This window comes from Patiria miniata, unplaced genomic scaffold (genome assembly GCF_015706575.1).
Source record: "Patiria miniata isolate m_02_andy unplaced genomic scaffold, ASM1570657v1 HiC_scaffold_18, whole genome shotgun sequence".
In the NCBI taxonomy this organism is placed as follows: Eukaryota; Metazoa; Echinodermata; class Asteroidea; order Valvatida; family Asterinidae; genus Patiria; species Patiria miniata.
Window position 1 is genome coordinate 8,468,246 of NW_024037056.1, and position 127,870 is coordinate 8,596,115.

The 127,870-nt window shown below is 39.8% G+C and overlaps 10 protein-coding genes and 1 long non-coding RNA gene across 18 annotated transcripts in view; 7 read left to right on the top strand and 4 right to left on the bottom strand.

Moving 5' to 3' along the window:
* LOC119724492 (germinal-center associated nuclear protein-like) overlaps window positions 1-13,853 on the bottom strand; it is a 15,830-nt gene extending 1,977 nt beyond the window's left edge. Inside the window, exons 1-10 of the mRNA XM_038195571.1 lie at window positions 13,692-13,853; window positions 12,606-12,708; window positions 10,615-11,853; window positions 9,440-9,648; window positions 8,427-8,547; window positions 7,686-7,856; window positions 5,585-5,683; window positions 2,195-2,337; window positions 1,346-1,396; window positions 335-546 (exon numbers count right to left, since the gene is read on the bottom strand). Coding sequence (XP_038051499.1) covers window positions 335-546; window positions 1,346-1,396; window positions 2,195-2,337; window positions 5,585-5,683; window positions 7,686-7,856; window positions 8,427-8,547; window positions 9,440-9,648; window positions 10,615-11,853; window positions 12,606-12,708; window positions 13,692-13,724 — 2,381 coding nt within the window. The 5' untranslated portion in view covers window positions 13,725-13,853. The remainder of the gene's footprint in view (window positions 1-334; window positions 547-1,345; window positions 1,397-2,194; window positions 2,338-5,584; window positions 5,684-7,685; window positions 7,857-8,426; window positions 8,548-9,439; window positions 9,649-10,614; window positions 11,854-12,605; window positions 12,709-13,691) is intronic.
* A 1,130-nt stretch (window positions 13,854-14,983) lies between these two features.
* On the top strand, window positions 14,984-22,183 carry LOC119724493 (nucleoporin NUP42-like). 2 transcript variants are annotated; one of them, XM_038195572.1, is made up of 6 exons: window positions 14,984-15,290; window positions 16,990-17,323; window positions 18,774-18,948; window positions 19,901-19,987; window positions 20,623-20,699; window positions 21,017-22,183. In XM_038195572.1, the coding sequence occupies exons 1-6, from the start codon at window positions 15,209-15,211 to the stop codon at window positions 21,654-21,656; spliced, it is 1,395 nt and encodes a 464-aa protein (XP_038051500.1). In that variant the 5' UTR covers window positions 14,984-15,208; the 3' UTR covers window positions 21,657-22,183. The 2 variants fall into 2 exon arrangements, with proteins under 2 accessions (XP_038051500.1, XP_038051501.1); XM_038195573.1 differs by having other exon boundaries at window positions 16,993-17,323.
* Window positions 22,184-26,887: 4,704 nt separating this feature from the next.
* Window positions 26,888-43,091, bottom strand: LOC119724499 (epidermal retinol dehydrogenase 2-like). Its single transcript, XM_038195585.1, has 6 exons — window positions 42,736-43,091; window positions 40,285-40,462; window positions 31,403-31,547; window positions 30,553-30,794; window positions 29,997-30,113; window positions 26,888-29,116 (listed from the first exon to the last, which is right to left on the bottom strand). Exons 1-6 carry the CDS (start codon window positions 42,938-42,940, stop codon window positions 29,017-29,019), a joined length of 987 nt encoding a protein of 328 aa, XP_038051513.1. The 5' UTR covers window positions 42,941-43,091; the 3' UTR covers window positions 26,888-29,016.
* On the bottom strand, window positions 34,529-39,186 carry LOC119724498. Its single transcript, XM_038195584.1, has 2 exons — window positions 39,062-39,186; window positions 34,529-35,879 (listed from the first exon to the last, which is right to left on the bottom strand). Exon 2 carries the CDS (start codon window positions 35,877-35,879, stop codon window positions 34,869-34,871), a length of 1,011 nt encoding a protein of 336 aa, XP_038051512.1. The 5' UTR covers window positions 39,062-39,186; the 3' UTR covers window positions 34,529-34,868.
* On the top strand, window positions 36,173-38,678 carry LOC119724501. The gene is made up of 2 exons (XR_005270648.1): window positions 36,173-36,796; window positions 37,932-38,678. It is a non-coding gene; the product is annotated as an uncharacterized LOC119724501 (long non-coding RNA).
* A 307-nt stretch (window positions 43,092-43,398) lies between the features above and the next one.
* LOC119724496 (V-type proton ATPase subunit H-like) lies at window positions 43,399-74,015 on the top strand. 2 transcript variants are annotated; one of them, XM_038195580.1, is made up of 11 exons: window positions 43,400-43,661; window positions 61,797-61,986; window positions 62,973-63,086; window positions 63,916-64,118; window positions 65,112-65,219; window positions 65,829-65,913; window positions 69,439-69,617; window positions 70,036-70,161; window positions 71,051-71,152; window positions 71,769-71,882; window positions 73,233-74,015. In XM_038195580.1, exons 1-11 carry the CDS (start codon window positions 43,519-43,521, stop codon window positions 73,267-73,269), a joined length of 1,401 nt encoding a protein of 466 aa, XP_038051508.1. In that variant the 5' UTR covers window positions 43,400-43,518; the 3' UTR covers window positions 73,270-74,015. The 2 variants fall into 2 exon arrangements, with proteins under 2 accessions (XP_038051507.1, XP_038051508.1); XM_038195579.1 differs by lacking the exon at window positions 73,233-74,015 and having other exon boundaries at window positions 43,399-43,661; window positions 71,769-71,937.
* On the top strand, window positions 52,430-53,565 carry LOC119724500. Its single transcript, XM_038195587.1, has 2 exons — window positions 52,430-52,820; window positions 53,306-53,565. Exons 1-2 carry the CDS (start codon window positions 52,433-52,435, stop codon window positions 53,404-53,406), a joined length of 489 nt encoding a protein of 162 aa, XP_038051515.1. The 5' UTR covers window positions 52,430-52,432; the 3' UTR covers window positions 53,407-53,565.
* A 1,120-nt stretch (window positions 74,016-75,135) lies between the features above and the next one.
* Window positions 75,136-85,697, bottom strand: LOC119724497 (U11/U12 small nuclear ribonucleoprotein 48 kDa protein-like). Of its 3 annotated transcripts, none has more exons than XM_038195581.1 (8): window positions 85,544-85,697; window positions 83,832-83,972; window positions 83,166-83,291; window positions 82,511-82,577; window positions 82,117-82,155; window positions 80,253-80,429; window positions 79,034-79,152; window positions 75,136-78,436 (listed from the first exon to the last, which is right to left on the bottom strand). In XM_038195581.1, the coding sequence occupies exons 2-8, from the start codon at window positions 83,952-83,954 to the stop codon at window positions 77,801-77,803; spliced, it is 1,287 nt and encodes a 428-aa protein (XP_038051509.1). In that variant the 5' UTR covers window positions 83,955-83,972; window positions 85,544-85,697; the 3' UTR covers window positions 75,136-77,800. The 3 variants fall into 3 exon arrangements, with proteins under 3 accessions (XP_038051509.1, XP_038051510.1, XP_038051511.1); XM_038195582.1 differs by lacking the exon at window positions 85,544-85,697 and adding an exon at window positions 85,403-85,537; XM_038195583.1 differs by lacking the exon at window positions 85,544-85,697 and adding an exon at window positions 85,375-85,537.
* Window positions 85,698-85,935: 238 nt separating this feature from the next.
* On the top strand, window positions 85,936-114,800 carry LOC119724495 (phosphatidate phosphatase LPIN2-like). 4 transcript variants are annotated; one of them, XM_038195577.1, is made up of 19 exons: window positions 85,936-86,293; window positions 92,509-92,740; window positions 93,046-93,138; window positions 93,443-93,779; window positions 93,870-94,257; window positions 94,709-94,856; window positions 95,834-95,884; window positions 97,935-98,176; window positions 98,807-98,938; window positions 99,943-100,013; window positions 100,628-100,791; window positions 101,910-102,014; window positions 103,203-103,261; window positions 104,361-104,496; window positions 104,849-104,997; window positions 106,107-106,346; window positions 107,949-108,078; window positions 109,071-109,174; window positions 110,244-114,800. In XM_038195577.1, exons 2-19 carry the CDS (start codon window positions 92,561-92,563, stop codon window positions 110,419-110,421), a joined length of 2,907 nt encoding a protein of 968 aa, XP_038051505.1. In that variant the 5' UTR covers window positions 85,936-86,293; window positions 92,509-92,560; the 3' UTR covers window positions 110,422-114,800. The 4 variants fall into 4 exon arrangements, with proteins under 4 accessions (XP_038051505.1, XP_038051504.1, XP_038051502.1 ...); XM_038195574.1 differs by having other exon boundaries at window positions 85,937-86,293; window positions 93,443-94,257; XM_038195575.1 differs by lacking the exon at window positions 85,936-86,293 and adding an exon at window positions 91,395-91,498 and having other exon boundaries at window positions 93,443-94,257.
* A 798-nt stretch (window positions 114,801-115,598) lies between these two features.
* Window positions 115,599-116,849, top strand: LOC119724502 (protein PLANT CADMIUM RESISTANCE 3-like). Its single transcript, XM_038195588.1, has one exon. It carries the CDS (start codon window positions 115,730-115,732, stop codon window positions 116,063-116,065), a length of 336 nt encoding a protein of 111 aa, XP_038051516.1. The 5' UTR covers window positions 115,599-115,729; the 3' UTR covers window positions 116,066-116,849.
* Window positions 116,850-121,635: 4,786 nt separating this feature from the next.
* On the top strand, window positions 121,636-122,812 carry LOC119724503 (protein PLANT CADMIUM RESISTANCE 3-like). Its single transcript, XM_038195589.1, has one exon. The coding sequence runs from the start codon at window positions 121,767-121,769 to the stop codon at window positions 122,100-122,102; it is 336 nt and encodes a 111-aa protein (XP_038051517.1). The 5' UTR covers window positions 121,636-121,766; the 3' UTR covers window positions 122,103-122,812.
* The last annotated feature ends 5,058 nt before the right edge of the window (window positions 122,813-127,870 follow it).

Sequence of the window (127,870 nt, forward strand, 5' to 3'; positions counted from 1 at the left end):
GGTTTTAAACTGCAAATGAACTTCAAACTAACTATAGTTATTTCAAAGGAAAATGATGGCAGCAGAGTGTTTACAATAAGCCAGTTTGGTATCTCGATGCAGTAGTTCAGGTCAAAGGTCATTTGGGTCAAAATCACTGACGTAATGTCACGCATTGTTACATGAACGCCTATTCTGCTCATAGTGAGCATCAGGCAGCCGTCTCCCTGCACGTTCATGTGCCTTCGTTGCGTGTTTGATTATCCCAAATGACCAGTGACCCATATCATTGTGCGCGTGCGCAGTTGAAGTACCAAACCAGGCGTATTACTTGTTTTGAGGAAGGATTGCATACCTTGCACATTTCTCCATCAGATCAATGGCCGTCAGATCATATAGATCCTGCTGCGTAATGTCCTTACGAATCCCACGGGTACGACTCCAAAGAAAGTCAAACCATCCCTCCCAATGGCCATCACGCCCCATGTTCATAACGTGACGCATTAGATAGTTCATTGTCAAAGTCAGGACAGGGGCTGGCCTCATCTCATGGGGTAATGGCTCCTCCTGAGAACAGGGAAAGTTCCAAGGCTCCGTGTTAAAAAGCACAAAAATCAAGGTGGCATAGCTCACCCCCCTCCCCAACCCCAACCATAAATCTTGACCAACAACTAGCGATTAAAGCAGTAGGTTAAAGACAGCGCTGCAATTTCAATTAGTTAGTAATTTATACAGGATTGGGATATTTAATGAATCTCAAATTATTATATTTTGTGGGAAGAGGTCCTAATTGCAATAAATATAATTTCCAGGGAACTGATAGAACAGCTGAGCTCTCTTCCTGATTTTTACTATCCATGGCATATGAACAGGTAAGTATAGGCAAAGTATGTGACATGTTTAATCAATGTTAGTTTCTGAGTACATTATTTGTGATGCGCTTGTTAGAAAACCCTACATGAGCTAACTCAGGTGAAAATTAAGCCTACAACTTCTTGAAACAAACTTTTAAACCATTTTGTTGCTTGTGTCAGTGTTAATATAATAATTCTATTCAAATCTTATATAGCAATGGATATCATAATCCATGACATTTAATGGCCGTTTTTGTATTGCAGTGATTTATATGTTAATATTAAGATGTACCTTTAATGTGAGTAAAGAGACATTTTTTTATTGCAATATTTTCAATGTTCTAATTTTAAAGACGAAACAGTTACAGAACATGATGTTTTGTTTTGTAGAAGAAAAAATTATCATTGAATAAATACTTTGTGAAACTAGGAACTGAATTTGGCACAAAATAAAATAAATAAAATTGAATAAAATTAGCAAAATCAAAAGAGAAACTGAAAATGAAATTCACCTGATCGGCAGATGACCTGCTGTACTCTTTAACGGCAGTTTCATGATTAACCTGAAAGGGAAAACGAAATCTTTTAGAAGGATGGTGAATCAAATCAATAATGGTAACTTGTGAAATGGTTTACAAACAATGAAAGTGAAGTGCACTGTTATGATAGCAAGAAGAAGCGATGACTGAGGAAGAGTAACACACGCACGTCAGAATTGTTCTTAAAGTGAAAGCGTGCATGTTTTTGCCAATCCTATTGATCAAAGGACAATGAGGGCGTGCACACGACCTGTGTGGTACCATGTCAAACCTTCATACTGTTTGATCAGTCACAGACAGTCAAACATTTCTTCCACTTTGCCTGCCATGATTTTGTATGCAGACAGAAAACAGATCACAATCATGTAAACACTGTGACTATCATCAAATTCCATCAAATACAAAGCTAACTGGTAGGCACAGCTGGCATATCAATCACCTCCAATCAAAGTATGGGTATATTGAATTAACATGGGAATTCTTTAAGGAATAGATATGTGCTTGGGCGGTTTTAGACAAGTACGTTTAAGACCTGCTTGGGGCCTGGACGCTGATGTTCGGCTCAGGCCATTATCGGCAACCAGGCCACAAGCAAGTCTTAAACGTACGTGTACTTGATTGATACCGGCCAAGCACTTACTTATTCCCATTCATAAATACATTTTCGTTCAAAAAGTCAAAATATGTCGAAAAGGTCAAGTGAAATAGTGCTTAAGCACAGCAGGATTTTCTGCTTTAAGTAAGCACAACTTTTCTGCTAACTGTTAAGCAGCGCTATGAAATTAGGCCCTGAAATCAACAATCTGCAACCCTTGAGCCTACCTTGTCTGATGTTCCTTGCAAGACTTCATAAGGATGTAGTCTGCGTTGGACAACCCTCATATAGCGTTCCTTCTCTGGACACATATCTGGACACGTTCCCTTAATGGCTGCTAGGAATGCCAAGTTGGACTTCTTCTTCAGACCTGAATCAGTCAAGACAAGTAGGTGAGAATTGCTCCTACTTGACATGATGTCAGTACTGAATACACAATGTCAAAAAGTTGATGAGAAAAACCAATCATCTAAGAAGGTTACAAGAAATGCTGCATACAGGGTGAGGCAAAGGAAAGTGACCTGGATTAATGATTTTTTTCTTAAAAAGTAATGAAATTTGATACACCAATGAAGTATGTCTTAAAAGAGTATGAAGCCCGAGGAAGGGACAGGGTGAATTTTTTGTTGTAATTTGCTAATTCGTTTCCACGAATTACTAATTCGTTCGCACGAATTGCTATTTCGTTCCCACGAATTGCTAATTCGTTCCCATGAATTGCTAATTCGTTCCCACGAATTACCAACTCATTCCCACGAATTGCTAATTCGTTCCCATGAATTGCTAATTCGTTCCCACAAATTACCAACTCATTCCCACGAATTACTAACGCGTTCCTAGATGCACGAGTTAGCAATTCGCTCCCACGAATTAGGAAATCGTGCAAACGAAATAGCAATTCGTGGGAACGAATTAACAATTCGTGCGAATGAATTAGCAATTCGTGCGAACGAAATAGCAATTCGTGCGAACGAATTAGCAATTCGTGCGAACGAAATAGCAATTCTTGCGAACGAAGTAGCAATTCTTGCGAACGAAATAGCAATTTGTGCGAACGAGTTAGCAATTCGTGCGAACGAATTAGTAATTCGTGGGAACGAGTTAGCAATTCGTGGGAACGAATTAGCAAATTACCAAAACAAAATTCCACCCTGTCCCTTCCCGGGCTTCATAAAACAGGGGTGTGAGTGGAGTCCAAAAAAAATAGCTGAACCTGTAAATAGCCGAACCTGCGAGCGCGAAGCCCTTACTGCGTGGGGTCCGGGGGCCCAAGGGCCCCGGAAACATTTTGAAATGTAGGCCCTAGATGCTCTGTGGTGCATTTTAAAGCCTCCTGGCATGCCTGGGCTAACTATTGGTCGAAAATGTTTTGCAATTTATGCATGTTTTTAAGTTAACTTTTCCTTCATATTGGCTTGAAACTGCCTAAATGGCCTCCTTGTATATGAAAACTGGGAAATTCGACCACGTTTTCCATATTTTAACTCCTTACTGCAGATGATACACATCGTCATCGCGTGTCCCGGCTTCTGATCGAGTCGCCTAATTTCTGCCCATTAACCATGTGTTCCATCCAAATCCATTTCCACGGATTCGTAACCTGAGGATCGGTCTTGTCAATGTCCGTATCAAACTCCGAACCTCTTTGGATAATAACACAATTGTGTTACACTGACATCTTGCGGAATTAATAATGTCAAAATACGTTTGAAACGACACACGTATCAGCATGCAGCGGAATACATTCAGCATAGCAGGATGCGTGCATGCAATGAAATGCACACATGAACTTTGCCCCGCATGATGCCCTCTCTGGCGCGGCACGGCGACAATTTACTAGTCTTATTTCAAGGCTTTATATTTGCAACAAGACGATGTTTACAGCGAGTTATTGTGGAGATCATGTCACTACATGCATAGACACAGGAACGGCCACAAAGAGTCCCGACGTGCTTCATGGCGCATGTGTGAATATTCATATTTATCTGCAGCCAATCACAGCGCAATGACTGTTGGTTCCCCGGATGCTGTTTACATGTTGTGTACAATACATTGAACACATGCGGCCTCGAGCTAAAAAATGGCATCGTATAGTACACACGTACGTATGTACAATATGTACATGTACATTGAATACTCGCTTGCACGCACCCCTGAGCTACGTGTACATGTATGTTGTAGAGAGCGGATCGCGTGCGTTCAGCGGAAAATAAAATAAACGGAAATAAAATCAAAGCTTACGCGCGGGGGAAAAAGCGGGGGGAAATCTGGACCATCGGAAGAAAAAAAGCGGAAAACAAAATGTGGCACGCTGAACAAAAAAGCGGAAATCGGCTAAATAGCGGAGATTTCACACCCCTGATTAAAGAGTATGTTCTTCCACTCACCTGAAAAAAAGAAAAGAATTACTGAAATTGATCCATGCTAACAGAAGATGTGCACGTTTTACTAAAAGAATTTTTTTTATAACTGTCCATGGAAAGCCATTGGAAGTGTGGCAGGGCCAAATTTAAATTAAATTTTTTCAATGTATTTTTGTAGTGCTTTAGTACAGGAGTAGCCCCCCTGAGGAAATCCAGTGTTTTTATTAGATGTCCCCAACCCTTTCATAGTAGTGTTTCCCCCTGATTAGCTTACCCCAGTAACAAGTCCACATTGTATGTAAATTGCTCCCATGCCATTGGTTCCCCCTGTCCCAAGACCATGTGCCCTGCCACAGAAGCTATGGAGCTGAGTGAAAATTACAGATTACACGCAACCATTCAAATACAAAGGAGACTTTAATCATTTGAGTCAAGACTGAAACATTATTTTTACTGTTGGATTTTGTGTGTTGAATATGTCTTGAAACAAGAATTTGTCTTTCCCAACATATTCCAAAACAGGACAAATCTTGAGCAAAGGGCCAATCACTTTTATCTTCAAGTAAACTTGAATCCTCGATCCTGATTGGTGGATCCATGGCAACAAGCCGTGCTACATATAACCATGTAGCTTTTCTAAGATGCGATGTGTGCGTGTTCCATCTTAACTCTGCGTCAAGTTTGCTTGAAGATAAATTCGTTATCACACTCTAGCTCGTGGAACACGGAAAATGTAGTGTGTGTGTGTCCCACATACCACGAGGCCGAAGGCCTTCGGCCTCATGGTATTTGGGACACAGACGCACTACATTATTCCGTGTTCCACTCGCGCTCGCGGGATAACTTATAGTATACCAGCAGGATATGTGACAGAGGGGCACCACACCGATCTTCTTACCCTATACACACCCTAGACTATTGTTACCTAACACATCCCCCTAGATATCTTAAAAGAATTCCTGAGATTCTGGTATTAAACACAATGACCAACACAAAAGAGGGGAGGGGGTTCCCCCTGTCACATATCGTGCCACAGATGATCACTTGACTTAGGATCAATGCCACTCAGAAAAGAATTCCAACAAGTGTTGAAGGTGCATGACTAGTCCTTGTCAAAATTCCTCTCAAGTCAATAACAAGCACACATTTGGTAATATTCATCCCCTATTACTATGACAGGACTTGTGAAGTGATTTGTGATGTAATGACGATGTGATATGTGATGGACTCGACAATACACTAGTTGCTACTTGCCTTGTCTGATGATCTTATCTCTGTCTTCTAGAATATCATATCTCTCCTGTGCAGTCAATCCAACCTGCTTGCTCAGTAAATGGCCAGGAACTGACAGATCTTATGTAAATAAAGACAAAAATGAACTGTTGGTAACAAATTAATAAGCAAACCGTTAGGCCAAAAAAAAAAGTCTCCGGTTTCTGGTATGGAGCTTGTCCCAAAAGTGGCGCGGCGACGCGGCTTTTTTTTTTTTTTTTGGCTTCAAATGTCGGCTGATGACTGCAAATGGTGCCCGACTAAACTTAGTGCAAATATATGGGAGTCCAGAGAGGCCACATAAAGCTTATTCTCGATCATAACCCCATCTAAAAACACGTTAAAATTGTGCAGCAGCAGGATTCCAGTCAAACCAGTGAGTTTGGCGGTTTTGAGACATCATCTTGTATTGAAAAAAAAAAACTTTTTCATTTGCCGACGCGCATGGCTACGGCGACGCGCGCGCATACCAGAAACCGGAGATTTTTTTTTGGCCTTATATAGTGTTTTTCGTGCCACAAGTCAGGTAAAAGATTTTGCACTGTGCAATCCAATAGCTGGTGGTGCAAGGTACTACACATTGTGCAAATAGGTGCATAATGATTTACATCATGAGGTTATGCCAAGTGCCATGCCTTGTACAGGGGGGTACTAGGTGGTCAACCTCATGAAAGCAGCTTATCAGGTAATGTAATCATTGACAGTGAAGGACACCTGGTAGACCGAGGACTGATTGTCACGGAGAAGCTTAGCACACAGAAACTTTCTTAGTACAGAACATGCTCGCTTAGCAAACAAAACCACATTACCAGCTAGAGTGCTATGCAATGCATAGTTGTATACTACATAAGACGGGCCCAATTTAAGCGCATGTTTTTCTGCTAACAGAGCCTCTGTTGTTTCATGGAGACAGTAAGCAGTAAGCAATTAAAAGGCATACTTATCTCACAGAAAAAATTTGCTGAAATCATTGACGTAGCAACAGAAGTCTCCATGCACACCCAACTGTTAGCACATCCACGCCATGTAGTGCTTAAGGTTAGCACAATTGTTGGCTACAGTTTGGCACAACTTTTCTGCAAATTGTTCAGCAGTGACTATGAAATTGGGCCCTGGTTCTCAGCTTCTTTCTGCTCAGTAGCTGCATGATGGATCTGCTTAACAGTTAGCAGAACAGTTGTGCTTACTACAGCAGAAAATCAGAGTTGTAACGAGTCACTGATTTTTGTGACTCGAGTCGAGTCGAGTCATTTTAAAGACGTGACTCAAGTCGAGTCAAGTCATTTTAAAGAAGTGACTCAAGTTGAGTCGAGTCATTAGGTCAAGAAGGTCGAGTCGAGTCGAGTCAAATATTTAGCTCGAGTCAATTCGAGCCACGAATATTTCAACACTATTTACCAAAATGTATAAAAGGGGGGCATAAATTTAGTCGACGTTCGAATCCAAGAGGCTTTATAAGAAATCGCCCAAAGCCAATGATGAAACAACGAATTGGAAAATAAATCCGGTTCCTGAATAGTATTTTGTGCATTCCAGAACCACAAGGTGGGAGTCTGTGACATGTTGTATGTTTGTAAATGAACATAACATTCGCACCGTAAGTCATTGCAAATACTCTTCATAAAATTTTGCTTTTATTTTTGGGACTCGAGTCTTATTAGCCTTCGCTCGAGTCGAGTCGAGTCTTTTGATGAGGGACTCGAGTCGAGTCATTTGCTTGCAGTGACTCGAGTCGAGTCATTTACCCATAGGGACTCGACTCGAGTCGAGTCACCAAAAATTTTGACTTGAGTCGGACTCGAGTCGAGTCACTGACTCGAGTCATTACAACTCTGCAGAAAATTCTGCTAACCTTAAGCACTATTATATGCATGGATGTGCTGATGGTTAAGCGTTCTTGGAGATTTCTATTGTTACATCATTCATTTAAGTAACTCAATCCTCTGAGGTAAATGTGCCTTTTGCTGTATTTACTGCTTATGGTCTCCACAACAAAAGACAGAGGCTCTGTTTGCAGGAAATTGTGTGCTTAGTAGTGCCATGACTTTGGACCCATTTCTATTGAGGCATGTTAGTCACTCACTTGTCATTTTTGGACGGCCAGCTGACGAGATAGTACTACTACCTTGTGTGACAATGCTACTACCGTCTTCAGGGTTGACTTTGGTCTCTATCTTACGGTTGAATGGAGCTAGGGACTGCCTCACATTGGTCTGCTTGATCACATCACGTCTTGTTGAGGGTACCTTTTGGTCTAAGGGTACAAATACAGAGAGGAAACATGTTAGAAAGAGAGTTGTCAAAAATTGTTGGAAAATCTACCATCATGATGTAAATGTCTCGAGAGTGGGACGATACGTCAGTCAAAATTAACAAAACTCACATTTTATCACAGAATAAACCCTTTTGGGCTGATTCATACTACGTGGGAAAGTGAACGTAAATTTGAGACTCTGCGGCAACAGGGACCAACGTTCACCGTTCACCCAATCTTCCCTCGAGTTAAACCTACATAGCACAAATAATTAACAATGTTTTCAAACCTATTTAATTTACAAAGCCTTTGAAGCACTTCAATACTTGATTACATTCAGGGCTTACGTAGGTAATTTGGTACTTTTTCAATGACTGCCATTGTTGGTTTATCATGTCAATCACACCGGTCTGCAGACACAATGAGCTTGCTTCAGCCTTTGTGAATGGCTAAACGTTTAAACGTTTAAACGGTTCTTAAAATATTTGTTAAAAGTTTACAAATTTAAACGTAAAGTCACATCCTTAGTACCCTCACAAAATTGCATTTAGTCATTTCACTTTTACCTACCATCCTGAGACTGCCTGTTCTCAGACTTAGACCCTTGATCGCCTTGCCTCCAGAAGATAGTGACCGGCTTAGTGCCTCGTTTTAAGACTCTCACCTTCTTCTTAGCATAGGCTGCTGAATCCTGGCAAAAAACGAAGTCAAAAGAATGATACTTCATTTCAAACTATGTGTAAAATGGAATCCTACCTGAACAGCAGTGCACAAATGAAATGACATTATTGTACGGCTCGGAGCAACAAGGTCTCACAGATTTGTTTGTTGAACTTTCCTGCTTCTGGCAAGGCTGGGTAATTAACAGCCTATTGATCAATAATGTCCCAGTAATTCTAACCACCACTTTATCAAAAGAATTATCGCTAACAATTCAAAACCTGACAAGATGCAACAATGCAACACCAAATCAATGTTGTCATCTTCACAAGTCAAGAAATTGGTCAGAGCATTGCATATTATTTCTTTCTATGGACCATGCGCATGAATGAGGATAGACCTTTATCATGCCTCCACCATACCAGTCATGTTCCCTGTATCCAGTAACAGTATATGATAATGTTTTTTTGTGCAAAAAGTAACCAGACTATTTTTCCTTTCAGCCTCGCTTTGATTACGTTAATTTGAATGGGACAAATCATGATGGCCGCAACATGATAATGGTCTATTGCACTAAAGCTCCACATGAGGGACACACTACATGTACATGTGCATTCTTGTTCATGCGCACGACTCAAAAGTAAGCAAGACCAATTTTCCCCAAAATGTGAACAAATCACAGCGTCTTTATATGGGTGCCAGGCTTACAGAGGCAATGCAGTCCATTTAGATCTCTCCATCACTATTGAGGGTGGTCTTGTATACAAAGTCCATCAGTATTTAGATCATAATCTGAACATTGTGTGATTACTAATGAACGCTTCAACTTACCTGTTCAAAGCCCTAAAGTTCACTAAAAGTTTCTTACATTTTGAGAGATTTACTCAACCGAAAGATACATGTACCGATACACGTGAACTCACATGATTCGCAAAATAAACAGTGGCTGAGTGCTTAGCAGGATTGGTGTAGACACGGGTAACGGGGCCATATTCAGAGAAGAACTCCTTGATATAGACTCGGTTATTGACCATTGGTGGAACCCCCTTGATGATGATAGCCTGTAGGTGCTTGATCTCATCTGGGCTAGCCAAGCGTCGGGAAGCTGAACTAGAAGATGATGACCGTCGGGCTTTGTAGAGAGTAGTGAGGAAAAGTAAGTGCACTTCCATGCTCAATGGCATCAATACCAAGAAGGAAATTTTATGACAATGCCATTAACTTTATTTCACGACATAAGTTGTGTTCAATAAAATATTCTGATAAAACTGAATGAGAATTGAAAAAATTAAAAATATCATAATTATTTTGGCTGACGAGCTGTTTTTACAATGGCAAAATTTGTCACTGTTCAGATAATAAAACAGATTTCACATTTTCTGCATTTTATTGAGCAACAGATAATGCTCACAAAAGTTGCAGTTCTACATTGTAAAGCTATAAAGCCCTTCAGACAACTTCTGAAATATGAATTTTGGGGTTAGGTTTCTTTTACGGGTACCCAGACACCTGTTTTTTTTAAACTTCAATACGGTACCTGGATCCCCCACTTCCCGTAAATGTATACCACTAGTAATGATACCAACAATGTGACTGGATCTCAATATGGCTGCTTAACGACTATTAACCCTAACCGCCCTGAATCCTTCAAATCCTCATTGCAAAAGTGGAGGAATTTGGAAGATTAAGGTTACATGGCAAAAGTGCGTTACTGATTTCGTAGGATGCATTTTGTCAAGGTCTTGGGCCGGACCTTGTGTTGTTTTTGCTCAACCATGAATAAATATAGGCCTGGATTATGCTTGAAATCCTCCGTATTGCTCAAGAATGTCACTGGCCAAGCCTCAACATATTGACAGTCACTGCTGCTGGATTTTGCAGGATTCAGGCAGTGGTCACCCCTCCAGGTACCATATTCAAGAAATAATGGAGAATAATGGAGGAATTTGCAGGATTGAGGCAGGATTTTGTAGGATTGAGGTTACATCCTAGCAAAAATGCCTAGGGAGTTAGGGTTACACTTTTTATGCACAGTGTACGGATTCTTTTTTATGCTTTTGTTTAATACATATAATGGAAGAGCCATGCAATAACTGACCTGGCTTGCTTTCATCTCTTGATCTCTTCCTTTCATCTTCCTGAGGCCTGTCTGGACTTCTTCGTTTTCTCTCTGGGCTGTGGCTATGACTTTGATGAGACTCCCTGCTCGATGCATGGCTACCCCTTTGATCAGCCTCTCGGAGTGAGTCAAGACTTTTCCCACTGGCTTCTGCTATGGCTTTCCCAAACAGACCTGATCTCTTTATGACTGGTTTCTTTTGTTTGGAATCTCTCTTGATTGTGTCGGCTCCAAATGTCTCCAGATCTGTTATATCGCTTGAGGCAGATGAAAAAGGGTCGTCAAAGGATGTAAGAGTTCGTTTAGAGGCAGCCTCTGATCGACCTGGGGAAAGCTGCCTCTTTGATGAAACATCACTACGCTCATGATGACTTGATGGCTCTTTGACTTTGCCAAACAGCACCTTGCTGTGAGGTTTGGTTTCTCCTTCTATGGGCACTTCTCTTCGAAAATGAACTTTGGTTGGGGATGTGGACATCTGTTCAGATTTTATTGATGATTTGCCAAAGAGGGGAGGATATGGATCTGTGGTCTTAGCAGATGCTTTGCCAAAGAGGTTTCTGGTCACTGAATCCAATCCTGGTGCAGCTTCTTGGCTTTTAACAAGGGATCCAGGAACCTCAGCTGGTGAGGAATTCGGAGAAGATACCTCACTGGGGCCTTCTGCCACAGAGTCTTTTGTAAAGGCCTGTCCAAACCTACTCCCAGCTGAGTCAGTTCCTTTGTTTGAGGTTTGGAGGACACGGGTGGAAGCACTCCCAAACGCGGGTCTGAAGGGAAATAGGTTGCTGGACTCGGTCTGAAATAGACTCTTTCTGGCAGGTGAGCTTTGGAACTGATTTCTAGCCTCAGATACATGTACCCCTGATTCATTGGAAGATTTTTGTGGGGACCCAAACATCCCACCGCTGACACCAGCTCCAGCCAATGTCCCATCAGATGCTGAACTTGAGGACAATTCAGAAGTCTTACTAAATAGTAATGGACCTTTTACATTAGGCTGTAAGGTTGTCTGGGATGTGACTACCCTCCTGGGTGTATCTGGGTCTGTATCAGGGGTATCGGTACCCGATGACTGAGCTCCTAAATTTGCTTGGATGACTAGGTGGGTGCCTGATGAAGGGGAATCAGTGGCAATGACTCTACGTCCGCTGAAGAGCCCACGTCCTGAATGATGTTCCTCAGCCTCCATCAAGTCTCTCTGACGTCTTACTGATCCTGTAGTACAAATAGAGCCACGTTATGAAATGCAAACCAGCATGGATATATGATTCCAGCAAACCGTATCTATTGCTGGTGATATCACAATATGTGCAGTCCACTTAAGTAAACTACTGGTAGGGCCGTCTTTTCAGATTTTTAAACTTTTGTCTGAGACTAATTAGATATCAACTAACAATGTTACAAGGCTCTATGTTTTGTATGGGGTTATTACTCAAATTTTCTTTGCAGATTCCAACACCATTCTCAGTTACAAATAAGACAATTTAAATAAATTACTTGTTCATCCAAGTAATACTTTGTTTTGAGGCAGATCAGATTGAAGTTGATGGATAAGACAGGCCTACTTACAGACATGACTTTGAGTTCTTTAGACAAATTCGGACACTGAACATGGACTTTGACAATGCATCAACTTTTTCAAGTGGCAAGAGTTTTGTTACAGATGTCTTTACGTGACTTGTTATGGAATTAATTTGCTGACAACTTCTGATGGAGCGCTTACATGTTTACGTTCAATACGCTTCTACAGTATGCAGGGGTCCAAAGTGTGCAAGTGATACAGCAGGCCTGCACTGCAAGTGAAGTATGTTTATTTTTTGTGTGTAATATTTACAGTTCTACAGGTACCTACATGGGGTACCCAGTACCCCCCAAAATAATCATAAAAGCACACCTTTATGTGCCATACATATTTGTATCTTTATGCAGTCCGTGACTTTGTTTATCCTTATTACACTTGTACTTACTTGAACTTCTTCCCTGCGTTTGTAACTCATCAGGGGTTGCTCTGGGTGTTCTTATTCCTCGAGGACCACCCTGGGATGAGAGCCGTCGAAGGGCTTCCTTCTTCTGAAAAGTAATACGATGAAAGCAATCTGCTTTACAAATCTGCTCAAAGTTCTAAATAACTGAAGGTCCCATTCATTGGCGGACCCTGAAGAGGCAATGGGGGCCATGCCCCCCCCCCCCCCAAACATTTTTATAATTTTTTTTAATTTTTAGGAAATAACTTAAAACATCATGTATCTCCCTTGCAAGCCTTCAGCTACACATACCTTTTAGTTTTAATATTACAATGTTGAAATAGTGCACGATACTATTTACTTAATCCCCTTCCCCGATTTGAAATAAAAAAATACTCTAGCCCTCTTGGCCCCCTGAAAATTTGGTTCTGGACTCGCCCTTGGTTCCATTTGCATTAAAAGCCAACGTCCATGTTGTCAATGTGTCTTAAAAGTGTGCAGTTGCAAGACAAGACAAGTAGTGCTTCTTGGGGGCGCGGCCCCTTCCATCACCTTATATATGTATACCATGCTTACCTATGTATTGACATTGACATGGAAAATAAAGTGAAGTGAAGTGATGCGCAGATGCGGAGTGGGCATGAAGTAAATTTTAATCAATAGAGGGCGCTTTAGAAACGCGCAGATGGCATGAAGTTAATCATGTTAATTTTATTCAACAGAGGGCGCTTTATTGGATGCCTGGATGTGCGGATGCGGAGTGGGCATGAAGTAAATTTTAATCAATAGAGGGCGCTATAGAAAACCGACTGCGCATCCATGCAGCCATGCCCATGAATGCGCGGATATTATGGAGTGGCCCTGTATTCTATAGTTACTAGTTGTGCCAAATCTCTGGCTACGCAGTTGAATCAAATTTTAATCACAATATTCTATTCAGAAAACAATGGAAAAAGGAGTCACCAAATCATAATGAACAGCGCCCTCTACTCACACATTTTCTAATGTGAAAATTAAAATTGTCAAATGCAAGAAAAGCATAACCAAAACCAGATTAGCCTAGGCTATGTGTAGGCCCTATATGTTTACCTTTTTTTGATTGTAAGAACTTCGGCTGCTCATGCTGATTTTTGGGCAATTCCTCACTGCTGGGTAAGCTGGTTCGAGCTATGACGCACCACAAACAACTTAAACTACGCCAACGTTTGCGCTAAACAAATTCATTTACATTTCACACTGTGCGCATGTGGATATCGCATGGATGAATGTCGGACACTTCGCCCCATTTCCACGTCGCCCCATGTCACTTCGCCCCTAACCACTTCGCCCCATCCCCACTTCGCCCCATTCCCACATCGCCCCCATCTCCGCTTCGCCCCATTCCCACTTCGCCCCATTCCCACTTCGCCCCATCCCCACTTCGCCCCATCCCCACTTCGCCCCAGCCGTTACATGTAAAAAAAAATCTCATCTATTTTATTGGCTTAAAAAAACAATTTCAACAGATTCACTAATTGCTAACCAACGGAAAGAATTAGCCCATCACTAAAATGAACAATTCATAACCAACCTCTCAAGCTAGGCTCTCCACTACCGAGAAAAAAGCTTGAAGTAAAAGATCCAACTTTGTTCCCAACCCGGCTATACCAACCCGTCTCCCACTTATCTGAGAACGACAATACCTTTGACATCCTAATTTCACTCTTGGAGGAACCAATCTCATCTAAATGAATTAAGTTGTAAGCCACGTCACATATCAGACAAATTTTGACGGAACATTTTCCTCAAGGCAGTGAGTTCCTTTTAACTCACTGACCCATCTACGGATTCTTTTGAATCCAGCGGCTATGATGATTTTATTCACAAGCCAATAGGAGAGGCGTCTCTGAATGGGATAGAGCCATCATTTCTCTCATCTGTGTCTCGAGCACCTCATCAGAGAGTTTGTATTTTTCCTAAGTTTTTAGAATTGGGAGCATTTATTATCTAGGGTCTTTGGCAGTTTATTTGGTCTGCACCCCTAGCCTTCACCTTTTTCATACTACATGGGGCGAAGTGGGGATGGGGCGAAGTGGGGATGGGGCGAAGCGGGGATGGGGCGAAGTGGGGATGGGGCGAAGCGTAGATGGGGCGATGTGGGGATGGGGCGAAGTGGAGATGGGGGCGAAGTGGTTAGGGGCGAAGTGACATGGGGCGACGTGGAAATGGGGCGAAGCGTCCGACACCCGCATGGATCGCATGAATCGCATGATCCTAGACGTCTTTCATGTTATGAAACGACCGTGACCGGTTGGCACCCGACTGCTTTAGCAGTCTAGTAACTAACTCGCTGTACACAAAATCGTGCAACGGGTGACCAGCGGACCAGAAACCAGTCTAAGGCCGTGTCCGAAACGGGCTTCCAGAGCTACGGCTACGTCTATTGTCAGCGCGTCTCCGCGTATTTTCAAAGGGCACAGACCTTAGACCTAGCTCTAGGCAGTTGATTCGGATGCAGCCTTAGTCTCACTTTTTCCCTTTACCACGAGAGGTCGGTAGACGTGTGTAATGAAAGTGGCACACTTGACATGCTTGACTTGTTGAACTTGAATTGAAACGCGCTGAAAATGGTTGTTTGCAAATATTATATGAAAGGAGATTGTAAGTTTGGTAATCAATGCCGCTTTGAACACCCGAGGGGAGGTTCAGGTAAGCCTCAACCCCATTTAATATTATGCAGTGCCACCATTTCAGTCACGTTCCCCGCATCCAATGATCTAGCCCCATAAATGTGGCCTATTTACTGGAATGCCTCCGTAAACATAGGCCACACATCCACATGTACAAAAACGTGTCGACTTTGCCAAATTTTGATTTTCACATTTAGGCTTACTTTGGAGTTTTTTTTTTGCTTTAGAAGCATTCTCACCCTCTAATATAGGCTAATCAGAAAGTGCTGCCTTTTTCAGATGTCTAATTTTTTTGAAATTTCATGTTGAAATTTTGATACGCAAACGTGTGCAAATGTATCTGGAAATTTCACGAAAAGTGGACATCTGGAAAAGGCAGCACTTTCTGATTAGCCTATATAGAGGGTGAGAATGCTTCTAAAGCAAAAAAAACCTCCAAAGTAAGCCTAAATGTGAAAATCAAAATTTGGCAAAGTCGACACGTTTTTGTACATGTGGATGTGTGGCCTATGTTTACGGAGGCAGTCCAGTAAATAGGCCACATTTATGGGGCTACCAATGATCATGATGATTGATACAGTACTTTTGTAGTCAGTGTAGGCCTAGGCCTAATGATAAGTTTTTTGTGCAAAAAGGAACCAGGCTATTTTTTCCTTAGTTCCAGCCTCGCTTTGGTTATGTTGATTTGAATGGGAAAAAATCAAGATGGCCGCAACATGATCTATGGTCTATTGACGGCAGTCAATGAATCATCTGTTTCCCTGATCTTTAGCATGCAGTTCATGATATTAATCATGTTCATCATGATGCTGTTGGAAACGACCACTCAGCATGCTCAGCCAAACGGTTCGAGACTTGACATGCTTGAGGCCATAACTTAGTTGTTGGATTATGAACCCACCAACTCTGAACTTGCTAACTTTAGAAACAACATTTTAAAAATGAGAATTATTTATTCCTCTAATACTAATGGTAATAGTACTGCACCGTATTTTATTAGATAGTGGATATTTTGCCGGAGGTAATGCCGGCAAACTAATGTTTACTAGTAAAGGTTTGCCGGCAACAATCCATATCAACAGAGGGCATCCCCAAATAAATAAGAATATTCTTCTTTTATTATTTTAACATGTCTCAAACATTTTATTGTTGAGTATTACATTTTCTTTTTCAGATTTGTGGCTCTGGAGGATTTTATTTTAAAGGGAAATAGGGTTAAAGTCCGAAATTATAAAATGGTCTGATTCCCATCTTGTGAATACGAAGTTGCAACGATAATATTGGCATGGAGCCAGACTGAAATTTGTCACCGGAAAATGTTTAAGTAAAAAAAAAACAGTAACTGCGCATGTTCAGTGCATATCTGGCAAACTAACGTTTACTAAAGGTTTGCCGTCTCCGGCAAAATATCCACTGCCATTAATTAATACACACTTATGCATGGCATGGCCAATGTAGTCCCATCCCACGTAAATGGTCTATTTGTGTACATATGTGTGCACGTATACTTGTGCAATTGGCCCTTGGCCAGCTATGACATGCCGCTACAGCACATACACAGTCAATCTAATAACAAGTACAGTAACAACCTATAATAACATGTTGAAAATTCTCATCCCATCGAAGTTAGCAATTTGTTTTCATTTTTGGTCTCCCAATATTAAGAATTTTGTCATTCGATGCAAGTTTTCAAGACTTATATATTTTTTTGGTATCAGGAGGAGGAGGTTACTCTGGTTACGGAGGCGGAGGTTACCAGAGTTATGGAGGTGGTGGGAGCTATGGTTCCAGGGGCAGTGGTAACTATGGTAACAATGGCCAGCAACAATCCAACTATAAGAACCCCTATGTGTATCATAAAGACACAAGTGGAGGGCGCAACTATGATGGGCGTGGCCAAGGTGGTGGTGGAGGCGGAGGAGGAGGAGGAACAAAGAAAGTGGTGTTCAGAGATTCATTTGGCAGTTTTGGAGGAAATCAGAATCAATTTGGTGCCTTGAGCAACCTCAGTGACCAGACGCCTAATGATGACATCAAAGAGCAGGATATATTGTGAGGAAATGCTACATGATTCGTTTCACATTTCAACAGTGTTTATTTGCCTTACTACCTTAACCCTAACCCTGCTAGACGCAACACAGTGCAATCAGGTGGAAATGTGTGCACTTTGATAAATTAAGCTACCAACGACGGTGCATAATTATCTGCTTCTGAGACAATGAGAGCTACATTGTACATGTAGTCCCATTGAACAATGCCACAGTTGTATCCTGCTGCATTCAGTGACCACAGAATGTGAGGCAGTTTGGCCTTGAGATAGACTTTTTGCCTGATGGATCTTGCTACACTGGGCAGGCTTGTCATTTAGAGAAGTGTTGCATGTTGCTGGGTCTGGTAGGGTTTGTAGCCAAAATACTCTGGGGAGTTTGGGCTTAACCCCTAAGGGTTAACCTCTTGTTAGGATGCAACCTCAATCATGCAAAATCCTCCAACTGCATCCATGTAAAAATTGCATACAGCCTTAATCCTCCAAAATCCTCCGTTATTTCTTAAATGTGGTCCTTGGAGGGGTGATCACTGATCAGCCACATATTTTTGCCAGATAGCCTCAATCCTGCAAAGTCCTCCATTTTGCAAAGAGGATTTTGGAGGACTTTGGAAGGTTAGGCCCAAGTCCAGATTGACTATCTTGACACACCTTTAAGAGACATATGATAGGTTACTTGAGGAACAGGCTTTAGTTTCAGGGGTGAAATTGTTCAGGAGTTGTCCTGATTTTAGGATTTGTTAAGAATCCATTTTGAAATCTTGAATTCCTGAGTTTTTACCGTAAAAGTGTTGTTACCTAGATACACAGTTGATTAATGAGTATTCTTAAGAGTGCCTTTAATCATGTGCAAACATTACAGACCCTACGTTGCTACAAGGCCCCTGGTGACCCTCAAACCCTCCGTTGATTATATCGTGGATTGTTCATTTCCCCCAATCTCACCCTTGGCCCCCATGGCTTACAGTTACATGTCCAAGGTTTTAACGTACATGTACATGTACTTGGTATCTGTTGCATAAGATGTTTACATTTTTTCTGATTTGAATGTTTTCCTTGCGTGGAATATGTTATCTTGGTTTCAGTGACCTCAATCATCAAAATAGGGTAAATGAAAGAATTATGGCATTTCTCAGGTCTTAAGTACCGGTATTCATTACTTAGTTAAATGAGAATTAACCCTAACCGAACTCAACCCATCAAAGTTCAACAGCAGGTTTGTGTTTAAATCTGTTGGGATAGGTACAGTACCCCTAAACTGATGGTCTTTTACACTGGGGTTGGCATACCTCCAGAAACTAAGTCCAACAGTGTGTGTGTACAATTTCCCATGTGGCTGTTGGAATTTGCCAGAATGGGTATGGTTCCTAGTGAATTAGGCTGGGGAGTTGGGGTTAATGAAATAATGTGGAAAAATTGACCTAGATGATATCTTTGTGATTTGACACTGTACAGGGACGCCATTAAGCATGATATTGATGAATGGGAAGGCAGTAAGATCTGGCCATTATCCAGCTACAGACCCAACAAGTCACGGTGTGGATGTGTGCCAGGGTTTGAAGACATCTCACCCGATGAAGTCAGGTTCCTGGCCTACACTGCTGAGAAGGAGAATAAGTTTGATCAACACGTAAGACTTTATTTAGTCATTGGTGATTGTACAGAGTTGTAGTCTAGTCATCACAGGTCAGTGTCACGGTCAACTCAATTAAAAGTCTAGCACAAGTCCAGCACAAGCCCTCTTGTCTTAAGTCAAGTCACAAGCTAATCAAATCAACTGTGATGAGGACAGTCTCGTGTTACTGTTATCCCTTGTTGCATTGTGACCAGACTTGTGGAAAGACTTGTTGTTTCCTTTGATGACAATAATGATGGATTCAACTGGAACACTTTAAGTCAGTCACAAGTCATCTGTGTGAAGTCGCAAGCTATTCAAAGGAGCTGTGAGAAAGGCCTTCATTTGTGATTGCTAATTCCTACCTCCTCATAACCTTACTTATGGTTTGACCTGTGATTGAATTGTGATTGACTTTAAAGTGCATGTCTGGAAATGTAGTGTCATATCTCCTGCCATAAATAACTGGCTGTATATGTTATCTAGGTTGTTTTATGAGAATCGCCCATCACAAGGCCCCATTCCAGGGCCACAGGGCGAGGGCTACACAAAGAGGGGTATTCAAGTAGAAATATAAGTGCATTTTTTGATGTGTACTTATGTCCATCAAGATATTTGTGATGGTTCTAGCTAGACTGCAATCATTTTTATTGGGAACCACTGCCAAGCTGCGGCCCAGTTTGTAGGCTGTTTAATAACGTAACACTGCATCAGTCCACAGCAGGGATGTAGTCCAGTCCATCACAAGTCCTCCAGTCCCAATTCAACTCACAAGCTGTTCACATGAGCTTTGACAAAGGCATTCCTTTGTTATTGTTCATCCACTGTGTTTTGTGACTAGACTTGTGATGGACATTTGATGGACTTGACTACATCCCTGGTCCACAGCTTGGGACATTGCCTAAAACAAGTTGCTTTCAATTTCAGAGCTTAAAGAGAATATTCTCTCTGGTATTTTTGTATTCAGAAAGCATCCTTTGCATCAGTCCTAGGCATTTACAAGAGACAACGAGACATGTTGAGGAAGCCATCTACAGATATGAAAGCACAACTGGTAAGTTAACATACCTAGTTTGTCTATTGGTAACAAAGATTGATTGGGTTTTCCTGATCCCTGGTTCCCTTTTCCAATCAACTCAAGACATGACAAGAAATTGACGCACTTGTTGCGATGTGGGTAACATTTGTTCCTTTTCCACAGTGTATTGGTAAGCTTAATAATGACTTACTTATTGCTTAAATTTAATTAATTTATTTTAACGTTGATCAAAGAAATTGACTTGAGTGAGGTTTGAACCTGCGACCTCCAAATTGCTGTTCCAGTGCTCTACCAACTGAGCTATCCAGCCCTATGTTGGCAGTTCCCCAATTTGTCAATGTTCAAGGGGCGCTAGTCAGAAGCCATAAACCCATATATGCCATGTAGCCAGGGATCACGCCCAAAGTCATGATGCTTGCAACATTAGCAATGCTGCAAACCTGGGAGATAGCAAACGGGGATCACTCTGAGAGGATACAGCTTTTTATTACAAAGTTTCAAAGAAACCACATAGGGAAAGTGGCTAGGTTTATTATAATTATTTTAAGGTTGAACATAAAAATAAATTGACTGTTCCAGTGCTCTACCAACTGAGCTATCTGCACATGTATAAATTATGCATGTATTTATATTTTTCAATTTCCTCATAGATAAATGTTTTCAGAGGTGGTCAGACGTCGGGGTCTATCTTTGGCAACACTGAGTCTACTGTACAGATTCTGTATAGGTAAGTCATGGGACACATCACCCAACACCCAAGAACAGCTTGTGCAATCCAACAAAATTGTGTGATAACTTGGTAGAACTTTGCAGATATAGTGGAGTCCACTTACATGGTGCACTTTGACTATTTTCCTGACTTTTCTTATGTAAGAATTTCTTTGAGAAGTTCACAAAATATATAAGACCATCATTTACAGTGGCTATCTACAGTACAAACTTTAATTTGTCTCTTCATAGTCTGCATACTTGCTCATAGAAATGAAGTTAACTCAGGTGTTTGAACCCGTTATACATCATCAATCTTTGCTTTTCCCTAATTAGTACCTTACCAGGTGGAAGTAGTCAAGCGTTAGGAGCAAGTACCTTTGGAAGCACTTCAACTGGCTTTGGATCCAAGTCATCATCCAACTCTTCAGGATTTGGAGGCGGTACCTTCGGGAACACCCAACCTGGGAATTTAGGGGGTACTTTTGGGACTCAAGGACAGAGTGGAGGTGGTGCAAGTGCCGGACTGTTTGGCAAACCAGCTTCAACTGGGGCTACTGGAACCGGACTCTTTGGTAAACCAGCCTCAACTGGAACAACAGGAACCGGACTCTTTGGTAAACCAGCCTCTGATGGCACAACGGGAACCGGACTCTTTGGCAAGCCGGTTGCAGTTGGTATAAATGACAGTGGTGGCAGCAGTGGGATGTTTGGAAGTGGTGGAAGCACCGGTCAAACAGGCCTGTTTGGAAAGCCAGCAGCATTTGGGAGCTCTCAATCAAGTTCCTTTGGAATGACCCAGGGTGATTTTGGAAGCAGTTCGAGTGGGGGTGCAGGAGCCTCTTCTAGATCCCAAGGAAGCACCTATACTCCTCTCAGTGAACTCACACCTGAAGAGAAGGAGCAATTTGAAGCTACATCCTTCACCTTAGGGAAGGTGCCATCAAGGCCACCACCTATGGAGCTGTGTAGGTGACAAACGATAGTCTTAGTCGTGTAGGACAGACTGTATATATTCATTGTCACACGATGTAAGAAACTGTAGGACTCTATGAATTTCTCAAAGAATTTTCAAAATTTTATCATGGCACTTGAATGGAATTTTTTTTTACTTTTTACAAATTTTAAGAAATATAATACATGTAATTCCATGACAAAAGATCATAAAATGATGTGGATATCAATATATTGACTCAGTACTTATAGCATGTGTATCAAAATTTGGATCCCAAATATTAAAACTCTTAAGTTTCTGATCATTGAATGACTGGTAATGAGATATAATTCTGCTCGATACTTTTTGGCCATGTTGGTCTGTTTGTCCAACAATTGAAAAAATTGTGTCCTTTGAAAAGTTGGAAATGAAATGCCTTTGTTACTTTATTCTGCTCTCGGTTCCTTTAATTTTCTGTTCAAAATGTACTGTTTTTCAAAAAGATGTGTACACATGTGAATTGTGATACTCAATAATACCAACTCTAAGGAATACTCTTATTCACTTTATTGTGGGAGTGATACAAAAATTGGTGAATGTGACTTTATTGTGTTGAACCATGCAGATGGGTAGTCCGAGTATCACCTGTTGTCCACGGAGCTCTCTCTATTCCGGTCCAACGTCTGATATATCTAAGCATGCAAATTTATGCAACCCCGCGGGCCAGCCAATCGGAGTCGACTTTACAAAAATCCGGACAAAGTCATTGATTGATCAATTTGGATGCCGTGTTTTTGTAAAACAACAGACAGAGATCTATAAAAGCTAGACACGACATTGGCTCTCAAAATTGTTAGCAAAATGCTGCGCATGACGCGCAAGAGGGCATTCGCATTACGCGCATTATTTAAATTATGATGTGTTGATCATTCTATGCCTAAGCTTGGCGCATCACATAACATTATTGCTACAGGCCACGTGATGCAGCTTTTTATTGCTCAATTCACAACGTAACAGCATAATAGATGTCGTGTCTAGGTTTTAATTATAGATGTCTATGATGCAACAACGGGTGTATAACTGAAGACCCGATATAGTAAGCGCCTGCTGAAAGGTCAGAATCTCGAGGTCAAGACGCAGTCATAGTGCAAGGGTCTATTACATTACATGAACATACATGTAGACTAGCAGATGAGCTGATACTATCCTGATTGTTATTATGGACAGTATCAGTGCTAAAAAGTCTCAGATGGATTTCTTTTGAGATACTTTGTCCTTGTCTGCAATATCGAGTTGAAGTCCTGTGTGAACATTGGAAGCTTCAGAGATTGCAAAGTCTGTTTCTCCAGACATGCCAGATCTTAGAAACCTCACAATGTAGAATGCCCTTTGGTCTGTTTCTCAGTCTTGTCTAAAGCTACTTTTTAGACTTCTTTAACTTGGGAAAGTGGCCCTGTTCATATATATATATTAAAGTATGTCTGGAAGTTGATGATCAATTGATTGCTTGAAGCAGTTTGGACAGATTAATCAAAATCCTAAGCGAATGATATCCATCTTAAAATGTGCATATTTAACAAACACTTTCAGGTCTTTTACAAAAATGTAGGTTGATTATGGGCCCGAAAGACCAATCTTTTGGAGTCTGATAAAAGTGTTGAAATAATTCACCATCTATGCAGCATGTTTTGACAATAGATGCCTTTTTGAGCTAACTTCTTTGAGACAATATCAGCCTTGGTTTATGAAAATTAATCCCACTTTCTTCAGGCATGCAACTGGGAAATCACAAAAAAGAGGAAATTCAAATCTTTCCAAGACTTTGTACAGTGTTTTTCAATTTTCAATGGCACACATTGGAAGTGAAAAAAGAGGAAATCAGCTGATCCGAAGAAAAGTTGCATGCTGTTTCTTAAATGCCATGTCCACTGATCAGGTCTTGGACTTCAGCAATTCGCACATCTCAGGATTTACCCGGATACATTCCAGCAGTGGATGTAGAAAGGGTACTCCTTGTTCAGGATGCTGCTAATTTTGTTTTTGTCGGTTGTCTTTAATATGTTGCATATTTCACAACACCAGCCAGTTTCTCACCATGACTGTTGAAGCCAATAGCTGACTGCCTTATCAATCTCGACAGATGCCTCTCCCACAGAGCCGATTTAGTCTGCTTCTTATTTCTTGGCTGGTGGACCCGCAGCTGGGAGTGCTAGTTTTGTGAAGTTTACACTTGTTCCCATATAGGGAGTGGCCATTTCATCTGCCATGCTTTCTTAGACAATCTTCTTTTATCAAATCAACAAGGTAGTACATGTACATGTATACAGTTACATGGTGCTGGTTTCTGTGCACAGCACAATGTTACTTGTTAGATGCTGTCCATATTATAGACTTGGTGCCAAGTCGGCTATTGTTCACGTACGTACAGTACCGGTTCAACGCACGCAAAATATCACTGCAACGCGCAAAGCCTGGTTCCCAGACCAAATGATGCTGACTATTGATGTTAGATATGTCGCAACCCGGCCAATTAGTACTAGTCTTATACCAGCCGCGCCGATGGAGTTCGACTGAAGTTCACAGACAAAATACGACTATCTAACAACTTGTCATCAAGTCTATCCCCATAATTGTGTTGTCCATCCATTTTCATTTGGGCATGTGTATAAACTGGTTCTTGGTCTGGCCATTAATGATTATATGCAAAACTCTGAAATGAGAAATGAATCAGTGCCCGATACCTTTAAGAATCACAAATGTCATGATGAATCAACAGTGTTGTAGTCGAGTACTTTTGTCCAAGAGCCGAGTACTTAGGTTACCAAGTACAAGTACTTGTATTCCGAATACATGTACGAGTACTTCTATTTCCGAATACAGCCATACCGCAAATGGTTCATTGTGCGCAATTGGCCCAGCTGGCCCAGTCAGACAGATATACCGACCCACTCACGGCTAGCTGTTTGTCTTTGTCCAGATGTACACAAAGAGAAAAATCACGAATCTTTGATTTCTCTGCAAGCCAATCAACCATTTCCAACTGAAAGTATCGATAATAGAATAAGGCCGTGGCAAGTCAAGCTATACCATTTTTTTTCAAGTACTGCTATTCGGGTACGAGTACTTTGATGATCGAGTACAATTTCGACATGTCGAGTACGAGTACTTTGCTGCCCGAGTGTGAGTACTGTCATTTCAAGTACGAGTACTTTGACAATCGAGTACGAGTTCGAGAACTACAACACTGTGAATCGACTGCAAAGTTTTTATATTTTCACAAATAACAAAGTACTGTAATTTAAACCTGTAATATCATTTTTATGCATGTACTACATGTACATGTATCTCAGCTAATGTAGCTGCCTCGTGTCAGTACTACGAGGTTCTTATTTACAAATTTGTTTTTAATGAAATCATGCAGGAACTATTAGCAAAATAAGAAATTAGGGATTTTTTTCCTTTTCAAAATGGATATTCAGCAGGTTTTTTTTGTTAAATAAGTTTTCATGCTTTTGATATGAGCTGAGAATTCTTTCAGCAAGTATTGGTTGCTTTAAGGACTTGAGCACTTAACTATTTTGCTTGTTCATAAATTGTTATTTTGTCCCCAAACACATAATGTTTGACATGTAAAACTATAACTGCAATAAAATAATTTCGGATTGAGTATTTCCAAAGGCTTGTATGTTTACTAAATCAGTTACATAATGTACATCCAACTTCAGTACATAAACAAAATGTGACAGCTTTAAAAATGAAGCGTGATAATATAAGCGTGATAATATAAGAGAGAGACTTGGGACTTCAGAATTTTTTTTAAAAACTTTATTTTGTGTAAATAGTTTTTTTAGGACAACTTTACATCATACAAACTTGCTCTTAATTATAAAACATGGTTCTCATGTATGTATGTCTATATTTTAAATACTGAAGAATTTATACGACTTTGCATACTTATCCCAAAACTTCTTGCAATGTCGTATCTTTAAATATTTATGTGCTACTGAAGTTAAAGATTTTTTATCTAAAAAGATATAATATACAAATATGGCACTCTTACTCACACACTCTCTGCATAAGACAATGGTTTTATTAGTAGAGAGAACAGTAAATCAACATGTATGGGGACAGTTCTCAGGGTACGAAAATGGCAGTGATTGTGCACTGAAGACAATACAACATTGTATCACCTTTAATAACCACTTGCTTGCTGGGATGATTTTTGGCCGAAAAACACTATTAACAAAAACAAAAACAAGATAGATCGGTAAAATTTTAAATTAAGTCAAACACCACAAGTACTGACTCTTGAGAATCATTTGTATGGTACTTCTCACCATAACTTCACATTTTACAATACTCTGAACCCCCTAGCCATATTTGCTACAACAGGCCGTGTACAATGGCCAAGGTCAAGTTCAAAACACAGTGTGTATAAAACCAATGGGAACCACTGATGTGTATGCATGTCCACCACACGTAACCTGTCATCTGCCCTAGCCTTGGTCAAGGCGCTAGTTGTTATTCATCCGGCCGTAACGCGGTAAACGATATCTTCGCTAGTGCTATGCATGCAGTCATATGTCTATGCATGCAGTGCATTAAAAATACAGCGCGCACAGCGACTTCACGCGGCCACTATTTTTATGCAAATCAGTTGGACCCAATCTAGCGCCTTGGTTCAATCGTCCATGTGAGGTTTTGGGGGTGGTGCTCATTATGTTAATAGCCTTAGCTGACCTTAAATGTCGTTTTCTTATTGGTCGATCGTTGCATGGAAACCATGCACGTACACGTTGTGTGTCTCTGCACACGGCACCAATGCACAAAAACTGTGGTTCCTGTCACGTCCGCAAAAGGCGAATAGCTGCAAATAATTTGATGACGTCCGGATTTACCAAGGTGTGATTGGACACTCCACATATTAACCCCGCCTACACTTATCTGTATTCGCATACGAAGTCGTGCGCTAGAAATCCAGCGCAAAATAAAGAAAAACATAAGCTTTTGCCGACGATTGAACCAAGGCGCTAGATTGGGTCCAACCGATTTGCATATAAATGTTGGCCGCGTGAGGTCGCTGTTCGCGCTGTATTTTTAATGCACCACATGCATAGCACTAGCGAGGATATCGTTTACCCCGCTACGGCCGGGATGAATAACAACTAGCACCTTGACCAAGGCTACATCTGCCCCTGCAAATGTACATTGCCAGATCGTGTTTACACAGCCTCCGATATTAACTGGTTATTGAGCAATGTTTTTTTTTTAACTTTTACATTGATTCACATGTCACTTGACCACTAAATAAATACTGCATATTACTGTTCAACATTTAGTCAGCAGTTTCAGGCAGTGCAGCGAGTGTGTTTGTTTAGGGCAGGCAAGTGACTGAAAAGTACCTGCTAATAACTGATAATTTTAAAGGTCTCTTTGGTAATACTCTATATATGTAGTATTTATAAACCCACATGACCAATATGTATGGTAAATAAACAAGAAATCAACAGAAATGCTGTTGTAATCAATGTTTCTTCAAATCTGAGAAGAGAAATTTGTAGAGAGGGATTGAAGGGAAAGGGGCTAGTTTAATCTCTTAATCTTTTCAGTCCAAAAATCAAAACAAGTCAAAAACTAGACGTTGCCAACCATTTTGTTCAACAATTTTACTTTGTTTTATGAAACACCCCTCTGACTTTAATATGGAATGTCCCTCTATAACTCTTACCTTATAAGGAGATTGGCGTGCACGTCGCACGTACTGCGCAATGTAGCGCAATACATAGCTGGGCTAGTGTAGTGTGTGAATTTCGCACAATTAAATACTGATTCACTGGTACATTTGCACATGCATACGTGAGGAATGTGAATGTTCAACCAATGAAACGTTAAAAGGCACCGGATTTCATGGGAGTCCAAATTTCATGTAACACTGGAAAAGTGTTTGAGACCAGCTAGCCATGTCTTTATCATCCTTTAAGACCGGTCGTTTAAGACTGTCTTAGGTATTTACGAACATAAATTAATGCCTAAGACTAGGTTTACACTATGTTCCCGGCGGTCACGGCAGCCCCGTTTGCCCGAAACGTAGTGCGCCGTGGGATTTTGGCAATTATTTTTTCTCCGTAGTCAAGTTTTTTTTAGGTCCTGCTAAGTTTTCTCATGGTCTATCACGTTATCTGTGATGGGCCGTGGGGGGAAAGGGGCTGCTGAGTCCCGGAGGCTCAAAGGCGCACTACGGTTCGGCCCGCGGTCTACCCTCCCGGCCTATCACGTTCTGATGGGTCCCTCTGGGGTCCCTCACGTTCTAATCAAAGTCTGACACGTTTTTCGCGTTCTGTCAAGGCTTTCTACAGATGAAATGTGTATGCCGGGCAGCTTCGAAGCAAGTTTATGCCCACGGTATGAAAAGAAAGCCTACCGAGCAATAGCAATCATTGTATGCTTTTATACTCCCTCCCAGACCGCGCTCGCCGTATCAGACCGTAGTAAAACGCAACTCGCCGCATCGCACCGCATCACACCGGGCCTGTAAACCGTCACACATCTGGACGCGCCGTGATTGAACGCGACGAAACGGCTACCGTACACCCTAGCTTGCCGTGAGAAACGAAGCAAAACGCGACAAAACGCGCAGCAGCCGTGACAAAACGCCTGCTAAACGCGGCAGAACGTGACATAACTTGAAAGGACCGGTAAGATGCCGGGGAATGAACATGCTTCCCGTCCCACTACGGACCGTCTCCAAGTTTTATTACGGCCTATCACGTACTGTCACGTTTTGTTACGTTCACCCCATTTTACTACGGCCTACTAGGTTTCTCATCCGCAGTGTGACTGCCGTGGCAAATTTTTTGACAGTTTAAAAATCTGGCCCGGCATCTACGGCAATCACGGACTGTCACGTTTGCCCATTCCGTCCCCCGGCGTTGTCTCACGTCCATACCGTTTTGTCCACGGTGGCCAGAAACGTGATTGCCGTGGCCGCCTGGAACATAGTGTAAACCTAGCCTTAAAGCATGATAATTGATACAAACCACACCTTTCGTGGGGTGCACCACGAAGTGATGTATCATCTACGCACTTTGTGCACACAATGCGTCACTTCATGGTGCGACCGACGCTTTGTAAATGTATAATGTACTGATATTCATGATAGCATTGATTTTTGCATTGATCATTTAAGAACTTTTTGGATGACCACACACCCTGATGTTCAGCTGCACTTGTTGGGCAGGTGTGTTCCCAACGGTCCATAACCAAATGAATGATCACGCCCCAAAGGAAGGTCCACGCCCTGATGATTGACCCTGAGGGGGCAGAGGGGCATCCACACACCAATGAAGGACCACACCCAGATGAATGACCACGCCTTGATGAAAGGCCACAACCTGATGAAATGCTACAATAGGCTGGTTTTCCGTGAGCCTTTAATGTTCTTCATGATGTCCATGCCTGTAGAGAAATCTAGTAATGCACTGAATGCTCCAACTGGTAGAATCCTGAAAAAAATAAAAACAATATTCATGTCATATGTTGAGATAAGAAATCAGTGAAAATCCAAACAGATAAAATTAATTTAAGATAAATGAGAGACAGCCTTTGAGCAAACCAGGCTAGACTGTATGAATCATAGGCAACTAATGAGACGAGTGATACAAGGTGAGTAAAAAAACGAAACCCAAATGTCGGGACTATTGTTCGAGTGAAGTTCTGCATGTAGCACTTTCAAAATCTAGAATTTGAAAGCCCAATTCATAAGCTTTCTTTTAGTACAAGAATCATTCAAATCAATCATGTACTTTTCAAGTTACAGAATTTTAAACACAACCACCGTTTTAAAGTTCTGTCCACGGATCACAAAAAAGATGTGCGTTCTTTCAGCAAAACGAAAACAATTCACACACATCCCTATGTGATTTGTTTTCGTTTTGCTGAAACAACACTTACCTTTTTGTGATCCGTGGACAGAACTTTAAAACTGTGGTTGTGTTTAAAATTCCGTAACTTGAAAATTACATGACTGATTTGAATGATTCTTGTACTAAAAGAAAGCTCATGAATTGAGCTTTCATATCCTAGATTTTAAAGGGCTACATACAGAACTTCACTAAAACAATGGTCCCGACATTTGGTTTTCAGGTTTTTTTTTTACCCTAACCCTGTGTGTCATTTGAGTAGGAGACACTGCTGAGCAGGTTGACAACCTCAGATGTACAAACCAGGCAGCTAATTAAAAGTCATGAAGTAATTTATTTCTTTTGTTTTACCGTGCAAAAAGTTTTGATAAAACACAGCCATTTGGATGAGGGATTCCACAATCTACAAACCACTATTAAACTGAACAAGTAGTGAATTGGTGGAATTCAACATGTTACTTACGCTTTGAAGATTGGTGTAAACCGCATGTACCACGGAATGAATATAACTTCCTGATCTGCCAAGACACCTCGCATGATCTGACTGACTGCATACTGGGGCTTCAGGGGCGATGGAAATCTGAATTAGAAAACAAAATATGAGGGTGGAAAACAGGAAAGAAGCCTGAGGCAAATGAGAGGGAACAAGTAAAAGGATGTCCGAAATCTTACTTGTGGCAACATCTGAGCCCATACTGTTCCTTTCTGTTTTTGTTGTATTTGTTTATTGTTTCTCTGCGCCTTGAGCATCTCATTAAGGTGGATCTAGCACATTACACAGTTTTCTGCCTCGCGAGGCCGTGAGGCAAATCTGGCCTGTGTGTGGGCAACCTGAGCTACGTGCTGAGCCAAAAAATGTTACTAGCAAATGAAATCACACACTTTGTTCACGTGATTTCAAGATGGCGGCCCCCAACAAAAGTGTCAGCGAATGTATTTTAGAGGACAAAGCTAAAAGAGTGAGCTGAACTGACACAGCTATAAAACTACAAGAATACTTCACCAGACGGCCTACCAACCTTGATCTGGCTCCTTCAAACATCCCTCTATCCAGCAGTGAAGGGCAAACCACAGACACTTTGACGTCTTTATTCATCTGTTTCAGCTCTAGGTCCAAAGCCTCAGAGAATCCCACACTGGCAAACTTGCTGGTACTCAGATCCACTAGACCGCCAATACCAATGAACCCAGATAGGGAGGCAATGTTAACGATGTGACCGTAGTTCCTCTCTATCATGCCTGGCAAGACAGCTTTTGTCATCTGTTCAACAAGAAAAACAAATGATGCAGTGTCTTCTAAATACATGTACTTATTCAATGATTAACAAGTTTAAAGGCAATGTTCACCACCTTACCACAGTCATTTTGTCCAGTACATTTTGGCCATTTATATTCTTGTTCTTAAAATACCTTAAACTTGTACAAGGGTTAAACCAAGTTACCATCCTGTGTTGAAGTCAAATTTTTAAAACTGTAGTGAACATTTTGTTGAGCAAATGTTTTGAGAATAATCAAGTTCTTTAAATGTGGAGAGACATGGAGAATGCTATCACAGTAGTAAAACTAGACTGTCTCAGCAAACAAGCGCTAGCATAATAATAAAATAATGGAGACTTGTAATGCGCCATGTCTGTCACAGTGACACTCCTGGTGCAGCATGTTCTGCAATGATCAAGTTTCTAAAGTACCTGTAATTACATGTACATTTTGACTCTGACTTTAATTAGTTTTTTCATAGCTTGCAAGTAACCATATTTTTAACAGCTGTTATAAAACCACGCAAATGTTGGAATTTTTGGTTCGGAGGGTTTCGCAAATTTTACCATCTGAACAAACATGTTTATAATATGAGGTATAAATATTTCTTACCCAAAATGAAGCCATGATGTTGAGATCCATAACTCTCTGTATGATTGCGTCAGGACAGTCTAGTAATCTCCGTGCACTGACGATACCAGCGTTATTCACCAAGATGTCCACCTTACCGGTATCTCGGAAGATATCACTCATAACTCTGCATGATCCAACCACACATTGACAATCAGTGGCATAATGGTGGCCGAATTTGCAGGGCATGGACACTCAAGGGGCCTCATTTTCTGGAGGGGGCACTCAATGGTTTTTGTAACAATATAAAAAGCTCATATTTTTGTATTGTTTGGGGAGTCAGGTTGGCGTAGCGGTCCTTTCCTCGCCTTCCACCACTGTGACCTGGGTTCGAATCCTGGCTGGGCCAATATGGATTGGGTTTTCAGTCCCTGCCTGATTCCATGGGTTTTTCCCAGAATATTCTTCTAGGCTTTTCCTCCCACCTCTAAAACTGTCATTTCTTCTCATTCACTTCTCTCTACAGATTTCTTCAGGCTTTCGAGCTTAGGGCTAGGGCGCTATTTAGGGAATCCTTGGTTTCAGTACCAGGAGTAATAAATAAATATTTGTCTTCCCTATATCCTGAGTGGGAAAGAAAAAAAAAAGGGGAGGGCACAGGCCTTGACCCCACTGTGCCCCCCCCCCCCAGTTAAGCCATTGTTAACAATAAATGACTCCTGTCACATTAACTCACATTCCATTTTCTACACAGGGTATCCTTGGTAAGTTTTCACACCACACTAACCAAGGCAGCGTGCATACATGCATGGAGGTAGGAATAGACTGGATATAGTGACAATGAATGCACACAATGTGCACTCATGAATATCACAGCAAAACAAAGGCATTGCCCTCCAAGATGGCTGCTAAAATTGCTTGCTCTGGTCTACTGCATGTACTCATATTGTTTAATTTCCATACATCACAATAAATAATGTATGACAGTTATTTATAAATGCACAGGGGGTGATGAATGGTGGATACCAGGCAAAAAGCAAACGCATAAAGTACGTTTGTACAGTGTATGTGGCTGTAGTGGCATAACCCCCACAGCCTGTATGTACGCATGTAATACATGATGTACCAAGGTACTGCACAATGTAAAACAAAAAATATATGTCATATCCATAGTCATCTCCAGCCTGGGTTAGTCACATCACATCCACAGCATGGGGGGGGGGATATCAATGTGGTTTTAGCCTTTCATGAATCTAACCCTTGCTCTATGATCTGTTACAGTTATGATTTCTGAAATGCATGCATCTTAACCTCCCCCCCCCCCCAAAAAAAATATTCAAAGCAAAAAACTAGAGATTAGTGGTTGCCCCAATTACAAATGTAAGAAAACATAAAGTAGATCTTACTTTCAGTAGTCAATTGGTTTTCACTGCTTTTCTTTTATTCTCATATGAAATGAAAGTTTAAGTTACATATGAACATGCATGGAGGCAATGCTACATTTCCACATCTTTATGCCTAATACCTGTATAACAGTGCTACCGGTAGCATGCACACTACACAGAGGAATGAAACAATCACCATTCAAATCAAACTTGTAAAAATGACAAGCAAAGGTTAATTGTGCTTATCGGTAGAATTGCATCAACACAGCTTGTGAAATATGTCCAATTGGATATACAAATGGACATGAACACGCCAAATCTGAGACAAACAAAACTTAATGTACACAATTACATAGGGTTGTCGAAGGGGCGTGGCTAACTCGTAAACGGCGATCGATCAATTGTCTCAGGGGCATTAACTCCCAAGCTGCATCCTAAGGCTATCTACCTGAGTAATATTTATGGCAGTCCCAATAGAATATGTGATATACGGGTAAACAAATGTTTGTAAGAAGTTGATTTTTAATTTTTGAAAAGGTTATGGTCATTGAATTAAGTTTTCCTCCTCGATCCCTTTCATTTAATCGAAGACCAGGCATGCAGATCTCAGTTGTGATCCTTTTTTGAAAAGATTATGCTAAAGACCATAATTTAACAACTAGTATAATTTCAGAGACAAAATATTACATGTATAAAATGTTTTTCACAGACTTAATTAAAAACAATAAAAATATTGTTTAGCTTGAAAAAAACCTCACAACACAATATTTCCCGTCCAGTAGTGTTTGATTCTTGTACGTGTATTTGGTGGTAAGTAAATCAAGCCATTCACATCTGAGATGTTATTTTAAATTACGGCATAAATAGGACTATGTGTTTGGCCGGTTTTAAACAAGTATGTTTAAAACCAGCTAGTGGCCTGGACACGGATAATGGCCCGAGCCGAAGGCGAGGGTCATTGTCCCTGACCAGGCCCCTAGCTGGATTTAAACATGTACTTGTTTAATATTTAAAGGCCAAGCACGTATTATTCCCATTCATTAATGCCTTTCAGCATGTTCAGTCAAAAATTCAAAACAAGTCAGAAATTCACAGATTTCCAACAATATTTTTTTCAACAATTTTACTTCAGGTTTTGGGAAACACCCCTGGTCATATCTATGGTGTGTACCTTGAGTGCGCAGTGCTAAAAAATCTCCTATTTTGAAATTGGCGTGCGCCAGGTGCGTACTGCGTGATGTGGCGCAAACACAGCAATGTTTTACCGGCTACTTAAACCCACCCAGGTTACAGGCTTTGGACCAATAGAAATGGGTAAACTGTCTCAGGTATTGATGAATAAGAATTACGGAATGTACCTTACATACAACATGTACATATATACATGTAGGTAAATGTATGCAACATTCAGCAAGGTTAAGCTGTACGATAATGCGTGCACTTCTAGCCAATCAATTATACAAATGTAACAACTGTTCTGAAGTTTAGATCTTCACATGAAATTGGCATAGCCATATTGCTCATTTTTCCTACCGTAGGAAAAGATGAGCAGCAAAACATTTTTTTAAAGATTATTTACGGTTTTAACAGGGCAGCAAGAAACACTAACCAGTCCTTCTGATTTGAGGGGTGCGATCACACCCCCACGCCATTGCACGCCTAAAAGCTTCCCGAGAAGTGTGAATAATTGCACGCCTGAATTTCCCTGAACCACATAAACACACACCTAGAAAATAACGCACCTAGAAAAAACACACACCTAGAAAAATCCAGCTGTGCCTTTTCCACACGCCTGTGATTTTCAAATCAGAAGGACTGACTAGCATACCGTAAAAACCCCAAATTAAATACATAGGCCTACACATGCACTAAAATTGCACCTGCAATCCTTCTTTAGGTTACATGTATCTTTTTCTTAAAGACCTGTGCAGTAAAAACCACTAAGCTACAAAATAACCAGTTCTGTCAGAGCCTATTCAATGAATACAGCATCCTTGAGCATGCATGACAATGTTCAAGGCCCTATTGCTGCTGCTCAGGAGAGGTTTTCTGTCCTACACCCTATAGATACATTAATGTACCGGGTACGGTGTACATGTACATGCGTGTACAGTATGGCTGTTTCAACTGGTGGTTGTTGGTTGATCATCTTCATCCATCTGTACATCATCACTTGGTGGTTGTTGCTTGCTTGTGCCTTGCCTTCGTGCCTTGGACTTCCTTTGATTTTTCTTTTTGAGAAGAAAAGTTGTTTTCCTGTTTATCTCGAATTGCTCTTCACCTAGCTGGCGCAACCTGGATCTTAGTTCCTCTGCTTGTTGTTCAAATGCAGCTGCCTCCTCATACATTTGGGAAGCAGATGCTATCTCCTTTCCCTTTTGAAAGTATTCCAATTGAGTCTCCAGGCTTCTGGTTTGGTCAGCAATCTCTTCCAACCTCTCGTTCCTTGCCTTGGCTCTTGAATAAGTCTTGGTATATGTTCCGCTGACTTGTTTCCCCAGTACCTTGCTCCTAGTTTTGTTTCCGTGTGCGTAGTCATACCCACAGTCATGCAAGGCTTTCCTTGCCGCTGTCAGAAGATGACCTCTGTTTTCAAGGAGAGCAGGGTTAGCTTTCACCAGTAAGAAAGCTTCCTTGTTGATGTGTTGCTGGTATCTGTTCAGCTTCCCACCACTTTTCCCAAATATCTGGGACTTGTGTTTTAACTCCTCCTCATCAACTGATGTGTCATCCACAAAGCTCTGTATGGGTGGTTTACTTCGTACCTTACGTTTGCGCTTAGTGACTTTTGGAGTCACTTGCTTAAGCGTCTTATTATTAGGTTTGTCTTTTTGGGTACCAGCTGTGCTGGAACTGGACTGAGCTTGAGATGAGGGGTTGCACGTTGAGAAATGAAGGAGAAACTTCTCATGACTTGATGTAACATGGTCTTCAACATCAATGTATTCATCAAACGTCTTGTCAAACAGCAGAATGCGTTGTAATTTTGAAGTGCCAAGACTTGGGCAGACACTTCTGGCCGCCCTTTGAAGTTCCTCCATTGTGTTTGCACGGACTGGTTTCTTCAGGATTTCGTTGCCATTCAGTAAGATGGTGGCCAAGACGAGAGGTTTGGAAACAGACATCTTGGACATCTGGGGGAAAAATAATACAATTTCACTTAGCCAAGATATCATTTCTTTTAAGTTGAAATCTGTCAGAATGCAAGACATCATCCTCCATGATGTTCAGTAATTGCAAAACATTTCAAAAAGAATTGGGAACTGAAAAACACAGTCAAAATTTTCAACTAAAATACTCCGCTTATTTTTTTGAAGGCTCACTTGCATGAATACTTTCACACTACATGTACATGTAGACTTCACCCACCCCACAATCTCTAGATAGTCTTTCCAATATTTTATGTAACAAATATGTACATGTGTAACCCTGACCCAAAAAGAGGTCTTGGGTTATAGTATTATTTTATATGACTGTGTTTACTATTTGCATGATTTCCCTTTTCTAATCTTTTATGATGTTTCATCTTTTCTACTGGTGACTTGTGTTCCAGTAGACCTTTGATCTTTTTCCTACTTTTGTTAAAGCCTGTCTTTGATCTTGCCCACTTCCTGGAAGAATAGAGGATGTCTTTTGTGTCCTCTGCCTTTTATTACTGACTGGTGCCCCAGTTGTGTACTCCTCCAGGAGCTAAGCAGGATGTAGGGACACTTAATCCCTGGTTGTTGATCACACCTTGCAGAAGCTGTGAAAACCACAAACTCTGCTGAGTGTTCATCTGCCTGGTTACTAACTGACCAATCAGTATTAGAGTCTTGTGTGACAATTTGAAGTTTGACCAATGAGAGCCTGGCTAGTCATGTGATCAGGGCATGGTCTTGGTGCTAGCTGCCCCAAAATTTTAGCAGAGCTTGGCATTCCTGATTCTGCCACCGTGCTGACTGCATGCCTGCCATTTTCACCAGCCATTTTGCATCATTTTGTTGTTCGATTGGAGGATCCTGATCCCAAGTTCCCTCCTTTTTGCACGAATGTTGGCTCTCTGTTTTAGGTAAGTTGAGTAAATTTTTATCATGTTTAGATTATCGTAGTCATTACCTTTTCACTGTGACTTTTGTAAGTTGTGAAGAGAATCGCTTAAATTGATTTTCTATGAAGTCTGGACTTCACGAATTTTAGTAAGGCTAGACAAATTCATGAGAGAGAGACTTACCATTTTGTATATTATTACCAAGGTTAATGATGTTCTGAGAGATTCTAAAAGGATATTCAATTGGAGAGTTTTGCATCTTTTATTGCTACCTTTAGACAAGTGTTTTAGCAAATTGCGTAGTAAATTGGATCTGTGTATTTTTTAGTTTATCTTTGAAGTACATGTAGTGGTTTGAGGTCAAACCAAGAATGAGTATTGCTCCAGATTTTATTCAGCATTGTGTACAGATTTTTGTATTTTTATAAAGTCAGGATTTACCACCCATCATATCCATGATGTTTCTGTGGTAAACTGACTATAGTCCTACAGTCTGGACTGATTAGCTGTTTTTGTTGAAGTTCTATTCCACGGTTGCAACTTACGGTACTTGTTTAAGTACTTTACGAATATTTGACTATTTTCTTGTGATTTGATCTACCCAAACTCAAAGACACAAACTGATGTCTTGTGATAGAGTTTTGGGTTACACAAGAAAAGCTGCACACTTGTGTAATATAAATTGTAGGTTCTTAGAATTGGTGTTTGCATATTATTTTTTATGGACCGAAACTTAGAGATCTACATTTGAGGTTATCTCATGATCAAGTTTTGGAAGTTAGTTTTCCCGTACATAACAGTTCGATTAGGAGTTGGAGTTCCTTTATTTTATTTGTGTCTCATGTACGAGACTGAGAAAATTTGGTCCTTTGATCGTTCCTGGCTTTTGAAGTCGTTCAAAGTCAATAGGTTAGATTATTGTCTAAGAAGTACTAGGCGACAAGTTGATTTCTTTGATATTTTTCTATAATGAAGAGTTTTTCTGTGCATGTTAATTAACATGTAAGTTAACATTCAATTTAAAGTTTCGCACATGATGTGTGATTATGGAAGTGTGTTGTTTACATGTAGAAAAGTCAGCCATTTTGGTCCGACTTCGTAGTGATAGATAATATTAGTAATGTGGCATGGACCACCATGTAACTCTCTGTTTTAGGCTAAAAAGACTGGACCGTGTCACTTCAAGGGAGAGCTAGGCGGAGCCCTCTGCGCGTTCCCCGATCTGCCCTCAAGACACCATATTGCCTGCTCCAGCACTTCCGAGATCCATCGGTATCCCCGACGTCCGAGACCAACAGCTGTCCAGCACGTCGGAGAACCATCATTACCTTCGGCATCCAAGACATTGGAGTGACCCTAGACGCAGCCATCAGCCCTACGCTAGACACAGCCACCAGCATTGCCCTAGACAAAGCCACGTCATCTTTCAAGACCTCGCAAGTATCCCTTTGTTTTTACTGGTACCGACAAATGACGAGAGTCGTCATTTCTACTTCATCTTCAACTGAGCCTTTCATCAACTAGTCTACTTTGTCACATCGTACTTCCATCGTCTTCAAGCTCTTCTACGCCATGTATGGACTCCCGAACTACCGCGGATAGACGAAGTCGCGAGTTTAATCATTTTATAGTTTTTGGCGCCCTTTTTCTGAGCTCTAGCTTTGTATTTTAAATTTTACAGGATCCTGTGTTTTCTGTGAATTATATTTAACCTCACTGCATTCTTAATTTGTATTGCCATTGCTTGAGACTACTTTTATTTCTGGCAATAAAACATATTTCATTGTGTACGTAAATCCTGAATTGTGTGAAGTCAAGAGTTCTTTTTCAAAAGGGAGTTGAATTAATACAAAATTTGGTTCCTGTTATTTTGAAATGTGAACCACGGGTTACACATGTACATGTAATTCTGAACATGAATGGATGGTTGTGTGTTTAACATAAATATACCATTATTTTTTTCTTGGCCTATTAAATCTTCTCCTGCTTTGCCCTTTATTTATCACCCACAACCATTTAATCAGGCAAAACAAACGCACCATCTCACTCATCAAAGAAAATGTCAAATTGTTAAACAATCCACATTTCAGAACAGTTTTCTGAAAGTCAGCATCATGTAAATATATTTCATTTGTAAACAGATGTGAAAGGCCGAAAAACTGACCCAAATTACCATATTAACCCCAATACTGCTATGAAACTACCTGATTTGCCATCATAAACAACATACATACTGTATATCTATATTAGTGTGCAAAGATTAACGTGGTACAAAAATCAACTTACGATTCGGATGAAGAGTAATTTTCCCGTTTAACACCATGTAGCTGCAGTCCAGTTGCACTTCTTCATTCTGCAGTGTTCTGTTACTACGTACATGTACATGTACTGTTAGTGTTAGACTACATACTGTACACTGTATACTGGTATACAGCACACATGATCGAGTCTATCAAGGCACCTGGCTCATGCATTTTTTTTTAGAAGCCAACGGCTGTTTCCTGAATGACACAATGAATGCACTTAATTAAGCGCATGCCCTTGAAGGGGGGGGGGGGGGGGGGGGCGGGGCTTTAATTGACAGATCACTGAATCAATAACAGGTGCACAAAGAATGGTTATGATCCACAAGGTTTCTCTGCCATGCATTTGTGTACAGACTATTTAAACAAAAAACAGTCAAATCTCATTCATGTAAACACTGTGACTTGTCAAATTCCATCAACAAATAAAAGAGGTACAGTAACTAGTATACAGCTGACATAAGTCAATCACCTCCAGTCGAAGTGTGGGTACAGTGTATATCAAATGAACAACTTCAAGGGTATTCATAACTTTCAAAAACAGTCACTTGATTGATTTTGACTGCTGTGATGGCAAAGCTGAATTTGGGGGCCAGAGAGGGAGGAGGAGGAACTTAATGACAAATAGTTTACTTATTTTTGTTTTATATATTACTTGAGGAAAAACAGTAAATTCTTCTCTTGAATGTTGAAAATCTCAATTCATTGCTTAAAAAGCTTTTTCCCTCCATTGAAAAGTCCTGGATGATTGTAACAAGGCACTGAGTTTAGTGTCTACATTTGAGTTTCCTCCCTTGTTTAGTTGTTTTCTACAAGTTGTGGTATGAATACATACATGTACTACAGATATGTAATGAAATCTAGAAGATACAAAATATTGGAGCGGCCATTTGTCATGTTTGTTACACTTTGGACAAAGTTTTGAAAGAAGTCCTGGGTTTTTGATTATCTTATTTCATTGAGCCAAGTGCTCCCCTCCCTTAAAAGGATGAAGCTGAAAACAAATGTGGTAGGTCTTTCCTTACTATTGAATCATCAACAAAAAAAACAAAAAAAACTATAAATCAACAAAGTTCGGACACTGCATGCAGTTTGTGCATCCTATCAAGATTGGAATACACATAAAAAATCATAAAATGGTTATTTTCTTGTGACAAACTACTGCCAAATGTAAGCAACAGTTTAAGAGACTTTTCTACTTCTTACCTATTTATCTCTTCTCTTTTTGTCAAATCACACTTGTAGACCTTGACAGCCTGGCCAATATCTTGGATGTCATTGGCAAGGTTGATGCAGCCTTCAGCATCTAAATCCACTAGTATCAAGTTGGCACCTCGTACAGCAAATTCCCAGGCTAACATACAGCCAATGTTGTTGGCAGCACCTGTAGATGGTGAAGTGCAATAAAACTATATGGTCATATTTTGTTTTGCATGTGAAATGAAGGAATTGGGTTAACAATAGAAATTATGTACTTTACTATCATCCTCTTCCTTGCTGTCAGATAGCTTTGGATAACCCTCTTAAAAAGTTTTGGCACAGTGACAAAAAGTAAATAGTTTACTACAACTAGTTATGCTGGCATCAACCCAATAATACAAACTATGTCATGCATGTCATGTATGTGTATTACCGTACTTTGTGCTGTTGACCTTTCTTAAAGGGAATATACAACATTTGCAAACATCGAAAAACAAAACTACCAAATTTTTACAAAATACCTTTCTAGGATGTTGGTAAATGACAGTCTGAAGCATCCTGTAAAATTATGGCACCTTGTGTGAAGTCATTTTCAAGAAAAGTGGTATTTTTGTATAAATTTCCAACGGTAGTCGGCAGACCACCGTTGGAAAAACCTAACAATTTTTCAACTTCTGCTCCAATTTTTTCAGTCCAAATTTAGTTTGCTATTGGATACATGTTCATAAACAGGGGCAGGCCAGCTAGACTGGTTCCCTTATCTTACAACTTTCCAGCATCTATAAATTGATCCATTTCATCTTTAGCGGAGTCAGGGAACTGGACTACTTGAACATTTTTGGTTTTGGGGGTTTGTCCAGCATTTTCCACCACAAAACTTCAAACATGTCAGTGTAACAATATTTGATCTACCATACTAACCCCACAAAAACTTCATTTCTGAAAATTACAGCAAAAGCCAATGATATACATTCCCTTTAACACTTACATGTATTTTAAAAATACATCCAACAAAAAACACACACAAAACAAACGAACAAACAAACAAACAAACACCCCAACAGAATCTTGTGTTAGTTTGACTGAGCCATAATGTTAAACCAACAATGTAATCCAATGCTTCAAAACCCCAAACAAAAATACAAATCTACATGTAAGTATTATCTGTATTGATTTTTCGAATGGTAAACACTGTTACGTTGTGAATGTCAAACATGTACATGTATAGGCCCTTTTGCAATTACTAATTAAGCAATTTGACTAATGAAAAGATAGAAAAAAAATGTGAGGAGCAAATGATTGCCCCTTTGCCTTACTACATGTACAATTGAGAAAACTCCCTCAAGCATGTCAAGTGGTTTGCTACTTCCTGTATACATATATATTTTTTCTAAAAGGATCAAATAACTTTTGCCAAGTTTAATGATGAAATGCCTAAAGACATCCTGAATCTATCGATATCCATCCATAGGTTAGGCAGAAATATGATGGACCAAGAATTATTGATCATCTTTGCAAATATGGGATTAGTATTCGTTAAGAAGAAAGACTGTGCCATTGATTTACAGTACACAGTGTTGGATTTGTGGGATTCTGAAAGTTTCCTCTACCATTTGTCTACAGCAAAAACAAATTTGGTTTAGTCAATAAAATAACAATTATTTCAGGCACATTAACAATGTAAGCCGTAAAAACTGTCACCCTTGAAGCTGCCACTATGACAAATCAAAATATTGAAGTTCATTGCAATGTAATCTGGTAAATCCCAGTGACAAAACTTTCTTATCTCCAATTTAACTCTCAGTGGATCTCGCTTTGGGAACCCCTTTCAAGTGATCATTCAAATTCATTTCAAACATAGCATTTAGAGCTGGGGTATTGAGAGTCCTAAATTTTCGGACTAGAGTTTCTCAAGCTACACCAAATCTAGCCCCATGCAGTATTATTTAATACTAGTGAGCCACACACTGGAAAAGTTGTTTACGATTTCTTCCTGTGATGTTTAAAAATATCTAGAGCTAGTTTAAATTCTATACCAGGAATTCAAATATTTACTTTGATTTCAACAACAAGGCATACATGGCATTAGCTCTACTGAGTCATGTGAGTGGAGCGTTGTACCGTAGTTCAACGCTCCACTCAGTAGAGCTAACATGGCATATATTGTAATCTATTTGAACTTTGAACAAATGACACCAGGTCCGTGGCAAAACAATTGCTGTTCTGTAGTTTTAAAGAGAGGGTCATTCATTTGGCATGCTGAGTTGGCGCACAGCAGTCAGTGGCCGGCAGTGGCCAAAGCAAACAAACCAATCTCAAGTTCAGAGGGGAAATGTACACGTCACCATGTGTAAAGTTAGTACAAAACCATAGTGCGTCAAATTTACAAGAAGGTAAGTGGACTTTCAAATGAACCATGGAGTAGTAGGAAGGAAATTAATGATAAAATCGTCCAACCTGTGACAAGGACATTTCGCCCCACGATGTTCTTCGGTGCACGGGGGAAGACGAAGCGAAAGCACGCCCGTAACACGGCGAGTGTCACCCGGTGGAATAAGACCAACAACTCAATGAAAAACGATACGATAGTAAAGGGAGAAAAGAATGAGTGTGCAAGAGGTTCGGTGGCCGCAAAGTCGTCAGTTCGGACCCCTTGCGACATCTTTGCACATTGGCCTTTCTAGCTACAAAAGTACGATTCGAAGTAAACAAAAAAGTTAGAATTTACTTAATTTTACTTTCGAGCTAACGACACATGAACGACGTTGTTGATCGCAGGTTTTCTGCACCGTGTGTTTTTTTACATTCAATTTCGTTTGTTTACAACCCAGACTTCTAACCGGTTATTGTGTACATTATATGAAAGCGCCAGACTGACTTCTGACTTTAAACTTTACCACAAGCTTCCAAAGCTACTCATTTGTTCAAGGATTCGATTACTGTTTTACTGTGATAATTCACCAAACATATTATCATGTTTTGCAATAAAACACATACAAACAATGTTATCAACATTTTTGTTAAATATTATTCAATAATTCAAGAAGGATAAGGGGGCTTCTCCGCAATTCGGTAATAAACGACTGAAACAAGTTTAAAAAGGAAATTTGTCATATGTGTACTAGAGGGCGCCCTTTCCACATTATCACATGATTTCTTTTCGGTGATGCTGAGGTGAAGTATGTTTCAGTAAATTCCCCTTTTTTCCAAGTTTTATCGGAAGCTCTGGCAAGTTTTGAAATGTCCATTATTGCGGAGAGAATGGAGAGCAACAGTCAAGGAGTCGTCACAGGAAAAGAAACCGATTTACCGCCTCTCAACCTGTTTGAAAAAGAAGCGAACGATGTGAGGAATCATCGCGTAAACTGGCAGTCTTACGTGCAGTAAGTTAATGCATTTGCATCTACAATGATCTAGGCCTAGATGTCAGACAAGTCGACCGTTGAGACAACTCGACTCGGGACAAGTCGACCGTTGAGACAACTCGACCGTTGAGACAGGTCGACCGTTGAGACAACTCGACTCGGGACAACTCGACCGTTGAGACTGCTCGACTTAATGGAAATGAATACACGTGGAGTAGCTGGAGTTACCCAGCCCTGAGTTTTATCATTGGGTTGTCTATTAGGAAATGGGTCAACTCGTACCCGAGTTAACTCGTACCCGAGTCAACTCGTACCCCAAAATTGACACCCAAGTCAAGTCGTACCCGAGTTAGGTCGTACCCGAGTCAAGTCGTACCCGAGTCAACTCGTACCGAGTCAAGTCGTACCCTAGTTGACTCGTACCCGAGTCAACTCGTACCCGCAGCTCAAAATAGTTGCATAGTTTCGAAGAGAAAATCAGTGAAACGAACGGAAGATCGGAGGGATAGGCCGGTTGTCCGTGCAGCGCACGGTGACATCGTTTGTGCCAAGCCTGTGCGCGCACTCGCCGGTCAACGTGGTCGTACCGTGCACAGTGACATCGTTTTTGCCGGGTCTGTGCGCGCACTCGCCGGTCCACGTGGTCGTCCGTGCACGGTGACATCGTTTTTGCCGGGCCTGTGCGCGCACTCATCGGCCAACGTGGTCGTACCGTGCACGGTGACATCGTTTTTGCCGGGTCTGTGCGCGCACTCGCCGGTCCACGTGGTCGTCCGTGCACGGTGACATCGTTTTTGCCGGGCCTGTGCGCGCACTCATCAGCCAACGTGGTCGTACCGTGCACGGTGCAACGTTTTTGCCGGGTCTGTGCGCGCACTCGCCGGTCCACGTGGTCGTCCGTGCACGGTGACATCGTTTTTGCCGGGTCTGTGCGCGCACTCGCCGGTCCACGTGGTCGTCCGTGCACGGTGACATCGTTTTTGCTGGGTCTGTGCACGCACTCGCCGGTCCACGTGGTCGTCCGTGCACGGTGACATCGTTTTTGCCGGGTCTGTGCGCGCACTCGCCGGTCCACGTGGTCGTCCGTGCACGGTGACATCGTTTTTGCCGGGTCTGTGCGCGCACTCGCCGGTCCACGTGGTCGTCCGTGCACGGTGACATCGTTTTTGCCGAGCATGTGCGCACACTCGCCGGTCAAAGTGGTTGTGCGTGCACGGTGTTCTTGCCGTCGCGTAGTTCATGATGAATCGAATCGGATGTCAAGTTTTGAGGACGAAACCCGATTAGCTCAGTTTTGTTTAAGATAAAACTTTCTCTTGCACTTGAATTACAATTTCCTAATGTCAAACAATCTTTCACACCCAAGGATCAACTAACAAATTGGTCCCCTAAAACTTATAGAAAGAGCATCTCTGAATGAAACGAGCCACCATTTTCCTTTATCGTTTTTACTTCCTTGATGCCTCAAATGTAAACAAATAATTAAAAATCCTACATATCCGTTACCAAAATAATATTCTAGTTGAACTTATCGCAGAAACTTTATTTGAGCTGCACAAGATTTTTTTTACTACATTTACCGAACTAATTGTACAAAAAATGACCAACATATTTAAAAATCATTATAAATTAAATAACGATGTCCGTGTGACTCTTTTAAGTTTCCTGTAATATAATTTTCTCTTCAGATTTGTACTTTCAGGGCCCCCAATCTTCCCAAAGAGATTTGTGCCATGTGCAGTTATTATTCAATAAATGATGCCAAAAATGGAGTGAGTGAACGTTGAAAAATATTACTTTTACATTACAAAATTCATTTTTTAATAGCAGCTTTCTATTAAATTCGTAAAAATGAAAACCATGCCCTTAAAACACGTTCGACCGAACAAAAAAAAGACGTAGCAGTTCGCACAGTCACTCCGCAATCTCAGTGATCCAGGGTCTCTGAAAAAAGAAAGAAAAACATCATTACTAAGAGAAAATACTACACAAATTTTAAAATAACACATCTGATGATCTGGATGAAAAGTGAAATTTACCGTTCATCAGCGAGGGCTCCGTCGACTCGCGAGTACCACACTGATGCCGTTTTGAAAATGTTCTTCGCGCGGTACCCGTCCGTTCGCGATGAAGCCCTTGCCGATGAACGGTACATTTTCCCATTTCATCCAGATTGTGAGCAACATTTGATACCACCGCCTTCAACTAATCCTTGAACTTTATTTGTATTTCTGGCGGCGTAACTACTATATCTCAGTCGCCGTTTTTGAGGGTAAAATCGGAAGTTTTGTTAACCATCCATCCGTACTTCCAAACTAAAAAAGGAGGGGAGTACGAGTTGACCTGGGTGCGAGTTGACCCGGGTACGAGTTGACTCGGGTACGAGTTAACCTGGGTACGAGTTAACTCGGGTACGAGTTAACTTGGGTACGAGTTGACTCGGGTACGAGTTGACTCGAGTACGAGTTGACTCGGGTACGAGCTAACTCGGGTACGAGTTGACCCAAAATCGTCTATTAGGGCTGGAGCGCATTTTTCTCAAAACTTGTAGTATTTGCAAAAAAAATTTGGAAAATGTTCAATTTTGTCCCCGTTACACACTAATTGCAACTGCAACTCACCCCAAACTTGCCTGGAATAACCATTACACAGGTCCTTGAAGTAAAAAACGATCCACAATGAAGATTCAGCCTACAATTGCAGTGAAAACAGGAGGAATAACCGCTAACTTGACAACCTTGCTGGATTGGCCAGGACCGCTATTGGTTTGTGCACAAAAAAAATTGTGTATAATGAATGGCGGTCGATTAACAGGCACAGAGAGCGATCGCTGTCAACTACTCGTTTTTGCCGCATGACGTCACGCGGAAGCGTAACACCCGATGACTGTTTCATGCACTAGTATAAGGTTTACCACTCGCATCACAGCTTTGGTACTGGAACCGCAACCAATAGTGCATGAAACAGTCATCGGGTGTTACGCTTCCGCGTGACGTCATGCGCCAACAGCCAGCACAGCCGGCAAAACGAGTAGTTGACAGCGATCGCTCTCTGTGCCTGTTAATCGACCGCCATTCATTGTACACAATTTTTTTTGTGCACAAACCAATAGCGGTCCTGGCCAATCCAGCAAGGTTGTCAAGTTAGCGGTTATTCCTCCTGTTTTCACTGCAATTGTAGGCTGAATCTTCATCGTGGATCGTTTTTTACTTCAAGGACCTGTGTAATGGTTATTCCAGGCAAGTTTGGGGTGAGTTGCAGTTGCAATTAGTGTGTAACGGGGACAAAATTGAACATTTTCCAAATTTTTTTTGCAAATACTACAAGTTTTGAGAAAAATGCGCTCCAGCCCTAATAGACAACCCAATGATAAAACTCAGGGCTGGGTAACTCCAGCTACACGTGGAGCAGAAAAAGTTGCACAAATCTGTGGCAAGACCCATCACGGGTGCGGCGTGGGCATACTCGATGTACAGAGGGCGTCGCGTCGGGCCGGTGCGCCCCGCCCACCCGCGAGGACCGGGCCCGGCACGCGGGCACGTCGACCGGCGCGGCAAATGGGCGCACAGGCCCGGCACAAACGATGTCACCGTGCACGGCACGGTACGACCACGTTGACCGACCGGGGATGAGATAAGTGGGCGCACAGGCCCGGCTGTGCACGGTACGGCCACGTTGACCGGGGATGCGCGCACGTGGCCTTGATGTGCACGGATCGACAATCACGCTGCGCTATATCGGCTCTGTTATATGCAAAAAAAAACCCTCATGTGTCATCACTCCCAAACGGCGATCAGCCGCCATCAAAATCCCTGGTACTATCCCCGAAACTAGGCCCAAAATATGCGAGGCGACTTGTCTCAACGATCGACTTGTCTTTCCATTTATCGCACATACGGTCGAGTTGTCTCAACGTTCGAGTTGTCTCAACGGTCGACTTGTCCCGAGTCGAGTTGTCTCAACGGTCGACTTGTCTGACCCCCGAGTAGATAGACCCGTGAACGTGGCGTTGTATACAACGCCACGCTGTTGTGTATTTTGGAACCTAGCGAAATCGATCCGCCATACATAATTTCGTATAGATGTTGAGTACTCACCTAGAAATCTAAATTTGCCTGTCCGCGAGTTCAGGATGTGTCATTTCAACGAAATTTGCCATCGATGAAGACCCATGCATACGAACGTGTAGAAATTAGATTTTAACCTGACAAGTGACCCTGACAAATGACCCTGGACGAGTACCCAGGGTCATTTGCGTGCAAAATTATCGGAGCCCTCCGAGCTACCCGTCTGCTTCATGTGGCGTATGATATGATACTAGGCGACGTCTGATTGGCCAATAACGAGACCACGTGATAAACGCAGCTAATAATTTGGAATCGCACTTATGATCCGGACATCAGGAGTGCCCGGAGTGTCAGTGCGATACCAAATTATCTGCAGCATTTATCACATTGGAAATCACATGCATGATCGGACTCGGAGGAGGTTGCAGGACGTCGAGATCTTGCCAGATTTTACCTCAAATATCGTTCAAATGCCAGATTTGGCGTAAAAGCAGATTTCAACATGTTCAAGAAAGCTTGATATGTGAATACTTATCACACGGTAAGGCAATGTTCAGTCTTTGTCACGGAAGGACGATTTCGCTTGGTTCGAACATGTACAAGAGCGTGGCGTAGTTTACAAGCCATGTTCACGGGTCTAGAGTTACTCAAGTTAGGGTAGGCCCTAACCAGACTGGGACTGTGAGTGTATGAAAATGTACAAAATTACTGCTGACATTTTTTACTCACCATTCGGCTAATTAACGCCCACACTTATACATCAAAATGCTATAGTTGCAAGCATGTCACCTGCGAATTTTGAGACCTTAAATCCAATTTTAAGGCAAATTAATGGCAGTTCAAAAACCATCCACCTCATTCTCCATGCTCTAGAAACGTTCGTGTGATTCACAAAGTATTCTGGGTAAGATGTAGGAAGTGCCTTGCAGCTTACTTGTTGTTTTAATCGATGGCCAAAAGAACATGAAGAAGAATATAGCGCCCTCGGTTAAAAAATGAAACATTCTGCAGTGTGAAGTTCGCTGGTACCCCCCGCCCTGCAAACAGGACGCTGGGAAGGGCTGATGAGTTTACGCTCTGATTGGATAAATTTTGCGTGACCTGTGACCTGCAGGTCATCACGACCACGACCCTACAACTTCAACAGCCGTTAAAGTATATACTCCATTTCCCTGCGTGCATGATTGTTGCACCTTCAAAATGCATGAGATCAACACAAACAATTGAAAAGAACCCAACCACACAATATAACAAAATTATCACTGTGTCAAATATTTAATACAGAAAAACCCTCAAGGGCTGGGGAGATGGACTACTCCAGCCGCCCTTCAGGTTGGAATATCATCATGATAGCATGATGGTGAGCAGGGGCAGGGCGCGGTGGGGGGGGGGGGGAAACTGGGTGGATTAAGTGACGTGCAACCCCAACTTCATCGTGTTTGTCGGCAACATTAACCCTTACTCTCTGAGGGTAGTTTACTGCATGTCAGTTGGTTATGCCAATGCCCTCCAGCTGCAGTTTATTGGCAGATAGTTTGTCTTAACAGTGAAGGCTCCAATTGGCAGGAGTTGGAGGCCCTGGAGGGTGCCTGATACTGACCAGCTGGGGGCACTCACTTTGTTATCAGAGGACTCTCATTGTTCTCTGTGGCATATATTGGAGTGCCTGTCCAGTTACCCTTGAAATGACATGGCAGATATTGGAGGGCCATGCAAAAAACATAGGAGATTTTCTTGAGGCACATATTGGCATGCGTTGGAGGGTCTAGTAGGGTAAGGGTTAATGTATTCATTCATGACCAATGTTCTCTTGTGAAACTTGTGAAAGTATCGCACGAGGATTCAGGGGCGGAAACAGGAATGTTGGCAGGGGAGTTGAATAATTTTAAGGTTTTTTTTACCAGCAGTTCAGTGCTGAAATGTAGACAGTTTCTTGGGTTGGTTTATCAGGGCACTTGGATTTTGTATAATCAAAAGTGTGTGTGTGTGTGTGTGCTGGAATTTACTACCTTACGGAGACATGAACACAATAGGGAACAAAAGATTGTATACGTCTCCAGAAGAACATTTCTATAGATGAATACGTCTCCACAAGAATTTCACGAAATAGATATATGGATTTTACTCAAAAACTAGGAATTTCCAAGGTAAGTTGATCTGTCGCAAATGGAAGAGTTTTAGAAAAGGGATATTTAGTCCAAATTTTAGCCCAGGAAATTAATTCTGGTTAAAATAAGAGCATTTTGAAACTTCAATTTCAAACTCGAAATGTGAATGCACCTGATTTTGTGGTGCAACAATTAAAAAAACACGTGCGGAATACGTTTCGTAGCCTTTTCAAAATGGCCGATTGCACGGTTTGCAATGTGCCCTTCGTCCGAGACGGAAAATCGAGGACGACATTGAGTACGCCCATACCAGGATCGGGTACGATAGGTACCTTTTTTAGCACTTTCTTTTCCGCTAATAGTCCAAGTGTGTCAAAGTACTTCGCGTGCCGTGAGTGCCATACCAGCATCCTCAAGATTAACCAGCTGCGAACAACTTTGTAAGATGAAGAAGATCAACGATGGGAGCGGTTAAGCATCTCAGGTCAGGATGACAAATTTTTGAGAGCAATTTTAATGATAGTTAGATACAGACATGAGTAATGGAACAGTTAATTATTACATTATTTTCATTATCTTATATGTTGTTTGCCAATATCTACAAATTCTAACCAATAACATGTATGGTCCTATATTTAGTCCTGCCTTTTTTATACAGATATGGAAGTAAATGTAAGTAATTTTTCTTCATTCAAAATTAAGGTTTTCTTTCCTAAATTCGTTACTTGTAGATGATATATTTAATCCATTTTTAGAAGCAGTGAATGGACTGTTGCTAATAAAACTTCAACATTTAATTAATTGAGGAATTTTAATGTGTTCATTTCCCTCAGAAGACGACATACCCCCTCGATATAGCATCACATGGGACAACGTCCAAATATCTACAGAATGCAGGCACCAAGGTACCCAGAACACCAACAAGATGTTACAATGTGGGCTCGCCTTTGCAACCGTGAATCGCATCGGCTGCTAGGACAGCATCGCTGCATTCGCCAGTGATGACGAAAATCTTCGGAAGGTAGCAGACATAGACTTGTGTGAGATCCTACCACAAGAAGAGGACTGGGCACACCTGAGGCAACACATGACCGTAATGGTCTCCCGTCTGATTGTGAAAGGAACCCTCCCTGCACTGACTGCTGCAAGTGAAGGAGCTGTGGTGCACCCACCCACGAGTACAGTGCTTTGTCAGCTACAAAAAGCCACTTGGTAATAACTAACAATTTAAATTATAAGGATAAAAATACAGTCGAACACCTTTATAACAAGGTCCTTGGACTTTACAAATTACCTTGTTATAACAGGTACCTTGTATTAACAGTAATAAGAAAACAAAGAAAAACAAATAGTTGGGACCTAAAATTTTGCTTGTTATAAGCAGGATCTTGTATTAACAGTGCTCTTCTTATCAGGGTTCGACTGTAACTTCATACAATATAATGACCATCGGAATGCAGAGATGACGATTAGTAGAGGGACGATGATGACGACGACGACAGACAAGAATGTGCAGGGAATGGACACAAATTAATTTGGCTGCAAATATTAGACAATCTGACTCAAACACTCATGGACTGAGATTGTTTCACCTATAGATGTATATACAGAATGAGTGATTTACAACTATGAATTTGCTGGTATTGATTATATAAAGTATTTATCATGCCATCTTATTTTTTAATCAACTAAGATAAACCCGAGCGTCGTACAAGCTACATGTATTCCTTGCTCTGTGAAAGGAGTTCTGACTACATGTATCATGAAAGCACCTTAATCAGTATGTCCCTGGATGTGGAAGACAGATCCTTCCCGTGTGCTGCAATGGGGACCAATGGGGACCAAGGATGATAGAAGCCCGGTTGGTTATGGGGACTTGCTTCAACCCAATTGACAGGATGGCTGGACTAGAGCCTACTGCCCAACAGTTCCATATTCGACCCATTCTTCTGCAGGTAAAGTTGTAATATATTCCATTATGTTTTTCTTCACACAACATACACGTACATGTACATAGTTGATCGATTATAATTATTGTGCCCGTACTTTGGTCAGAAAACTGCGATAGCCCATGTAACCGATTAGCCCACCAAAGAGGCATACCCTGTGTTCTTCCCATTTTTTTTCTCCAAGCGAATTTTTACTTTGCATGTTTTGTTTTGACAATTTTTATTAAAATTTGCACTGTTATTTTGCGTCGCCTTTGTGCAAAAATTAGTGAACCCGCCCAGCATTGACCAAATTATTGTCAGGCCGGTAATAATTAGAATTTCCAAAAAAGAAAAAACAAGAAACTATAATTAAACGGCAAATGATTTGTTTGTTAGATGTCGGGTTCACAAGTTAACAACTTTTGTACTGCAAAGGAAAATATCAATTAAAACATATATTTATTTCGAGGAAATATAGAACGGGACATTAAATAATTTTAACATATAACGTATTCATCAATGTTCATGGCGAAGAGAATGTGTTCGCAGACAGAATTTGTTTGTGCACTGTATCAGTTAGAAAGTTTACAATTGGTCGTGCTAAGAAAACGAGCAATTACATTATAAATATTTGCTTCATGGTTCCAAATACTTTTTTGATGATTTCCCTTTACCAGGATTACATGGATCGTCTATACAACCTGTCAAGTGCTGCCCAGCGTGGAACTTTGTATAATATCAGGGACAAATTCAGCCACAAGAATGTTAAGACGAAGGTGTCTTCCTGTATAAACCATGCAGTGGATTTACTGAAAATCACCACTGAAAGCATGGCTAACCTTGCGATGAAGGTTCTCCACATGGATGACAGGCACAGTATTCCTGCGGATTGTCCCTCACTATCAGCGTCTGTAGAGGAACGTACAGAGTTCATCCAGACTGCTGAGATAATCGTTGATGAAATGTGGCCCATGATTGACCAGGTGAAGTTACAAGTGGCCTGCAATGGATATGAGAAGCAAGACAAACGTAAAGACGATCGTTCCTTTTGCCACTGTGGTGAAGATCAAGGTTAGTACAACCATGGGTACGGCATTGAAACATGAAACATTTTTGGGGGCCCATCTCGACACCCTTTCAAACTGAAAGCAGTGTTGGTTGACAGTATTTAACAGTGAGTCTAATCATAACTGGGTGGTCAGTATTTTCATCATACTTGACACTCTTTTTGTGCTGCTGTTTATGGTAGAACCCTCAAAAGATGTACCCATCATGCCCATGACTGAAAACGTTCACACACGTTAAATATCACGTCATTCAGTTGATGGATTCCAAAGTAATTATGTTTGTATTTTTTCACTACAGAGTTCAAAATAAATGTCTACTGAATTGAATTAAATTGAATTGATTTACAGTAGCTTGGGAGACGTTTTTATTTGACCAGAAAATGACATCATGCTATCCACTGTAAAACCTGAATGTAATGTTCAGCTTGCCCAGCTACATGTAACTTATTAAGAAAAGAAACTTACACCATGTAACTTATGTGCATGTAGGCGGCGTTTGGATCGAGTGCAGCGCCAGAAGACATTACAGTTGCAGAAAATGGTACCACTTGGATTGTCTTTGCCTCACTGAAGACGACATCGATGTCTAAGACGATTGGTGGTGTGGCGATCCATGCAGATGCTATAGCATCTTCTGCTGTTGTCGCAGAATGTTGAAGGAGCGGCTTACGTTGAGTGTTTGAGGGGGGAATGTTGCACTGCCTCTCAGTGGTACCACTTACATTGTGTTGGGTTGTCTTCTGTTCCAGGTTTGTTAACCTTTTGAAGTAGAAAAATAAAAAGTTTTGACAGTTTTCAGCAGAACAAGTTATTGTTAAAATCGGGAAATGTATAGTTCACAAGGGAAAAATCTGTACACTTGACTTTATCAACACGATGAAAACTTTCTTGCTAATTTCCTATATTGTCCAAGAACAAAATGCACATTGATAGCACTTACATGTAAGCAGCGAACAAATGTTACAAGAAATAAGTGGCTGAAATAGATTTAGCTCTTAACTGTATCATTTTTCCAGATAGTCTGCTTTTCTATAAATTTTTGACTTTTTCAGACTTTTGACTTCCACGCTCTCTTAACAATAACTTTGGTCCTTTTCCATACTTATTAGATAACAACTGGCACTGCTCCTCCGAGTGCTATGAGGCATGCAGACCACGTCCAGGAATACAGCCGCCTGTATATTATGTGCAACACCCATGCAGAGAGGGCCTCAAATGCTGCGATTTTGCGAAATGTGTCATCCACAGTTCTGGGAGAAGAAACACCACAAATACCTGACTCTGGTGCATCGATTATTTGCAGATTTGTTGAATTTGTGCCATACAGCATTCCATGAACTAGGTAAGATTTGAGTATGGGGACACAGGTCAACTTGACTCCCTTGCAACATTTCCAAATTAGTTTCAAAGTTTCGCTACACAAAAGCTTAATTTTCAAGTGCAAAAGCGAAAGAAGCTGATATTTTGCTGCCCAGTCTTGTTGAGCCTCTATTCAAACTCAGCAATGTTGTATTGATTGCCATGGTGATAAGCTGCTAATTCCATGGCCGTGATATTTTTTCTGCCATGACAGGTGTGAGTAGATGGCTGCCAGGGACACTAATCCATGATACAACATGGAATCGAACTGCTAACATCACTGGCGGACCGGGAAAAAGCATTGTGCTGGACCTGGTAAACAGATTTGAAAATAACGAATTTAAAAGTAATAACATTGTCCACTGGCTTTATCATTCCAGTCTGCTATGCTGGCACTGTAGGTTTTTGAGGGGGTAACAGGAAAAGGGTAAAACTTTTCTAAAATAAAGCAAAACTAACAAACAAAGAATTACTATTTGATTCTTTCCACAGGCACACTCAAGCATGCCAGGGGTAATTACTCAGAGCGACACATCACTAGGGTCAGCCGCATCACTGGTAGTCTAGGGGCATCTCTCCGTAGAATGTTCACAGAGCAGCTGATGGATAAGTACGTAGGAAAGTCATAGTCTTCAAGAGCTAGCTACCTTGATGACATCACACAGGTCGCGGAGCTGCTGACAGAGGATCAAGTCCTCCACATGAAGCAGGGAAGGGCGCACACAACGTAGCCAAACTTCATGCACACATAAAGTTCAAGAAGAAGGGAAACTAGCAGAAAAATTGAAGAAATATGGACAACGACTTGACCTGGAGAGAGATCTCCTTACATACATGTAGGGTGGGGGACCAACAGGATTTCCAACAAAGTTCTGGAGTTCTTCCAGATCAATATTCTTGTAGAATGTGTTTCTTAGAATGTATTCTCTAATACCTGAATACATTGCAAGCATCACACGGTTTCTTGATTGATTCATGGGCGTGCCGAAAGGTGATTGGTGCCAAGAGTATGACTGCCTCTGCTGGGTTGCCTTCCCTTCCCGCTCTCCCCACACAACCACACGCCGAATATCTGGGATATCTATTCCCATTCTGAAAGCGGATGTGCACATAAGGCACCGTATGGCTGAACTTGGCATTGAACATTCATCCAAGATACGTTCCTGACCGGCAGTTTTGAATTAAAGACCTTAAACTTGAGCTGGGATCTGTCTTTTTGGCCTTCGACGAATGCATCTTGTTGCAGAACATCACGGACATCAGTGTATGCCTTCGCGAGGGCGTTGAAAGTCCTGTATACATTTACAAATAAAAACAATAATGCCACATGCACTAGTTAACATTACTTACTACATAACCTGTCGGTGCTGGTTTGGTTTCTGTGTTGTATAATTTCTTTTTGAGTATCATAAATGTAGAAAATGACGTATCCCAAACTTAAATGTGTACTCGTACTCCGTCGTGTCCGATGTAAACACTGGTTACCCCCCTCTTTTATAGGGAACAGAAAGACATTAGGTTGGTTTCTTTTCTACTGCACCTTTAAAATAGTATAAGTAAGCAATCTGCAACATAACATTTTCAGGAATTTCAAGCCGAAATGCTCCTCTTATTTTGTTGTTAGAGAGAAATGCCATTTCTTGAAGGAGAGTATACTATACATTGTATACTGGCACTGACCCATTCATGTATATCAAACACTTTAGGTGATGATCCTCTGTTCTGGCGAAGAGATATGAAACAGGACTCTAATTCTTTAATGAGAGACATGCCTCGTTTATGCTTCACATGAAGATGAATATTTGGTCTGCGCGTAATGAATAGCAGTTGAATAGTCAGAAATATTTGGCTATATATCTTTCACTTCACATGTATTATACGATTTCACTTGCGGAACCAATGGCAAAAGCAGCAAGAACAACAATTTCTCTTTAGAATTATTTTAATCATTTAGGACTGTATAGTTTGTGGGAAGAAGTAAATATTTCTGATAGCTGGATGTCTTTATTCTGGTTGTCCTGAAAACAAAATGTACCTTTTCTTTGAAGGTTACCTATCTTTTAGTGAATGAAAGCCTATATTTCAGTAGGCCAGAACATTATTGTGTTTGTAAACGTTATCGTTTGACCTACCTGTCTGGATTCTGAAGACTTCCTTAATGTCACTGCTCTGTAGATGTAGAGTGTCTAAAATCTTCACTCGAGCAGTTTCGGTCAATGTTGCTGTAAGCATTAGCACAGGTACATTCTCAAATAAACTCTGAAGCCGGCGGAGTGCCTTAAAGGACGGTCTAAAGCTGTCGCCCCTTTCAAGGAAAGAAAATACATATATAATTAAAAAGAATTCACATTATAGGTTTCGTTCCGTGTAGATGAACTGTATATAATTGCTTGTACATGTAGCCAGAGTGTGCACCTTGTCGATGGCAGTCACAGCCAGTTCATCATGGTAGAGGTCGGAGTTTATGTGCTCTATCGTGAAGCGCTTCTGGAGAGACAAACGCAGCCCTGACATCCCTGTTTGTTACATATGAAGAGCACATGTAAAACTAAATTAATAGCAGTACATGTACACGTTTTTTTATAAGTTAATTACAAATGTTAAATGGTTTACAGAAAATATGATGTTTTCAAGGGACTGTATGCAATTAATTTGTACAGCATTGAATGAAATTATGTGTGAAACAGTAAACAGTTTCAGTGTATGAGATTATACATGTATCAGGATCAGGCTGTAAGAAGGCAGTCAACCTTGGACAACTGCTGTATCAATTTGTTATTACCAATTATTATCATAATCAGTGAGGTATAAAGTTTAATTTTGCCCTTGATTGGTGTCGGTGTCTCTGTCAGTCCCTCAAACATGCCAAATAAGGAATTTTTTTTCACTTCTGAGAGCCCTAGCTCAGCCTGCCATCTACCCCCCACCCCCTCACAGTAACTGTCCACCCTTGGATGTTGTGATGTTGTGGTGACAAAGTATAAAATCACATACGATTCTTGTCTTCCTCTGTCATTTCGCTACAGCTTACAACCGCAACAGCAGGCATCTCCGTCTGAGCTAATGCATTCACTTGATTGCGCATTAAAGCCTCAAGGGGGCTGATGACATGGGACAACTTCTTAGAACCCTGGAGTAGTGGAGGAACTATATCAGTAAGACTTTTGCTGTATCCCGTTGGGAGGACTGCCAGTACATGTTTCTGGTTGCACACATCCATCTTTATTCTGACAAATTCGATGACTATAAATCTATAATACTATCCCCGCGTGACAGGTTTTTGACGATATAAGGCCTTTTCTTCAAACTGACCAACATGAAAGAAAGTATCACAAAAAAAGAGGTCTTGGTCACTTTTTTCATACCACAGACTTATAGAATAACTTGGAGAACGTTGATCACTCCTGTCACTTTTGCGAAATTACCTGGTTTGTTGCTGTCCGTGGCGCACGGCACAGTAAGTATTGTGACCTTTTTGACGGTCGCGTTGAGTAAGGTGTCCCAGTGAAGCCATACGCAAAATGGTTTGCATTTTCAGCATTGTTGTTATGATCCAATAATACGTACCCCCTGGCCTGGGCCCATCTGCTCCACTTTGGAGATGGGGAAGTTGGAGTGACTTTTCCTTCTCCTTGGGTCTTCATGGTTCCTGCTATCCTCTCCTTCGCCCCCCCCCCCCTCCTTTTCCAAATCATCAAAACCATCCTCATAATAAACAAGAAAATTAATTTCATCATCGTAATGAATAATTCAGTTTTGGCAAAATGGGAACAATCCTCTTGAATGCGAAATGAAGTTCATTTACAACTTTGCCACTTTTAAAACTTTTTTGAGTTTTGGATCTTCAAGTAAACCAAGCACATACTGGGAAAGAACTTGAAATTACTCTTCTGTTGTGGACTGAAAGCATGGCAAACCATGGCATGGGCAAAAAAATGTCTTTCAGTCGTAGTCTTGTGTCATTACAACAGTACTTGAGGTGAACCCAATGTGAACAGCTTTGGAACATGCACTGAGCCCATGAGGTGAAATAGAGTGAATCCTTAAGTTCAACAGGGCGGTATCGGTGACACACACAGCATTTCTCATCCTCGTTCATTTCCTCATCAGAAGATACATCAAGGCCGGATGTGATTGTTCGGCTTGGTCCAGGCTCACAGGCTTGTGATGCAGCTATGGCAGCAGATTCTGTTTTCTTTGCCCTTTTGGTGGGGTTATATTCCTTCTTTCTTGTTGATGTCTTCTTCTGTGATGCAACCATGGCAGCAGATTCGGTTTTCTTTGCCCTTTTGGTGGGGTTATATTTCTTCTTTCTGGTTGATGTCTTCTTCTGTGACGTTTCAACAAACTGCACAATCTTCTTCCTTACTGCTTCTTCAGTTATGGCCTTTCCCGATGTCACCGAAGAGACACATCTCCTCTTTCTTGGTACTTTCTCTTGCTGGCCTATGATCTCTTCTCTTTTTTTTGAAGAGATCACAGGAGTCTGAGTGAGGGAGGCTGCCACTGCCGTCACCTTGTGGACCAACTGGTTGGGGTTCAGACAAATCTGTCAGCTCACTTGCTGTCTTGTTTAGTGCTTTGGCTGGTTTTAAAATGCTGACATCGATTATTTCATAGTTGCAAGGATAGATGCCAGTTTTCTTGAACGAGCTTCATAAGTTGTCAGGGGATACGGCCTTGGAGTATGCTCTGCAAGCAAGTTCACAGATGGAGTATCTGTCAATGCCTGTTGTAGAGTGGGCATGCATGTGTTGGTGGCAAATTGAATTGTAGATTTTCTCAAATGGCCCGAAGCATCCAACATCCATTGGCTGCAGGACGTGGCTCATGTGTGCTGGTAAGACAAACAACAAGATATTGTGTTTTCTTGCCCAGTCAATCAATGGCAGGGAGATGTGGGAAGAATGTCCATCATAAAGGACAAGGATGGGCTCATCATCTCTGCTGTCTGTGACATACTTTAAAAAATGCGATGAGAGGTAGTCCATGAAAACTTCAGAGTTGGACCAGCCACTGTCACTAACAGTTCCACTCGCACCCGGAGTGCAGCCTTGAAGAAGCTCTTGTCTTATCCTCTGTCCTGGAAATATGCAATATGGTGGAAGTTGCTGTCCAATGTCATTCCCGCAACCAATGATTGTCACAGTAGAACCCTTGCCTGTGGTGACAGCAACTGTGCTCTTGGACGCACTGACGATATGAGGTGGAGAATGATTTTGCCTCAGTCCCTTTTCATCAATATTGTAGATTCTCTGAGGGGCATCTTTTAGCTTGTACATGGTCATTATTCTGTCAAGCTCAGTGAAATATGCCTTGACAACTTCCTTAGATGTAGCTTTTGCCCTGTACATGTACGGTATATGTCCAACCTTCATGGTTTTTTCACATGAAGCTCCGGCCATCTTCCCATGAAATTTCTGAACCATCTGAGGGTTAATGGATGTCCTGCTTGCCGTTTGTGGAGACTGACAGCATACAAGGTAGCTATGTCGACAGCTTCAGCCCTCCTGTACCCATAACCCATTACGGCCATCTTCTTGAGATGTTCCACAAATTTTGCCTCTTCTTCAAGGATAAACAAGGGAGCTGGTCCTGACTTGGTAGTTTCTGGGTCAACTCGGCCTTTGACTCGATCCTTCAATGTTGTCACGGGAACGCCACATCTTTTTTCTGCAGCCTCAACGGACTTGTTCTCGTCAATAACCAAATGGAATGCTTTGGTTAAGGCTGACGGAGAGTAGTTCCTGTAGGTGATTGGCCTGGGTCGTTTCACCGGACTCATGCACATGTTCTGTAAAAAAAGGAAACAATAATACATAATAATTTTACAAAAGAATAAATAATACATAGGGGCCGAGTTGCATTTTCGACGTCTATATGTTCACTGTTGTCATGAAATTTCACATGAAATCATTGTATTAATTTTTGTATTTAAACCAAATGAAGCCAATTTGATCATTTTACTTTATGCCTTTTAAATAATAATAAATCATAAAATATAAGCGAGACGCTCCATAGGACACTCCGTAGTTTTTACCCAGAACGCTTTGCTACAACTGCGTGACGTTTTTTTATTCTGCATATCTTGGGCTTTGTTATGGCACACACAGAAACTTTTTAGGACCAATAAGAAAACAAGAGCCATGAAACGCCTCACCACTTTGTATCTAGTAAAATACGCCCCAAAAGAACAACTTTTTGAGTCGTACAAGTTTAACCTACCGGAAGAGCCTTAACTTTCCACATTTTCGGTGACAGACAAGAGCAGCAAACGAACCGGGAGATTCCAAGTTTGAGACGTCACACGGAGTTGTTTACATCACGCCCTGTGACATAGAAGGTCAAGCCTCGAAAACGCGTACCGTCGAAAACTGGGCCCTCTACGATATAGCTGGCAGAAAGATCAAGAAACATGCTCTGATTGATATTTGTTCATGATCCTGTATGCTTTCTGGTTTCTGGCTTTCAAGGCTGACAAATAAAACAGCAACAATACTCATGGGTGTTTCCCAATTGCATAAGACATGTCTTCAGAGAGTGTGAAATAAGAGTCCAACTAACTTCACCCATTTAAAAGAACCAAATATTTTTGTCCAATCAAAAATGGCTGTGTTGAGAGTTGTTATTTTCCTTATTATTTCTTTTCTTACATTTTTTGGGGTGTGTGGGGTGGGTGGGGTTACATCATGTGAAATGTTTTTTTCATACTCTGCACTGGCAGTAGTTTGAGTATCACCCGTTATCCACGGAGCCATCTCCTGTCTAACGGCTGATATGTCAAAGCATGCAGATTTATGCAAGCCGCGCGCCAGCCAATCGGAGTCGACTTTACTAAATCGTGACGTCATTTCATTCGAAAATCAGGACTAAACGCTGTGATTGGTCGATTCGAATGCAGCGTTTTGTAATATAACAACAGCAGGCATGGCCGGGAGCGCATTTGCGTAACATGATACCAAGCGCCGCGCGCTGTGACATTTTTTTAAAAATCCATGTCTATGACGCGCAACGGGTGAATGACCGAAGACCCGATAGACCTATAGAAAGTGCCTGCCGATTGGTCAAAATCTAGGAAGTCAAGAGGCAGGGTCTTGCCTAATTAATCAGCAAATCTGTTCGCGCATAATAGACCACGGCATTTGCCGTGGTCTATTGCATAGACTACACTGGCAGGGGCATGTTTGCAATTGACAGAAATTATACCAAAATATGTAATGCGTTTAAACTTGTTTTTAATATGGTAGGAAAGAAGGTTGCTTCCTCAGGCCATTATTTTTTAATCAAAATTATAGTTTTTAATAGAAATTATATTTTAAATTGTAATTGTATTATCTCAATGAAGATCAGTCACTGCCAAAATGTTGTAAGGAAATGAATCTGCAACTGAGAAGCATTTCCCATTTTTAGAAATTACTTTGAAAATGCACTGGACTCCCCAAAGAAGTGCCATATGTCATGTATGTGTGCTGCATTCTTTCCTTTTCATTTCTTTTTTCAGAAATAATAATAATAATAACTAGACTTACATGAATGCTTGTGGACAAACGCAGGGCTGTTTCGGTAACTTTTTTGTGACTTATATGTGACTTAATGCTTTGATACAATGTACAATCTGCAGGGGTCAGATGATTTCACAGGATGACTTCACTTTCATCCGTGACTATGACAATGCCAGCAGTGAGAGACGAGACCAGCTGATTCAGAATCTAGGACCTCAGTGCGCTAAAGTCTTCATTCGTCTGATGGGACGTATTGCCAAGGAACAGACAGTGCGATACATCCTGACTATGATTGACAGTATGCTCAAGGTATGTACCCCTAGCTTATCATAAGAGAATGTTTGGGCAGCTATTGTTACGCCCCAACTTGGGCATCGGGACGATCCCAACTACAGATAGGATCATCCCCACTATAGTTAGGAATTCCCCAACTATTGTGGGGACTGTCCCAATAATAGTTTGGATTGTGCCAACGAAATTGGGACCCTTGCTATAGTTGGGGCGTGAAAGTGTTACCAAGGCATTCATTGTGTATATTATTTCTCCTTTTCCCAAATATTTGAATATCTGGATGTGTGTGATTGCTTGCCAATTATTGTGCATCAAGGATGAATAACTGACAATATTCCTGGAAAGAACTACCACTTTTTAATTAACCCTAACTCCCTAGGCCTTTTTGCTAGGATGTAGCCTCAATCCTGCAAAATCCTCAAATTGGCCTCATGAAAAAATAGCATATAGCCTCAATCTTGCAAATTCCTCCATTTTTTCTTAATATGGTCCGTGGAGGGGTGACCACTGCCTGAATCCTGCAAAATCCTGCAGCAGTGACCTCAATATGTTGAGGCTTGGCCAGTGACATCCTGGAGCAGTAGGGAGGATTTCAAGCATAATCCAGTCCTATATTTATGCATGGCTGAGCAAAAACAACACAAGGTTCGGCCCAAGACTTTGACAAAGTGCATCCTACGAAATCAGTAACGCACTTTTGCCATGTAACCTCAATCCTCCAGATTCCTCCACTTTGGCAGAGAGGATTTTGAAGGATTCAGGGCAGTTAGGGTTAATCTTGGGTTGTACTTTGTAGGCCTGTAGCTGACATTTATTTATCGGCACTGCATTCTCTGTGTTTTTCAATAGCTTGAGACAGAAAATCCACCAGCATATTGCGGTGAAAAGTTTACCGTTTAGTCATGTGTGTGCCAAACAGGAGACTATCATGGATAGAATAGATTTAAGAGTGTAAAGACTCTATATGATAAATACCTTATCGTGACTTGTGATGTTATTTTCAGGAGAAACCTGAGCGTGTGAGTGTGTTTGTTGAACATGGCAAGAAGAGTAAGACTGCTCCATGGACTCCATTCCTGAACATGCTGAACCGTGAAGATTCATTCACCACCAACCAGGTAGGTGATTCCAAGCTATTGAAGGCCATTCATTTGAAGTAAGATTTGAGGCTTTGCATGGTGGAGATACTAATCAATGAAAGGTTTGCAGCTAAACACCATGTGGGAATAATTTCTCAACTAAGAGAATGGTTCTGAAAAGAACCAGAGGTGTTAACTCGACGTTCCGGTCAGTATGCTCCGACTGTCTTCATATTTGTTAGGAAATAATTTAATTTAAAAAAAAGGAATTCGGGTAACTTGATAATGATGATTATTATATCAAATTTTGTAGAAACTTTCTGGAGACTAACATTGGAAAATAGAATTTTGTGCTTTAAAGTTTTTTGATATGGGTCACACTTTTCTCTTGTTGTCTTGTCTACTTGTGTAATTGTACACTTCATTTGGGTATGTACATGTCAGAAACAGCAAATTATTATGAAAGTTGAAGGAAAGTTGCACACATACGCAAATGTGAGTAATAGTGCCTGCATCGTGCCAGAACAGTATATATATAGTACAGACCTAATATTACTAACCCTAACAATCACCATCCAGTCAAACTCCAACACCAGGGTTTGTTGGAATCTGTTGGAGTGAGTACTGCACTAGTAAACTGATTATGCTTTACATGGGGTCAGGCATACCACACATAAACAGAATCCAACAGTTTTTGTGTATGGTTTGCCATATTGTGTTGGAATTTGCCTAAGTGAGAAAGGTTTCTAGGTTTCTAGGGCTAGGTTTCTAAGGGAAAAAGTGACGTGATGTAAAAAAACCACAATCCTAAATCAAACCATAATTGGACAGTAGACCGTCATTTGACTGAATGCTTGCGTTCTGACAGGCTTGCCGTATCATCACCAAGCTAGCTTGTTACAGCAAGGATAAGATGAACGCCAATGATCTCAAATACTTCTTCAATTGGATCAAGCAGCAGTTGTCTGCATCATTCAATGAGTATGTGCAGACAGTAGCTGAGTGTTTGCAGCAGATGCTCCGGCTGGACGTGTACCGAGTGGCATTCATGGATAATGAAGGCGTCAGCACGTAAGTTGCAGTGTAGTCTTACATGTACCTTGTCTAAGTCAGACTACATCCTTCATGTGAGATTCATTATGTCCTTTGAATGAGGATATTGTTGATAAATTGGGAACATTTACTTCTCCTCGATGAAAATCCCATCTGACAAAAAGTGGAAACATGTTGTGAGAAGTGGAACCATTTCCAAAGATGTGTGATAATGTTCCATGAAGTTTCCCTAGATTGGAGACTACTCAGTAGAACGCTACTGTAACAGTCACTCCTATACCAAACATTTGACTATAGACTATTTCCAGCACGGAGTTGCTGTATAATCACAGCCGGGTTCCCACCCACTCTGCAAATCAGGGAAAACCTTGAAAATTAGTTTGCGCTTTTCCAGTCAGGAAAACTCTGGGAATTCAGGAAAACTCTGGGAATTCAGGAAAACACCACGAATCAGGGAAACTCCAGTTTGACGTATGTGCATCTCGTGCCATGTGTCCAAGTTGCGGCCATTGACTGACTGGTTATGTGGCGTTTTAGTGTTTATGCACTGTCAATATTTACACACATCTCCAGATAATAACAATAGGCTGTGCTACATGCAACTCTAGACTTTCCATCAATTGTTAAAGTGAAACCATTTCTCATGGAAGTTTGGAAACTTCTCAGGGAAACTCGGGGAAGTTTTGATTTTTAGAAAATTTCAGAATGGTGTGGTTGAAGCATCATGCCTGCTATTGTACAAAACTGCTTAATGACAGGCACCATATCAGGATTGGTCTGTACGCACTACGCAACACCTCCCTTGGCTTCCATTTTCTTTTTGACATGATACCAAGCATTGACAGCCAAACATTGCTTAAAAGAAACGACTCTTGTGGACCCCATTGTGTTCTACCGTGCTTCTGGGAAGGTGGTTGACTAGAGAATCGTGGTAATCATTGTTCTAAGCATTTTTGTTTGAGGATTACTAATTTTCTTACTGAATGACCTTTTTATATGATTGTATTGCAGTATTTTATCTGTGTTGGCTGGTAAGGTCAGTTTCCAGATTCAGTATCAGCTGGCCTTCTGTGTATGGATGTTGTCCTACCATCCACAACTATGCGCTCAACTCAACAAGTGAGTAGAATAGCAAGATAAACATTCTTTTCTGGACCAAGCTGGTGTGTGGTGTTTATTGGCTGCCTGATCATTCCATTCTGTCACCTGATCGGCAGCATGTGTGTTTTATGCCATGTGGGACCAATGTCTGCTAAGTACACAGGCCTGGGCCCAATTTGCTAAGCAATGATTTAATGCTAACAGAGCCTCCATCTATTTCATGGAGACCGTATGCATAAGCACAGCAGAAGGCATGCTTACTTCAAGAGGAAAAAGTTGCTTAACTTAGTGACGTAACAATAGAAATCTCCATGCACGCACGACCGTTAGCACATCCACTCCGTGTGCTTGAGGTTAGCAAATTTATCTGCTATGCTAAGCACAACTTTTCTGCTGACTGTTAAGCAGCGCCATGAAATTGGGCCGTGTTTGGCATTGAGAAATAAAAATGTCATTATGATGTAGAGTAATACCTGACACTTTGGCAACAGAATTTTACTTAATCAGATTTGATGAATATGGACTCAGATGTAGACAATTCTGATTTGTATTCAATCTTATTACAAACCTAGATACTCAAACTGATATAACCCTTATTGTATGCTTATTATTCTGTGTTCTGATCAGGTATAGCATCATTCCAGTTCTTGCCGATATCCTGAGTGAATCTGTCAAGGAGAAAGTCACCAGGATTATCTTGCTGGTCTTCAGGGTGAGGTTTTGTTACCTAGGGTTTATACATTGATCTCCATATACACAGACTGGATAGGACATCGCGCCGTGTTTGTGCACGAATGCGCAGCCGAACAATGGCGGCGCGTTTACTGTCAGACGGGTAAACGCGCATTGTGCTTTCACTTTGTTTACTTTGGAAAATGGACTATTGTGTGGAATTTTTCTTACAGGAGGGAGTTCCAGCGTTCCTCCAAAACAATCTTTAAAAAAAATAACTGAACGATGAAGAGTTACCCTCAATCCCTCCAAACAGCTTTTCCACACTTTCTTGATATACACTTTCTTATTATGCATTTTCGAAATTCAAGAACCCCCCCCCCTTTACTTTCCCCTTGTTTTTTTTCCCCTCCTCTTCCCAAAAATGATTGTAAGTAAATTGCCATTTCATTTTTGGCACATCGGTCATTAGAGCACACTGAACTACTCCATCAATGAAATGAATAATTGTATCAATAATATGCTGAAATGACATCATATTTTTAACTGAGCTGAACACTCACACGAGAAATTGTATGGAGATTCATTCAAATGATTGATATATTTATTAAAAAACCCGAACATAAACCAATTAGAATGTATAAGGTAAGAAAAACCTTAATTTTACAAAGTAATCATAAAAACTTCTTCCCGTCCCTAGATTGATCAAGGAATGACATCGTTCACCTCTTGTGATATTGTGTGAAAGGAGATGAATCACAAACCAAAATTCTAATTTTGTCAAGGAATATCAAGCTATGCACGGTCTTGTTTATAATTAAATGTTTAGCTATACTTCTGAAAAGAAATATAATTACTTGTAAGTGTAATGGGAGTCGTTTTTGTGAGCGAATATGACGGTGTATTAATGTCTATAGCTAGTAATCTTATATAACGGCGTACACAACATAAGTTCAAACCGTAAAAGTACTCATTGCTTTCTTCACCATACAAACTGTCAAAAGTAACAGTCATCTGGGGAGCAGCTTCTTTCCAAAAACAAAATCAATCAATGTTAACAGTTCCACATCCTAAGAATTGATTAAGAATTGATTCACATCGCATGTTCCATTCAGTGGATGATACAGTCGATTCCATCCCTCCGTGAAGTCTCCATTTTCGTCCGTCTCGGATATCGTCCTGCAGCTGCATGGTGGTTTTTGCTATGGCTTTGCTGAAGTTGTTTGTTTGATATGAAGGTCAATCGGCCGGGTGTGCAGTAATTAAGCATAAGACATCTCCTCGGTTTCTCTTTATAAAGAAAAAGAATAGAAACATTTCGGTAGCCGTTAAGCCAAGGCAGACATAATTCAATCAGATTTTGTATATAAAAATTATAAAAGTTACTTCAATAAACTATTTTAAACAAGTCAACTTTTGTTCATTGCCATTGCCGGGTCAGTCATGCACGTTTAGGCAGTTTATTTTTTTTTCTTTTAAAGACATAGGCCTAGGTCTTTAAAAAATGATGATGCCGACCAGCATGACAGGCTTATAGATCGCATGGAATTTGAACAGAATATCTCGCTAGCTACCACACAGGCCTCCATCCCCCCAAACTCAGAGCGGCAACATTTCGACATCATAATTTGCTTTGTCATTCCCACGTTCATATTCCTCCATGCCATGTTGTATAGGCCTCGTTAAAAAAACAATTTACTTGCGAATAATTGTCCTATTCTTCAAAGCTACTTACTTCCCGGCTCCAGCAATATAATGCTGCGCACACCTTGACTATACTCCTCGTCGATTTTGATCAATTTAGATCTCTGTTTCTTTTTTCTTTCAAAAAATGACAAAGAAACCGAAGAAAACCCAATTTCATTTTTTAATCCTCCGTTCGAAAGTGTACACAACTCGAATGCGAAATTGTGTTCTTTACCCTTTTCAAAAAACGCGCGCGCGGACGCACGTTCGTACGCGATGTCCTATCCAGTCTGTGTATATGGAGATCAATGGGTTTATACTAGTCAAGGGAAAACAGGGAACATTTCAGCAACTGTTAGTCCTTGTTAAAGTATGAAATACAGGGTGGTGCAAAAAGAAGGAAACCCACTTTTGACAGCAATTTTCTCCTACTTGGTAAGCATATTTTAAAAATTCAATTTAATGGTATTGAAGTATTGATCTTTAAAAATAAGTGACGAAACATTGATTGCAAATGCATAGTTTGTCTCTGAGATATGGTAGTTAAAAAATGTCATGTGCCAAACCTGTTTGTCCATGGACGGCTTTATTCCATCTGCTTGACTGAGCTCCGTAGCTTGATTTGAAGACACAAAACACTACACCAGACTTACACGTGGACAACAGTGACTTTGGTGACTTGTATTCAAATTAGCATAATAACACTGTTTTTGTGATTTTTGAAAAGATTTTTTTCACCATGTATGGTTGAAGAGCTATACTTCACTATATTATACATGTTATAAAAACAGTTCAAATAAACAAGTAAGTAAAAATCCCTGTCAAACGTGGGCTTCCTTCTTTTTGCACCATCCTGGTGCTCAGACATTCCCCTTTGCCAGTGTTCATGTCAAGAAAACTCACTTGAGAAGACTAGTTTATACTTCTCACTCACTATTGCAGATGTGAAACGACTTTGACATCATGAAACAATCACAGCAAAGTTTGCTGGAGTTGAAATGCATACAACTTGCATTTGGCAGCGCACATACTCGTAGTGACATCACAAGTTCATGTTTGTGTTTATCTGTGCAGCAAGGATGAATCCATCTTTAGTTGAACTGAACACAAGAACAAGTGGTGACCCTCATGACAATATTTCTTCTGTAATAAACGATGGGCTCTTCTAAGTTAGCAAAGAAATTACTATTTTATTCTATGATGTTTGAAGTAGCCTAAATCTAAAGAGTATATCACATTCAACAAAAACCGGTCCCTTACACCTACCACCCCATACAAGTGTGTATTTGCCTGCAATCAGGGACCCCCTACCTTTTTTGTTTGTACTTAAACTTTTTAGGAAGACCTCCCATATGTTTTGTACACAAGTGGAAATTGGGGACCTTTCGGGAATTGGGGACCCTATGAGCTCCGTGTGCCAACAAAAGAAGGCGCGTTTTACCTCTTTTGAGAGGGCCGTGGACGGGAGGCACAGCGTGCACGTTCCTTACTGTACTGGTTCGTGCGCAAATTACGCACGACTTCCTGAATGTGCAAAAGCTATAGCCACAGTGTCTTCATGTGAACGTCCAGTGTTGTCGGCCCACAAAAACACTCGATATTAACTTGCGATGGTCTGCGAGACTAATTCCCACCTCAAATGACTTTGGATACTTGCGAAATATTCAGTGGATGGATCGGGAACCAGTCTAGGTCACCCCCAACTCTCCTTTTCTGGCCGTTGATGGGGTACTTGTGCACGGATCCCATTGTCCTCTATTGTTCAATGTCCCCTATTGAATGCAGAAACAAACGCACACACACCAAGATACATGTATGGATTAGAAAACTGCCATGTAAAAGAAATGTATCAATAGTTAAATGAACCAACTCTTTGCAGAATATGATTGAGAAGCCAGAAGAGAAGGAAGTGGTTCAAGAGAACGCCCTGGCTATGATACAATGCAAAGTCTTGAAGCAGTTGGAAGTACTACAAGGCCAAAAGATTGAAGATCCTGATATCACTGAGGATGTGGAATATCTCATGGAGAAACTACAGAATAGTATGGTGGATCTCAGGTAGGTTGGTGGAGGGGGAGGGGCATAGATTGTGACAGAGAGGAGGGAGGAGCAACATTTTTGCAACACCAATATTTAATTTTGTACAACCAACATATTTAATATAAGAATTGTTATGAAAAAAGTAGAGTGTAAGACTTTTAAAAAGTTTAGGGAAAAAAAAAAAAATTGATTACAAATGATTAATCTTTACAAATTATTGAAGTGTACGTTAGATAACTTGACTTTTAAAAGGGCACTATAACTTTGTAAAAATGTGAGTGAATATATTGCAAGGAAACGCAAGTGGTTAGGTTGTTTTAAAGTGGTTTTATACAACAGAGTATTTGTTTCTCAGACTCAATATTGTCTGAAAATCACAATGAGTATTTGATTTTGATTCAACTGATTAATATATCTTCTTGCTTCTGTTTTCAAGCTCTTTTGATGAATATTCATCAGAGGTCAAGTCAGGTCGACTGGAGTGGAGTCCTGTGCACCGGAGTGAGAAATTCTGGCGGGAGAATGCCATGAGGCTGAATGAGAAGAGTTATGAATTACTCAAGTCAGTCCAAGTACTCACAATCTGCTTCACAAATAGTTGGAATCTCTTATTTCACAAATGAGGATGCTTATCCACCTTAGTATAACAAGCATTGTTATACCTCTGTCTTGAATACTGTATTTTCATTGGCTTAGAACGATCACGTGTTAAATTTATAAAAAGTCATAGCAACACTCCCTGTGGGATATCACGTATGTGATATCCCACAGGGAGTTTGCTATGACTTTGTACATGTACGGGTACATACGGTGTGAAACGCTTGTATCGTTGGTACCCACGCTATATTCACCATGTTTTCACACGAGTGGGAGCAGCGAACTAGCAGACGATCAGCTGTTTCGAGCACGCGACAATGAGACGGTTTGAGCACCCTCGGGGCGCAGTGCACCCTTGGTGAATGCGCCCCTCATATCCAACATCACAGCAGTCAACATTTGTTAATTATGCACTGAATACTTACATGCATCAAGAACCTGACAAAAAGTCGTCATGAGCATGGTCCATTTGGATGAAAAAATAAACTTCCTGTGATCCATTTGTAAGGTATAGGCAGTTTCACATGGTTGTTGACAAGGCAGGGAGAATAGTGTTAAGTATACAACTTCCTTCATGAAGAATCTTTGGTTCTTTAACATTTACAAAAATGCTCTACTTTCGTCACATTGCTCATTCTGAGAGAAGTGTAACACTTTGCAAGGATGTTTAAACCATTGATACAGAAGATTATCAGGAGCAGAAATATTTTTGAAATACGTTGAAAATGCTGAAAACTGATAACCTCTTTTACTTTAATATGGAGATGATTTTGAGAAGTGAAATGAAATAACTAAGCCTATTTCAATGGTAATCTTGTCGTAATTGAAATAATTTGATATTCTGTCATTCTCAGGATTTTGACGAGACTTCTAGAGACGTCCAAAGACCCTTTAGTTCTTTGTGTCAGTGCCCATGATATTGGTGAATATGTCCGGCACTACCCAAGAGGCAAAAAGTAAGTCACAATATTGAAAGTAGCTTTACCTGTGCTATTTGAGTTTCATACTTCAAAAATAGATGGTGTTTTCAATTGTTATTTTTCTAGCAATTCAAAAGTTATTCATCTTTGAGTGAGACATTTAAAAAAAAGTGCTAAGGTTTAGTTATGAATTGACTGACAAAGTTTGAATTATTGGCAGCCCAACAGTAGTTCAGGTATATCTTTTTGTGTGTGATCGACGCAAAAGCATCCCAAAATAGAAACATATTTTCAGAAGGTTGTAAATGTCCATAGACATTTTTTTTTCTGTTTGCATTGGACCCACAAATTGAACATTCTTTTAAAGAAACATTGAATATGTTAAAGAGCAAACTTTACATGAAATAGACACCCTTTCTTTACATTCTGTATTCAGTTTGTGTCAACTGTAACAACCAAACATTTAAACACCAACTTAAAGGTCATGTAGAGCTCTTAGAGTCAACCGAGAGGTTACTTTGTACATGTATGTTGGAATATTGATCATCTGAAGACAAATCTGCATGATACGTATGTGAGTGAGATTTGATTTATGGGGCCTAAAAAGTATATAAAGGTGATGTGATGTTTTCTGTGTTTTGATTTGATGTAGCATCGTTGAGCAGCTGGGCTGTAAGCATCTAGTCATGCAGTATATGACTCATGAAGATCCCAATGTACGCTACGAAGCATTGCTGGCTGTACAGAAACTCATGGTCCACAACTGGTACGCTCCAATCATGCCCGTTATTGCTCCTTCTGAGTAATTGGAATATTTATAAGGGTGGAATTTATATATTTACTTGATGGACTTGTGAATAATTAATATTTATTGATACCCAAAATGAATACAATGTATATGTAAATTTGATCCGATACACCATGCCCTCTGGAGACATGCAAACAATAGGGAACAAAAGATTGTATACGTCTCCACAGGGCAATTTCTATAGATGAATACGTCTCCACAAGGTTATCCCGATATGGACTTTACTCAAAACCTAGGAATTTCCAAGGTATGTTGATCTGTCGCAAACGGAAGAGTTTCAGAAAAGGGATATTAAGTCCGAATTTCAGCCAAGGAAATTAATTCTGGTTAAAATAAGAGGATTTTGAAACTACACTTTCAAACTCGAACACTTTACTACAGGAGAACAAAGAAATGTCTCCACAAGGATACAAATTCCAGTATCCGTGGATTCCAGTTTTTTACAATAAACGTTAAACAAAAGTTTACAAGTTTCAATTTTAAAATTATCTACATGAAAGCGTAAGAATTACAAAATGACAATGATTGAAGTTACATTGTCAGAGATTCAAGCTTAAATTTAGAACACTGAGTTCTAAGTATATCAAAGCCATTACGGCTCAACATGAGAAATTTCTCCTGATAGCCACTTTTTATACCTCACATGCAAATATTATGGAGCGTCTCTTGCATTGTGAATGTGCATAAAATTGCATATTGTACATGTACATTTTGCAGCTGTGTGGTATTTGCTGTAAGTGTGTGGACAGGAGTCAATAAAAGAAAAAAATACATAAAACACAATTTAAATTTTGAGAATTGTCTCTAGCTTATGATTTAAATTGTAAGTACAAGAGACATCTGTACTGAAATGCAGACAAAATGAGAACTGAGTTACTATAAAGTAAGGTTGGTAGCCGAAGAATTGCCTTCTTCCATTTCATATTTCCTTTTGCTTGTCTTGCAAAGCAGCATTTTGGATAGTTCATTGCAACATTCATGTAGAACTAAATTTGGTGTAACCCGCTTTTTATGTGAAGTTGTGTATTCCTTTTTATAGTCTTGCGCATTACCCACCCCAATTGTTTGCCATGCTTTTTGTGCATTCAAAGTGTCTCCCATCTCTACAATTTATCTTCCAAGTTCACTAGTCAGCCTCTTCAGGTCATGTTCCCTGTCTTCTTCCAAGTTGTACAATCCCTTATGCCAGAGTATTGTTATTGCACCCACTGTCCTTCCATCCAGTGCATGTTTATTGTACTGTTGCATTGTGTGCATTTGTTTTGACATCATTTTCTTTTCTTGTTCTCTTTGTTTTGCTTCTCACAGGGAGTATCTAGGGAGGCAAATGATGCAGGATGCGTAACCATGACAACAAATGGTGCTCCAAAAAGACACAATAATAAAGTTTTGAAAAAGACTTCTTTATGAGAAGTCATCCAGAGATACGTGCTACACACATGACTTATTGAATTTTAACAACTTCTGAAAGGTTCTCTTGCTCTTCTAGAATTTTTGGATTTTTGTGGATGTCTTCATTTTTTTTAATACGGATTATAAGTCAAAGGAGAAAATCACTTGTTTGTTTTTAATTGATATCTGTTCACATGGAATTTATTGACTATGTTGCTTTTGCCCTGTGTATATATTTCACTGTGAAATTTGGAAACGGCTTTTCGTTGCATGTGTGTTAGTGTGCAATTGTTTTACTCAAAGTGAACATTCCTGAATTCTTCATCTTGAGAATCCATTCTGAACTTGTGTTGTGTCAACGCAGATGGCAGCGTTGCCATCTTGTTTTCTATGCTGTTATGAATGAGGTCTGTCAAGCTGTTCAGTATATGTATTTGTCTGGCTGCCAAGTTTCCAAGTGATTGTGTTATATGGATCATTTGTATTACAGCAGTCTTGGAGGTGCATGCCTTTGTTCAACAGGGACATGCATAAGTAGACTTTGTTCATTCATTGTTAACTCTCCTTTTGTTTCATCAGTCAGAGACACTCAAAAATTCAATCCGAGCCCTGTCATGCCTTTTGCACAAGCTAGTCACCAACACTCCGATCATATTTCAGAAGGCACCATGACTAGTTAAATTCCATCAACAGACAAAAGCAAGTAAATGGTAGTCACAGCTGGCTAATCAATCTACGGTCAAAGCCTAGCTATACCAGGCTTCATAACAATCACAGCCAGTCAATCCAGCTTTATGAAGGCAGAGAGCACTCAACTGTTAAAAACAGTCACTTGATTTATTTTGACAGCTGGGCTGGCCTTGTTGAAATTGCCAGCCAGAGAGGGAGGGTTAAGGAATCAAAATAAAAGAAAAACCTCAAACATGGCCGCTGAATGCAAATGGTCTATTCTAGATTGAAGCAAGTTAAAGGTATAGTCCATCACTTGTAATTTGTGCATTTTGTTCACTTGAAGCAACAAAAGTGCTCAATATGTGAAGAAGGATGCTGAACAACCAATCTGATGACGTTTCAACTTAGCTTCAGCTGCATTTTTCAAGAAAAACAACATTGTAGGATCTCGATTTCAAATCAAAAGTTGCTGAATCATGTTTTGAATTGGGCTTGAATCCAGCGTCCGAGACATGTTCTCACAGAGCCGATTGCAGCTACGCGATGTCGCGCACTGATCTGACGAATTATAGCAACCGCACGTGCGTTTGCGTCATGCCAATGCTTGTGCGCGCTTCACCGAAAAACAAAACGAACTACTAATTTAAATTTCCTACGGTGCTTCTTAAGACGCACCATTGGAAAGGCCTTCTTTCGTTGATTTTTTCAAAATGACAGCTTGCCAGAAAGAATAATTTCACAGGGAGTTTAGTCCCCATACTATCTTTCAACCAAGTATGTTTTTCCAACAATAATTACGCCAGTTACTTGTTGGAAAGCTGCAAATGATGGACTCTGGCTTTAACAAACTGCACATGTAGTAAACCATAATGCCAGTACTTTCAATTCATGGTGGTTGGATTACTCTAGTTTATTCTAAGGAACCACTCAATTTACTTGCAGCTAGGGTTGGTTATATGAAGTTGGGATTGTGTGGTGTTTTTGTTTTCTCTCCTCTTCATGGGCACATCTTAAATTTTTACGATGATTTAAAATGTTCTCTTCTTTAAAATCTTTTTGACAGTTCCTGTGATCAGTGCTTGAAAATTTGTTGACGGAGTATTATGTAAAGTTACAATTTTGTACAGACATGACATATTTAGGGAAGTATTTATATATATAATCTTGCAATAATAAAAAAAAAAAGTAACAACCGTGTAACTGACGTTAAATTACTTAAAACGTATGTAAATGTATTACTCTTTAAGTATTGTAGATAAATAAACAACTCCAAAAAGTCAATATTTAGATTTGACCAATGAACTGTATTTGGCTCAATACAGGGCGAGTTTTATAGATGTCTACACTGGTAGACTTGCATCAGTCTCGGTTCCTGTCAAGGCTATCAGCCATCAAGTTTGACAAAAAAAATGTATAAAATTCCTGAATTAAAATACCCTTGTGTGTGTAGATTGTAAGATAATCTGAAAAGACAACAACAGTGACATCAAAATAAATCTTTAGAGAGGTTGCAATTTTATTTTGTCTTGTTTCAATTTGTTTTTATTCGTTTAATATTCAAAATCCTGTTCATCACACAGATAAAAATATGTGCTGTTTGGAACAGCCTGCATTGAACAGCCTGCATTGAAAATACCTCAAAGTTTTGTTGGATACTTCTGTAAAGGCTTAAAGGATTATATGTGCACAGACATTATAAAGCAAATAAATAAGAAATTCATCCAAAATCTTTCTACTAGGGTGCTGTATTTTTTTTTTCAGTCTTATTTTTGACCAGAATGAGGATCTTGATAAAAATCGACCTTTAGGGCCACTGTCTAGATCCTCCCACAGAATATAAATAAAAACTTAACTTGCAGATACATGCATGTACTTTTCAGAAAATGGAAATAATGTCTGCACTATATAACAGTGTACACATGGTGGATTTAACTCAACGAAGTTTATTCATGATAAACTCACGGCAACACACCAAATAACCTCAGCACACTATACATATTTGCCATCAGTTAATTAAGTGATCAATACAGATGCACCATGTGATGCTTTCTCAACAGAATGACGATATTTTTAACAAGACTTGGAAGCTTATTTAATTTAATTTAATCAAAATGCTAGCAGCAATTACAACTGTAAAATTCATTTTTGTGCCGCCTAAATGAAGTTTTGGGAGACACCAGTCCTAAATTCTGGATGTCCATTCCAGCGGATGGGAGTTCTGGAGTAGGAGCATTGTTGTCCTTTTATCCCTTTTTCTCAAGATTTCCCTTGGGTACCATTCCCTTGCACGAGTACCAGAACTTCCATCTGCTGGATTGCCCGTAGCCCTGCATGTATGTTAGAGATTTGAAAACAATGTATAACTTCTACATGCTTTCATGGATTTTGATGAAACTTGGATGCAGTGACCCTTGGGTGGGAAGACACAATTCCTCATCGGATTACTGAGATTAAAGGTCATGTTGGGGTCATTTGAGGTCATTGCACAAAATTTGACTTTTTTTAAGAACACAAAACATGTAGGGATCGATCGCAGAAAAAGGCGACATGTGGCTGACCACTTGTTTTTTTTTGTCTGCTAGCATTTTTATCAGCTTGTATCTAACTCGGAGACTTTTGAATAAAAAAACAGCTAAAAAGTGCAGTTTAGTTTATCTTACATGTGCTTCTAATATGTCTAAAAGTTCCAATGTGGGCAAATGGAAAATGGCAACCTGTCTGCACGAAAATAGGAAATGTACTCGGTGACCTATCATATGGGTCTAGGAAATATGAATACAGAGCCTGCTGGAAATGAAAATCCTAAGTTACAACAGTCATGACAGTATGGGATACTTAAGTAATGTGGAAACAAATCACTACTTGAAGTTTCACATAATGAAGGATGACTTGCATCTGGGAGTGTTTTGTAATTGAAACCACACATCAGTGCTGAAATGACGACCTCAATAGCTCACATTGCTAAGCAAATGAGGCTGGTATAAAAATGCCATCTTCAGTTTACATGTTCCCTTTTCATGTAATTCAAAAATTACATTTTACAATCTTTAATTTTTAGATTAGTTACTAAATCTGAAAACGTACTTCAATGAAGATGAAATGTTAAGTGCTTTGTACTCCCTAATTCCACTGTGTCAAGTGCCTTTATTTGCTCAAAAATTGTGCCTATTTTGGACAAATATAGAAGAACCTTGAAATAGTGTATCTAGTGTGACCTACATGTAGTGGTTAGGGCTTGTGACTCATGATCAGAGGGTCAGAGGTTCGAATCCAGCTGCTGGTTATATGTTGTGTCCCTGGGCAAGCCTCTCTCCACCAGGAGTATAAATGGATACAGGCATTAGCTGGGAAATAACCTGCGATGGACTGGCATCCAATCCAGGCAGATTGGAGATTCTCTTCAGACGGGTAACACGGCGAGAGAAATCATCTCAGTGGTGATGACAAGACCAGTAAGCCCCGGGTGTGAAATATTCAGAAAAAGGGATAAAAGGAACACAATGCCATCACTCCACATGTCCTTCCTGTTGAGTACGTATGGATGGACAGAGGGGTAAAAATGAAACCAGCTATGGAGCTGTAATGCCAAAAAGACTTTTTGGGATGTGTTTTATTTCTGACCTCAAACATCGACTTTAATTTGTGTGTCAATGGAGTCAGCCAGGACAGCGCCCTCTATCTTGCACACATATACTTGGATTCTATGTACTGAAACAGAATACATTCATCAAGGGAAAATACAAGTACATGAATCACACAATCATGAAATGAAGAGCTGGTAACAAGATGGTTCCGAATAAGAGATAAAGGCATCATCTGCTATCCCTGCTATGATGCTTGTGCTTATGCCGATGTTTATGTTTGGAATGACGATGGCTTCTATCGTCATGCTCTCTCTCATCCCGTCTGCTTTGGCTAGGGCTACGACTTCTTGATTCTTTCTCTACCTTGATGGAGACACCTGCCATGGCATGAGGTGTGCTGGATCTACTAGTAGAATCCTCCCCTCTCCCTGACTCTACTAGTCTAGGGCTATGACTTGATTCGTTGGATGTCATCCGCTCAACTTTCTCAACTTTGACATGTGGACTTTCAGATCTCTCATTGCTTCTATGACGCCTGTTGCGATCCCTGTCATACCTTGAGTCAGATGGTCCTGGACTTGGACTTTGATCACGTGACCTGACATCAGCACGTCTGATTGGATGATCAGGCTCGTAATCATAACTGGACCGGTTTGAGGATCGGTGGCCCTTAGAATAATGCTCATTCTGACCATTGTCCTTTCTGGATGTAGAGCGGATAGGACTGTGGCTAGCATCACGTGATCTCCTCCCATCTGGGCTGGAAGAGCGCCCTCTGTGTTCGGTGTTATTGACAGATCCTTCGTCACCTTGTAAGGCTTGTTGTAACTCCTTCATCTGAGCTTCAATCACGTCCCTCATGATCTGTGTTCAATGTTGAAAAATCAAGGTCACCATTAAAAAGTTATCATCATTTTGCCCCCAGACTAAAGGCACTGCTACGAACATGGGGCTGGATAGCTCAGTTTATAGGTCAACACAAGTACAATGTTCTGACAGTTACAATTACAAATCCTCTCTTATGAATCTCTTTTTATAAAAATGTACTGTTTGTGCTTATTTGGAGGATTGTTTTTGTTTGAACTGCTTATGTTCTAGCAGTGAATATTTTTTATTCAAAAGTGAATACAAAAGGTATTCCCTTTTGAATGAGATATCAAATTTTAAAAATGGTGCCAGTTTAGTAATGGAATAATTACTTTGCAAATTTCAAATTATAGTAATTCTGTTATCAGAGGGCAGTCTGGTTGCTGCACCATATCAGAATTGATAATGTTGGGACCGAGAACCAGTCTACACCCAGAGAGGATGCGTTTGTATGTGAAAGAAATCCAAAACAAAACCTTTTATTCGGAGGAATGCAGATATCCGAAACAGAAAAAAATAATAACTTTTAAAAAAAATAAAACGTACTTAAAGGATAATTTTTTTCAAAGGAAAGATCTCCATTTGTAGGTTTACCTCTGTCTGTGATCTCCTTGTGATGTGAACATTCTTGGCTCGGTAGCTTTGACGACGTCGTTTGTAGTCACGTAACTCAGCCAGGACCTCCAATCTAGACTTGGGCTTGGCAGGTTCATCTGTGGAGCAGTGTAAAGAATGAATGTCTTGACAAACTGGGGTTGAACACTAAAGGCCGATGCAATCTTTGACCATTACCAGTTATTGAAATGTTGAGAAAAGACCGGTTCAAAACAGCTTGTAAAATTATTCCGTCTGACAGGTCGTAACAGAAAAAAATTCCATATCTAAAATTTGCTGGACAGTAATCAAACAACCCTCAAGCAGTAAAGACAAAGTCACGGAAGCAGTCAGTGCCAGTTCAGTCTGGAACTCCAAAGCAATTGTGCCGAGATGAATTGTGAGGCATTATCTAGAACTATTTTGGCCTTGCTATCAATGAAAGACATTTTGCATGGGTTCCACTGTTTCTCAAAAAGGTTCAGCATCCACTGTGCTGAATTTCATTTGGTTAAGTTTTGGATTGCATTTTGAATGCTCTCGTTATTAGGATCAGAAACTAAAATTTTTTAAAGAAAGTATATCAAAGAGTTCTTGTGGCTTTTCATCCAAATGTGAGTTACTGGAACAATAACAGGAAACAGCTGAAGAGATTTACCAGTATGAGCACTAGTTTAACATTGGGTTTACATGTATAATGCTTTTTGATCCTTGAAGTAAAAAATTCTATAACTGCAAGCAAAACAAGAACAAGTACCAAGTGGTACAACCCACGGCAGCCGTGTAACGTGAAGACGGCTATAAAATATGGCACCGTCCATGCACCCGGGCCGTACTGGTACCTCGAGAGTACAGAAAATGAAAAGGAATGGGGAGTGATCTAATATGCAAAAAATATGCAAATTAGACGCATGCGCAACAGTGTTTGCAAAACCAGTCTTCGAATGCAAAGCTGTATACTTGAGTTGTATGAATACAATATATGGCCGAGTAAAGTGTCCACCAACCAACCCACCAACCAACCCACCAACCAACATAAGCAGCTCAAGCCCACTGCGTGTTTCACACCGCCGTGGGAAAAAGGTTTTCTAGTTGAAATTGAGCATTTTCATAGTGGAACAATCTATCCAAATTAGGAGATTGAAAGACTAAAGTAAATGGTTATCCATTCATATCAAATGAAACCAAATTGGTTGTGGCATCATGAGATAAAATTTACCTTTTTTAAGCAATGCCTCTGGATCAAACTCCAGATCTTGTAGGGATACCGTTTCTTGCTGCCTAGCAGCTTTAGATTTCTCCAATACAGCCAGGTGGATGGCTAGTTTCTCTGCTGCTGTGAAGGCTTTATCCATACGGTCTATGGTTCGTGGAACTTCCTTGTTTCTTGAGCTCCCTACAATCAAACAAACAATTGTCCGGATATGAATTACTTTGGTAATTTATCGTACTTAACATATCTGAAACAGCTAAACACATGTTCCAGTATAAATGTTTCAGGTGTAACCTTTACAAATATTTGTATTGCTTTGGTTTGGTTTCAATAACCAAAGACAGAAGTGCTGGAAAGCAACTGTATAAATAACAACTTACAAATAAATATAAAATTTAAAATATAACAAACTGTACAGACAGTATCAGATTGTTGAAACACTACATGTACACGTGATAATTTGCAACAAGTTACAATAGTTCCCAACCTAAATACAAGAAAGGTCTCCTTATGAAAACATTTCAACTTGTGTGCTCTAGTAATTTGTAAGGACAAAGTGTGAGTTAATCAAATTAAGTTTTGCCCTCCACCTACGTATAAACACTCAGTGTGTTACCTCCCGAGTGAAAGTTGGAAAAAATCACTCGGGTGGGACTCGAATCCACGACCTCCTGCTTTCTAGTGCAGGCGTCTTACCACTCGACCACCAAGCTTGTCTGGGTCGGCTGACTGGTTCAATATAGCAGTGGGTACCGCAACCAATCTATCCGTAAGACGGAAATTCAATATTGGGTTTTGCCCTTTACTGACATATTTTTATAAACACTGCATACTTATGAATAGTTTGGGTGAGGTACCTGCTGCTATATCAGATTTGAACCAGCCAACCGACCCTGGCAAGCTCGGTGTTTGAGTGGTAAGACGTCTGCACTAGTAAGCAGGAGGTTGTGGGTTCGAGTCCCACCGTGAACAGTTTGTATTTTTTTTCTCACAATCACTCGAGTCAGCATGGAGTATACAGTGTTCATGGTGTTAATGAAAAAAACAAGGGGAAGGACAAAACCCAATATTGGACTTACATCACCCTGACGCAAATTCCATCTTATGAGTAAAAAAAAATCCATAAAATGCTAAACAGAAACAGGTTTCCAGCCAAAATGCCACGTGATGCTGCTTGTGACTGGTACCCAGTTGATACTGTCTGCTTAGTGGCGCTATGACAATTGACCCTAACCTTTAACTTGAGGGCCAAACATAGTGGCCACTTTGATGGACATACTGTTTTACACATATTTTCACTAGAAAATCAGCTGACAATCAATCATTAAACAGTGCACATTACACGGTGTTTTAGGTTCTGTGTTTGCTCAGCAAATGTTTTGATCCGTAATTTTCCGACGTGCCCCGCTGAAATTGCTATCTAAAGGCTTCTCATAACATAAATTTATGCCAACAACAAGGCAAATTTGCACACCATCATTCGTCCACCAATCCCATTTGAACTAATGTTCACTTTTTTTAGGGAGAAAAGAGGATACAGTGTAAGGATATAAGGTTGACAGACTGCGACTCTATCACTAGAAAGCACCTGCCTGGAATGCAAACGCTTGCTCACTGTAAGAAAGAGAGAAATTAGTCGATCAACATTTGTCTTAGAACCTGCCTAGATTTTTAAAAACAGATTACAAGTTATATCTAAACGTTTCAGTCAATGATGGTGTCTGTGCACATCACATAAATCATTTTTTGGGGAGGGTATCAGCTTGATGTAAGACAACTTTAGAAAGAGTCCCTTGCCTTTAAAATCATTCTTGGCTGAGGGAACCTGTTTTAGCAAACAAAATGATAAACATATGATTTTCTACTTTACCTGGAACTTGGGACAAGATATCGTCTTGTGCTTCCTTGTCTAAAAAAAAAATAACAAAATGTTTGTTAGAGGTGATTCCAATTTCAAAATCTGTAATACAAATATGGCCTTCTCTATAAAAATGGAATACGTCAATGAGTGTTTTCAGAAATTAAACTTTGAATATCCAAAAGAAGACTGAAAAGCACAATGAAATGGAAATGAAATGTTAGAAATGTTTTAAAGTTATGCACAGGTACATATTATTGCAACAAATTCTTCCACCAATCCAAATACAAATGTTTGTTGGTTCTTGGGTTTCAAAGTTTATCAAAATCATTACTATCTAGTAAATGAGTGACTTGCTTGCACCACGTATCAAATAACACATGAAAACAAGAAACCTTTGTCTTACCTATAATCACAGGCACAACAGACGAGGACCTGGCATAGAAGAAACTATGTGAGGCTGGGATTTCTTTCTGAAAAAAACAACAGGTACAGAAGTGCATAGTAAATATTACCGTATTTGGGCCTTCTAAACTGATTGTCTGAAATGCTGTGATAGGAACGCTAACACGCTTGAAACATCTTACATTCCAAATGAAACAGTCGCAGAACAGTTGACCTTTTTTTACACAGTCATATTTTAGCCTGTTGGCTCTCAGAGGGAATGAAATCAACTGAAACAATAATTCTGTGAATATCCTTAAATTAAAATATTCTTATTTAAGGCATGAGTATACGTGTAGGTTCACTAAAAGGCTAAACCAATCCGGGCACACCATCAATTCTATCACAAAGGCCCCCTTCAATGGCAAAAGCATTGTGCTAGCCATTGTTCAGATAGCAGTTGCTTTGTACAATAGCATACATCATGGTTTCTCCATTGAAGGGGGCCTTGTGAGTGTAAAGTGATCACGTGCCCCGATTCATCTTTAGCTAATTCATCTTATGTTGCTGCATTTCATTGGGTTTGCAGACAGTTCCAACAGATAGAAACTGGACTGTTCTGTCTGAACTATCTCCTAAAGCATTCGTATGTTCAATATTTGAGAGATTCATCTGACCTGTTTCTGTCTGGAGTATCCCTGAGCCACCAGCTGACATTCATGAGTGTGTTGCTCAAGGCAAGTCTCTGGTACAAGGTGGTGGGAATGAATGGGACACACCTTCATCTTCTCTTCATTCTGGGCCTGTTGAGAACAGATTAATATTTTATTTAGGGAAAGCAGGGGCGGATCAAGGGAGGGGGGGGGGGGACTTTTCCTTCAAAAATGCCAAGGAACATTGGAATTGCTAGTTAAGTAAAGCACAACCTGATAATCTTTGTAAATAGTCTCAGATGTGACCATACAAGCATAACAGGACATTATCAGAACCATTAATCAAAAGCTATCAAAATGCCGGTCTTGACAAATGGAAGTGAAGGTAACGACTCAATCCTAAATTACCCTTGAGTAATCATTTCATTTCAGTCATTTCATTAAATATCATATCCTTTGGAGCCTGCTGCCACATCTAACTTACTAGTTGACCAGGCCAAGCTTGGTGTTCAGATGTTTGAATAAATCCAATGCATGTGCAAAAAGGTTTTTTTCACTTGTGTTTTTGACAAGTCCTTTCTGAAACACACCTGTTGAGATTTGCTTTAGAAGCCTTGAAAAGTACTGAGCCTTAACTTGCACAATTCTTGTTTCTAATCTCCTGATGAGACCATAAATGAAACCACTTACAAGTATATCTTCCTTGTCCCATTGTAAATGACAAAGTAACTCATCCAGCTGTTGATGACTTCCATCAATGAATGCTGTCAGCTCATCAACAGTTGCCTGGCGTGTTTGCAGTCTGTCTTCCATCCTTGTAGAGTATTAGTTCTAGTATTAGAAACAAAGAACAAATCAGTCTTTTTCTTTTAACAATTGGCAAATGAGTTAACCGGGTTATACAAAGTTGATTGTATCATCCCTATTAGTAGAGCAGCAGGTATCTGAAATGGATTCGGATTCGGTTTATATCTCTAATGTTTTGGGTCGGAATGGCCTGGTCAACCCTTGGAGCTATGAACACACCTGACCCGATGCACATCATTAATGTTCATCATGTTCATGGTTTATTAACCATGACTTATACTAGTTGTAAATCATGATTGCATGTTCATGGTTTATAAACCATGACTAATAAATCATGATTGCATGTTCATAGGTTATAAAACCATATTATTAAAAATAGACAATTCATCATAACCACATTGTTTGTAGGCTAAAAACCTGATAGTTTTGCAAGTCCATAATGGTTTACAAACAATATTAAAATTACTTTACTAGTATGTAAACCATAAAAAGACTTTTGGCAACAATTTCTATGGTTTACATATATACAGGTGATATAATTCATAAATTGTCATATATCATAAACCATGGTAAAAACTTAGTCCGAGTAACTAGGACTCTACGGATCGTTTTTTTAACATTTCAACTTGGTCGGGCAATAGTACCAAGTCCAAATGTTAAAAAAAGCGATCCGTAGAGTCCTAGTTACTCCGACTAGTAAAAACTAGACCCGTGAACGTGGCGTTGTATACAACGCCACGCGAGTGTTGGATCTGTCATTGCCAAGATGTTTGCTGTAAAGTACGGCACAACTTTGTCACAACAAATGTTTTCAAAATGATCAGAAAATCAAAGACAGGCATGACACTCTGGTACCCCGAGTTCTACATGCGCAAAACGGTAGAAGTAACACCAGTGGGTACCCCGACTAAACGTCTTACATGGCAGGATGACCGTAATACCATATAAAATACTGCTAAATCCACTTCGAAAGTCTGCCAAATTACCCAGTATATATTGCTGTTCCATTGTGCAAGGGTTTATTTCAGGGATCTTTCTAGCTTAAGAAACTCCAGCTGACATGCTCATATTCATTCACATGTAGCATGTGATTGTGAATGAATATGAGCATGTCAGCTGGAGTAACTCAAGCTAGGATCTTTCAAAAAATGAAGGTTTTCAAACCAAATTTGCCATATTTCTCTAATCTTTGTCATTTTCCCTCATCTTCATAATTCTGGCGAAAAAAAAATTTCTGCGGATTTTCTGTACAACTCATTTTTGTATGCAAATATTCTGTCAAATGTAGCCGAAATTCGGCTAAAATGGTCACTCCATCTTAGTAACCGCGGATCACAATAGAGTGTTTTTACTATGGACTGAAGCGTGGCTATGTTTATAGCCACGTTCACGGGTCTAGGTAAAAACATGTTCATAATGCGCTAACCAATTAATTGACAAACGGCGCCCCATACCCTGTATCACATGCCTAGCCCGTGGCCGACATGGCCGAGTAGATTGACTAGCGCGTGTATCCTCAGTCAGAGATCCCTACTGACTGACACTATGGCAATGCAATGGCACTGCGACTGAAAAACGAAAAAGCCTCATCATACCTTTCCAAATTTTTCGGAGGTATTAAATCTAGTAAAACATTTTACTAGTACTAGTAGTAGGCCTAGCCTAGCAGCATTTTCAGGCAGCCACGCCAGCGATCAAAACAGAAAATACTGGGCAGCGCCATCACAGTCTCTTTCAGTTTTATTTTAGTTTCTTAAATCAATAACAACATACAGTTGGCCTAAATAATACAACATGTATAATAGAGCAAGGATAAATATTGCATAAATAGAATTGTGGGCATTCCTAATATCAAACCAATTGCAAATTTATTAAACAAAAATGATTTCAACAATTATTATTTCTTACCCATATATTTAAATGAACTGTGTCACCTGATTTAAATATTTTGCACGTGATCAACGTAACCGCGCGCCGCGCCGGTGACCGGATATGCATGGTCGACGATCGTGCGAGCACCGAGCACGTACACCGTGTTTTGTGTACGTCATGTCATTGCATGTCATGACATTAAGTCATTATACTCTCTCTACTCTGTTTTGTCACTGTCTGTAGGTAGTACTAATGTAATTTTATAAGTATAACGTATTTGAAGTGAACCTGGCAATTACTGTGTTGTTTCAGAGTTTGAAAAGCTGGTCTTGGTTACGACCGGCCGGGTTAGGAATTTTCATTCACTGCAAACGCGCTTGGAGTTGGAGTTATAACAGTTTCTCTTCATCTGACTCTTGACTTGGTTGGTCTTCACCCAACAACAATAACAACATCCAACTTCCAAGACCAAGGTAAAAATTACTAGTCTGCATATTTACCATGCTCACTACCTCCATGTCATGATTGTCTATTGATCACTTGCACTTGAACTTAAAATGTTGTCACTCAGGAGCTCAGCTTGCTGAATATTATTTGGTCATGTTGGTTTGTAGTTTGTTTTATTTTTTTAGAAACTTATTTGTCACTTATTTTTTTAATTCAAAGTCGGCCCTATTCTTTATTTATTCTAATAGTAATACATCTACTTCACTGTCATGACTGTAGGCCTACTTCAGTAAGTGTTGTGAAAAGTCTATAGGCGCTAGGCCCATGTACATGATCATGATGATGGGAACTTCAACCGTGAAATTGTTTGAAGTATTTGCCTACAAAAACTTGTAATTTTGGGCATTGGGTAAATCTAGCTGGAGTTACCCAGCCCTGAGTTTTATCATTGGGTCCTAGACAACCCAATGATAAAACTCAGGGCTGGGTAACTCCAGCTAGGGTAAATCATAAAAAAAGTGGTGTGGACTTAGTCTTAATGCATATTATTTAATACCCGTGCATCTGGAACCTCTTCTCTGGCATCCTTGGGTTTTACAAGATGATCTAGTCCAAATTTCCTACTTCCATGGAGTATAAACTATATGGACTAGGCTTTGTTACTAATTGCCCTTTTTTTTTACAGATCATGTCCAAATGTTGTAAAAGAAAAAACATAAATACAAGGGGATTTATAAAGTCCTTGTTCCTCCATGCTTGAACTAAAAATATTCTTCACAGAAGAATACTTCCTCAAGACTCAAGTGAAATAGAAAGATCAATTCTGGAGTGACAGCCCCTTTTCATAGGTTAATTTGGTTAAAACATGGTGATCTTTGTTTTGAACAAATCTGTTTGACATTACAGGGGCCATTTTACCCATCAAAGTAAACCCACAGCAGTGGGAGTTTGCAGTATTCATCCAGAATATGTTTATTGATAATTTGTTTTGAGATTTAGATGATATTGATTACCAAATATTGAAAAAAAACTTGTCCACATTTAAATTAACAAATAATTTCAATGCATCTTGATCTTGATCTTGATTAGTATGACAAGCTCCTGCAGGAATATCACTCAGCTTGGATGTAGACAAACATTAACCCTAACTCCCCAGCCTAATTCACTAGGAACCATACCCATTCTGGCAAATTCCAATACCCACATGGAAAATTGTATGCCAACCCCAGTGAGCATCAGTTTAGGGGTACTGTACCTATCCCAACAGGATAGGTAAAACCGGGCTGTTGAACTTTGATGGATTGAGTTCGGTTTAGGGTTAATTTGATTGTTCTGCTCATCTGTTTGTCATGTGGTTGTGACATAACATTGTGAGCAAATTATCTTTGTGGTATCTGCAGATAAGAGCTAACAAGTAACATATAGTTTTTATCTATTTCAAAGGAAGCTTGTATTTTAGTAAATGATTATAGTAGGCATGTAATCATGAGTCACATACATCCTTGTACTACTGATCTTGTGTAGTCATCTATTTTGCTAAGTTTTATGTCTTTCAAAGAAAATTAAGATTAACAATGAGGAGATGAGCTTCAAACTTAACTGTGAGCTGGGGCTGCCTACAAAGGCTACATAGATCATAGAGTAAGAAAAACTAGAATTCATAACTGTAATGGGATTATTAAATCATTTAACACAGAGGACTTCTCATACAGAAAGCTCAGTCTAAAGGCATGGTCTTAGTTTCATTTTTATAAATTATATGTGGTGGTAATTTGTACTGAAAACAGCTGATGAGTTGCTTTCCTTTTTATGAAGAACAATCATTTCAACAAACATAAAAACATATGTTTGCATGGCTGGCTGAGTTCCAGCATGTCATTTCAGATTTTCATTCAATGATATTTTGCAATTCCTCCAAGTTGAAATGAAATGTTTGGAATTGTTCAAAGTCCTTGCCAGTATGCAGTACCGCCACTCATTAAACGCTCTTCCCCTGGCCTATTTATTTGGAAAAACACTCAGATGACAAACTGTAGTGTTCTACATTTTATTCTTAAATTTATTTAAGGGCCCCTTATGTCAATATAGTCGAACACAAACAACTGCTTGGAGACCATACAATTATCTTTGCTGATAGTGTGGCACACCACAGGCATGGAGCGATCATAGGTGGGATGGTATGGGGTGATTTCTGTTTATGTGGGTAAGGCCAGGAAGCAGTATTCTGATTGGATAACTGGACACAACAATGACACACCTCTTTTCCTTTGATTACCTGCTGTATTGTGGTATTCAATGCCTGCTTTGTTGTGTGAGCCTCTGGCCTTTAAAGACAGGATTAAGGTTACGTGTGAGGCACATGTGCACAAAGTGTCAGGGCCACTTCCCTTTATGTAAGTGGGTTTACAAATAGTTCGTCAACCTGAGGTTTTGTGGGAATCAACCAAATACAGGATCATGTGGATCCTTGTATACCAAAAATTCCCTCAAATTTTTCCTATATCTCCCAAAACATGGTTCCTGATACATGTATACATAATGCATGCCATACTGACATGTGGAAAAAAACACAGAAATTTGGTATATAAATTAAATTGAGATTTGGAATTTGTACCCTTCATTTGGAAGCTGGATTTAATGAAAATTGACAGCACTAAAATTAGACTCCCCCAATTTTTTTTTTTAATGCTATTGATAAAGTCATTTTATTATTTTGGTGTTCAAAGTACATGCACATGTACAATGTTACACATTATATAACCTTTTTTAAGTCAACATTATCCCACATGAAGCTAATTCTTATGGATAGTTCCATTACATTCAGTCTTCATAGCTAGTACTGTGTTATTCTGCTTGGCTCAGCAAAATACATGTACAGGAGGGTCAGGGTTGCAGAGGTACATTATGTACCGGTAGATCTCAGAAACAGCAGTTCACCTTGAAATGCAGCTGGTTTCAAAATCTGGCTTTTCATGATGAACATGCGCTATTTCATTGACCGGATAAATTACATTGTAGCTCATTTTATTCTGTAAATTTACAATGTTGCCTTCACCATTTTGTACAAATACTAGTACATGTATACAGTGCATGCTATGGGCCGTACGGACATAAATGTGTGTTATGTACCACCATAGTTGTACCGCTAATAATATTTGGCACTCTGCCAACTTTGGCGCATATCCAGCTGTGCACCTTTGATAGTATTTCTGTCATGTGACCCCAGTAATGGACCTTGACCCTGCCTCTGTTAAAAATTAATGAATGGTTTGCTTGTTACAAGTTTTGGGTTGGCAAATTTCCAGAAATGTCAATTTTGTTGGACTGCGTGTAATTTATTCAATTGGAAAAAACACCATTAAAGGGAAAATACAACATTTGCAAACATCAAAAAATAAAAATACCAAATCATTTTGAAATACCTTGCTGGACTGTTAGTGAATGACAGTGTAAAGCATCCTGTAAAATCATGGCACCTGGTATACTGTCATTTTCAAAAAAAGTGGTATTTTTGTATCAATTTCCAACGCTGGTCGGCCGACCAGCGTTGGAAAAAAAACTGGCTTTTTTTCAAATACTGGCCCCAATTGACCATCGCACTTGTTTGCAATCGATTACACACCTATGAACGGGTACAAGCCAGCTAGACTGGTTCCCTGACCTTACAATTCCCCAATGTATGTAAACTGCTCTGTTTCTTCTTATTGGAGTCAGGGAACCAGACTACAGGAAAATGATTGTTTTTCTTGGTTTTTATAGCATTTTCGAACCCAAAACCTCAAAAAAAGTCAGTGTAACTATATTTTCTATATATTTCCAACCCCCCAATTCCATCCATTTCTGAAAATTACAGCAAAAGCAACTGATGTATATTCCCTTTAAAAAAGGGATATGATTCAAACATAGCAATAGAGCAGACTTATATCTAAATCCTGAAGTGTACGGTACATGTATATGAATAATTGATCTAGACATGTAAGATACAAAAATAAAACAATTGATATTTTCAGCATTGCTGCATGTATAGCCAAAAGTTTGTTTTAAAGATGCGTTCCCCGTGCTATTTTCGAGTTTAATCCCGAGAAATAGATTCATATTCTAAATTAATACAAAAGCTCTTCACTTTTGAATGAGACATCAACCGAAAAGTGTTTTGAAATAAAAGACACAAGTTGAAACTTTATTAATAAAAAAAAAATTGAATTTTTTTAATTAAGAGCATAGGAAACGCAACTTCAAACTCCATTAGAAGAAAACTGGATTGTTTTTGGTATAAAAAGATACATTTGTTGGCAAGGCTGTTAGTGTAACAGTTGTTTCCTGATTGATTTATATTCAGCTATTTTTGTTTCATAACAAAGTAGGCTATCAGCTTTGGTCCAAAAATTGGGCCACCATAATCAGATGATCAAAAGGAGCAATGCTCAGCGATTTTTGGCTAGGTTAGGTATGCACCATGGACTAAGTTGGAAAATGCGTGATAGCTTTGCAGTGTGAGCAGTGGCAGTTTTTTTAGGTGTTATCGCTTTTTCTTTGTTTTTTCAAAATGACCCACAATATGCTTGTTACCGGAATAATTATATGTGGTAACAAGCATGTTTTGGCCGCCTTTTTTTTTTTAAAAGTGATAGCACCCAAAAAGCTGCCACCGCTGCAATGCTATCACATATTTTCCAACTACAGGGGTGCATACCTTGCCAAAATCACAATGAGCTTTATTCCCCTCATTTGATACCCACCAAACCCCAGGCTGATGGCCTAAAACTAAAAGGCCTAAATGAAAAAACTAAAAAAAGAAATTGGAACAAAGAAATACATTCAACTATTCTCTCAAAAATTCAAACTTGTTACACATTTGTACATGCCAACGATTTTATATTTAATTATTAACATGACCTCATCTTTGTGTGAGAGTTTTGCCAATATGATAAACAAACCATGTATTGTGTGTATGGGTGTATGCACGGATGCATGCTTGCTGGGAAGTGCATTGAAGGCAGATTAGCTGGTGTGTGGCTATCACATGATCACTACCTGATTGCATAGAGGATGACAGCACTGCGTCATGTCGGGTGAGGATGGTGTAGGTGTCAGATATAAGTGACCTCATTTGAGTGAGTAGCATTATTTAGCAGTGACTGGGGTTTTTCTGGGCCACAAAACTGCCTATGCCATCATTGCCAAAACAGCAGAGCCTTTAGTTAACAGGAACCGAGTCTCATCAAACACGGGTAAGCAAGGCATACCATTCACACAAGTTTACAAGTTAAACCGGGTTACATGGGTCGGCTGTACCGGTAGCTTTTGGATTTTCCACCTGGGTTATGTATGTAGGTAGGACCTTTCATGCCTGGTCTTGGCCAGGGTTAGTTTTTCACTTGTTCAGTGCTAGACCAGTGTAGAAGCCATTTTGGATCCTTGCTACTGCTGGTGTGAAAGGGCTCCCTGAAATCTCTGTTTTGGATTGAGTCCCACACAGAGATTTTGGAGAGTGTGAATTAAGCCTTCGAGATAGTCACCTGACTGTAGTTTATAAAACCCACATGTAGTATACTACATGTACATGCAGCAACACGCATGGACTTAACTGATCAAAACATGTGACATCGTTCCACTGTTATAAATAAGATGCTGGTTTTTCTGATAGAATCTTACATAATTTATTATATGCATTGTCATTGTTTTTCCCCTTTACATTATGCATACCGGTACCAGCAATTCCACAGGAAGTATGACAAAATATAGGAAGTTGTACCAAGAATATCATTCAATTAATGGCAAATTCACCAAGGGGCAGGCCGGCTGACTCAAGTTTGCTGTCATTTCTTTCATGTACATTAATCAGATGAAAATATGATTTCCACGTATATGAAGTCCCACGTGCGAACTTGCCTGGGGGCTCATCATGTTTCTTTCAATACCTTCCACAAATTCTCATTGGTGTAATTCCTACATAAACTGGTACGTGTACATGTACATTAAAAAAATGTTAATATTTGAATGATTACGAGATAATTTTGTTTCTCAATGATGCTAACACTCTGTTATGTTGAATGCATTACAGTTATTGGTTTTTTTTCTGTACCGGTACATTACAAAGACCGGCAATGCCACAGGAAGTATATACATTGGTATAAGAATTTGGACCAAGAATATCAATTACATGTACTGTTCCATGTTTTGTATTTGAAAATATTTGATACTTAACTGTAGCACCTTTTTTTCCGCTTTTATCACATAGATCACTCGTACCTAACTAGTGATGTAGAGAATCGTCTCAAGAAGCTACCACTATGAACTACGTGGGCCGTTTTCTGTCTTCCGTCAAGACATTTTACAGTGAGATCAATCCAGCAACGCTTACTGGCGCTATTGATGTCATCGTTGCACAACAGGACGATGGGTCTTTACTGTGTTCCCCATTCCACGTCCGATTTGGTAAAATGGGCGTGCTCCGAAGTAGAGAGAAAGTTGTAAGTGTCATTAAAAAGGATGGGTAGATCGGAAGACTAAAATACAAACATAGATTACCAGAAATCTTTTCACTTGGAAAATTGAACAAACTGGAAAATCTATTTCAACTTTAACTGTAGGTAGTGTCGTCTTTTGACCAATCATACTTTTACTGGCAAATCAGGGGGCTGTTGTTAAATACTCGCTCCTGTGTCCATGAATAGAAGAACTGTTTTACTTAAATTCAACAGATTTTTAGCTAAAGCCTACATGAGATGGGTTTTTTGGTGTGCATTATGGAATTATTCTGTTTCTTTCAATACAGGTTTACATAGAGATCAATGGAGAACAAGTGGATCTCCACATGAAATTGGGAGAGAATGGGGAAGCATTCTTTCTTGAAGAAGCGACAGATGAGGTAGATATACACAAGCTGGAAAAAAATTTATCAGTGTTGATGTGCCTAGATTCCATATCAGCGAAAGAAATGCAGCAAGCGTCGCAGATGAGAATCAAACTGCAACATATATGGAAATATTTCATCAACGCAAACTGCCGTCATGCTGCTATGCAGACCATGATGCTTATATATTCTTGACAGTCAAGCATGATTATGCAACTTTTAAAAAAATGTTCCTTGCTTGTGCCATCCAATTTGCCATAGAGGTACCTCAGCCCACATTTGACTCTTAATATTCTGTTTATTTGTATTGTTTTCAAAGGACAAAGTGCCTGCCCACTTGTGCTCTTCGCCACTGCTTTCCACAATCAATCTCATGGAAGATGGAATGAAAAAGCTCCACGCTGAAGCTAACCAGGTCCGCAGTGAATCAGAGAGTAGCAAGGAGTCAGACACCAGTCTAGGGAGAGACACCAGCTCAGCTGAGACACTGGAGAAGAAGGAGAGGAATGCTGAACGTGTCCTGGAAGCTTTGAAGGAACCTGAATCAGGAAATACAATAGTAGACATCCGGGACTTGACCAAGGATGAGCCCGTTGCCATCACAGTAGAGACCGAGATTGGTCGCGGCAAGAACAAGAAGCAACTCCAATTCAAAGGTGCTATCAAATCGTCCGACTTTGACATTGAGAATGGATCTGAAGACGAATCCCAGAAAAGTAATGTTGCCTCTGCTATCTCATCTACAGCCAAAGAAACACTAGTGAGGATCGAGAATGAGACTAAGTCCAACCGACGTGGAAGGATGACTAAGAAACGAAAGCACAGAAGCAGTGGAACAAAACCAACACGGACTGAGAAACCACCTTCTGATGGCTTCCCAGAGAAGTCATCCATCAGCCGTCGCCTCATGAACCTCTCAGAGTCTAGTACCTCATCTTCACAGCACTCCGACACTGACGAGGAGATCTTTGAGATGGAAGATGTATCTGAAGAGGAAGGACCTTCCGGAAGGGCCTTCAAACCACTCAAGAAGGCACAGAGTGAAGTATGGGGTGATGTGCACCAGGAGATGCTGAAAGTCCAGATACCTCAGCATCCACTATCTGATGGAGACATAACTCCAGCGATACTCAGGTAATTTTGAAAAGAGAACAGCTTAATTTTTTTTTTTGGTTTATCACTTTAGCTCCCAAAATACATTAGGCATTACAATATGGACCTTGTGCATTAAAACAGAAATCTTGGCCTGGGTATATAACTTAGCAGTATAACTTGGCACACATACGGTACCAGGAAAGGTACAGTTGTATGGATTTACTATCATAAACTGCTTAGGCTGGGTACTCATTCTGGTGTATTTTGAACCTTAAACAAATAGAGAAGATGGAATTAGAAAAAAACCTTGCTGATTTGCACATGTTGAAAATGATTGCGTGCAAGGAGAGTCAAACAATCTTTTTCAGACAGCTGATCATCACTTAGATGTAACAAACATGTTTTTTTTAATAGATTTTGGCATAGTTACACAGAATACTTACAGCTGTTTTTGATTTTTACGCACATTTTATAACGATTGGCATTGTAGTCCCGTGAGTACGCGCCCTCCATCACCAAAGAGTGATACAGAGCTAGAGATGGCACGTGTAGACCGTAAGCGTAGCAAGTCTACAGGTCACATCAGGTCAAGCAGTAGCACCGACAAGATTGAATGGAACTGGGGTGAGCTTCCAGGGGTAAGTACACTCAGTGATTTGCTGTGATTTGAACCTCCCTTGACCAGGTGTAAGTGTGGTAGCTCAAGTACCTGTGGTGGTGATGATAGGGTCGTGCTTTCTCTAGTTCACTTGTAATTTTATCGCTTTGGAAAGTTGATTACACTAGGAAACTTTAATCTCAGAAATTGATTTTGAACTGGAAGAAGTCCTGTTAGGTTTAATAAGTTCTAAACCAAAATTTTCCGAAATTTGAAATTAAGCTTAAATTACAAAATTTAAAGTGTAAATAATGGGAATGTAACATTTTGTGTCCCAGTAAGGAAGCCTTATTTGAACTTCTATCCAACTCAAGAAATTCTGAGTAGTAAATTTCTTAAACAAATTTATAGTTAACACCTTATATTTGGGGTGGTAAGTCCTTCAATTACCAGTTTCAGGCTTCTTTTCAAATTGTAAATAACATATTGGCACCATGTGTACATACTTTTCTTTAATACCTCAAATTTCAGGCAAAATGTCAAATTCCACTACATTAAGCCTGCCGCAACATTTTATTTGCAGTTTATTCCTTCTGACTGTCAATTTTAACTTACAGTAGTTATCCTGTAATGAAATCTTACAAAAACAGTAGTTTTGTTCATGTACATCTAGCATTCTAAAATTAAGATAATTGCACACTTGATCAATTAGTTTTGAACTTTCAGTTCTAGCATACTCATTTTTTTGTAGATTTGATTCAGTTAAATAGTCACCAACTTTACAGACTATCATTAAATCTTCAGCAATATTAATCTCTTGATTTGATTTGTTGGGTTTCTAACATCAATGTATCCTACATTTGCTTGAGCCCTTTCTGGAAAAAAACTGAACCTGCAAACATTACGTATCCTAGAATTGGTTGCAGCATTACTGGCTGGTATGTGGGAAATCACAGCAATAATGCTCTTGTTTCTTCACTAATTGATTTGCCAAACCTGACTTGTTCCCCCCTTCAGCGCCGCTTGTCCAGACGATCTTTGTCCGCTGCAGATGATGAAATGTTTGAGGTACCGGGTTTGTCTTCAAATTTCTTCCCTCCCTAGATGTTTCAAACCCCTCCCCCCCTCCCTTGTGATGCATGCATTGTGAACCGGTTACATGCATAAGTTTACCCAAGTTTTGTCTCACGTTTCTAATTGACTATTAGTCATGTCTTTTCCTTCATCATTGGTACCACTTCGAAGTTTAGTTTCTTCAAGAGGTTTCATTTCAATTTTGTTTTAATGTAAAAATGTACATGAGTCACCAAGGGTGTCAAATGTCATTGATAGGTCACTTTTCAAACAAACTCATGAAATTTTCTTATGAAATCAATCAGCTGATGCATGTATGTTGTTTACTTAACTTTGGTTGATGTCGGCATCAGAAAGCATCGTTTATTTACATGCGCATGTACGCATAGCTTGTGGACCTCATTTTCAGTATGAGCCATTGAAATTGGTGGCATGGAACCTGCAGATGTCATGAATGCAAATTAACGTCTGAAGGAAAATGAGGGGGAAAACATGTTGCAACAAACACTTTAAGTTTGGTGAAGTTATGGTTGTGGTTGATGGAATGGTTTTATTGAATCATTGGAATTATTTTGGTGAAGGTCAATTCATGTGCACTAGTATGAACAGATTTTTTAAAAACAAAACTGTTACATTTGTCTTATTTGTGATTTTTTTGACAAGTTTCTCGGCACTTTCATCTGGCACTTGTTATTCATTACAAATATGTGCAGCAAAAACATTGGCTGCTTTTTGTTTAAAATCACACCTTTACAAAGGTCAGTCACACTAGCCCTACTGTAATGTACATGTTTGAATTGTGGTGATGGAGCTGTTGTCTGGCATGTTTTTATTAAAAGAGGTGTGTCAAGTGACACACCTTAATAAGTACAGTGAAAGCCTGATTAAAAGCCCAATATCAAGTCTAAATATGGTTCTGCTGTGGCACACCGTTTATACTGATGAATTGATTGCATTCTCAGCTTGCCATCAGTGACATCACATAGGTTGCCATGAAATTAGATGTTCAGTCATGTCTTCGTGAATCTCCATTTTTTCAATTTGTATTGTTTATTCTTAAATGTGATTTATAGTGTTATCCTTTACCCTGTTGGTCATTTACCATTGATGTTTGACTAATTGTGAATTCTAAGCTTTAGTGTGTGTTCTCGTGTTTAGAGTTTATGATAACAGTGTTTTTTTCTTGAACCACTTTCTGCTATTTGCATTCTGCATGTTTTCTGTGCTGCACAGTAACTTCTGCTTTGATACTAACACATTGCCTCTGCTGTGTATAAAGTCAAAGTCGTTTTTGGTCACATAGTTTGTTGTGACAATTTTAACTCATCAGGTTTGAGTGGGTTTAATCAAGAATGTAGAAGAGATGGATTTAGATTGAAAAAGATTTCATAATGTATGCTGAGAAGCAGCCCATAGATTTGATTTCCAAACGGTAGGTGAACAGAACTTTCTTGTGGGCACTAGGTTGCATCCATGCATGTAGACATGTTAAAGTACCAGTGGGTTATGAAGAGTAATTCAAGACATATTTTGGGATTGGGTTATGCCTGTTGCCCTTTCCAATGTAATACTATAGGCACTGTTTCCTCCCACCCAAGCTTGTCAAGTTTTCACAATTAGCTCTTGGAAAGCACTGAACATACAATACCCGTTTGTTTCACAACTCTAGCATTAAGCCTCATGCATGTCATGGAACCGAACTTGTAGTCTACAGGCATGTATAAAGAAACTTATGGCTTCCCAAGTATTAAAGTAGGGAATTTTCGTGGGAAGATCAAAAGTCATGCATTATGCTGAAATCAGAGGTGTACAAGTGCAGTATGTAAATTTGCCCAGTAGTTGCCGAGTGTATTCCGCAAAACTGTGCCTTGGAATGAAAAGCCAAAACAACAACAATGCAAAAGATGAAATGCCAGCAATGTAAGGCTACATGTATGTACTGGTGTGGCAGTGAGTCATAGTTACTCGGGGAATATTGTATGGCACAGCTTTGAGTAACGATAGGTCAGATATAATGCTTAATATTTCTAATCCTTTCACACAGTCATTGCGAAACTTGAAAGGTAATGAAGACAAATCTGAGAAGGAGGAAGGAACGGTAGCTGAAGGGGAGTCCACTGATCTCGAGAGCCAACAGAAGACCGATGATAAGAAGTCAGTCTGGAGTAAATTTAATGTCTTCAGGAACATTCAACATAGTCAGGGTGTAGAGCAGGGCATGTACTTGCAAGACCTAGCATCTGAGGAGATTGATCCTGAAGTCTATGCTCTGTACTTCCCAGAAAGGTGAAGAACTCTTCTGTAATTCTCAAGAATCGACCTATCGCCGTTTGCAAGTTAGACAACCCTACAGAGTTTTTGTACACTAAATTTTCTTTGTCTCAGATTGTGCGCGTTCCGCGTCCATTTGTATATCATGTAAGTGGACAATATTTCACAAGCTGTGTTGACACGATTCTAACCCCTGATAGGTCAATTGTGTAGTTGCATACTCAACAATAACAGTATACACATTTTTAGTAAACTAGCCTCCCAAGGTGATCCATGTAGCCTGTTTTTTTTATAGAGGCGAAACAGAGGGACAGTAGACAGCTTCATGAATCATTGAGGAAGGCTAGTTTTACTGTACCACAAAGTAACAGTCTCAGTCATCAGTAGTTGTTTTATATCACTGCACCCACAGTCCCTTTTTAGAGAGAAAATTTACTTGTACTTTTTAAACCACCACCTCGTACATGTAAGTGTTTGAACCTAAATTTTTGGAGAGAGTGTCCTGACCTTCCATCTCTTGCAAATGGTCAGCGCTGTTTCAGTTAAGTTTTGTGTGACGCAGACTGTTTCAGTTCTGAACGCAAAACTTAAAAGAGGCTATCTGCTCATTAACTGTCTAATTGAAACGTGGGTTTTTTTGGTCAGGGCTGAGCGTTCCAATAGGATAGATGAACTCCGTGATGAGGACAAGTCTTCTGATCTTGGGTCATCCCTTCCACAGTCTCCTAACACAGTGGAGGAGGTGTCTGGAGGTGTGGCTTACCAGGATGATAGCAGGTAACTGTGAGAGTTTTGGAATTTATGTGTTAGTGGTAACATCAAGGGGCGTTATTAAGGGAATAAATGTGTGCTCCGGAGGTTTTTATCACTCTGTTTAATACCACTTAGAGTCTGGGTGCTGATAATTACCCGAGCCGGAGGCGAGGGTAATTATCAGCACCCAGACTCTAAGTGGTATTAAACAGAGTGATAAATACCGACGGAGTACATATTTATTCCCATTCATAAATACCTTTTCGGTAAAAAAAAATCTATAATTCGTTCAAAACATCCCGATTTTGTTCAACAAATTCACTTTATGCTTTTTGAAACATCCCTCTTGCAAAATAATGGAGTGTTCAGCTGGCGAGTAAGATGTAAACAACCCTTTTATGGAGATTGACGCGCGCGTAACATGTTCTGCGCGATGTCACGCAGAACGCACCTGGCGCGTTGCGTTTTGAATTTAGAACTATAAAATTCTAACTCCCTGGTAGTGTTGCGCATGCCTACGTGAGGATTGTGAATGTTCAACCAATGAAACGATAAGAGGCACTGGATTTTTAGGAGTCCACATTTTATTGTGACACTGGAAAAGTGTTTAAGACCAGCTAGCCATGTCTTTATCATCCGCTTAATACCGGCCACGTGACGGGCTCTTGACCAATAGGAATGGCTAAACTGTCTGAGGTATTTATGAATGAGAGTTAAAAGTCATTGATTGTTTTCTTCCTAACGATACCATTTCAAGCAGAATAATTTCACAGGGTATATGATACCAATCCTTTGTCACTTTGAACAAGGTTTTTCCTCGTTAAATCAGTAGTTTCGTTTCTGGGTAATTACCAATATTTCTACATGCCTTTAAACTTGACAAAAGTCATAACCATTCAGTTCAGATACAGCCTTACATGATGTTAAAGCAAATTTAGGTAGAGTCTTAGTTGAGGAAGTTGCAAGGGTCAGGGATTCTGATGTAGATTGTTACCCTACTCACCACCTTTGATTGGATTCTATTTCAGTGAGTCTTCCATGGAACTTCAGATGTCACTCTGTGGTGGGCTGAAAGAGGAAGATGACAGTGTACCCCACGGTGAGTAGAGAGTAGAGACAACAACTCATGAGGTTTGGGTATAGGGCTTTGATTTTGCTTGTCCAAAAAAGCACCTCTTTCCTCCAATATTGACATTTACTCCATCCCATAAATATTCAGACACTTAACACATTGTGTTAAGGGACACTTACCATGATTACTACACAACATAAATAGACACCAGGAAGGCACAGGTATCTATGGGCTCCCTGCACAAGTACCCCCTTTCAGTGACATTTGAAGGCATTGCCGACGACGCCTGACACTCACACGAAGATGCTATGGCTTTGTGTACATTCAGAATAAAATAAGTCGTGCATACTTTGCGCCATACGCGCGCAAACCAGTACGCACACGCAGTGTGTGCCGTCCACTGGGCTCTGGAATGTGGTAAATAAATGCCCTCTCTGTTTGCGCATGGAGCCCATTAAAACTTTTTGGGCAAGGTTGGGGAAATAAAGGAGAGTCTAGGGACCATAAATGTTAGTCATTGCTAAGAGCTAAGTTTTGGCACTATGACCCCCAACAAACAAAAATACAATAAGTACTGATCAATCTTGAAAGTGTTTATCAAGCTCGTATCAAGCTTGTTTTGAAATAAAAATTCTTTTCAGATGTCTTTATGAAGCACCTAGTGACGTATGATGAGTTCTGCAAGTCTCCAGGACTTCTCTCCAACCCTAACCTTGTAGTCAGACTCGATGCCAAGTACTACAATTGGCAAGCAGCAGGACCTGTCATCATCTCCTACCTTGCATTCCGTAGACCCCTCCCTGAGGTACAGAGACAGGCATAAACTACCATTTTTAGGAGGGGAGAATATTTTCAGGAAAAAGATATGATAGATATTTCTGCGTAGCTTAAAATACTACACATATCGATATGAGAACTTTCCTTTGGAACATTTAAATCTCCTCACACAGACATGTTCACCCAGGCGGGCGAAATCTTTAAAAATTAATTTCTCCCGTTTGGAAGACCGTATCTTCATTCAACATGTTCAACTTTCAGGGTTTGTTTCCCCTATAATGATCCAAATATGTGCTAAAAATCGTTTTGATATGTTCAGTACTTTTCATTGAAATTGGAAACCATGCAAGTGAGTTAATTTGGTTGGCAAAAAATCCTCTTCGAAATTTACCTTGGATTTAGTGCAAGTGTAACACAAGTGTTTGCAACAACAGATTAAGCTGAAAGTCGGAATATACTTAGATGATATAAGTGTTCAACTACTCGTGAAATAACAACTTGAGGGGATTCCTAGAAATTGAGATAAATACATAGATTTGGGGACGTTTTCGAATGATTTCTTCCAGACTTGAAGGTCAGCTTTACCAGTAACCAGAATTGACGTTTTGGCATCGATGACGCCAATTTTTTTCGCTGACATGAAGTTTAGAATTTCTTCTTCCGTTATAATTTACCATTTCAATCATACTGAGCATATTTTCTGAGAAACACAACGTACAGAAGGCCATGTTTTTTTGGGGTGCATGAATTTCACTGCTCTGATAGTAGCGTCCAAGTGCGTAATTGGATTAACTTTGTTTAACAACGGCGACGCTTAGGCATTCGCAACAACACGGCTGCTACATGTCATGTCAAAGTTTTTTGGGAAGGCAGTTAATACCGGAAAACATTTCCATAACTATTTTCTACTAGGTGCCTCATGCGTATCTTTTTACCTGCTTCACTAAGCTTCTGTCCTCCCACTGAAATTTGCAAAAATGAATGTTTTTAATTGTCAGTTATTAGCATAATGTAATTTTTAGGTGTTCTTTGGCTAAATTCTGACACACATTTGAAATTATTTCATAGCATTCTTGGCTTTGCAATTATTTGTGATTAAGCCCATCAATAAGGATAAGGATGTTAATAATTGTCTCTTTTTTTTAGCCTGTTGTGACGACACTCATGAAAGACCAAGTTCCCAAGGGGAAGCGTAGCCTGACCTCCTGGCTATGGGGCCCTGCCAAACCACCGACAACACCAACCAAAAAGGTGAGACACACAAACAAATGCTTCAGTTATCTCTGGCCCAGAAGGACACAGCAAGTGGTCAAGAAAAAGTGGTCTTAATTTTTATTACGATGCTTCACATGGAATGCTTCACATGAACTGTGACTTCATTCTGTCTATAAGGTCCGTGCGCCAACAAAAGAGGGCGTGTTTTTACCACTTTTGAGAGCCCCGTGGATGGGACACACAGCGTGTGTGTACTGTACTGTACTGGTTCCCACGTGAAGTACGCACAACTTCCTGAATGTGTCAAAGCTATTAGCCACAGTGTCTTCGCATGAGCATCAGGCGTTGTTGGCACGCGAATACGTTCGAATTTAACTTGCGATGGTCTCCTAGACTAATCCTCGCTCCCAATAACTTTGGATCATTCGAAATACGCAATTGATGCACCGGGGACTAGTCGAGGTCTCCCCCAACTCGCCTTTTCTAGCCGTTGAAGGGGCCCATAGATACCTCCACAGTCTAATCAGATAAGTGGGATAAAACACAGTTCAACACAGTTTTGCTGAAAAATAGAGTGCATACCTTTAGAAAACATAATGGTTCTGTTTAAATCTTCTCTCTTAACCTGGTAATCACTTACATCCAAGCTGTCAAGTTAAGACAAGGCAAGCCCAGTGAGGGTGGTCCTAGAGTGCACATAGTTCTATTCAATTGATTCAGAATGACTGTTCACTGTACTGGAAGTCTTTTCATGCATGTGGCCTGAGCAATGAGCCTGATTTAGCTCATTCATTCGTTGACACTGCGGGTTAATCCTATACAATAGCACTGCTTGACTCACAAGTGACAGTCAGTCAGTCAGGTTCAAAGAGGACACTAGGCTGACCCTCTGGGACCAGCACAAAGTGCAGACTTTATGGAATTGGCAGCCAAGCCAATCTGCTGTAAACAATGCTGAGAACTTCATGGCAGGACGATTCTGTGGATGTTGTTCAAAATCCTGCCGCTAGTGCCGGATTCAATGGGTCTGTTGTAGATAAACGTACCCGCAACTTATCCCAGATATTTTGATATGACCTTTTGCTCAATTACATTTGATAGTCGTCTGCCCGATTATTTGGACTACTATCCTGGACTTAGTTGGGAGATATTGTGTACTACTCCCCTTGATGTTTCACCCTGTTAATTACTTCTACTGATCATCGTCCATATTTCTAAATACAGGGGTCTGAGTCTAACGGTGAAGCCAGCGGTGAAGTGGCCCAAGATAGAGAGGAATCAAGGTGGGTATGACATGGCCAGTCTAGGGCTAAGCCTGAACCATGTCAGCAGTCACTAACACAGAGGCAGTTACGATGTGACAGTAGGCCTGGTGAATCATCCTTCTAAATTCAAAATGCTGCTACATTTACATTTGAAACAATGTAGCAAAAACTTGCAAGTTGAGAGTGAATTTTGAATCTAAACTGGAACACTTTCCCTGTCAAATAAGTGATATATGAAAATATATAATTGTACAGTTGACGTTTTTTTAAAGGGTCCATGCAGTGAATTGTCCTTAGATTCACATTTTGTGCAACTTTCTACTCCTCTTAAATGTGTGAAAACTATTTGACATCCCTTATTGGTTCATTTCATTAAAAAGTGCACTTCTTGAAACATTTTAAAATTCCCATGCTTTTCTTGACAACTGAGAGCACTGTTGCCGTGATGTCATTTGAGGAAAAAGCGGTTCAGTTTAGGGGTTTTCTGTTCAAATTGTGAAGCCAAAATTTGCTCAATGAAAACATTTGTGAGAAAGGCTTACTCACTGCCATGTACTTACACAACAAAGAATAATAAAGAAAACACCATGCGCACTTAACACAGCAAAATATCCAAAATTCTAGCAACTTTTAGTGCTGAAATAGCTGTAACATTGAGGTTTCTGCCCAGAATGACATCACAGTTTTGCTCATGAATATGGAAATTGGCATTGGCATAAAAACCCACAAAACACCAAAATACCCTTCAAAATGGCAAAACGAAAATTGAAAATGAGGTTAAATGGGACACAAAGGTTCATTTTCAAGGATAGCATTAAAAAAAACTATATTGCATGGGCCCTTTAAAGAGTAATGTCTTATGAGATTAAACTAGCTTAAAAAAAGATTGTTTTGCAGTTTCTTTTCGAGTAACATTGAATTTTTACACATATTTATATCGTTTATTATGTTCTTTCGTTATATGATCAACCAGTGAAGTATAGTTTAAGTCTTAAGTAATTAAAAAACTGAGTCAAGACCAAGAAGGTTTGTTTTGCTGAGCTGCAGTCAATTCTAATTCTGTCTCAGTTAGTCTGTTATGATTCTTGACTTACAAGTCTACCGTCTTATTCTACAGGCATCGAGATGACACTGTGTATTGGAGTGACGAGACTGAATCCAGTGAGAAAGCTGCAGAACCAGACCATCAGACAATCTCTGGCTCTCCTAGTAACATCTACAAGAAGTCCATCAGGCTGTCATCCGACCAGCTGGTGAGTTGGATCTCATCAAGTTAGTAATAATAACAAGAATAATATGGACTTGTATAGTACACATATCAACCATACAGTTTCTTATGTTGCGGTCCAATAGTATTATTACCCCTGCTCATTGGGCCAATGAGACATTCCAAAGACCATCTCTGCTCCCTGGGCAGTATAGGGCTCGATGCTGCCATATTGTCACAATAGAACCTAAGTCGTAATCCATCATGCTCAGGATACAGTAGATTCAAATCTACAATCAGTCATTTCTGAAGACAGCACCCCTCAAAACCAACATAACAACACCAGTCTTCAGCCTTATTCAATTGATTTTTACACAATTTTGGCCTGCTTTTCACAGGCGAAGTTGAATTTGAAGCCTGGTCCAAACGTTATCAAGTACTCAGTAACAACCAGGTATCAAGGCACAACATCGTGTGAATCTACTATATATCTCTGGAAACACGACAGCAAGATCATCATCTCCGACATTGATGGAACCATCACAAGGTATGAACAACCAGTTCTCACATTGATATTATTGCTGTCATCTTTCACTTACACTATTTTGCTGAGCAACTCAAATGTAACGTGTAGCAACCCAAATGTGCAAGTAGCAACTCAAATGTGACATGTAGCAACTCAAGTGTGACAATTGCAAGTAGCAACTCAAATGTAACATGTAGCAACTCAAATGTGACATGTAGCAACTCAAATGTGACATGTAGCAACTCAAATGTGACATGTAGCAACTCAAATGTAACATGTAGCAACTCAAATGTGGAAGTAGCAACTCAAATGTGACAATTGCAAGTAGCAACTCAAATGTAACATGTAGCAACTCAAATGTGACATGTAGCAACTCAAATGTGACATCTGGCAACTCAAATGTAACATGTAGCAACTCAAATGTGACATGTAGCAACTCAAATGTGACTGTAGCAACTCAAATGTGACATGTAGCAACTCAAATGTGACATCTGGCAACTCAAGTGTGACATGTAGCAACTCAAGTGTGACAATTGCAAGTAGCAACTCAAGTGTAACATGTAGCAACTCAAATGTGACATGAAGCCACTCAAATGTAACATGTAGTAACTCAAATGTGACATGTAGCAACTCCAAATTGACATGATTTCTTCCACTTGGGGGCACATTTCATGAAGATATAAAGCTTTTTTGTTGGGCATAGGGGGGCAGCTAACAATCCCCTTTGTACCTATGTCACTAACTGACTGACTGACACCTTGACCCAAAACGATCACTTGAATGACCACTCAGACCCCTTAGGCCAAGTAGTTGGGGACAAGCTTTAACTGGCCTGACTTGTCTTTTTTAAGCTATTGTTTTCTTAACCCCCCCCCCAAAAAAAAAACCTTGTCTAGATTTCATAAAAGGCATACTGCTATTGACTATTGACTAGTTTTCTGCTGATTTAGCAGCCCCATGAAATAAATGTTGCACCGAGCAACTTTGCTGAGTTATAAACTGGTTAATTATGAATCAAAATAAGGAAAGCTAACCCATAACATATTGTGCCCGTTCCTCAATAGTTTTCCTTCCCTTTATCACCTGATATCACTTTGAACATTGTTTCATCAATTTCCTCCTGCATCCAGGTCTGATGTCTTTGGCCAGATCTTACCCGTCCTCGGCAAGGATTGGACCCATGGTGGAGTCGCTCAACTCTTCTCTCAAATCCAGAAGAATGGTTACGTTGTCCTATACCTATCCTCCAGGGCCATTGGCCAGGCTAGGCATACCAAAGGCTTTCTCAAAAGCGTCTGTCAGGATAAATTTGCACTGCCGGATGGACCACTGCTGCTCAATCCTAGCTCACTCATACGGGCATTCCATAGGTGAGATGGCTTCATATGAAATGTGTTACCCCTGATCAATGGGCTTGGAGTCTTAGCGAATATTCAATTTCTAGCAAACTACTTTGCCTCATGAAATCTAATAGCCCTTAGGGGTTAGGTCATTACACTGTGTTTACCATTGTTGGAACTGTGTGGGAATATGTAGAATGATTGTTTGGTTCACCACTTTTTATATTTTAGCTCCATCTACAAAATTGAGACCACCTATAACATTTTAAGGGTTTTTAAGCCCTCGTTATAAATAAATGAATTTAACTGACAAATTCAACTTCTGGTCCATGTTTTATGTTAGACATGGATGTCAGCAAATAGCCATTTATATGTAAACATGATTTGAAACTTAATATTGGATTTTTCTCTTCACTGACGTATAAGCAATGGAAAATCACAAGCCTTGTAGAAAAAGAACAGTGCTTGTAACATACACCGACTAGGGCAAAACCCGAAATTTAAAGTTAATATCTCCTTGACTCAAAATTCCATCAAACAAAAAAAGTCATGGTTTAAAAGAAATCACAACATGTACATAATTCATACTCTAGTCAGCAACACTGAATAGTTCCTGCCTTATTCTTACAATGCAACTCAGTATACACAGTACAACACCGTTACATCTAAGGTCTATGTAGCACTTGGAAACTTATTCAAATGTATACAGGATTACTGGTTACAGTGTTTCCAAAGAGGAAGAGGCCATTCTTGGAAATTATGTACATTTGAAATGTTAGTTGTGCTTTTGTTTCAGTGATCGACACTTGGCCAAGTTAGAGACTTTAAATGAAGTCGCATGTATTGATGGTGTAGAGCACTGCGCCCTTCATAATAACCCAATCTATATGCTTCAGTTGTTTGTCAAGTAGGATTGTTAAACTGTTGTGTATTTCTTGCAGAGTTGTAACGAGTCACTGATTTTTGTGACTCGAGTCGAGTCGAGTCATTTTAAAGAAGTGACTCGAGTCGAGTCATTTTAAAGAAGTGACTCAAGTCGAGTCGAGTCATTAGGTCAAAAGGTCGAGTCGAGTCGAGTCAAATATTTAGCTCAAGTCAATTCGAGTCCCGATTATTTGATCACTATATACCAAAATTTATAAAAGGAGGCCATAAGTTTAGCCAGCGTTCGAATCCAAGAGCTTTATAAGAAATCGCCCAAAACCAATGATGAAACAGCGAATTAGAAAATGTGTTTAAAAATCTGGTTCCTGGATAGTATTTTGTGCGTTCTAGAACCATGAGATGGGAGTCTGTGACACGTTGTATATTTGTACATGACTGCTATTCGCAAAGTAAAGTGAGCATAAATTTTGCACCGTAAGTCATTGCAAATACTTTCCGCAAAGTTGCGCTTTTATTTTTGGGACTCGAGTCTTATTAGCCTTCGCTCGAGTCAAGTTGAGTCTTCTGATGAGGGACTCGAGTCGAGTCGAGTCATTTGCTCGCAGTGACTCGAGTCGAGTCGAGTCATTTACCCTTAAGGACTCGAGTCAAGTCGAGTCACCAAAAATTGTGACTCGAGTTGGACTCGAGTCGAGTCACTGACTTGAGTCATTACAACTCTGATTTCTTGGCTCTTCCATTTTGCAGGGAGGTGATTATCAAGAAGCCTGAAGAGTTTAAGATCCGATGTCTGAAGGACATTCAATCATTATTCCCATCCAGCATGAATAGCACGCCCTGCAACCCCTTCTATGCTGGCTTCGGTAACAGAATCAATGTACGTATCTTTGGTTTTACATCTACAACCTACCTTCAAAGATTACTACAGGAAACAGTCAAATGAATTTTTGCTTGAGTGAACAAAGATTTGACTGAGACAGGATTAGACTCTCTGAATAGTTCACCAACACTCCACCATCTACAATCCCGCTGGATTGCAGGGTCCAGTCCAGTGACGAAATCATCTACAGTGATTTCTGTAACTGAAATCAACTGATTATAGTGATTTATCACACTTCTGATTATTAGGCCAAAAAAAAAAAGTTTCTGGTATGCGCGCGCGTCGCCGTAGCCATGCGCGTCGGCAAAATGAAAAAGTTTTTTTTTCAATGAAAGATGATGTTTCAAAACCGCCAAACTCACTGGTTTGACTGGAATCCTGCTGCTGCACAATTTTAACGTGTTTTTAGGTTGGGTTATGGTCGAGAATAAGCTTGATGTGGCCTCTCTGGACTCCCATATATTTGCACTAAGTTTAGTCGGGCACCATTTGCAGTCATCAGCCGACATTTGAAGCAAAAAAATCAGGTAAAAAAAAAAGGAAAAAAAGTCGCGTCGCCGCACCACTTTTTGGGCAAGCTCCATACCAGAAACCGGAGACTTTTTTTTTGGCCTTAGTAGCAATGTCAAATGCTCCATTTGAAATCACATTTGAGCAAGTCACACCATCATCTTTCCTGCAATTATACATTGAAATCAGTCAAAGTTTATACTTTCCATTATATTCTGAACTTTTGAGTAGCATATTTACATCACACAGATATAAGTTGAATGTTTACAAATATGATTTTTGAAAAATTAAAATTTGTTAAATTTACACTATTCTGTCTGAGTGTACCCTGACTAAAATTCAAAATGAACCCACTGCCAAGCTTGAAAGGTTTAATGATTGTATTGCAGAGTTTGAAAGTCACTGTGATTGGAACTTGGAAACTGAAATGATAGGACCACAAATTCTGATACGGAGTTCTGTGTGTGTGTTTTTGACAGGACACTTGGGCCTATAGGGCAGTAGGCATTCCAGTATCCAGGATCTTCACCATCAATTCACAGGGGAAAGTCACCCACGATCACACCTATACCTTCCAATCCTCGTAAGTAAACCTACACTGGCTATGTGAATGTGTCATACATTAACTACCTGATATTGGACTTTCACAAATTCGGGATAGTTCCAAGCAAAAATACTTTTGTGCTAGTCAAAATGTGGAGAAAAATGGGCCATAGTGCTTAAGATAGCTTAAGTGGTAAACTCTTGCTGATGTTTATTGCAACTATTAGTTAATGTAGTTGTTGACATTACTTGAAGCTGTCCTGGTGGAAAGAATGTCTTAGATGACTTCATTGACCAAAACAATCCATATCATAGTATTCCTAAATGAATGGTAAATTGTGTTGCATTGTTCAGTGCGTCAAAGCAGTAAATGGCATTGACCAACAGAGGGCGCTATTGCATGACATGCAATAATGCACAAAGCTCACTTGCATTGAATATCACTGTCAACGCTGGCAGTGTGTCGTGGACGGAGAGAAACGAGATGACGGGCAGCAATTACAAAGCTCACTTGCACTGAATATCACTGTCAACGCTGGCAGTGTGTCGTGGACGGAGAGAAACGAGATGACGGGCAGCAATTACAAAGCTCACTTGCACTGAATATCACTGTCAACGCTGGCAGTGTGTCGTGGACGGAGAGAAACGAGATGGCGGGCAGCAATTACAAAGCTCACTTGCACTGAATATCAATGTCAACGCTGGCAGTGTGTCGTGGACGGAGAGAAACGAGATGACGGGCAGCAATTACAAAGCTCACTTGCACTGAATATCACTGTCAACGCTGGCAGTGTGTCGTGGACGGAGAGAAACGAGATGACGGGCAGCAATTACAAAGCTCACTTGCACTGAATATCACTGTCAACGCTGGCAGTGTGTCGTGGACGGAGAGAAACGAGATGACGGGCAGCAATTACAAAGCTCACTTGCACTGAATATCACTGTCAACGCTGGCAGTGTGTCGTGGACGGAGAGAAACGAGATGACGGGCAGATCAATAAGCTAGCAATATTACTACACCATTGAAGACTTCTAAAACTCAAATTTATATTTGTCATTTCACATCAATATTCATTTTCTGAAATGTTTTTGGTCATTGTTCTGATCAGGTACCCCAAGATGCAGGCCCTAGTGGAGCATGTCTTTCCCTCGCTCCATCGTCAGCAAACCATGGCATTCGTCTCCCCTCATGATTACAGCTCCTTTACGTTCTGGAGGGAACCAATCCACAGTCTACCGGACGATGATGAACTTGTCAAATCACTGACAGCGAAGGACAAGAAATGAGCAAAGGTCACGGGAGGTTGCTGGTGCATGGTGTGGGTGTCTGTACCTACATGCAAAGGCCGCCCTCTAGTGTCGGAGTCATGAGCAGGGTTTGTAGGAAGCTGATGTACTGCCTGGCTCATGAAAGAGCTGATGATATGAAACTAAGTCTGAGTCTAGGTCCTGTGCCAAGACCATTGAACAATACGTATATTTATCTGGAGTGTTGCTTGTTGGGATTGTGGTGGAAATTCAAACCATGCCAAGTTCAATCGCAGCAGTGAGGGAGTGTTTGGTATCCAAACACATGTTATTAGTTTGTGTTTAAAACAAGCAAAGGTCAGCATAAAAGACGTTTTTAATTAATCAATTAATCTTGCTGTTACAAAAACAAATTCTCTTGTAAAATGTCTTGATAGACGAAATCCATCTGGGTGTATGTGTTCAAGTGATGGGGCTGGTGTGGCTTTGTGACTCGTGGTCAGAGAGTAAGGGATTCAAATCCTCCTGTTGGCCATATGCTGTGTCCTTGGGCAAGCCACTTTAACTCCACTTGCCTCTCTTAACCAAGACTTGGAATGGGTTCTGGCATTAGCTGGGGGGGGGGGGTGTTTCACTTGTGATGGATGGGTAGTCCAGTCATGGGAATTGAAATACACCCAGTTGCATCATGCCATGGACCCTGTTGTAACATGCCGGCTTGATGAGCCATGAGCTTGATGGCTGTAGACAGACTTGTATGTACAAGTATTGGCCTAGTTGAGATATGGCAGACACACTAGGAGGGCCTTGTTTGATTTGGGTCAAGTCTTTTGTAGTTACCCAAACCAAAAAGCGACCGCCTATAGTGTCACGATAACTCAAAAAGGCTCATTGGCACAGGACACTAGACAAGCATTCACTGCCATAGATGATGTTGATTGGACATATGTGTGTGTGTGTGTGTGTGTGTAAAACTTTGAAACCAAATATATTGTACAGAAAACGAAATAATTCTACAACTGGAAATAAACTATGAATATATGATATTTAATAATAATAATAGTGGATATTTATAAAGCGCACGTATCCACCAGGACTGGTGCTCAAGGCGCTACATCATTTGAAGCAATCATTGTAAAGAAGAAGTGAAATATGAAACTGAAGTATTTAATGAGAGTTTGATAGTTGGAGAAAAGTATAGACAAATATTTGAAGTGTATTGCGATATCATTAGCACTATAGCGAAACACTGTTGCAAAGATTTTGTTTGATGAAGATGGGAGGGGGGGGGTCGAATGTTTACCTAGTTTTCACAATTACAAGAACAAAACTAGCCAAATTTAGTGATAATTATCGGTTTTGTTCAGTGCATGCAGTGTAACACTTGTGGTAATGGATTGTATACATGTAAAGAATCTTAATTGTCTGGGTACAACTGATAACTTTCAACACTACTGATTGCTTTCAACATGAGCATCACAGTTAAAGAAGGGGTAGAGTCTACTCCAAACAATGCCACAATACTAAAGAGTTATTGTACTTGTGAAAGTGAATTATACATTAATGCTTTGGTACCACGGGAAAGTAAAAAGGTAGGTCTGTCTGTGTTTTCATGTGTAAGTAAATGATCTATCCATTAAGATTTTAAAATTTATTTTATGCATTTATCAGATGAGATTGTTAAACATATCTTCTGCTGCTTGCTTTTTAAAAGTAAGTTGGTGCCTTGGTTTTTACAGAATCTTCCTTTTTTTATTATTTTGTTGTTAGAGAGCAAAAGTATGTAGGAGTGAAAAATTAGTGGAGAAAGCTTATTGCAAATTGCAGGAGAGTTAACGCTTGTTACTGAGAGCTTTTTTGATGGCTAAATGGAAATTTGTTTGGCAGGACAAACTTAGGGTCAGGAGGGTTCTGTAACTGTGTTCTCTTAGCAACAAACACTAGCACAATACATTAAGCCCCGCCCACTGCACACATGGGCATGTGCGCCTCTCCAATGCATGCTCCAGCTGTGCATGTCGTACACATGTATGCCAGACTTGTGTGCATGTTGGGAATTAATCATGGCTGTGATTGGTCCAAATGCCATGGGGCGGAGCTCACATGAATCGGTCCATTAAATTGATTCACTTAAGTTGTTGTCAACACCCACCTTGCTGTGCTCAAGGCAATAGTTTGCTAGTGCAAAAAAAAAAAAAAAAAACCAGACCCAGAATGTCTACCGCTATTATGGTCCATGGTGTCGGCATCTCTTTGATGATGACAGAAGTCTACTGTCATTCGGTGCATTATTTTAAGTCAACAAACATTTGGCGTTTGATCTGAAATAGAGCAGACTTTTTTTTCAAAGACATAAACTCGAAAAGTTTTTTTTTCGGGAGAAACTTTAGAGCAGAAATTGAACCTGTGGTGACAGGTGTACCTAGCTTACTGCTCACAGAGCTTTCCACTACAAGCTTTAGATTGACTGCCTCTCGAATTGATGTGCTCTGTAGCCAGGGAACATGCGCAAATGTATGCAAAGATATTAAAAGGTTTACTAAAGAAATACTGTTGAGTTCTTATTCTCTCAAGATCATAATGAAAAACCGTCCCCAAAAAGCCCTTTCCCCCAAAAAATTTGAGTTCTGTTTGGGCTCTATATTGCATATAAGAACCACAAGATACTTAAGTGGTATAACAAGACAATCAAGGATTGTATAAAATAATTTGTCAGTTTGTTGCATTAGGTACTTGTCACTGTACGAAATGGGTAATTATAGCTGAATTTAAACATTTGCCATATGCCCCTGCCAATGACAGGCTGCATAGCATTGGTAGGGCGGGCATTGCGCACAGAAAGAGCAATGCAAGTAATGTTAACACTGAAGAAATTATTGTAAATATCATATCAATTCTAAAGACCAAAGCAGAATCTTTTTATTGTTTTAATTTACCAATGGCAATGCTGCACTATTATATTATGAAGCCAGAAATGAAACAGTTGTAAACGATTGTGTTTTATGTATAAATACTTTATTGTTTTCTCAAATATTGATGTTTTACTTTTATTGACTTACAGTAGGTTGATTGCAAATGAACATATACTTTATCTTCCTTTACATAATAATATCCTAGCAGTTCTGCAGCTAAGTTGTATTGTAACTACTTGTTGATTCCAGGATTGTTCCCACTTTCCTGACAAATGCTACTGGGAAATAAAACGTTCACTAAAAATGAGCTGATTTTTTACTCTGCCACTATTACAGGTATTTAGTATTTCAACATTGTTCATAGACTCCACAAATGAATAGTGTTTGTTTTTTTACCGGCAGTGATATTTAAATAAGAGATTATCGAAGAAATTTCATCCAGGCAAAATTGTGCTTCTCTAAGTTATGATGATAAAATAACATTGGTTTGTGGATAAAATAGGATGGTTACTTTGAATACAGTAGTTTTTGTTGAAGTGATGTTTGTTTTTTCAAGAGTTGATAGCATTGAAAAAAAAAAACCACCTTAAAAATGTCATCTCTTCATGCCTAAAGACAGCATCAGTGAATGAGGGTTTATTCACTCATACCCAGATGTAGACTCGTATAGCAGTAGTGGTTATGTTTTACATTGATGACTATGCCACCTCATACACGTGCTGCAGTTGCTTCCTATCAGGTTGTGTTTAAGGAAAATGCTATGTTCAAGATGTGCTGAAATGACCTCCATTCCCTTGGCTGAAGTTGGGCTTGCTTGCTTGCGAGGCAGGACAACTTTGCTCTGTCTGTTTCCCCTATTTTGAGTTACATTTTACGTAAATAGTTTCTGTAGTTCAATATTAGTTTTTTAAATTCTTCCGATCTGGGAGGAAAATAAGAGTAAGCCAGCTAATAAAGTACGTCAAATTATCTGCATCCAGATTCTCAGATGTGCTATTGTACGGATATTTATTTTGGCTTGTGCACTTTTTGTTCGGCAATCACCTCTGATTGTTCACGTATACATGACCATGTCACCAGTTTCATTTGTGTTTTTCCGTTCAACATTTCAGTAACAACATGCACTAGACATTTTATACAGGATATTTAAAGCGTACAATGCTTTACAGGAAAACTGTGAAAACAATGCATCGTGTTTCATTGTGAAACCTTTGAATGTGGCTTCAGGCATGGATTGATTGTCAGGTCAAACGTTACATGTAGGCACATATACATTGTAATACCTTTTTAGCTTTCATCTTTTTCATCTAGAATTTATGGTCATTGGTGCTACAGACAATGTTTTTGGTTCATTACGCATAATTCCAAGGATTTGTGTAGCGGAGAATAAAGCACATTATTTGAATATTCTCATTGAAGGCGTGTATGAAAGTAATTTCCAAGTTGTTCGCGAATCAGAAAATTTAATTGAATGAAATCATCCGTAATAAACAGTCGTAAAAATTATCGCCAATATTGTATGAGTGTTGTGTCGGATGATTTCAAATGTTAATATTGGGAGGGACAAGGTATAGACTACATCTTTTTAAAAAAGATTCAGCACTACAATTAGGCGTACGTCAGTGAAGGGAAAACCCTTCACTGACGTAGGCCTAATCCACCTGATAGTCAGTGGATATCGACCTAGCTAGTCGGGTACCTCGTGTGAACGAAAACATGCTCAAAATCCAACGTCCATATTTTGGCCTGGCTGTCGAGTGCGTACACGCCCAATCTGCCCGGGTGACCGTTTTAGCCGATTCTCGGCTAACTTTGACAGAATTTTTGTAAAAAAAAAACGAGTTTGACAGAAAATTTGACAGAATGTATTTTTTGGCCGATTTCTGACAGAATTCTGCAAAAATGGTTATTTGACAGAAAAACAGCAAATTTGAACAAAAAATGGTACGTTTGTTTTAAAAAAGCTTCAATCATTTTAAACAAACCCTTACATAATGACACATGTTGGCTAGTCTAGGTGCTGAGTGAGGTTCACTGGGAAACGGACTTCGTCGTGGCCATGGTGGCCGGATCCGCGTTTTGCCCGAAATTTACGCGATAATTTCATAACATCTCTATGTGACTATAGATTGTTTATAATGTAATTTGAACCTAATTAAGGCAATACTTCCAATCTGCATGAGATTTTAAGTGTTTATAGTGTATTTCGAGTAATTCTGGGGAATTTGGCAGATTTTTGATAAATCTGACAGATTTTTGATGGTTATTTAGCAGAATTTGGCTCTGACCTTACGGTCACTCTGCAATCTGCACAAGCGATAGTAGCATCCATACAACAGGGATTGAAATCAAAATTATCCCAGAAAGCCCAAAGGCGTAATTTGGAGTTGTTTCTTACCAGATTATCGTGAGTTTTCCACCATCAAGAATTCGTCATGGGCGAGTGGCAGCAAGGCCTGTGTGGCTGTTTCGGAAATGTTGGGTTGTGCTGCATAACCTGGTTTGTACCGTGCTACGTGCACGGTAAGAATGCCGAGGCTGTGGGTGACGACTGCCTGCTGTGTGGCCTGTCCATCTTTGTGCCTTTCCTCAATTGGTACACGCTCTTCGTGGTCCGAGGCAAGATTCGAGAGCAGCGTAGTATCGAAGGAGATCAGACCAACGACATCTTGGTCACCTTCTGCTGTGCTCCGTGTGCTTTGGTGCAGGCAGGGGCAGAGATGCGCGATTCTACGGGCCTGGGAATAGGCCAGTCTATGGCTCGTGTTTAACATTGATCAGCATGCCCTCCTCATTCACTGCGACGTTGATCAATCTCGTACCGCACCAAAATGATTATACAAACTTCCCAACTTCATCTCACTATAACTCACCGAAGAGTCAAAGGAGTCGCTATCTTAGAGACAACCCCACCGTCATAGGGATGCATGGATCCCCACCCAATCTCCAAGTCTTACAACCATTATTGACAAGAATGTGCATGTGCTTGCTGCTCCGCAAGACCAAATAAACATGATCCTTCTATCAGCTAGTGGTCATCAAGGATCGGAACCACCTCAGATTGTTGCCACATTAGCAAGATGCCTTCCTTCATTTGGAAAGTTGCTACAAGCTTAACACTCAATAACAGAATACAAGTCATGTCCTCCGAACGTTGAAGCTAGCCTTCCCACCGACAACCAACCAACAACGTTCTCCTTTCGATGATACGCCGGCTCAGCTGAATAGTTCATCAGCGTCAAGTTGGCCTAACTAATGTAACTCAATAGTCACCTTTTGGGATTTCTCTACTTTTAAAAATTATCAACTTCATTGCATAACAAATTAACAAAGTTTAACGTAGATAACCACACACCGAGTTTTTTTGTAGGTAATTTTGAAGGACTAATTTTTGTACTGTTCATAACGCACCTTTGGCAAGGAGTACCTTGCGTGACAAAAGCAAAATAGAGCCCTCTTATATATTGATAAAGGATTTACTAATTATTGAAAAACTACCACTTTCTTGTCACTTCCAATGGAAACAAGTATTAAGATCTTGTATGTATTGTTGCAACACATAGTAATGTGCATGAAAACAAGACGAGCTGAATTTCCACTGCATGTTTCCTTTAAGTTATGAATATTTTTATGTAAGAACAAAGGATTTCGAAATAATATAATTTCCAGTAAAATCAATTATTATTATCTTCAATTAAACAAATACATATTTAACGGTGTGATCAATTTCAATAAGCATTCTATGTACACATGCAAGTTATTTCTTGGTTGATGACGTCATTATTCAAAAACGGAACGAGATGTTCATTGTAAAGTAAAATAACGTATGTATTCATAATACCCACCTTCCGGTTTGATGACGACACAGTATTTGGAAGCAAAGGTAAACATTGTAATGGATGTCTTTTTTTGGGCTAAGATCGACATGGATCAATTGATAGAATAACATTTAAAATATGATCGTTTTCAAATTCTCATAGAAGTAACTTCCGGTCTGATGACGTCATGAATTTGAAACCTTGCCAAGTTATATGTGGTAAATCAAAGAATATCAAGGGGCAATTTGGTAAAATTTGAACGGATGGTTTTCAAATTAAAGAAAGCATACACTATTTTGTTTGCCGCTAGGGGGCGCCCTTTCGAAAGATGACGTCACCACACTGTTTTATTTGTCTGACATTCCTCACTAAACACTTTCCTAATTTGATGTGTGTAGTAAAATGCTTCCGCTTTTGAATTATGTTCGGTTTTTATTGCACTTCCGGTAACACCGGAAGTGAAGGTCATGCGGTTTTGTGTCCGTGAACAAGAAATGTTTCTCACGGCATAGTCTACAACCTCACGAAAAAAACGAACACGATACTCTATTTAGTTTAAAAGATATAACGCAAACTATTTTGTCAAAAGTTGCCCTTAAATCGCTTGTAATTTGATATCTGATGACGTCATGATGACGTTACAAAATAATCTTCGTTACATGGTACAAGTTTACACAAGGTTTTATGATCATACCGTAAACCGTTTGGAAAAATTGTTGCTATGTTTTGATTTCAGGCTAAAGTCTTCGTTTTGAATTGACCTAACTTTGACCTTCCGGTAGGCCCGGAAGTAAACGTCAAGCGAGTTAATGTACAAGACAAAAAAAATATTTATCTATTAATGGTCTATCTGATTACAAGGTTGGAAAATAATTGATTGTTTTGTTCAAGAGTTATAGGTGAAAGAATATCATCATTTTCTCAACGAAAATTGCTTGTAAATTGCGATGACGTCATCATGACGTCAGAGTAATATGCACCACTAGGGATGAGCGCCGATTTATGTTGAAAGTTACAAGTTCATACCATATACCGTTTTAGGAGAAAACCCGCGGAAACGTGCCGTACGGAAAAAAATTAAGATTTATCAGAACAATAACAGAGAGTGGTCGGGTTGTGCCCGACCACTCAACAACAGTAGAACTTGTAGAAGTAGCAGTAGTAATATTAGTCAGCAGTTATAACTGAACTGAAAATCACAACAATGAATTGGAACATGAAAAAAGTGTTACTTGATATAATCTTGTAGTATTGCAACCGATGTATGAAAAGTATGACACACCAAATTAAACACAGGCCCCTAAGCATCTTATGTCGAGTGTGGAAACGGGAATTCCAAAAAAACACCAAGTATTGTTTCTTCTTTTTCTTATATTTTTTTTATCCAAGAGCCTCAAAGGCTTTTATCGCTATTAACGTTTTTTGTCGTGTAAAAATAAAATATTTTACATGATGGAGAATGGTTGAACAAAATTGTTTTTTTTAATGCTACTGAAATACATCTCGAAAAACGCACCTTAATATCAAATTTATATTAACCACTCGTCTGATAAATATCTCCGGGGTTAATGTAACACTGCAGCTTTGCAGGTTATAAACTAGAACTTCACAGCATGTTTAATAATCGTAGATAAAGGTGTTTTTAATGGATTTAGATTTCTTAGTCTTATTGATTATAAAGGCCTTTTTTGAAACACCATCTTTTCAAAAACTAGACTAGATAGGCACTGAACGCTTGGTGACAATGTTGCTATACTTTTGTCGACTTAAAATCAAAGAAACTACAAAAAATAAACAACGTATGGACATCCTCAGCTGTCCCTTGTTTTAAAACATCGTTGTGACGCCGTTTGTCATTCATTCCATTTAAATGGCATACCTTCTTTGCAAAAAGACCAACAACCAAAGCAGAGCCGTTAAGCCTTCGAGTCAGAATATTGTGCAGTGTGAAACCTTTCTAAATTAAAGCGATTGTTTTCAACATTTGATTTAAGAAAATTCGCATGTTCTCATAGTAAAAGTTCTTGTTGACGTGCTTAATTAATAATTGATGCTTACATGACACCTTTCGTAATTGTTTCTATTGTTTTATTGCACTGAGTTGAGAAATACACTCAGATTGAGACTAATCTAGACTGACGAAATGTGGTCTTTTAGTAAGGTTTGTAGTGTCTTGATTTTAAAAAATACACTAGTTAGTCCTAGTACCTTTTGTATTTTCACTAAGTTTGCATAATGAAACAGGGAATAAATGGAAGGCTTTCCTATAGTGAGCAAAACAAATGATTGAATAAATAGATTTCTTAATTGTGATTTAATTGATTTCTCGGCATTTACTTCGCATATAAATGACTTGGCTATTCCCCGAGTAGGTGTAAAGATTTATATTAATATAATGTGGTTAGAATTTGTATTGGACGTAGGCCTGCTTACAAAAACAAAACCAAGCAAGCAGTTTTGAAAGAGCTGTTATCTCCAGTCGAATGAGACCGTGTCATGAAAACTTTGCCCCTTCATTAATCGTTAACGCCCATTTTCTAAAAATGGGCACCGACTCTAAATACGTGCACTATTATTATGACACGAATTTGCGGTCATGTCGCTGTAACCCTTATCGCTTTCAGTTTAATCATAATTCCAATCTTTGCGATTGCACTGTGTACAGGGTGAGAAAAAAACAAAACCCAAATGTTGGGACCATTGTTTTAGTGAATTTCTACATGTAGCACTTTCAAAATCTAGGACATTAAAGCCCAATTCATAAGCTTTCTTTTAGTACAAGAATCATTCAAATCACTCATGTTCTTTTCAAGTTACGAAATTGTAAACACAACAATCGTTTTAAAGTTCTGTCCACGGATCACGTAAAAGCTGGGCGTTCTTTCAGCAAAACGAAAACAATTCACACACATCCCTATTTGATCTGTTTTCATTTTGCTGAAAGAACACTTAGCTTAGCAGGAAAACTGTGAAATCAATGCATCGTGTTTTCATTGTGAAACTTTTGAATGTGGCTTCAGGCATGGATTGACTTGTCAGGTCAAACGTTACATGTAGGCACATATACATTGTAATACCTTTTTAGCTTTCATCTTTTTCATCTAGAATTTATGGTCATTGGTGCTACAGACAATGTTTTTGGTTCATTACGCATAATTCCAAGGATTTGTGTAGCGGAGAATAAAGCACATTATTTGAATATTCTCATTGAAGGCGTGTATGAAAGTAATTTCCAAGTTGTTCGCGAATCAGAAAATTTAATTGAATGGAATCATCCGTAATAAACAGTCGTAAAAATTATCGCCAATATTGTATGAGTGTTGTGTCGGATGATTTCAAATGTTAATATTGGGAGGGACAAGGTATAGACTACATCTTTTTAAAAAAGATTCAGCACTACAATTAGGGAAAACCCTTCACTGACGTAGGCCTAATCCACCTGATAGTCAGTGGATATCGACCTAGCTAGTCGGGTACCTCGTGTGAACGAAAACATGCTCAAAATCCAACGTCCATATTTTGGCCTGGCTGTCGAGTGCGTACATACGGAAGACGGATAGTGCCACTCAATGAGTGTGAATTTATTTTTTTGGTGCGTGTGAAAATATTTTTTTGTACAGCGGCCGCCACTTATTATGTGGCGGCCGCCAGATAATAAGTGGCGGCCGCCACATAAGTCGTCATAATAAGTGGCGGCCGCTGTACAAAAAAAATATATTCACACTTTTTTATGTGGCGGCCGCCAGATAATAATAAGTGGCGGCCGCCACATAAAAAAGTGTGAATATATTTTTTTTGTACGTGTGAAAATATTTTTTGTACAGCGGCCACCACTTATTATGACGACTTATGTGGCGGCCGCCACTTATTATCTGGCGGCCGCCACATAATAAGTGGCGGCCGTTGTACAAAAAAAATATTTTCACACGCACCAAAAAAATATATTCACACACATTGAGTGGCACTATCCGTCTTCCGTACGTACACGCCCAATCTGCCCGGGTGACCGTTTTAGCCGATTTTCGGCTAACTTTGACAGAATTTTTGTAAAAAAAAACGAGTTTGACAGAAAATTTGACAGAATGTATTTTTTGGCCGATTTCTGACAGAATTCTGCAAAAATGGTTATTTGACAGAAAAACAGCAAATTTGAACAAAAAATGGTACGTTTGTTTTAAAAAAGCTTCAATCCTTTTAAACAAACCCTTACATAATGACACATGTTGGCTAGTCTAGGTGCTGAGTGAGGTTCACTGGGAAACGGACTTCGTCGTGGCCATGGTGGCCGGATCCGCGTTTTGCCCGAAATTTACGCGATAATTTCATAACATCTCTATGTGACTATAGATTGTTTATAATGTAATTTGAACCTAATTAAGGCAATACTTCCAATCTGCATGAGATTTTAAGTGTTTATAGTGTATTTCGAGTAATTCTGGGGAATTTGGCAGATTTTTGATAAATCTGACAGATTTTTGATGGTTATTTAGCAGAATTTGGCTCTGACCTTACGGTCACTCTGCAATCTGCACAAGCGATAGTAGCATCCATACAACAGGGATTGAAATCAAAATTATCCCAGAAAGCCCAAAGGCGTAATTTGGAGTTGTTTCTTACCAGATTATCGTGAGTTTTCCACCATCAAGAATTCGTCATGGGCGAGTGGCAGCAAGGCCTGTGTGGCTGTTTCGGCAATGTTGGGTTGTGCTGCATAACCTGGTTTGTACCGTGTTACGTGCACGGTAAGAATGCCGAGGCTGTGGGTGACGACTGCCTGCTGTGTGGCCTGTCCATCTTTGTGCCTTTCCTCAATTGGTACACGCTCTTCGTGGTCCGAGGCAAGATTCGAGAGCAGCGTAGTATCGAAGGAGATCAGACCAACGACATCTTGGTCACCTTCTGCTGTGCTCCGTGTGCTTTGGTGCAGGCAGGGGCAGAGATGCGCGATTCTACGGGCCTGGGAATAGGCCAGTCTATGGCTCGTGTTTAACATTGATCAGTATCCCCTCCTCATTCACTGCGACGTTGATCAATCTCGTACCGCACCAAAATGATTATACAAACTTCCCAACTTCATCTCACTATAACTCACCGAAGAGTCAAAGGAGTCGCTATCTTAGAGACAACCCCACCGTCATAGGGATGCATGGATCCCCACCCAATCTCCAAGTCTTACAACCATTATTGACAAGAATGTGCATGTGCTTGCTGCTCCGCAAGACCAAATGAACATGATCCTTCTATCAGCTAGTGGTCATCAAGGATCGGAACCACCTCAGATTGTTGCCACATTAGCAAGATGCCTTCCTTCATTTGGAAAGTTGCTACAAGCTTAACAGAATACAAGTCATGTCCTCCGAACGTTGAAGCTAGCCTTCCCACCGACAACCAACCAACAACGTTCTCCTTCCGATGATACGCCGGCTCAGCTGAATAGTTCATCAGAGTCAAGTTGGCCTAACTAATGTACTTCAATAGTCACCTTTTGGGATTTCTCTACTTTTAAAAATGAACAACTTCATTGCATAACAAATTAACAAACGTAGATAACCACACACCGAGTTTTTGTGTAGGTAATTTTGAAGGACTAATTTTTGTACTGTTCATAACGCACCTTTGGCAAGGAGAACCTTGTGTGACAAAAGCAAAATAGCGCCCTCTTATATACTGATAAAGGATTTACTAATAATTGAAAAACTACCACTTTCTTGTCACTTCCAATGAAAACAAGTATTAAGATCTTGTATGTATTTGTTGCAACACATAGTAATGTGCATGAAAACAAGATGAGCTGAATTTCCACTGCATGTTTCCTTTCAGTTATGAATATTTTTATGTAAGTACAAAGGATTTCGAAATAAAATCATTTCCAGTAAAATCAATTATTATTATCTTCAATTAAAAAAATACATCTTTAACGGTGTGATCAATTTCAATAAGCATTCTATGTACACATGCAAGTTATTTCTTGGTTGATGACGTCATTATTCAAATGATGTTCATTGTAAAGTAAAATAACGTATGTATTCATAACACCCACCTTCCGGTTTGATGACGACACAGTATTTGGAAGCAAAGGTAAACATTGTGATGGATATCTTTTTTGGGCTAAGATCGACATGGATCAATTGATAGAATTACATTTAAAATATGATCGTTTTCAAATTCTCATAGAAGTAACTTCCGGTCTGATGACGTCATGAATTTGAAACCTTGCCAAGTTATATGTGGTAAATCAAAGAATATCAAGGGGCGATTTGGTAAAATTTGAACGGATGGTTTTCAAATTAAAGAAAGCACACACTATTTTATGTGCCGCTAGGGGGCGCCCTTTCGAAAGATGACGTCATCACACTGTTTTATTTGTCTGACATTGATCCTCACTAAACACTTTCCTAATTTGATGTGTGTAGTAAAATGCTTCCGCTTTTGAGTTATGTTCGGTTTTTATTGCACTTCCGGTAACACCGGAAGTGAAGGTCATGCGGTTTTGTGTCCGTGAACAAGAAATGTTTCTCACGGCATAGTCTACAACCTCACGAAAAAACGAACACGATACTCTATTTAGTTTAAAAGATATAACGCAAACTATTTTGTCAAAAGTTGCCCTTAAATCGCTTGTAATTTGATACCTGATGACGTCATGATGACGTAACAAAATAATCTTCGTTACATGGTACAAGTTCACACAAGGATTTATGATCATACCGTAAACCGTTTGGAAGAATTGTTGCTTTGTTTTGATTTCATTTGATTTTAAAGTCTTCGTTTTGAATTGACCTAACTTTGACCTTCCGGTCAAGCGAGTTAACGTACACGACAAAAAATATTTATCTATTAATGGTCTATCTGATTACAAGGTTGGAAAACAATTGATTGTTTTGTTCAAGAGTTATAGGTGAAAGAATATCATCATTTTCTCAACGAAAATTGCTTGTAAATTGCGATGACGTCATCATGACGTCAGAGTAATATGCACCACTAGGGATGAGCGCCGATTTATGTTGAAAGTTACAAGTTCATACCATATACCGTTTTAGGAGAAAACCCGCGGAAACGTGCCGTACGGAAAAAAATAAAGATTTATCAGAACAATAACGAGAGTGGTCGGGTTGTGCCCGACCACTCAACAACAGTAGAACTTGTAGAAGTAGCAGTAGTAATATTAGTCAGCAGTTATAACTGAACTGAAAATCACAACAATGAATTGGAACATGAAAAAAAGTGTTACTTGATATAATCTTGTAGTATTGCAATCGATATATGAAAAGTATGACACACCAAATGAAACACAGGCCCCTAAGCATCTTATGTCGAGTGTGGAAACGGGAATTCCAAAAAATCCCAAGTATTGTTTCTTCTTTTTCTTATATTTTTTTTATCCAAGAGCCTCAAAGGCTTTTATCGCTATTAATGTTTTTTTGGTCGTGTAAAAATAAAATATTTTACATGATGGAGAATGGTTGAACAAAATTGTTTGTTTAATGCTGCTGAAATACATCTCGAAAAACGCACCTTAATATAAAATTTATATTAACCACTCGACTGATAAATATCTCCGGGGTTAATGTAACACTGCAGCTTTGCAGTATATAAACTAGAACTTCACAGCATGTTTAATAATCGTAGATAGAGGTGTTTTTTTATGGATTTAGATTTCTTAGTCATTATATATAAAGGCCTTTTTTGAAACACCATCTTTCCAAAGACTAGACTAGATAGGCACTGAACACCTGGTGACAATGTTGCTATACTTTTGTCGACTTACAATCAAAGAAACTACAAAAAAATAAACAACGTATGGACATCCTCCGCCACATCGTTGTGACGCCGTTTGTCATTCATTCCATTTAAATGACATACCTTCTTTGCAAAAAGACCAACAACCAAAGCAGAGCCGTTAAGCCTTCGAGTCAGAATATTGTGCAGTGTGAAACCTTTCTAAATTAAAGCGATTGTTTTCAACATTTGATTTAAGAAAATTCGCATGTTCTCATAGTAAAAGTTCTTGTTGACGTGCTTAATTAATAATTGATGCTTACATGACACCTTTCGTAATTGTTTCTATTGTTTTATTGCACTGAGTTGAGAAATACACTCAGATTGAGACTAATCTAGACTGACGAAATGTGGTCTTTTAGTAAGGTTTGTAGTGTCTTGATTTTAAAAAATACACTAGTTAGTCCTAGTACCTTTTGTATTTTCACTAAGTTTGCATAATGAAACAGGGAATAAATGGAAGGCTTTCCTATAGTGAGCAAAACAAATGATTGAATAAATAGATTTCTTAATTGTGATTTAATAGATTTCTCGGCATTTACTTCGCATATAAATGACTTGGCTATTCCCCGAGTAGGTGTAAAGATTTCTATTAATATAATGTGGTTAGAATTTGTATTGGACGTAGGCCTGCTTACAAAAACAAAACCAAGCAAGCAGTTTTGAAAGAGCCGTTATCTCCAGTCGAATGAGACCGTGTCATGAAAACTTTGCCCCTTCATTAATCGTTAACGCCCATTTTCTAAAAATGGGCACCGACTCTAAATACGTGCACTATTATTATGACACGAATTTGCGGTCATGTCGCTGTAACCCTTATCGCTTTCAGTTTAATCATAATTCCAATCTTTGCGATTGCACTGTGTACAGGGTGAGAAAAAAACGAAACCCAAATGTTGGGACCATTGTTTTAGTGAATTTCTACATGTAGCACTTTCAAAATCTAGGACATTAAAGCCCAATTCATTAGCTTTCTTTTAGTACAAGAATCATTCAAATCACTTAATGTACTTTTCAAGTTACGAAATTTTAAACACAACAATCGTTTTAAAGTTCTGTCCACGGATCACGTAAAAGCTGGGCGTTCTTTCAGCAAAACGAAAACAATTCACACACATCCCTATGTGATCTGTTTTCCTTTTTGCTGAAAGAACACTTAGCTTAGCAGGAAAACTGTGAAATCAATGCATCGTGTTTTCATTGTGAAACTTTTGAATGTGGCTTCAGGCATGGATTGACTTGTCAGGTAAAAAGTTACATGTAGGCACATATAGTACCTTTTTAGCTTTCATCTTTTTCATCTAGAATTTATGGTCATTGGTGCTACAGACAATGTTTTTGGTTCATTACGCATAATTCCAAGGATTTGTGTAGCGGAGAATAAAGCACATTATTTGAATATTCTCATTCAAGGCGTGTATGAAAGTAGTTTCCAAGTTGTTTGCGAATCAGAAAATTTAATTGAATGAAATCATCCTTAATAAACAGTCGTAAAATTATCGCCAATATTCTATTTAGTGTTGTGTCGGATGATTTTAAATGTTAATATTGGGTTTTGTCCTTCACTTACATAGGCTTAATTGTAGTGCTGAATCTTTTTTAAAAAGATGTAGTCTTAACCTTGTCCCTCCACGAGTTTGCAAAATATTAAAAAAGAAAAAAAGAAAGGGGGAACGAGTGCCCACAAGTGTCAAAAAGGTCTCCAGCTTTTCGGTTATGCAACGACAGGAAAGAAATTTGTCAAGACATTTGTCAATATTAAAGCTATGATATTAATTTTATCTGTTAGTTAATCTGTTTATAAAATGACCATATGTATGAGTATGTATTATTTGTGAATACTATATAAACGAGCATATTCATCTTGGTTACGGATTGACCATTAGTTTCATGATGAATGAATCGCTTCCTTGTCGCCATCATTGAAAACAGAATCCCATTGAATTTCTGAAACTGACGTCACGATGCCGTTATTTGCACCGCCCAACAATATCTGAAGTGCTACAAACATAGGCAGAATGTTATGCGCCTATCAACATTTTTTTGGGGGGTAGGAGGTTAATCAGTTTGAGCATTTACTAAACTTTGCTACAATTTTCGAGAGTGTTTTGCATTTATCACAAGGCCCTAGAAACGGCCGAGGTAAGGGCCCAATAAAATAATGTGGGAAAGAAAATAGGAATGCGAATATTCGTTCCTCCCTGGTATAATGGTATACTATTCCTACCTCCATGGTATAATCAACAAAATATTCAAGATGTGACGTAAATGGGCTTTATTCTCGTCTCTAGTCTTATCTCGGGTCAAAGATTAACTAGCTTTGATCTGTGTGCACTGCTCCTAAATGGGTAGTTTGTTTCGATAAGTGCAGTCCAAAGATCAGTTTCACAAAATACCCCAATTAGGAAGGAAACAAAACAACTAAATCACAACTTCATTTTGACACAGCGAACTGTGTTATTGTCACTGCTTCACGAGGCCCGCATATCACAGGGTTCGTTAAAGTGCATACCCGTGCTCTTTAAAATAAGGATTATCATATTGTAATGTTTTGTTTTAACGAAAAACTACTTTATTCCTATTTTGGACGTCTGCAGCCCTCTGAAAAAGGGCTTTCAATTTGTGCACAAATAACCTGCCCTGCGAGAGCCGAATTAATGCCTGGCAGCTTCAATGACTATAGACGTTGCTGGATTTTTTGGTTCGATGTCTCATTCAAAAATGAGTATGTTTTATATTGCTAGGAAAATAGCAATGGAAAAAATCAATTCAATTTGTTTGAGGTGAATAACAGAACGGGGAACGATCTTGAAGTTGAACTGATGAACACAGGCATAGTGTCTTTTTGAACACTTTAATGGAATAGTGCCAACCTCGTTCCCATGGTTTACTTTCAACCTTAATATGACAATCTAGCAGACGCTGTCAGGACAACTTTGTGTTTCTGACTCGATTCCGCTATAGCAAGTAATGATTTTA

Coding starts and splice junctions, on each gene's coding strand:
- LOC119724493 (XM_038195572.1), top strand. CDS start 15,209: ATGGTTGTTTGCAAATATTATATGAAAGGAGATTGTAAGTTTGGTAAT. Junction 18,949..19,900: donor AGAATAAGTTTGATCAACAC/GTAAGACTTTAT, acceptor TTTTGTATTCAG/AAAGCATCCTTTGCATCAGT. Junction 20,700..21,016: donor ACTGTACAGATTCTGTATAG/GTAAGTCATGGG, acceptor TTCCCTAATTAG/TACCTTACCAGGTGGAAGTA.
- LOC119724498 (XM_038195584.1), bottom strand. CDS start 35,879: ATGTCCAAGATGTCTGTTTCCAAACCTCTCGTCTTGGCCACCATCTTA.
- LOC119724499 (XM_038195585.1), bottom strand. CDS start 42,940: ATGTCGCAAGGGGTCCGAACTGACGACTTTGCGGCCACCGAACCTCTT. Junction 30,114..30,552: donor TTTGAAGGAGCCAGATCAAG/GTTGGTAGGCCG, acceptor TTTCTAATTCAG/ATTTCCATCGCCCCTGAAGC. Junction 29,117..29,996: donor TTTACACCAATCTTCAAAGC/GTAAGTAACATG, acceptor TATTTTTTTCAG/GATTCTACCAGTTGGAGCAT.
- LOC119724496 (XM_038195579.1), top strand. CDS start 43,519: ATGTCCATTATTGCGGAGAGAATGGAGAGCAACAGTCAAGGAGTCGTC. Junction 65,220..65,828: donor CTATGCGCTCAACTCAACAA/GTGAGTAGAATA, acceptor TGTTCTGATCAG/GTATAGCATCATTCCAGTTC. Junction 70,162..71,050: donor AAGAGTTATGAATTACTCAA/GTCAGTCCAAGT, acceptor TGTCATTCTCAG/GATTTTGACGAGACTTCTAG.
- LOC119724500 (XM_038195587.1), top strand. CDS start 52,433: ATGGATCGTCTATACAACCTGTCAAGTGCTGCCCAGCGTGGAACTTTG. Junction 52,821..53,305: donor CCACTGTGGTGAAGATCAAG/GTTAGTACAACC, acceptor ATGTGCATGTAG/GCGGCGTTTGGATCGAGTGC.
- LOC119724497 (XM_038195581.1), bottom strand. CDS start 83,954: ATGGAAGACAGACTGCAAACACGCCAGGCAACTGTTGATGAGCTGACA. Junction 83,292..83,831: donor GGGACAAGGAAGATATACTT/GTAAGTGGTTTC, acceptor TGTTCTCAACAG/GCCCAGAATGAAGAGAAGAT. Junction 79,153..80,252: donor AGAGGCATTGCTTAAAAAAG/GTAAATTTTATC, acceptor ACTGCTCCACAG/ATGAACCTGCCAAGCCCAAG.
- LOC119724495 (XM_038195574.1), top strand. CDS start 92,561: ATGAACTACGTGGGCCGTTTTCTGTCTTCCGTCAAGACATTTTACAGT. Junction 95,885..97,934: donor CAGATGATGAAATGTTTGAG/GTACCGGGTTTG, acceptor CCTTTCACACAG/TCATTGCGAAACTTGAAAGG. Junction 103,262..104,360: donor CAAGATAGAGAGGAATCAAG/GTGGGTATGACA, acceptor CTTATTCTACAG/GCATCGAGATGACACTGTGT.
- LOC119724502 (XM_038195588.1), top strand. CDS start 115,730: ATGGGCGAGTGGCAGCAAGGCCTGTGTGGCTGTTTCGGAAATGTTGGG.
- LOC119724503 (XM_038195589.1), top strand. CDS start 121,767: ATGGGCGAGTGGCAGCAAGGCCTGTGTGGCTGTTTCGGCAATGTTGGG.